This window comes from Plectropomus leopardus, chromosome 20 (assembly GCF_008729295.1).
Source record: "Plectropomus leopardus isolate mb chromosome 20, YSFRI_Pleo_2.0, whole genome shotgun sequence".
In the NCBI taxonomy this organism is placed as follows: Eukaryota; Metazoa; Chordata; class Actinopteri; order Perciformes; family Serranidae; genus Plectropomus; species Plectropomus leopardus.
In genome coordinates, this window is record NC_056482.1 from 3,456,079 (window position 1) to 3,571,700 (window position 115,622).

Genomic DNA, 115,622 nt, shown 5'->3' on the forward strand with positions numbered 1-115,622 from the left:
ATTCAGTCAACTTAAAAATGTAAGGCATCCTGGACACCTTTTTTATTAAGTTTAAACAAATAATTTCTTCTTACAATGTGGGTGAAAATGTTCTTTTTTCATGCACTGCCCAGCACGCAATTTTTGGTTCTGAAATCGTTGTTAATGTTTTCAGCGGCAAGTTTTCTTTTAGTTTCCAGAATTTTTTTACTTTTTTTTGTTGTTGTTGGTAACATATCACATTACAGGAATGTTTCATAAAAATGTGTAATTTCAGGCCTCAATAACATCCTAAAAACGTTTTCAGTACAAGGCTGTCGCTGTGCAACAAATTCACAAAATTAGAGGTTCAAGGTTAATTTATCTGACACATTACAACACATCTATGTACAATGGATTGTAAATTGTAGCTCCCTCCCTCGCACAACTTTTTTTATATTCATGACTGCCTGCTCAATGATCTGAAATGGATGTGTTGATTCACAATTGTTTACTCCTCTAAACCAAGTTTCCCGCAAATTGTCTCAGCGAAAAATAACAAGCCTTACATGGTGTGAGCATGCCATGTGTTCCAGGTGCAGGTGCAGCAATGTATGATGACTATAATGAGAATATATTTCTCACATAACAGTGTTTGTCGGAGGGGCATATGGTCCTTTATTGTATAGTCTTTTTGATGACTGTTGGTGGGCAACCTTGCAGATGTTTTTATGTGTTTTTTATTGTCTTTTATGATAATCTGTTGATTGCTGGGACCTTGTGGATGCAAGACATATTAGCGTGAAAACGGACAATTAAGCATCATCTTATTTTATGTAAATCGTAATTATCAAATATTCATTCATTTTCAGAATTTTAACCCTTTAAATGCCAGGTTTTTATTATGATGCCACTATGATTTTGGTGGGGGAAAGGAACACAAATATTCGACATGTAAAGTAAATTTATTTATTTATTTATTTTAATTATTTTATTCAAAAGAAATATTATCACAGCCTGGGATATGTCATTGATTTTCAGCAACATTGATTGTGACAGTGCACCTAGTGGAAATAGCATGTATTTTCTTCATATGCCAAATTCATGTTAAAATAGGTGGAAAAAAGGAAAAAGACAGATTACAAGGCAAAAGCCCCAGATGACTGTGGGATCAAAAATTGCAGTTTGAATGGGTTTCAGTGGTACTGTTTTTTTCACTTCACAGTATGACTGTAACAGTTTTGTTTCCATGGTGTATTTTGGGCATTTGAGCTGAGCTGGAAATTCCAAGATTAAACAGTCTTGCCAAATTGAATACTATATGCATGAACACAGCCAAAATTATCAAAAAATGAAGAAAGAAAAGCATGTAAAATGCACCAAACAGTCCCTATGGGTTAGTAAAAAAAGGGACGATCAAATTTAAATTTCAATGTAACTTCAGTTGTCATTATCTGTAGAGGCTACGTCTACATACCACCTACTGACAGAGTTACACTTGACAGGAGAAAGGATTACATATACCACAGAGAGATAGCCAACCTGCATCTTAAAACCCATCAGACTTCAGTCTGTCTTGAATGCTCCTGAGATATGAATTCTCTGAGCTTCCTCAGCAACCAACAGCTCTCCAGTCCATAAAGCAGAAGTATAAATGGAGTCCTAGATGTCTCTAAACTACACTCTGAGCCTGACTTCATCTGTGATACTAACCAATGACACTTAAAGCTGACCACTTGAAGCAGCCACCTTCTAGGACTAGGAGTGAAGAGACATTGTTAATGATGTTTATGTCATGGGAAAGATTACTTTTTCTTTTCCCCTTCAGAAAAGTGCATTCATTTGGCTCTGGACCAAGAGGGTGAAATATGCAAGACCTTCACCTTTTTTTCTATTCTGCACTTTGTCTCTCCCAAGTTGTACAAAGTTCTTAAATTTTGGAAAGTATGACCAGTATAAGGAAATTAAACTGCATGTCTTGATGTATGTTCTGTACCATAAACTGCTTTCCAGAAAAATAAAGAAATATAAAATAAAATGACCTCCTTTTCATAAGTTTGCTGCTGACCGTGCCAGGGCGCTGCTCCTCCTGCGGTCCTCCTCCTCATCCATCTGTTCACTGTGCTGAACTATCCGCTGCTCCCAGAACGACTTCAGCTTCTGCTTGTCGTGAATGCGAGCTGCATTCATCATCTGACGACAGGAAACAAATGAACGGAAATATCCTCCACAGAAAAAAAGTTTTGCATGTGTGAGGAAAGTTACATTCTCCATCCTTAAAAACAGAATACTGTAGTACACAAAGACTGATGAACTGAGTTTGCTTTGGTTACTCACTCTCTTGCTCTCTCTCGTTTCTTCTTCCTTTCACAGTCTTAAATTTCACTTTTCAGTTACTCCTCGTCTCTTCTGTTCTCCCACTCTCTTTCTTCTTTACATCTCGTTACGTCTCCTGTCTGCTCCTCTCCTCTTTTCTCCTTTATCTCCTCTTTTAACTCCTCCCCTCATCTCCATCTTTTGGTTTTATCAACTCCCTAGTTATTCTCTCTCCTCTTCTATGCTCCTTTCCTTTTTTTCTTATTCTCGGACTTCCCTTCCTCTCTTCCTTTCTCCTATTTATTCTTCATCTTTTCTTCTTTAATCTCTTCTCTTCTCTTCTTGTCTCTTCTCTTCTCTTCTCTTCTCTTCTCTTCTCTTCTCTTCTCTTCTCTTCTCTTCTCTTCTCCTCTCTTCTCCTCTCTTCTCTTCTCCTCTCCTCTCTTCTCTTCTCTTCTCTTCTGTCTCTTTTCTTTTTATCATATTTTCTGTTTCTCCACTCAATAAAGCCAATCTAATATTTCCGTAATTTCTTTGTTTCGTATAAATATTAAGAAGATTTCTGTCTCTTTCTCCATCCACACATACCACGCCATGTTTTGTAGAATGTCATGTGACTTTGTTGTTCTTTTTCTTCTTCTCCTCCTTCTTATTTGGATTTAATGGCTGTTGGCATCCGTGAAGTTGCATTACCGCCACTCAGTGCTGCACATTATATGAGCTATAAAAAAGAAAAAAGTGTTTCCATTGCAGTTTTTAAAAATCTATCTTTTTGGAATGGCCTAAAATAACACCTCATGCGAGTGTAAAAATTGGTGTATCATTTTAAATTTGAACATATAAAATATGGCTAATGGAAATTGGTATTTCAGACATTTTTTTAAAAAGCCATACTTCACAAACTGCAATTGAAACACTTTTCTATGTCACATGATCCAATGTGCTTGTCAGTAGGAACTGGCTCCATCATGATGCTGCAGGTACCACAAGAGGTGTTATTGTATCACATAACTCTTCAAAAGTTGAGCGGATCATCTAGAAGTTTTGAATCCATGATTCCTCTGTGAAATCGTGGACTATCACTTATCAGAAATGAGGGGCTTGCCTTTCCATTATAGCTCCATAACACACCTACATCTCCCTGGAATGCAAGTAATGATGGCTAGTGTGGTGGCTGCGATAGAAATGAAGCTGCTCATGTTTTGTACATCCAACACCATGCTTCTTGAAATGTTATTGCGAGAGGAGAAGTTGCAGAACATCACTCAATGGAAATGCATTCATCTGGCAATTCTGTTTCCTCGACATTTTGAAAATATTGCTCAAGTATCGCTTGATGGGCCTAACATGATGATGTTACTCAGGCCTGTTTTCAAGTGTTTTGAGTGTCTTTATCCTTTAATAAATCACCACCAAGACGGTTCTGCTGTCTCACTGAATGTTTCTCCTGGTCACAGAGTGTAAGGACATTTGGATTTTTCTGTTGCTATTCATCTGTCCACAGTAGTATTATTGCATATGCACACACAGAACTGTACATAAAGACCCACATGTCACATGGCTTAACCAAATGGCACCAGGATCTTAACCACAGCTTAGTCGTCTTTACACTCCCAGTGTATCAGAGAGTCGGTGTGTGTGACTGTTCTGGTATTCATAACATTATGGGGGCAATCGGTTTACTGGGGACCTCTGACAGTTTAGGGACAAATGAAATCTGGACACATATTGAAGGTGCTTAAGTGCTTGTTAGCATTGGCTCATAGGACATGTTTGTCGGTGAGTGTGTGGAAGAGGCTATTTCCTCCATTCTTTTTAACTCCTGGATCATTGTATCATGGCTGGAGTGAACCCATTGCAAGGTGGTATCTAGATGTTACTGTTATCACTCTGTCTCTTTTTTCCTCTTTCTCTCTTTCTCTCCTTCCTTCTCTCTCTCTCATTAACGCCACAGCTGCTGGAGTTAAGCTGTCTGCTAATGTCACATTGGTGACACACACCGACTGTGTTCCCACAGCTGCTAATATACCCTAATAGCAATATCATCTAATGTCATCGCAATGACATGATGCACACATGGCCCATGTGTGTGCATGTTAAGTCACACCCTGCTGTGGAAGCCTATTCCCAGAAAACTAAATTATTGAATGAAATAAATGGTGAATGAAATGAAAATACACAAAGTCAAAATTATCATTTAGTGTCTCATAACTACAGCTTGACTTAATAACTCATCATTTTGACTTCCCTGCAGATCAGCTGAGAACACACTTCAGATTACTTCTCAGACAAAGCTGGAATGTTGAAAAATACTCTCTTATTTTATGAGAACAATGTGCAACAAAACATAACGTGGTGAACTGAAACATGAGGCAACTATCCATTTCACGTTGCATGAGGTGGTATTTCAGGCAATTTGAGAAATAATCCACAATTCCGCTGTGAAATCATGGACTATCATTGCCCAGAAATCCCTCATATGTGGCTGCTTCCACATAAAAGGGGTTCAGCTTTCCATTATGGCTCCATAACATGCCTACGTGGCCTCAATAGAAATAAAGCTGTTGTTGTTTTGAACATCCATCACCATGCTTCTTAGAATGTTATCACCAGAGGAGAAGTCGCAGAGCACCACTCAGTGGAAACGCAGTCATCTGGTAATAATGTTTTATCAACATTTTGAAAATATCACTTCAGTTTTGCACAAATCTATAATGAAAACCTAGCAATGGTGATGTTTTAAATAATTGAGCAAGGCAATGGAGCACTTGAGGTATTTGCTTCCAGGTCATTTTATTTTAAAATTATTATTTTAAAAATATTTCTGGAAATCATGAACTCAGCTACTAATTATAGAAAATGTATTTTTCATGTTTTTGATCAAAACGCCACTGACATGTGAATGTTGAAAAGTGATTTCTTATTTTACTTTTTGTGTATTCTGGTGTGTGTGTGTGTGTGTGTGTGAGAATCTTGTTTTAACGTGCGACTTTTGCGGCTGCTGACAAAATCCTTCAACAGGCGAGTCAGATGGAAGGCATGACAAAACTTTGATATCATGTCACATAAACACACGCACCACGCACACACACACACACACACACACACACACACACACACATGCACACACACAGCAACGACTTTTACTCCAATCCGTCCAAACAGCTGATCAGCACAGCAGAGATTAAAACAGCTGACAGAAGCATGTCCCTGTGTGTGGGTTAATAAAACAGGATGTTATTAAAGGACCATTCCACTGGTTTTGTATGTGACAAACACTCTCTGTCATAAAAGATGAGACTAGACATGACAGATTAATAGACTGGGTGACATGATGGGATTAACACAGCAGGGTGAGGGTGTGTAAGGTGCAGGGTAGCTTGTTGTGTAGGATTCTTGTGTTTGAGTTTGTATACGAGCAATAGGGGAAGTGGTTTATCTATCTATCTATCTATCTATCTATCTATCTTATTTATTTATTTATTTATTTATTTATCTATCTATCTATCTATCTATCTATCTATGTAAAAGGATCTCTAGTAGCTGATACATTTGATACCAGTTAATCTTACTGGGGTCCAGAAGTCAAAAGCTAGTCAAAAACAGAGTTTAATTCATATGATAAATTGTTGGTTAAAAAAAATTATAGAGAAACGTCTTTTCTAGAGTACAGTAGAATAGAGGTTTTTTTCTGGCATTGTACATTTTTGCCTGTGAGTATGAGAGTAGTATATATTGAAACAAGAATATATTGTAACCCACAGTCTAAAATGCACACACGCATACTCGCATGTTTGCATACACACTCACACATTCACCCATACACACACACTTATAATTTGTCTTGATCTTTTTGTTGTTTTTTTTTTTTTGTTTACCTAATTATATATTGTTTGCATCAAAGCATTGTAATTTACTGTATTACATGTAATTTATTATATTACCTTATGGCACCTGTTTTCTGTATTCTGTTTGACCTGTTCTCTGTTACTGTTTTTAATGGTGCTAAAAAATAAATAAATGAAAATAAATGAGTATGTGACGTGGAGGTGAAATGGGAAGGAGGGGGAAGTTTGTCCAGACGTTTGGTGTTTCAGTGTGCAGCCTGCAGATGTCAGTGCAGAGCTGTTAACAGCTGCTCAGCTGAGGGAAAGCCTGACTAACTCTGTTTTAAGACTTAAGACTTAAAAATTAGGTTAGTATTAGGTGTAGAGACACGGTAAAGGCTTGACACAGACATTAACCCTTTGAAACCCAGAGCAACATCACCTGTCGTGCTGCTGTTAAACACCTTTTAAAAGAATTAAATATTTTAATTCTGAGCAAATTGATGATATTTGTTTGAAAAAAGTGAAAGAAGCAAGAAATTAATAGATATAGAACTTTTTTAAAAAAAAGAAAAAAGAAGAAATGTCTAGGGAAAAAAGATAAAAGCCAGGGGAAAACTACATTTATAATTATCATTATTACTTATTAAATTATGTTACAGAATTATTATAATTTTAAGCACTTTTCCCAGGTCATTTACTTGTTTTTTTTTTGTTTTGGTTTGTTTTGGGGGTTTTTTTTTGTTTTATTTTCTCTTTCTTTCCTCTTTTTTTTATTATTATTTTTTTCTATAATTTTTTAGGCAATTTTCTTGGACTCAGGCTCTTCTTGGACTCTTGAAATCAGGCTACTTTGCTCACATTTCATAGGGTTAAAATAGAAGTGTTACTGACAGATATCTGCACTGTGTTCTCTATCAGCAAGTGGAGTTGTTTAGGGAACCTGGAGAGATAAAACACACACACACAGTTTCTTCCTCATTATGTTTATCTAGTCACTCTCTCTCTTCCAGTTTATTTGCTTTGCTCAACACTGGAACTACGACGTATTTCACCTTTCTGAGGTGCAGCAGTTGCAGTCTGATGATGGAGCATTTTGCATTCATTAGTGTGACATTAACTAAGTGAAGCATTTGAAGATCAGGATGTTGCAAAAATCACAACAGGATGTGCAATCATGGGATAAAATTGTGTAACTTTCCCCCTCTCATTCACATCCCTTTAAATCCCTCTAAATTTGCTGCAACTCCAGAAGCTCCTCTGACTCCACCTGCAGCTCCTTAAATCTCCTCCAATCCCTTTAACCCTTTGAAATCTAGAGTAACATCTCTTTTCTTGTGCTGCTTTCAGATGCCTTTCACAAGAATTTAAATCATTTTGCCGTGAACAGACTGGTGTGATTTCTTTCAAAAACAAGGGATAAAAGGCAATGAGCAACTTGGTAAGAAATATTCAACAACTTGCAAGAAAATGGTAGATGTAGAAAATTTTAAACAAAAATAAATAAATAAATAAATAAAAGCTAGCTACAAACACATTTCTAATTATCATAATTACGAATTTAAAATTTTGATACAGAATTTGTGTAGTTTTTAAAAACATTTTCAGAACATTCACTTTTTTTACTTTGTTTGTCTTTTTGAATTTTTTTCTCTATCGTAAATTGTTACTGGTTATTTTCTTGTACTTTTTTTTTAAACTTATTTCTCACAATTCTAAAAAATGTCCACAAATCTAAAATGTCCACGTTTCCAAAACTTTTTTCATAACTTTGCTTTTTTGTAAGTTTCATGTACTTTTTACTAATTTTCTATTAATTTCTTCTTTCGTTGCCCATCACTTTCTTCCCATGTTTTTCAAAGAGATCAAGCTAATTTGTTCAGGTTTCAAAGGGTTAATCTCCTCTTTAAAAGACAGAAAACAGAGCATTTAAGAGCCAGCAGACATTGTGAAGGTTTAAATCTCATTTTCCAGTTATTCTTTATTGATGTTATCTGTCCAGTCAGAACACTGGCTTTAAATAAATTGAAGTGATATTGGATTGGTGCTAACAAAGGAGAGATTACAGACTAATGACTGTTGGATTAAACTAAAACAAAAAGACGAATCCATCCACTTTCCCTCTGCTTCAGTCTTTGTACTCTTCTTCAGAACCATAGTGAGTGCTTTGTTCCATCTTTAAATTAACAGCTGGCTGGGCAGACAGGCTCCCAGATGTGGAATGTGACAACTCGATGCTAAGATTAAACCTGAGGTTCCCAAACATTTGGGTTGTGACCCCTTACAAACAGTAAGTGCCTAGCTGGGACACTGCCATGTTTCAGAGGTCTGTGAGATGTTAGCAGTTCTGCTTTACAGACATTTAATGTTTCACGAGATTGCATTTACTTGAGAAATACTAGAGAAAAGTCCAAAATTAAAACAAACGTGGCAGATCTTCATTTTTTCTCTTTTCCTATTTTTTTTTCTTTGAATGAAGCACAGCCAAAGATTGAGAGGAATGGTGGGTGCAAGTGAGGCCTCAGTCTATCATGTAACATGCAGCAGGTGGACCCAAATGCAGGAGAATGCACATAACTCAAATAGATCTTTATCTCATTGTTGTTGCTAAGTTGCTGCTGCATCACAGCCTACCAGATATTAGTACTGTATTTCCACATTTCTAGTATAATCACAAATTCCGCTCATTTATGAAGTTGTGCAAGCTCCTGTACTGCTGACAACACGGTCCTGTAAATGTTTCAAAATAAAATGCATTGTATCAGCAACTGATGGGATTCTGTCCACAGAGACGCTGTCAGAGGGCTTTTGTTTTGAAGGGAAGCAGGGAAGTTGGAGTAAAACAGTCATCTTTGTATTTCCTCATCCCTGTGACAGAAAGAGATTTTCCACATGCAGTAAAAGGTGGAATAGTCAATAGAATCATCAAAACACCATATTCACTGTCTGTTTCTGCTGACAAACGCTTGCATCACACCGAAAAAACCTGAGCCACCGTTTCTCTAGATATGCTGCAGCTGACACACAGCTCAGACTCGCCTGACGAGCGCTGCTAGAGAAACAGTGAGTAATAATCGCACAACACAACGAATCAATACTTTTATTCATTGCCAACACATTTAATAATCAATTATAATCAAAATTTTATTTCGTCATTATTGCAGCTCTGAGTAACACAAGACATGACACGAGGAGATAACCTACAGAAATAATAAAAAATACCAATAAATTATTGTTTGATAGCCCTACTCTGAATTATATAAAGTGGCGGTGTATTTATCCAGCTGCACTGTATTTAAATCAAAAACACTCAAAAATAATCTTTAAAAAAATAAATAAAATTAAATTTAAAAAAAAAGAAAAAGCTCCTGCACACACCTGATCGAGGGGATGCCGCACCTCGATTTAAATACTAGTAAAATTTGTTTATCAAGTAGCCCTTGGCCTCTTGTCAGTTTGCAGAAATGGTCCCCAGTAAAGGCAAGTTGAGTGATCCTGCCCTGGGGTTTGCAGAAGTCCTGTTGAAGATCCCGACATATTTATTTACGGCTAATTTATTTGACCTTTTATTTTGTCCGTTAATTTTAGAGCTGTGAGCTGCAGCAGCTTTCAGGCCGACAGACTGCAGGACAACAGCTGATGTGTTTGCTTTAGATAAGAGAGCAGCTGATAATCAACACAAACCTCATCAAAACACTCCGGAGATAAGACACTGAACATACCTGCAGATAACAGGGAGGCTGAGACTTTTACGGGAAGAAAGACTCTGTTGTGGAAATCAATAGTTATTTCTTTTATTATGTACTTTGAGCATTATTTTCTATCGAAAGTGTGATTTATTTTTTATATCACAGAGTTTACTTTGCAGTGTTGTATTTGTTTTAATGATGTAAACATGTTTTTCCAACTATAACATTTCTCACAACACAAAACTTGTGCAACAGAACAATTTTGTAAATACATAATCAATACGTTTATATTCAAGGTACAAATTGTCACATGAGTTTAGTTTGTGCAAACAAAAGAAGTTAGGTGCATAAACTCTTGTGTTCTTTACAATCAAAAATCATATTAAGCTACAGAGCCTAAAATAACAGAAAAAACATACTGTTTAATAAAAAATCTTATGTACAGCTTCCTTCACGTACACCACAGACACAGGTGACCTTCCACTGGAAGGAAAAGTTTTACACAGAAGTGTTTGAGCTTCAGTTGCTGTTTTGTTCACTGTTAAACTCCTGATTCACTTCAAACGTCTGAAAAGAGGCAACAAGCAAATGTATGTGTAAAGATGGTAAGAAGTTACACCAACTGATTGTTTTCCTTAAAGAAACTGATTAGTCAACTTAAGAGTTTCCTGAATTCTTGAAAATGTTAAAATTTGTCCAGTGGTATGTTGGAGTCCATTCAAGAGGTGCTGGTGCCCAAACAGCACGGTTTAGTGCAGAAAACCTACTGGAGGTCCCCTTAAATTATGACACAGCAGAAGGTCCCCATAAAGCATGACCCATCAGAGGGTCCCCACAAACCATGACACAGCAAAAGGTCCGCATAAACCCCATCATTCAAACTGCGAGTTTAAAATCCAGATAATGTGTTTTTAACAACACTTACAAGGACAATGTCTTCTCCTGATTTCCAGTTTTCCAACAATATTTCACACCTCCCCTGCAGCAGCATTTAGATAATTACAAATTTTCTTTAAAAAGCTCATAAAATTGAAATGGGTTGGATACAGAAATTAGTCTTGAAGAGGCAGCTTGAGAAATGTTGTACTGTCCACAGCTCAGTGTTTCACATCAACTCCTCTTCTTCGTCATTAAAAACATAAATAAATATCAGAGGAGGAGAAGCAGGGGGAGAAGCAGCGTCACATACAGGAAGCAGCTAGGCTGAACTGTCCTGACAGCTGATGAATGATACCAGTGCACCTCCTCTGAGTCATCTGGGAAGAAAAAAAAAAAAAATTTTTTCTCTTTTAAAGTCAGCATTTCACTTTTGTTATATTTATTATATATTAAGTTTTATGTCTCAATACATTTTGGTTACATTTATTGGGGTGTTTATCATATTTTTTTTACTATGTTTGATTTTCAACACTCCACACTCTATCAGTTAAATACACATAATATGTATAGAAGGCTTTTTATAATCTAAACTATTTTTTAATTTCCTTTTGCTTCAGTGACATTTCACTCTCCCTCAATAGAGTGCTCCAGGGATGCCGGGGCCTTTTGCAGGCTGATGTGCAGAAATTAGCATCATCCTGGTTCCCCCATCAAAAATAAATTCCGTGGTGAACAAATGATTTTGCAGTTTGAAGTTTTGTGCTGTTATTGTGGGATGGGGTTGTTTAGCATTTTGGAATAAAAGCTCTGAACTGTAAATGAGCAAATGGGGGGAGGGGGGTCATTTAAAGGTGTGTTTACACTCTGTGGGAGTTTCCTGAGAACAGCTGGGTCGTTATCTTGTTTGGTATGAAAAGAGTGAACGATGCAGTTTTGGAACAGACTGACTGCCGGCGTCGTCTACACCTTCTCTGTTGTTCATTCAGCTGAAAAATATTGCAGTTGGAGGAAGGACAGAATGGAAAACTACTAACTAACATAGAGATACTCGACTGTCACAGGACTGAATGAACACAGACTCGGTCTGTGTACGTCCATTAATGCACCATGAAAATGAGTTTAACAGAGCAGAATCTACTCCTTTAAAACCTGCGCAAACTGTTTTTGGTTTTGTTTGTAAATGTGGGGAAAAAAAGAAAATGACCAAGAAATATCCCACAAATTGAAAGACAAAACCTAATAATTATTTTTTAACTCTTTAAAGCCTTAGCAAATTGGCTTGATTTCTTTTTAAAATATGGGAAAAGGCATTGACAAACTTGAGAAAAAAATTGGCAAAAAAAAGTTTTTTAAAAAAGTACAAGAAATTACCTGAAACTTTTCTTTTGAAAAAAGTCAAACAAAAAAGGAAGTGCTTAAAATGATAATTCTGTAAAATAATTTTAAATATACAATTATGATTATTATAAATATTTTTAAAAATGTATGCACACTTTTCCGTGCTTTTGAAAAAATAACAATATTCTAATTTCTTGCAAGATTTTTACGGCCATTTTGATTTTAATTTTTTGTGCTTATTTGCAGGTAATTGTCTTGTAAATGTTTTACTGGGCTTTTTGTTTGTTTTTTAATTCTTTTGAAAGAAATCAAATCAAACTTAAAGGGGTAAAATAACTTGTTTTTAGTAAAATAGGTCACTGTTTTTAATATACTGTCAATGGATAAGTACCCCTTACACACCCAATGCACAAAATTGCAGTTAAAAAGTTGCCAATCCATTAACACTGCTTTAAGTTTCGAGAAAGTTTGAAAAAATATGAAGGTGACAGGTATCCCCTGGTGTGCTCTTACCGCAGTCTTTATGGAAGACGTGGGGGAAGCAGTGCATGACGCCGTAACCACAGCGACAGTAGGAGCATCCTTTCCGAACCCACTCGCCGTGAGGAATCTTACCGCAGCTCCTGCAGACACACACAAGACGCATGACTAACTAAAGAAACAATTAACTGCTAGTTTGAGGGAGTGTTTTATTGTGTTGTGTTCTGGCCATTACCGATGCGCTGGTCGTACTCGCAGCTCCTCCCCGTGAAGAACGGCGGGCAAGCGCAGAAGCTGCCCAGGATGCACGTTCCTCCATTTCTACAGCAGCTGCGACTCTGCTCAGCACCTGCACGAAAAAAAAAGATTACATTTTAGAGTTGCAACTGACAAACTGTCTAAATCTGTTTCCTTCACAGTAAACTTCCCCAAAAATGTTTCCTTTTGCAACAAACTCTTGGAAACTTCCATATTTCAGACATGTATTATGTACGATCAACCAACAGCAGTGATGTCAAAGGTCAAAAGGTTACATAAGGGTCCCTCAGCTCTGTCATTATTTTTTATTATTATGTTACTGTTCCTTATTTCCCCCATTTCTTTACATTGTCAATGATTTTTTATTTATCCTTCCATTTACTTTGACACCTGTAATGCATTCTGTAAAACTGTTCAGAAAGCCACTGAGTGAATTAAAGATGTCATTTGTTGTTACTGATTGTGTCTATTACTTCCCAGAGGTCCCTGTGAGACCAGCTGAGGGCCTCTGCAGGGGCCTCAGACCTCATGTTGAGCCTCTCTGTGCCTGTATCTGTGAGATAAACCAGAGTCTCCATCTGGCAGCACATTCCTGTCCTCTGCTTCACATCAGCAGACAAACATTGAGAGTCTGAACAAACATCTGAAAATAACATAAAAATGCTAAAACTGACACACTGCGTCCTCTGTCAGTCTGTCCCTACTTCTTATTTTACGAGTTTTATTCTAAGAGACTGAGACTGGAAATAAGCTTGCTATTGCTAAGAATTTTAATACAATTTATTTAAATTTTAAATGCTTAAACTTTTTTATTATTTCAAAAAGAGAGAACTATATGTTGTTTTTAAATTTTTTTAACTTTTCCCATGTTTTGGATTTTGTTGTCTCCACTTCTTGATTTCACATTTTTTAAATATATGAATCACTTTATTTTTTAAAGATCTTTTTTCACTGTTTTTTACAACATTTTATTTTCACATACGATCCTTTTTTGTGTATGTGTGTGTATGTTTTGTGTATGTGTTTTTTTGTGTATATGTGAATGCACCCTTGCAATATAGTATTTTGCATAAGAAATATTTTCTGCCTTTAAGATATACTGCATTTTTTTTTTTTACATAAGGGGTGAATACTGATCCAAAGGAAATCAAGTTCTTATGAAGTAATTTTCAAATTTCTAGTTACATTTTTAGGTTAATTAATTATTATCATAATATTCTTTACAGAATTTGGGCATAAGTAGCATAATTACTAAGGTAAATGTTTTTTGTTTTTTGTTTTTAATTGATTGTGAACTGTCTCTAATTCATTCATGTCTTCGTTAGTTTTTCGAAGCTTTCTGTCTCCATCTGTGCACACAGAGGTGGAGTGTGAACTTACTGCCCGTGAGGCCAATGAAGGGCAGGACGGCGCTGGCGTCACGGTGTTTACGGTCCCCGCTGTTTGGTGAGTTCACCTGGGTAAACTGGCCCAGGAAGTCCTGGGAGGGCTGTGGGGATTTCGCCACCACAGAGGAAGATAAAGGGGGTGATAGAGAAGAAGAAGAAGAGGAGGAGGATGAAGTGGAGATCTGGCTTCTGCTGCACTCGTCTCCCTCACAGCCTTCAGAATAAAAATAAAACAGCAGGGTCAGATTTTATCCACAAAAACTTGATCAGCATTTCTCTATATTTTGGTCATTCATTCATTCACAACTGTAATGCTGTGCTTTTGAAATCAAAATGATGTTTTGTATATTTCCATTTCTGTACAGTTTGTAATCCACTGTGGCGAACATCAGGTTGAAATGTGATGAAAAATATATCCAAAAGCATAAAACTATATAGTCTTAATTTGAAAAATTGAGAAATGTTGAGTATCTATAATCTGTAGTTGTCGATGTTATTATTCTCTACGCTCAGTTTTTGTGTGTTTATTATTTTGCTGTTTGGGTCAGTTTACTCAAAAACCGAAACAGAAACTGGTGATCTGATGATGTGACAGAGACAATGACTGACTATAAATTTAATGTTTATTTCTGAATTAATTTGAGTTTTTAAATTGTCTTAACTTTAGTGGTTTGCTAAAGACGGTGTTTCTGTTACAGCAGCCTTTACTATCAAGACTAAACAAAATAAAATAAACAAACACATAAATGTATTTTTTTCATGCTGGTGAGAACAGCCATCGTGGTAAAGCAGATTCTACCTGTTTGTTATTGTTTGACTTTATTTTATTTATTTTTAATTTTTTTTGTATGTTTGGCTTGGCTTTTTCATAATTTTCAGGAAATCTTCTCCAGTTTAAAATTATGTAGAATTTTTTTTTTTTTTACATTTTAAAGCATTTTTTCTAAGTCATTCCCTTTTTATTTATTTCTTGTTTTCCTTTTTATTTTACTAATTTTCAGGTAATCTTTTTGTACTTTTTATTAATTTCTTGCTCATTTTTGGTGCTCATTGCATTCTTCCCATGTTTTATTAAAGAATCACGCCGCCGGAATATGTTGGACTTATATTATTTATTTATATTGTATTTCATTTATTTAACTTTACGGACCAGTCTGGTAGCCTGATGTTATAGAGTGTATGCTTACAAAAATAAAGAAAAAAAATTCTCATGAACAAAGTAAATCTGCACTAAACTCAACGTGAGTGATATGAAAGTGTTTCACAAACCTGCAGCAGGCAGAGCAGTTGCACAGCGGAGACAGCTCACTGCACACACAACCATCCTGCAAATATTTATAAAAAATAAAATTAAAAAAAAAAACACACGTTAAAACATATTTTTAAAAAATGGAAAAAAAACCCAAGGAAAACTATCACATTCTAAAAACGAACAAAGTTTTCGTTTGTGTAAATATATTCACAAGTTTCTCTTGGTCTCACCTGAGCAACTGCGTCCAGCTCATCTCAAACTAATCCACAGCACGTCCTCACAGTAAATCCAAGTCGCAGAAATGATCAAACTGGATAAATTCAAATAAAACACTTTCCCCAGACAAGAACAAGTAGAAATTGCATCTCAAAAATATGTCCAAAACAATAAAAATGGATTTTCGTCAGTGTTTGCCGTTTCCAAAATTTAAAAGGTGTCCAATAATTAAGTTCCGGTCCGGGGTCGCTTCACTTCTTATTCCGCCACCGAGTTTAACAAACGAAAAAAAAAGCCTCTCGGTTGGAAAAATACAAACGCAAAAAAAGAGAGACAAAAAATCACTTGTTTCAGTGTGAATGTTCTCAGTCCCCGGTCTGTCTCCTGTGTTGTCTCCTCTCTGCTTCAGGTGTGTCTCATACAGCGGTTCCGGAAGCCCCGCCCACTCCCGACGGCTCTCTGTTTCCGTCTGTCTGACGAATTCACGCGCAATCAACAAGAACGGAAATTCCACATTTTAATGTTAAAGATGCTCATATCGCTCTGAGCACAACATGCTCTCTCCAAAATTAATCTGTTACAGATATTATACATTAAGATCACTTTCTACTTTCATGGTCTATCTTTTTATCCAACATTAGTCCTAATCATCCTGCTTAATATTCATTAATTTTCAGAATTTTAACCCTAAAATACCAGGTCTTTGTTTTGATGCCACCATGTTTTGATGGGAAAAAACAGAGAAGTGTATTATTATCAATGTTCTACACGCAAAGTTGTTTAATTGTTTTCTTTTTTTATGACAAATTCCAAGACAAAAGCCCCGAATGACACCCAGAAATAATATAATGCATGTTTTTATGCTTTGATGGCTGTAGGATCAAAAATCTCACTTTGAATGGGTTTCAATGGAGCATTTTTTGCACTAAACAGTCTGAATGTAAGACTTTTGTTTCCTCATTGTATATTAGACCTATTGTAGGAGCTGAGCTGGAAATTCCAAAATTAAACAAACACACACAATCTTGGCAAAATGCATGCCATATGCATGAACACAGCCAAATTATTAAAAAAAAAATGAAAAGTGTGTACAATTTGCCTGACAGTCCCTGAGGATTAAGGTCAGAAAATGTTTCAGCTTTAACTGTGGTCTATAAAAATCACAGCTAATTTTTATAAAAAATATGTTTCTTTCCTATGAAAGCCATGTATGTTTTTTTTTCAGTAGGTACGAAGACTGAAAATGAAGTGACATTTTTAAGAGCAAGGGGACAAAAAGCTTAATAGCAGACAATACGTATGTGTCCAATGCTCCTTTCCATTAATGCCGTAAATAAAATAAGAAATAATAAAAGTCCAATTATCTCCTCATTTATAATACGTCACATTTCACAGTCTGTGATTTATGAAAAAAAATGGAATCCTCTCCAGATTTTTCTTCTGGTCATGGTCTTTTTGGTGAGGAAAATTTCCCTTCTCCCCTCTCCCTGTTTCTCACCTCGCACCTCCCCCTCTCCTCTATGCTCTGTCTCTCTCACCCCCCTCCCCTCTCTCTGCATACACATGTATAGAGTAACCTCACTCGCCCATCCAGTCCTGCCTTCACATGGTAATGACCCGGCTGCTCACAGAACATCCACCTCTGAGGAGCTCGTTTCTCCTTCTCCGATGCAGATAACAACCTTTTTGTAAATCTTCTTTTTTTAATTGTACGTGGCCAAATTGCTACATATAATTTAACACTATGCAGTGTAATACAAATATTCCTTTGCATTTGCCTTATTTCCTCCCTTAACTCTCTCACCTGTTACCAAAAAAAAATATGTATAATTAAAATGAATGCATCATTTTTTACGGGCTGATTCCTGCATTTGTCTCTGTATTCTTTTATTAACTAAATAAATACATCCATAAATTAACAAAATATTCGGTCCTTCTCCAGCAGAAATGAATTTCACCAGAGATTTATAATATAATCTAAGCTGCATTATTACATTTTTTAAAAAGTTTTAAGAAGTGCAGTAAATCATACAGAAGTCATGTTTCTGTCATCTGTTTGTCTCGTTCTTTGCATATATTTATTAAGGTCGGATCATCAACAGATTGTCAGATTTCTTTCTTGGGGAGAAAAGGGACCCATTCTTTTTAATGGAGAGAGTTAAGAACATGTTTTTATTTTTTCTTGCAATTTTTGTTACTGTTTTATTTTTATTCTGTTTGCCTGGATCCTTCTTCTTTGGGTTTTGGAGTAAGACATAGAGAGAGGCCCTCCCCCTCCTCTCAGCTGTGGTTAATCTCTCCCTGCTTTAAGAACAGAGGCCCAATCAGAGGTGGAAATGGGTATTTTGTAATGTGCGCAGCATCACAATGCAGTCTGATCTCATGCTAATACACAGCAGGAGAGGGAGCAGCAGGAGGGAGAACCTGATCTGAACACAAGAGGAAATCTGCATGTGAAAGCTGTCAGACTGCTGCAGGACACCGAAGCGGAGAGGAAGATGCAGATATATGAAAGAAAGCACAACTTTATCTTCATATGATGATGCAAAGAGACACATGGGGAGGCTTCCTCCTGCCTGCTGGTGGTCATGGCCCCTAAAGCTTCATTCACACTACAAGCGACACAGCAACAGTGTAACCAGCTACATTAATGCTGAGTCCTTATTGGGTTTCCATTAAATTGCACAAATTGAAATTGTAAACAACTCCCATTTGTTACAAAAAAAGTGTTTACACTCACATGAGGTGGTATTTCAGGTAATTCAAAACAGCCATATTTCACAAGACTGCAGTGTAAACAATTTTTTTGGCTGTTTTAGGTCACATGATGCTATGGCTATGTGCTTGTCAGTAGGAACTGGCTTCCTCACGATGCAGCAGGAGCTACAAGAAGTGTAATCGCATCACATAACTGTACACAATTCCTCTGTGGCATCATGGAATATTACCTCCCAGAAATCTCTCATACATGGCTACTACCACGTACGTATAAGGACCTTGTCTTTCCATTGTCACTCCCTAACACGCCTTCGTGGCCTTGGATTATAAATAATGATGGCTAGTGTGGTGGCTGCAATAGAAATAAAACTGCTAATGTTTTGAATATCCATCACCATGCTCCTTGGATTGTTATGGCCAGAGGAGAAGTTGCATAACATAGCAAGAGAAGTTGAACATCAGTGGAAACAAAATTGTATCGAAAATGTGTTTTATGGACATTTCGAAAACATTGTTTAAGTTTTTCACAAATCTGTAATGGAAACCCACCTACCTCAAGCGTTTGTTAACATAGTTTTGTCATCCAGAGGCGCATGTGTCTGCTCGCTGTGATAACTGCAAACTACATCTCTAATTAATAGAACAAGAAGGAATCTTTATGGAAACATGTATCATTCTACACAACACACAAAGAAACACACATTGAAGTCTGAAATGAAACACATTCCTTCAAATTAATACACTCAAATTTAAAACATTTAGATTAAAATTACAGTCTGTTCTCATAATCTTTTTGTTTTTTTAAATGGCTAAAATTAAAGATATTTTACAATAGCCTTAAGGTTATATATCTCCTGTTTCCATTCTGTGAAATTTCACTGTCATACTACACAGTGACTGAAGAGAAACTCTGCACAAAGCTGCAGGCTGAGAAGGACCACAGTGATTCTGTGTCTCCATCTGGTGGCTGATATATAAAATACAACTGTGACAGTGGAAAAGATAAAGGATCACTTCGCCAATTTTCAATCTGGATTTTATTTACCCGTTGCTTTAAACATAATGCAGCATTGATCATTTTAACTCACAACCATTTAACATGACTGCAACTCCATAATTAATGCACTTTATCTTGTCATCTCAGTGTCAGACAGAATATTCAAAAGTGCATCCAAAATGTTGAATTGTTTCTTTAACCCAACTTTGTTCAATGTTAAAGGCACAGCTCATCTCAAAATAAAAAAAAAAAATGCATATTTTTCCTCTTATCTGCAGCGCCATTTGATATAACAGTTTTTTTGTGTGTGCAGGGGTTGCTGAGTGATGGACATATTGGCTGCAGAGATGTTTACCTTCTCTTCAATATAATGGAACTAGCATGTTTTGCTCAGTGCACCAAAAAAAAAAATTGGGGTTTTGGAATTAGTTGGAACAGTCAAAACAATAGGCAGTCCCCTGATATAAGCCTACAGGTAAGAGGAAAAATATGACCTGCTTCTTTAAACATTTGGCTACCAGACTTTCACTTGATAAATTCACAACTTTAATAAATGAAGTTAAATATTTATAAATTATCTTCTAACACACTTCTTCTTACAACAATGCAGTACACAGCTTTATACAAACTGTTAAGACCGATTTCTGCATTGTCTTTAATGTCTATACCAACATTTTCACACATTACACTTCCTATATATTTAGATGCATTCTTCTTAAAGTGCTTCATATTCCCACACTGTCACTACCTCATGTTAGAAACTGCTGTATGTAACCCTTAACATGTTCAGCAAACATGCTTTAAGTCATGTTGACCTGTGGCAGAACGTGTTTCTTAAGTTCAGACATTAGCTTTTCAGTCACAAAGGACAGTATTACATTGTGTGACAGAGGACGGGAATCAGCCACAGTGGTGAAGAGAAAAAAAGGGACTAGACCACATGGAGACAAGACAGATATTTATGTCAGGACACCTCCTTGTGCGTTATTGTTTTCTTGTTTTACCCCTTATCCTGATAGCTTATCATTTACACATTTAACAGTCTTATAAGTATTGCTGCCCTCGAGTGGAACTCATGAGGTTGTGTTTTCAGCACGGGCTATGAGTGCATAAAATGTTTGGCATTTGACTTCTAAGAACACAAAGCAACTGGAATAAAAAGCCTGATGTGTAAATATTTTCTGCTTTTCAGCATCATGTTAAGGGGGTTAAGTAGGTGACCTCTAGGGCTGGTATCATTAGTGCTAATACAACACATTAATTTGAATTTATTCCAAGACATTGTTTAGTCCTTGCAAAAGTAGTTGTCAAAAGTTAAAGAGAAATTGTAGTTCACTACAGCTCGGGCTTTATGTTTGTGGCTCTGGCTATTGGCTCAATGTGTCCTCATACTACTGTTCATATGATATCTTATGAATTTGTGCCCCAAATGGTTAGGTCAGGTTTTGAAAAAGAGTCATGGTTTGTTGGCGTCATGTTACGTATTTAATCTGACATGATGACATGATGTCTCGATGAGATGGACGTAACTTAAGATAAGTCAACATTGACTTTTGGTTTTACATGGGACACAAACGGTGGCCTCCTGGGTCAAAGTCCTGTGTTTGTTTGACCCAATAACCACCCCGACCGCAAGCTATAGCATGTCACCTGACTACCACTCCTACCCCTCCTGGCTCATGATTACATAAGTTATATATGAATTATAGTGCATTACTTTTCATAAGTGACTCCAGCCCCCCCGCGACCCTCACGAGGACAAGCGGTTACAGAAAATGAATGAATGAATAAATACTTTTCATAAGTATGAGTATGAACAGTGACTGAGAACAGCCTGATTGGATCTATTAGCTATGGTACATTGTAACCACCAAATTGGCAGCAATAATTGCTGATATCTTGAGATCTCAACATAGCCAAAAAAAACCCCCAAAAATCTGAGTAGTCAGAAAGTCATACAGTTCATAAACAAGCCAAGATTTTAGCCCTATTACCTTATTCAGAGGTGACACTAAAAGTGAGAGCACCATGCAGCTGAGGTCGGGGGTCTGTGCTGTCACAGAGGCCTAGATTGCTGATGGATTTTCAGTAAACCCCTCAAAGTGTAGAACTCCCTACTTGTGTTAAAGCACCATGTCTCATTTTCTATTTCTAACATTTATTACATGCATCATGTTAACTACAAAAGACGCAGATTGTGGATGAAGAGGGTTTGGGGTTATTAAGTCTGATGACATGATGGAGCCAAGCTTAGTAATAAAGGTAAAGTAACAAGTTATATAACGCATTACTTTTGCTGCTGAGTAACGTAAATGTGACATTATGTAACTGTTTTCAGAGGGTAATTTTCAAGTAACTTGTCCAACACTAGTCCTAACAAGGGTACAAGAACCTTGCCTGAAAGGCCCAGACACACCAAACCTACAGCAGCGACAAAAGCCAAAAAGTTACGTTCTGCACCTAGGGTTGCCATCTTGGATATGTGAAAAAAAAGGACACTGACCAAATGTTTGGGGCGGAGGGCTCGGCCACTATTACTAGTTCAGACTGACCAAATGAACATAAAATTCGGACATAGGACATCTTGCAGTTCTGTGGCTAAATGCTCCTGGCTGTAAAGAGCTAGGACATTTTCAACTGAAGCCTCACTTTTTGTTCTTCCACATGACATTTTTGTGGCAATAGTAGAATCACTGAAGATCTTCACACTTTATTGCCACAATTCTCTGATAAGTAGCTGTGGCCGTGTTTCACTCCATTGTACACACTGGTAAGCTTTGCCGCTGCAATCTTGTCTTCTTCTGGTGAACCTTATTTGGTTATAAAAGTTGCAATGGCTGCCTGTTTCTGTTTGTTTGATACCACAGCTTGATGCTTTTTAGTTTTTGCGTGGTTTTCCAATACGTTTTCCCTTCATATTTTATGGTGTTTTTCGTTGGACACAAAACGCATGCGGCAGAAAAATTGTCTCCCTGGGTCGGCCGTACCCATTCAAACTCTGACAGTGTCGCCCATTCAGGATTATAACTAGTATATCGTTTTTTTTTGTGGTGGCTTGCATATATTTGCTCCTTCTCTTTTTTCATCAGTTGTCTCTCCTCCCATTACCCCCTACAGAACGAAGGAAATCAAATAAGGTTTTTGCATTTTCCCCCAAAAGCGGGACAAATTGTGTCCCGAGATTTTTATTTTCTCAGGACAGCTGGTTAAAAAAGAGAACAATTCTGGGAAAAAATGGCAAAAACGGGACGGGTGGCAACTCTATCTGCACCTGCGTGAGAGGAAAAACCCTCCATACCAGTAGATGGCAGTTGTCCGTAATGATCATTCAAAAAATGGAAGCCAGATGATGATGATGATGATGCTAGTTTGCAAGGTAGCTCATTAACAACACAATCCAATGTTGAAAGAACAAAGCATATTTACAGTGAGCCAATGAACAACACCACAAACCACCAGGAAACATTGCTGCAAAAGAGTTCAGTGGCTCAAGAAAACAAATTTTACCTTAGATAACAGATTTGTATTGACCTCACTCCCTCTTGACTTTAGCCCTTTGTTTAAATTCCTCACATCCGTTTCTTCCCTTGGTTGCTCCAGTAATCGAAGTGATTTTATTCACAGATGAGCAACGCTGTCTCTGACACTTATTGAGCATGCTAAATGGGCTGAAAAAAAGCCACAGAGGGCAAACAATGTGGTACACACCGTAAAGACTAAGGCAACAGATGGCCAAACATCGACAGACAGCTGATAGACCATCGCATGGTGTGTTAGGACCATGATACAATCTTCATGGAAGTGAAATCATGCTCGAGGTTTGAGACGACTCATCAGTCCATACCCAGCCTTTATCTTCCTCACGGAAAATGTCTGAGTTATCAGAAAATTTCAGCTTTCCTCTTCGTCTTCTTCTTCCTCCTCCCCTTCCTCTTCTTCTTCTTCTTCTTCTTCTTCTTCTTCTTCTTCTTCTTCTTCTTCTTCCTCTTCTTCTTCCTCAGCATCTCCATCCTTTGCTGTATTCTTGGTCATCTTCCAGCTGTTAGTCCATTCACTTTCTGGCATACCGTCTTCTTCATGCATCAGTCCCATGTATCTCTGACTCCGGTGCTCGGTGGAGAAACACACTACCTCGTCGTCATCCAGCTTCTTAAAGCGACAAATCCTCCATGACTCTTTCCAAGCCAGCCACTCCTCCATCTCCACCTCACTGTCTTCGTCCTCCTCCTCCTCTTCATATCCTACTCTGTGAGCTATCGCCACCATCCATGACTCCTTCCAGGAGGAGAAGGAGGCGTGCAGTTTGTGGAACTGAAGATGGAGTGGGGCGTCAGGTTTGCATTTGACTCGTTTCTTTTTTACTTTGTTGTCCTTCTCTTTCTTGTCTACCTCCTCAAGGTCAATATCCTCCTCTGCTTCGACTGTCATCTCCTCTACGTCAGCATCTTCTTTGTCAGTTTTCTCCTCCTCCTCCTCCTCCTCCTCCTCCTCCTCTTCCTCCTCCTCCTCCTCCTTCTCCTCATCTTCCTCGTCTTCCTCCTCCTCCTTCTCATCTACCTCATCTTTTACCTCGCTGTCTACTCTTTTGTCCTCTTCATCCTTCTCCTCGTCTTCATCCTCCTCCTCATTTTCATCCTCCTCCTCATCTACTTCTTCATCCTCCTTATCGTCTACTTTTTTGTCCTCTTCATCCTCTTCTTCTTCTTCTTCCTCTTCCTCCGCTGTATCAAAACTATCTTCCTCCTCATCTGCTTCCTCATCTACTTCCTCATTCTTCACCTCACTGTCTTTGTCCTTCTCATCTAGTTCTTCGTCCTTGTCTTTCTTGTCCTTATCTACTTCTTTCTCTTCTTTGTCTGACTCTTCTATGTCTTTTTCCTCCTCATCATCTACTTCTTCTTCCTCATCCTCCTTTTCTTTTTCCTCCTCATCTGACTCTTTGTCCTCCTCTTCATTTTCTCCACCATTTTGGTCTGTGCTCTTGTTGTTCTCCTCCTTGTATACTTCATTGTCCCCATCCTTAGTTTCTTCCTCCTCATCCTCCTCATCCTCATCTACATCCTCCTCTATATGCATTTCATCATCAACATTCTTCTCCTTTTCTTCTTTCTCCTGCTTCTCCTCCTCCTCTGCCTTGCTATCATAAAATTCTTCATCTTCCTCCTCTTCATCTTTTCCCTCGCTTTCCTCCTGTTCATCTTCATCTTTGCCCTCCTCCTCCCTCTTGTTTACTGCTCTGTTCTGCTCCTCCTCCTGTTTTTCTTCGTCCTTCTCCTCATTTTCAACTTCTTCATCTTCCTCCTGCTCATCTACTCCTTCATCCTCCTCCTTATCTTCTTCATTATTCTTCTTGTTATTTACTGTTTCCTTGAGTACTTCTATTTCCCTTTCCTCCTTGTTTACTTCGTCCTCATTTTCCTCAACATCATCCTTCTCCTCCTCTTCATCTACTCCTTCATCCTCCTCCTCCTCATCATCATCCACCTCTACATCTTCCTCCTTTTCCACTCCCTCTTCATCCTCCTTCTCCTCCCCCTTTGTGTTGTCTATCATCGCCTCAATTTCTTCTTCCTCCTGCGTCTCACCCAGTTCGTCCTCCTCTGGTTCAATGAATCCTTTAGGAATCCTCCAGGCCTCCGTCCACTCTGCACTATTGGGGATCTCATCGTCCAGCTGTGATGTGAGGAGGACGTTTGTGGCTTCATGTTTCCTGGTCAGCATGGCGCTGTGTCGGAGATGGGACGCCACTGAGGCCTTGCACCACCTGTGGATAGAGTCATAGTTAGAGTTCTATTTTGAGCACCAAAGTTCAAACTTGACTGTGTAAACTTTAGATTTCAACGTTATCCTTCAGCCACAGGGGGAAATGGAGTTAAAAAAATATTGCTCATTATATTCTATTTTTTGTTTATTTTTATTGAGAAATCCCATGTCCAAAACAACAAAGCATTTTTAAAGATTTATATCTTTAGTAAGAACAAATGGAATTGTTACTGAGTGCCAAAGACAAGAGACCTATGTAGGAGTAATGGACTTAAAATTTTGTCAGGTTACTTTACTACATCTTATTAAAAGTCACAGTTATTAGTTACTTTGCAAATTATAGGCTCTGCACATGCACAAATAGTGATGACTGAATAAGTTAACAGATACACATAAACAGAAGGGTTAGGGAGGTATCAATCAAGCAAATTGCAACAGAAGAGAAAAACACCTGATAAACGGTTAGCATTTCCTCCAGCCTACAATACTAGTAGTACTCAAAATATGAATATACTGTATATCTCATTGTATAATTGCACTTTCCCCCCAGATTATTTCCTTGTTTATTTCATTCACTTCTTTTCTATTTTTTTGGCAATTTTCTTGTAACTTTTTAGTAATTTCTTGCTAATTTGGGGGTAATTCCTTCTTCAGTTGCTCATTGCCTTTTTTTCCGTGTTTTTGAAAATAGTCAAGCTAGTTAGCTCAGGTTTAAAAGGGTTGTCCTTGTTTTTAGCTTAGTCTTTGTTTGATCATTGATTTTGATAAATGATCAGATGTCATGTCAAGGAAATTATGTTAAGTTGTTTTTTTGTCTTGTGTCTATGTTGTCTTGTGATTTCCTGTTTTATTTTGAAATCCTAACTCTCCTCTCGGTCACCTTACTTCCTCCCTTTGTGTGTTTTCCCGCCATTGTGATTGTCGGCCTGCCCTGATTATCTCCACCTGTTTCCCCTTATCTTGTGTATATATAGTCTGCGTCACCCTTTGTCCTGTGCCAGTTCGTCTTGTCTCGTCAGCCAGTGAACCAGCGCTGTATTCATGCCTCAAGTCTTGTTGTTGCTCAAGTTTTTGTATTGTTTGGGTTTGAAACCTATTTTTGTTTTGATACTTTTTTTGACTGAAGTTTTCCTGTTACCTCGTTTGTGTGAATTTTTGTTGATACTTTGTTGATCTCTAGTTTTCCTGCAACCTCATTTGAGTGAATTTTTGTTGACACTTTGTTACTTTTCTTCTTCGGAGTGATTTTGTGTTTTGCATCTGTTTTTGTAGAGACTTTTTGCTGCCTTTTATAATAAAGTGTTTTTTGACTTTTGATATTTGGTGTTGTGCATTTGGGTTCATTCCAGTTCAGTCTTGTCATCAGAATGGCTTTTTCCTGCTTTAACTTTGAATTAAAAATGACTTATTTGTGCTCCTGTTGCCTGCAGTCTATATTGCGTTGGGGACCACCTCCTCCATAGCTCATGAAAATCCTGGGAACAAACATACATCTCTCACTCGCTTTCTCTCTTTCTTCATATTAAACCTCATCCTACTGCAGTCTTTATGTTAATGTGACCTGAATGCTTATTCAGACATGTGAAAACTGCCATCAGATTAATGGAACAGGGTTGATGTCTAAAAGGTGCTTAACATTAAGTGTTGGATGCTCCTCCAACCCACCTGATCTGCTGCCTGTATCCCCAGCAGGAGCGCCAGTTCCTCTGGCGTTCCTCCTCTTCCTGTGGAGGAGCAGCAGAGAGCAGCCAGGAGTTATCCCAGTCAGGCAGGAACACATCATTTATCACTGCTGTGGTTTCAGTGCTGTAGGGGCTTTCTGTTGCCGTCTCCTCGTCTGTGGTGTCTTCTGGTTCAAGTTCAGCCCCAGACAGTTTCCATGAATCCTCCCAGTCTTCGGGCTCCTCCTGTTTGTGGAGCACAACAACATGACATGACATTCTGTATCTCTGTGTCAATATTATCTGTCTACCTCTATATGGCCGAAAAAGCAAAAGACATCAAGAAAATAATAATTGATCCCTACCTGTTCCTCTAGCTGTCGTAATTCTTCCAACTTGTCGCTGATGTTTAGTTCATAATCAGGCCAGATACAGTCCCAGTATTTTTTCTCCTGTCTGAAGGCAAAGTTCATGATCTTCCAAGTGCCAAACCAGACAGGAAGAGTAAATGTTTGTATGTCAGGTTTGCAAATCTGTTTTCTTTCAAACAAAACCTCCCACTGGAACTGTTTCTCCTCGGTGCGCTCCAACTGGGCGGGACTCTTCGCCTGGAGACAAGAACAGTGATGACAAAAGATGGTTAGCAAAGTGGTCATTGGTCACTTTGCACCTGTCCCACAGTACTCTCTTCTCTTGTGATCTGGAAAGCTCATGGATGAGTCAGCTAGTAGGCAGGTTTCCAATAACCCCTTAAAATTGCGGAAAATGACATTGCAAATATCAAATATGCTCAATGGAAAGTCAAATTCCCATTTATCGGAAAAAAGTTTTTATGCTCCGCGGTATTTCAGGCGATTCGAAAAAGCCATAATTTGCAAAACTGCAATGGAAACACTTTTTGGCTATTCTAGGTCACATGATGTTATGGCTATGTGCTTGTCAGTAGGAACTGGCTCCCTCATGATGCAGCAGGAGCTACAAGAGCTGTTATTGCATCACATAACTTTTCAAAAGTTGAGTGGATCATCCGGAAGTTTTAAATCCACAATTCCTCTGTGAAATCATGGACTATCACCTCCCTCATATGTGGCCGCTCCCATGTATAACGGGCATGCCTTTCCATTATCGCTCACATAACGCGCCTACGTTGCCTTGGATTGGAAATAATGACGGCTAGTGCCGTGGCAGCAATAGAAATAAACCTGGTAATGTTTCGAGCATCCATCGCCATGCTTCTTGGAATGTTATTCTGAGGAGAAGTCTATATCTATAGATAGTATTGAATCTGTCACAGGAAAACTGAAATAAAACACTCGATTTCATAATTTGGCCTTTGGCCTTACCGCCTTAAAAAGTCAACATTAAGTGTTGGATGCTCCTCCAACCCAAAAGTCACTTGTTTGTGGGACCATCCATTTTCCTATCTGCCTGCCCTATAAGCGCACTTGCGCTCCTTATAATACATGGTTACCGGCAGCATTACTACTTGACGCTGTTCAGCACAGGACCGATTCTGTCTGACCGCATACTTAAATGACATCGGAACTTGGGTATAGCAAAGCAATATAACCCTAAAACTTAGTAAATGTATTCACTCCCCTAGCTAGCAAACTTTGCCCAAAAGATGACCAAAATTACTCTATGGTCTGGGTTTTAGTGTTGATCTCAGTACCTGTTTCCAGGAGTAACTCCACTTTTCAGCAGGAGACACCGTTTCAGCCTCTGCTCTGAACCCCTCTGGTTTGTACTTCCTGTTGTCAGGCAGCTCAATGGTCGTGAATCCCAGAATTCTATTTTTTGTCTCTTTGGCCTTGAGGTAGAGGTATTTTGGAGGCTTCAGGCTCTGCCACGAGTCTTTCCAGCACAGGCTGAAAACATCCACTTCCACTTTACGTTTAGCCCTTTGTGGTTTGGTTGAAGCTTTCCTCCTGGGAAGAGGTGGAGGAGGAGCAGGCTCCGGTTTGGCTACAGGAGGAGGGGGAACAATTTTGAACTTGATTTTTGATTTGTTTTTCAACGCTTCATCTGCCTCGCTGGTGAGCTTCTTGAAGTCTCCAGCGGAAACCAGTGACCAGTGATAATTCCACTTTGAGAATGATCTGCAGATTAAAAAAAAACAAATACAAAAATAAATGAAATCAACTTAGAAATGAAAGAATGATTTTGTAATGATGCTATTTTATTCGCTGTAAAAACTTTAGATTTAACATTAGATATTCTCACATTTTGTGGTTACTTTTCTCCCTCCATTCAGCCTCCTGTTTGTTCTGGTCTGCGATGGTCTGAGCTTTCTTCTCCCATTGGTCTCTCAGCAAGCTGTTGCTGAACGTCCTCTGCTCCCCCTTTTTTGACAACATCATGTTGCCTAAGAGATACACACAAGCAGTAAATACAGTGATATGTTTATAATTACATTATTTTTTAATGACACCGGTGTGTGGTTGCTTGTCATAGCATACAGCAAATGTTCTTTGTATATCATAATTATGGCCCCTAAACATTATTATTTAAGATGCTAGAAAATAAAGAAAATTGGGATTTTTCTCTGGTCTAAGTATATAACTAATATTACATTATATGAGACCACTTTTGCTACAAATCCAGTTCAGGACAAAATCTTCTTCCTGTTGCTCTTTCCCTCCCATATTCTTAGTCAGCATACAGTATATAGAGCACAGAGACAGATGGAATATGAAGAATAAAGATGCAGAATTCAGTAGGTCCAGTATTCCTACATACCTGCAATACAGCGACAGATACTGCATATGTATGTCTCAGCTATGTTTTGGCCCAGTTCTCAGTGTAGTGTCTTGTTGAAGACTGACTGGTCAAACTGTGACAGAACTCGACAGACGTCACTCTATAATTACACATGGGTCAGCAACAACAAGACAACACCACTGCACTGAGTCTATACATGCACTAACTGCTTCTACTGATGGGTGTAAGATTTAAAAATGACGATTTGTCAGTATTTAACACTATGATATGGCTGACCGTTTGAAACCTGAGTTAATTGGTTTGATTTCTTTCAAAGACATGGTGAGAAAGCAACATGCAACTTAACAAGACATGGCCCAAGAATCAGAATTTAAAAAAAAAAAAAATGTTTAAAAAAATTACCTGAAAATAAGAAATAAAAAGTAAAAAGTAAAAAGTAAAAAGTAAAATGCAAAAAACAAAACAAGAAGATGACCTAAAAAGATCTGAAAAAAATGTATTGTGTGTGTGTCTGTGTTTATGTTATATATCTTAAAATATTTTCTTTTTGTAATCTAATTTTAATTATAAAATTATATAATGATCACTATCATTTGTCTGTATTATTTGGAAAATTTTCTGATGATACTCCCCCTTTTTAAAACTAATTTTCTTGTCACTTTTTACTAATTTCTTGCAATTTGTGGGACGTTTTTTGTCAAGTTGGCCATTGCCTTTTTTCCCCATATATATATATATATATATATATATATATATATATATATATATATATATATATGTATAAAGAAATCAAAACAATTTTCTCAGAGTTTAAGGGTCAAATTGTTTGTGAAAGGCATCTGAATGCAGAGCAAGAAAACTGATGATGATCCTGGTTTCAAAGGATTAACCCCTTGTAACCTTGATTGACATCTGATCTTGATCTGTTTTCTTGTGCTGCTTTTGGGAGCCTTTCACAAGCTATTTATTTGAAAACGTGGGGGGAAAGGCAATGAAAAACCTGGCAAAAGACATCCCACAAGTTGCAAAAACATTGTAAAAGGTGACAAGAAATGGCCTAAAAAATGTTTTAAAAAGAGGGGAGGATTATTTGAAAGTTATTTAACCAAAAACCAGGGATGTCCAGAAAACTAACTCAATTATATTAATTTCATATTTAAAATTATGCCACAGAAAAATATAGTAAAGTACAGTTTTTGGGCCATTTAATTGTTGCTTTCTCTTTTTAAAAGAAATCAAACCAATTTGCTCAGGGTTTAAAGGGTTAAACACAACAATAAAACACACCCAGCACCCAGATGATTATGTGACATTGATTTTAATGGATGGTCTTTGGTATGTTTAAGGCAACTGATTGAATTAAGGAAATGAAGTGATTTTAATGGAAATCAATCTAAAAATTGGAGATATGGTCTATAGTTTATATGTTGAAAAATATGCAAAAACACCTGTGAAACACCTATTGTACTATGGATGAGCCATAGAATCACAGGTGTTGTAGAACGGTGTGAAATAGAGGTCATAGACTTCAATCTCCATCTGTCTGGAAGATGGGCCCTAGGATTTAGCAGTGTCTGTGCTGATAATGACGCAGACTTATCCAAATATCCATGACTCAAATAAGGGAATGAGCTCAGGCCTCGGGCTGCTGCACATGATGGTATTAGAAGTCCCTGAAGAAAACTGTTGAGAATCAAATAACAGTGACCTCAACATCTTAAGAATTTCTTAAAGCTATGGACACAAGGTTATCTTTTTTCCCCTGGGATACACAATCTTTCAAACATAATGATGGTTTTGGGTTTTCTGCTTTGTTGGAGCAAGTTAGCCTTTTCCCTCTAAACTGGGCTGAGCTAAACCTGACCTAAGCCGAACATGCCCAGACCTTTCTCTTTACTGGATGAAGAAATCAAATTTATATTCATCTTTTTACCTGAACATGGAAAAGTCAATCAACAAGCTTCTTTTTGTATATTTTAATGTTCCTTTCTTAAAAGCTTTAATTTCTGATTTCTGTGTGTGCAGCCCAGAAATCCAAAAATGAGTTTAGCTTAGCTTAGCAGAAAGACTGCTACCATAGTTGCTAAGTTGTCCATTGGCGGTAGTTTGATAGAGTTAGAATTTCAGCATGAAATATTCTAAAACTACTAAACTAAAGATGTCTTTATTTCCAAACATTCGCTTCCTTTGTCAAAATATGACGCCTACGTTACCAGCAATTCAACTCAACTACAGACAGTTTGGACGTGTATTTGGGTGCGTTAGCAGCAGTGTTGTCAACAACATTTAATGGAACATCTACTTTGATACACTACCTTGAAAAATATCAATTTTCAGCAGGCTACCATTTTCGATTCCACTGGTAAAAATAAGCATTGAGCATATACGTACATTTAGATATTTAATTAAAACATAAACATAAAGAGGCCATAACAGCATTTTTCTTTGCTTGTTTTGCAGCACAAAACAGCAGAATGACTGGTGAAAACATGAACAATAAGATTAGAGTTTAATGCAGCTGGAATCACACCTTTCTCACAGGATCTGCGCATTGACAGTTTTAATGACAGAAGGGGATGCGTTTTGAAAAGATGACCCTCTGGAACCTGGTTTCAAAAGTTAGTCTTTTCAGGCCCCCATAAATGCCAAAATTGTTGTGCGTACAAAAGGCCAAACCGCAAAAAAAAGTTTGATGATACATGCAAGAACCCTTGCCATGTAAACGACCCCTTATACTAGTTTATCACATATAGAGTAGACCTCCCCAAAAACCTGTTAACACACTTTGATGTGTAAAATCAGCTGAGTTCCCCTTCAGCATAATCTAGGGCTACCCTCATCTGTCACATGACCTTGGCTATCACATAATAGCAGTCCCCCCCAGAGAGTTTAGCCGAATCTAGTTTAGCACAAAGACAGTCCTAACTTCCTTCAAAACAAACACAAAAAAGGCTACGCCTTTCAAGGATTCCAGCAACTTTTTGAGGTGTTACATTAAAAAAAACAAAAAAAAAAACAATACCGACGGGTTAAATTTTCAGTTTTAACTTAATCACTTATCGAATCCAGACTTACCTGATGTCTCTCTCTTACAGTCTGTCTGTTTACATCCCACACTGTGACCAATAACTCTTTACATTAAAGAGGACTGCAGTATGTGCAAACTGTCCTCTGTCTGTCTGTCTCTGCCTCTGTGCCTGTCTGCCTCTAATATCTACAGTAGCTTTGAGCGTGCCTGTCTGTCTCTCTGCTTGACTGCCTGTCTCCTTCTCTCTGTGTCTGTCTGTCTTCAGTCTGTTTCTGCTGTTAACTTTTATTAGCTTACACTCAGTCTGACTTGTATATCTGCTGTGCAGTGAGCAAACTTTCCTCCTTGCTATTTTTACATCACACGTTAAAGCATCCAGAGCTGCAGCGCTAAATTTAGTGTCGGGGTGAGGCAAACATGAAGACAGCAGCCAGCAGCCAGCAAGCCTGGAAATGCAGAGAAGTGACTTGAATTGAATGAAAATACTGAAGTGAAATCAATCTTTATGCAACAGGTGCCACAACAACTCATGTGGCAGCTGGCAGTCTGTGAGAGCCAATCAGAAACCACTGCGGTGTGTTATCCAGAGTCATTCTGCACACTGAAACATTGCAGTGACATACACTACAAAAATCCAAGAAGGAGCTCCGCCTCCAAACAAAACTCCCCCTGGCAGCCAGTCAATCAGCGTGAGTCTAGTGTAGCAGTTCCTGGTATAGAGGGCATTCAGGGCTCCTGCAGTCTGGTTCTCATTCTCATAGACAGTAACACTTTACAATAAGGGTACATTAATTACCGTTAGTAATTTTTTTTTTAAAAAATGAGTATAGTATATACTATATGGAATAGGCTATAAACATAATTTCAACAATAACAAGGACACATTAATTAACATCATGAATACTGTTAGGAAGTGATTACTTGAGACATTAGTTAACTGTTAGTTAATGGTTATTACTCCATCAATGGATGTTATTTAATGTGCACTTGTTATTGTTGTTCATATTAATAAAGTATTAAGTACTGTGTGGAATAAAACATAAATTGGTTTTATCACCACTAACAAATTACTGCTTAACACATCAATTAACTGTTAGCCACTACTTATTATCACATTAACTAATATTAATTAGTGTACACTTGTTATTGTTGTCCATGTTAATGGACAGTTATTAAAGTATTCAAATATTATGGAATAAAACCTTAATTAACACCAACACCACTAATAAATGGCTACTTGACACATCAGTTAATGGTCAGTTAATGGTTAGTAATGTGTCCTTTGTATCTTTGTAACCATTAATAGACTGGTTATATACTATAAAATAACGTATGAATTAACACTTTAACAAACATGAACTCCATTAGTTAATGATTACTTGACACATTAGTTAACTGTTAGTTAATGGTTATTATTACATTCACTTATGGTAATTAATGTATACTTATTGTTTACCAGGCAGTTTTAGGTAACAGACAGTTGGAGTACTAACAGACTTGAATAGACATTACAACATCAGTACAAAGGCTAAATAACTATTAGTACTGTACATAAATGTTTTTTGGATTAATGATCAAAGATACAAACCTGTGGACATAAAAGACAACAGATGTAGCCTATAACTAGCTCTTTTAAAATGCACGGCCTTGTGTGACAGTCTTTGAGTTGTCATCACTGCCTCAACATGCCATGATGACCTACAGCTCTACTCATCACTGAAATGCAACACACATCGGAGTGTCCCCAAGTGTCCCATCATACCCTGTAGCACAAAGTAAACTGTAAAACTGACAAGTTGATCTTACTTAAAAAAACAAATTAACCGATTGCCTTAGAAAAGGTAAGTAAATTAACTTTTAGTCTTAAGTCATGCCTAACTTTTAGAATAGATTTTAGGGCTCTTTCTTTGTTAGTTTTAAAAGCTCTTAATGGTTTGGGACCAACCTACATTTCAGTCTGTTGTTCTATAATCCCTAACGAGCTCTCAGATCTTCTTCTGCTGGGTTTTTAAATACACACAAGGAAATAGGCAGCGCAGGTTTTGTTAACTATGCTCCAAAATTTTGGAATACCGTTCCAAAAGCTATAACTGAAGCAGACACTGTAAACATTTTTAAACGGCAGCTGATATTTTTATTGTGGCTTTTAATTTATGTAATTCTTGTATGAATTGTTTTATATCAATTCTCTTATTACAATTTTTACTGGTCTCTATATTTTCTACGTTCACTATCTGTTTATCTCTGACTGTATTTTGATTGTCTAATCTTGTCTTTTTGCCACTGTGTTTTTTTTGGGGGGTTTTTTTGTTAAGCACTTTGAACTGCATCCCTTATCTTAAATGTGCTCTATACATAAAGATATAAAAACAAAGTTTATTATTACTTTTTATCTAGTTGCTGAGTTTACATAAAATTAGTTGGTTGTACTTAATTTTGTTTTTTTAAGTTGTTGCAACTTAAATGTGAAAGAGAAAATAACGTTCTTTCCAAGTGTTAGCAAATATTCCAAGTTAGTCTGGTTAACTGAACACTTGTGTTCAATGTATGAAATGTTTTATACAGACAGAAGTAGCTGAATGAGTCAATCTGTAATGCCTATGTGATAAAATTGCTGTTTCAGGAGTATAGAGGCGTGTGGGAAACAGGTCAGTGTCCTGATGAGCCAACAAGCATTAACCTGAAATGATGTGTTAAGAATCTGTCAGTGCATTGGGTTTGGATGTTTTGATCATATCACATTGCTGGTATGTTGCCCTTTATTCCCTGCACATGTGGTGTTAATTATATTAGCCAAACAGCAGGGCTGTTGTGCACTCACATTACACAAGCGTCTCAACAACATCAGAACTGGGCATGAGCACAGCCTCATTAATTTCAAGTAGGGTGGCCATGCCATCAGCTGTTGTTGATGGCATTGTGAAAGTTCAAAAACCTGCAAGGCGTTAGTGATTCAGAGAAAATGTTTGGAGAATGTAATGCAGTTTTTTATTAATTGTACCTATTACACCCTGCTCTTTTACAGTGCCTACATGTCAACATGTTTCTATAATGTCTACCATGTGTTCTTTTTGTGTTTATACTATATCATTCTGGGATGAAGAGTATTTTTCTGTATCACATGATTTCCCAATTGTGGTCAAATCTTTAATTTTTGTCCACATGGTTCACATGAATGTTTACCTGAAGACGTTGATGGTTAAAATATTGCATAATGAATTTTTTTTGGAGTGTGTGATATTCAGTTTGCAAAGTGCTTCTCTTCATACTTTTTTCTTGCACCTGAGGTTGGATGAGAACACTATAAACCCTTCTGCCTTTCTAGTGTTCCTCCAAATAAAGTGTTTCTGCACATCATTATTTATGACACATGAGGTCCAGCTGAAGTCTAATAATACTTGTAAACAACTATTTCTTCACCACCAACAGAGATGATAAATAAAGTCGCACGGCTCATGGAGGAGCAGCATGACTCAGCATGATAAACTGTTAGGATTTTTCACAGACTTTATATAAATATAGACAAAGCGTCTCCACTTACCCCCTTTACATAGTTATTAAGTTTCCACCCATACATCAGTCCAGCCAATCATGAGCATTATTGAGTGTGAGCACACTGATTGACATGCGCAGCTGTCAGTCATGACGTCAAATCCCCCTTTTTTTAACATCAAATTACTAGTTAGAACCAAACTTATCAGAAAAATTAACACTTAAACAAACATCAGCATGATAACTACCTAAAACAACCAGATCTGAGTCTTGAGTCCTGTCTTTGCATTAACATGGAGGGGGTGTGGTTTATGCACTGTACTGCAGTCAGCATCTATCTTTATTAACAGTCTTGGGGAAATTCCAAACCGTTCTCATTCCGAACTTGTCAAATACAGCTGCTTTGACTATTGACTATTGGTATTGGCGTACGATCCAGACACCAAAAGCCACCATTTGCATCTGACTGATATGCCCTTGGACGGCATCAGTTGAGAACTCAGCCAGTGACGTTATTATTATACACCACCGGACAGCACCTGCTGCGTCAACTTGATACACGAACGGGCGGTGTCACATGATAATCCAGCCAGGTGGGAACCTTTCGCATGCACATGATATGCCACAGAACAACATCAGATTGAAATGATAACTGTAACAATGTATAAGGAGTGTGAAGGCGCCTGTAGGGCAGGTGAGAGGAGCAGTGGATGGTCCAACAACTACACGATACCATGTGCCTCGTTCTCGTAATCCTTACCATTCTTGCCATCATATGCATTTGTTGACATTGGTGACCATGTGCTTTTGTTACCTATACATGCAGCGCAATCCCAGCATGTGTTTGTGTTGACATCAAGGTAGCAATCCAGGAACGTCAACATTAAATGCAAAAAGGATACTCAAAGAGTAACGTGTACATGGAATTCTGCAAAGTGGCAACATGGGATGTTTTGGATATCCCCGGTTGTGTCTTTGTGGGACTGACTCAAGATGAAATCACTAAAACTATCGGAATGACCTGTTAGTCCACGTGGCTTCAGGTTTACAAAGTCTTGGTTTATCTCTTAACGCTGGTCAGACAAGAACCACGAGGCAAGTGTGGATCGTTTATGTCTTTGTCCCGGACAGGAGAACCAAACTACAGATGTGAGATGAGCAAATAAAACTTACTGAACTTGTTTGATTGAAGCTGTTACTGATTGAGTGCTGTTACTGCTGCTTGTCATGGGTCAGTTTTCTGTTGGGCCACTCAGCAGCAGGAGATCCCTTCACCTGTAACAGGATCCTCAGGTCACCCTGCTGATGATAACAGAAAATTGCAGCAGGTCAACTGAGCTGCAGACCAGTCGGCTCTCTACCAGGCTTAACTACTATTTATACAACAACCATTCTGAATCAATCTGCAAGAACCCACTGTGAGAACACTTTCATATTCTCAGGCGTTTATACATCTTAAAAGACACAAATAAATAAATATATATGAATATATTTACGATGGAATATACAGATATATTGACATTTTTGTTTGGGACGATTGCTGCCAGCACCAGTTTTAGTCAACTGCTGATTCTGAATATTCTTACCCGCCATCTTTCACCAAGCAAGAACCAGCTTAATTGGCTTGACTCATCGTAAAACACCCTCCACTCAAACTTGATAGAAACAAAATAAACTTACCAAACCCATTTTGGTTAAGCTACATTATGCAGAATTTTCCAAAAAGGCAATGTACATACTCATACGGAAGTAATCCATTTTCAGTCACTAGATACCATCATATCATCAGAAACCCTTCTCTCTGCCTTTATTTTCCTATTTCTTCTGAATTTGCTATGTTCGTAGCATTCTTGGGCACAGTGCAGAGGTAAGGTGGGGACTTCATAAAACTGGCTGTTCTCACAAACTTTTCTTTTTTTTTCCTACAAAAAGTAATGCACCCAAATTTGTATACATCCCGTATATTCCCGCCATTAAATTCCGGCAAAATTGGCAAAAACCATGCCTGCATTGAACTAATGTAACAATGTAACTAACACTTTACCCTGTGCACTCCCACTTATAAATGCATACTCACTGTACAAAGTTGCTAATACCATTGATCATTTAAATGACATGAGTAGGGTAACATTAAGCTCTCAAACTAATGAGTGTGACACACTTTACGGTCCACCTGATGTGTGTTACCACTGTGTCACCACAGCAACTAACAAAAATCACCATTTTCTTTTGTCCTCGTTAAATAAACACAGCAAACAGATCAACATCCTTTCTATCTATTCTGTTTCTATGATAAAACTTCACTGACTGCATCTGTAGAAAGACATTTACTATTCAGGTTTTCCTAGTCACTTCAATACATTCAGAGTTGTCGTAGAGCAGAATCTAGTGGACATTAGAGGAACTGTTAACAAGCATACTTGACACTCAGCCGGGGATGAGTCTTTAGCCTGACCAGAGGGAAAATAAAATGTATTCTGTGATATGTGTGTAGTTGCATTTATTTCTCAATTCCATCCTACCTCTTATTTATCCACTGTATGTGTCTCATTATTTTACCATCATTCTCTTCCCCTCTGTATTTTCCATCTTCCTAAGTCAGATTTAGATTCATTCTTTATTGTCCTCTTTGAGAAATTTGAAATTTGTCTTCACAGTCTGTACACATTCACAACAATTGCAGACATTACAAAGAAACACAAGACATTACAAAGAAACACAAGGGAAGGAACAGTCTTTTTTTCCCTTTTTTTCTTTTTCTCTATGTTTCACCTTTCGTCCACTCTTGTTCCTCTGTAACCTCCTTATAGTCTGACCATATCTCTTCTCTGTCCCTTCTCTCCCAATTCCCTCACATATCTTTCCATCTATAATTTTTTCTCAAACTTCACCTGTCTCTTTACTCCTCTCCATATATCTCATGCTCCTCCACACTCACAGGCATGTTTCAAGCTCTCAGAGTAACCTGATATAAATCGGAATCAGATTCCGTTCTAATTAAGTAACCTAAACAGAGAGCAGAGTGGAATATGAACTGCTGCAGTCTGCTCATCCGTCAACACTGAACCAGCTGGATTAACACACAAACCAAACTTAATCCTTCATGTACGAATACACTCAATGTTATTTGCTTGTTTATATACTTATACCTGTAAAGAGCTTTGAATTGCCAAGTGTCTGAAGTTTGCTCTATAAATAAAATTTCCTTGCCTATCCGAACTGTTCTCAACCTCATGACCACAATATCCTCTGTCTCTGAAAAGGTTACACACACCAATAGCTGGGTTTCCATTAACCCTCAAATTGTGAAAATTGAAATTTAAAATATAAAATATACCTAATGGAAACACATCAATTAAAAAAAAAACTTCTATTTATTGCAAAAAAAGTTTTTACGCTCACATGAAGTGGTATTTTAGTCAATTCAACGAAGCCATATTTCGCAAAATTGCAATGAAAACACTTTTTTGGCTTTTCTAGGTCACATGATGCTATGGCCATGTGCTTGTCAGTAGTGGCTCCCTCATGATGCAGCAGGAGCTACACGAGGTGTTACTGCATTGCATAATTCTTAAAAGTTCAGCAGATCATCCAAAAGTTTTGAATCCACAATTCCTCTGTGAAATCAAAAATCCCTCGAATGTAGCCGCTCCCATGTGTAAGGGGCTTGCCTATACATTATCGCAGTGGCTAGTGTAGTGGCTGCAATAGAAATAAACTCACTAATGTAAGGGGGCGGCCGTGGCTCAGAAGTAGAGTGGGTGTTGTTCATTCAGGCAACATGTCGAAGTATCTTTTGGCAAGATACTGAGCCCCAAATTGCTCCCGATGCTGCCATCAGAGTGTAAGTGCGTGTGAATGGTTACTGAATAGCAGGTGGCACCATGTACAGTAGCCTCAGCCACCAGTGTGTGAATGTGTGTGTGAATGGGTGAATTATATAAAGGTGCAGTCAATTTAACATCATGCTTCTTGGAATGTTAGCGCCAGAGGAGAAGTTGCATAACATCACTCTGTCAGTCGTGTTTTATCAACACGTTTTTTGCAAATCTATTTGCATATTGAAACACTTTCCCCATGTATCATTCATGACTATGCAGGGGGATTGGCTTTGTGTACCAACGGCAGACATCCACAAACTTTCAGTCTTTTTCAAGGAAGGTTATTGGATCATATTCCAGACACATCAAGGAGGCTTCAGAGGGCAAGCTTCATGTGAGTATGCCTTGGTTGAAGCACCCCAAGGTGCCAGCAGATGATGATGGCCACCCACGCACTGGGCCATCTCAGTGTTGCTATGAGTGATGTTTTCCACCGGGGCAACAGCAAAGATGAAAGGGATATTCTTAGAAAGATAGAGCGTATGCCTGAGCTTGCTGGTGGCGTCAACAGCCAGTGTGTGGGGCAACTGTTTCAGGGATGAGGCAAAATAATTACTTATTGAACATGACAGTGCCCTCAATCCACATACCTGTGCAAAGAAATATACTACACCACAACAATGTGGCAAGGAACAACAAACCTAAGGAATGATACAGCAAGAGTTTCCAGCAGATGCAATGTATTGGAATTGAAAAGCTATGGAAGGATAATGTTGGGTATGCTGTTCCATTGTGTTATTTTTTCCATATTATATTTTTTTCTTTTTTTCTCCAGTTAATATAGATAAAATAATTTAACATTAATTCAACAGCTTCTCCCCCACAAGCTGTGATGTCCACGGTGTCATCTAACCACAGTGGAGACAGCGAGGAGTGAAATGCATTATTAAACATGCATTAATCAAATTGATGATGAAGCTTTTGAGTAATTATAATTATTAGATTATTAGTATTATTACTATTACACTTGGTACATTGAACCCAGATTCTGTAATTTCAGTCTCTGTGCGTCCATCTGTTGACCAGAGCTGGAATGTAACTAAGTACATTTACTCAAGTACTGTACTTAAATACAAGGAACTTTAATGTTATATTTTAATCTCATGCCACTTTCCATTTCTACTCAACTACACTTCAGAGGGAAGTATTGTACTTTAGTATTGTAATACTTGAATTACATGAATTAAGATTTTTGTGCATTGACCAAAAATGAAAAGTGCGACTAAAACGATTAGTTAATCAAAGTTGACAGAAATGTCCACAATATGCAATATGCATGAGAGCTACATTAACAATATCACCATTTCTTGACCCCACATCTTGACAATTCACATGAAGGAGAAACCTACACAGGAACAAAAATGTTCTTGTACAGCTGGGTAAGTCAATATATAATTTAATTTTAAGCTAACATTGAGTTAGCTTTCATTATTTACGTTTTAGCCCATTACTAGCTAAACTAAATTATCCCTTTATCTCTATCCAGGGATAATTATCCTTATAGGAACAAACAAAGGTGTTTTTATTGATCTGTGATGGATTCAGCTGTTCATGTGGTCTTCCACACTGTTTTATACATATCCAACATCTCTCTTCTGGGGTCTTTGGCTTTGGGAAGGCGAAAAATTCGACACTCCCCCCCTAAATTTTTTGGTTATTAGCTGTCACCCTTGTAAGTCCGTAAACACACCGCTTCGGCATATTGGCTTCTGCTGAAAGCTTGACAGGCCTCCCGCACAGTTAAGTGGACAGTGGCCATCCTAGGAAGAAGCTTCATGAAAGGTCGATTCAAGCGTCCTGATGATCTAGCACATTGGCTCAGCTTGTCTCACCAAGTCCTGGTTGTTAACTTTCTGTCACTATTCCCTTTCATTTCTACTCTTGTGCTTCGTGTTTTATTTATGTTGTCTTGTTTCAGGTGTCCTTACTTCCTGCCCTCCTGTGTTTCCCGCCTGTGTGATTACCTGCCCCGCCCTAATGTGCTGCATCTGTGTCTGGTTGTCTCCCCTCCCCTAGAGAATGTGTTCTCCTCCTCTCTTTACCAGCTTGTCCCGTCCTTTGTGTTAGTGGTCCAGAAGTTCCTCATGTTTTTTCTAGTGAACCTTCACAGTTGTGACCAGATTGAATTTTGACCTTACCTTTTGCCCAGTGGATTTTTGTACTTTTGCCAGAGTGGACTGATTTTCCCTGTGTCAACCTTAGCCCATTAAAAGACTGTTAAGCTGATTTCCCCTGAGTCAAACCTGTAGGCATTTCTTGGATCTATTGCCACGTTCTATTGTACTTGGAACTCAGGGAAAGGACGACTTCTGGCTCTGAAGAGTGCACTGGAGCAGCCATTCAAGTTGGAATTCCAAATGGGAGACTTTGGCACGATCCATGTTGACTGAGTCGCTTGTATTGATGTCACAGCAATATGGCAGGGCGCACAGTTAATGGTAAGCAGAATTACCTGTTCGTCAGTGTTTACTTGTATGTAGTGTTTGTGTTGTAAAACCTATAACAACTTGAGGCTTCTCCATTTCATTTCAGTTTATTTGTGTTTGATAGAAATCTTTGCGAGCATGTAGTAGCCTACAAGCCTACTCCTCCCCTCTCTATTAACTAGCTACATCAGTGAATTTACATGTAGCCAACTGTAAGATACACATACACTTACAACATATGCCGTTTCTCGTCACTGATGGTGCTTTGGTAGCTCATGAAGGTCCCCAGTAGATGCTCCTCAGATGATTTTCCTGCTGGCATCCATGTTATCCCGAACAGATGCACTGGAACACATTTAGATGGGAAGTCAGAATAACCAACACCTAGAATTAGCAACTAATGACTTGCAATTGAACGCAGCATTGCCTCTGTGTTTGCATTTAAATACTTTGCAGGATGTTGTTTGAGGTCTTTTGCAATCATATAATTTGGTTTTTAATTGTGATTATCAAATTAAATTGATAGCAGATTATTTGCTTCCAATAAATTGGACCTTGGCTGTGTAGGACCTAAAATCTTTATTTTATTGCGATTATTACATTAAGTTGATAACACAATATTTGCTCCCACTGAGCTGGACCCTGCAGCCTGCTGGAGTTGCTCCTCCAGTGGTTTTTAAGTTAACGCTGCAGATCCAGCAACAGTCCGTCATCCCTCGGTAAACTTCTTCCCAGGAGCCACATCTCATCTTCCACTCCTCTTTGTTCTCCTCCTCCTCCTCCTCTCAAACTCAGCAGTGTGTGATGCTGCCAGCCCTCCTGCATCACGGAGCCTCCGCCACATGCCGCTCTGCTGTGTTACACCGGGAAATACTCACTGTTGTTCGTAGGATACAGGCCTACAATCGATTCCAGTCTGCTTCCTCCCTCCCTGCCTCCTCCCTCCATCGCACTCACGCTTCCCACCTCCCCTCAGCCTCTCAGCATCTCTCGTCTCCCTCGGACTGCAGCAGAGAAACCGCTGCATCGGAGAAGAAACAAGAAATCTGGTTGCGATGTTTTCTATCTCTGCTGCTGTGTAGAGGGGGGCAGACCGGGGAAGGGGAGACTCGTCGTAACATGCATCTGCTCCTTGTGAGTATTTCTTTTCTTTTTAAAAAGATGTGCCAAACTGTAACTTCATCTCCCTGCGCACTCCTCGGTGGGGGAACACGGCGATCGTATCTTTATCCGCCTTTTTTTTGCATCATTTAATATGCAAAATGGAAAGACAGGATGCATCTGATTATTAAAAAATACATGTTTTCGGCAATAAAATTTGCTTATAATAAAGCGCACGATTGACAGAAAAGTTGGGCAACTTTTTGAGAGTTTTTCAGCATAAACATAATTAAAAATATCAACCCATAGGCTACATGTTAATTTGATCAAAATATTTACACTACATAATAGCATAATTATTTTTAATTAAGTGTTATAAAGGAAAGTTTTTTTTTAAATATGAAACGCAGCCAAAAAGAACCTTGCGCACAATGTATTCACTGATGTAATGACTTGGCAGATCTAAGGTGTGTGATGATGATGATGATGATGATGATGATGATGGTGGTGGTGGTGGTAGTGTGTTGCACTCCTAACGCGCTGGATGGTGGTGAAAAAAGATGAGTTGGTACACACGCACGGCGGAGGCAACCCCCGAGCTTTCCCTGTCCGCCGAGCGCGCACATGCAGGCAGAGGGAATCTGCAGTGAGCTGCGCAGAGGAAGAGAGAGAGACAGAGAGAGAGATCCATCCATTAGTCAGTGCTCGATGCAGTGTGAGGACAGTCGTCTAACTGTACAGCGTACTGTGCCGCTACCTCGCAGGGCCACGATTGATTTCTAGGCAGCAGGACAGCCCCGAAATCTAATTATGGGACGCGACTTGCGTCAAAAGACTCCGCCGTGATTGATGCTCCTTCCTGTACGTGCTCTGTGGGCTGCGCTCAGCCGTGGAGGAGCTGCCGTGTCGAGTAGCAGTGGAAACAAAGAGGAGGAAAGTGACAAATGAGTTTTGCATAAAGCTGTCCCACGAAGCTGAATGGGAAGTTTGATTGGATCAAACATGCAGGAATAGAACCAGGTGTTTTTTTCCCTCTCTGACCGCAGAAAGGTTCAATAGATATTTGTCAAACACCCAAGTCAGTAAATGAGTGTTTGCCTTTGGCCCGTTTGTTCAGCAGATGACAATGCAGGCAGCCTTTTATTCTGTTTAACCATTTATTATTGATTGTTATCTCGGCTCCATCTGAGAACAAAAGAAGGTTTGGCTTGTCTGCACAGCATGTGATGATGAGGATGCAATATGTCAGCCAATCAAAAAAAAAAGAGGAGAGAAAGGGAACATCATCAAGCCATTTAAATGTGCAGCAGCATCTTGGAAATCCCTACTCTGTATGTTGCACTTCATGACTCCCCAACTGTCGATTAAGTAGGATTCAGGTTTCCGTTAATACATATCAGCCAAAGTGAGGATGTTCGTTCAGAAAATGAGTTCTGAGTTTAGTTGAAATTTTCTAAATCTAACTGGTGCATTGTTTTGTTTTTCTTTTTGACGATTAAACACAAACCATAAAGCATTCAGCCCTGCACTAATTAGATAAAAATGTGCCTTACTTTTTGTCTGAACACACCGAAAGGGGCGCTGCTACCGGGGCTATCTGTGTCCCCTGTTTACAGTCTTTATGCTATGCTAAGCTAACCAGCTGCAGACTGTAGCTTCATATTTACAGTACAGACATGAAAAAGAATAATTCTCTCATATCACTGTGGGGAAGAAAGCAAATAAGCGTGTTTCTCAAAATGTTGAGCTATCCCTTTAGTTCTGGGAAAAAAAATGCTTATTTATAATGGAGGTTCAATTGAGGATAAACTAATAATGGCAACATTTCCATCTCACTAAAAACAAACGCACATGCACACACACACACACATGCACACAAACTTTCCATCAAATCACAGTTTGGGCATCCACACAGGGACCCCCACAGCAGCTGGCCAAACTCCAGCAGTTGGTAAACCCTCAGCCATCATTCTATACAAGCAATCAGGCAGCTGTGTGTGTGTGTGTGTGTGTGTGTGTGTATTGTGTGTGTATGTACGTGCATCAGGAGGAGAACCCAAATTAAGTGTTGTGTTGCTTGATAGTTCCCTCTGCAGCCGTGCATTTGTGAATGTATGTGAATTGATGCGTTTCTGTTCTGGGTCTGTGCTGAGCGGATCTCTGAGCTCGGAGGCATGATGCTGCTGTATAATGCAGTGTGTGTTCATTACTTTAATCTAAACCCCCACTCCACTGCTCCCCTGGCAGCCATGCTGCTTCAGTGGCCTCCCGAGGCTCCGTGTTTAAAGTGCATCTTCATCAGCATGTTTCTCCTTTTTTTGGTGGGGAAGCGATGCAATACATCTTTAATGCCTCAAAGTTCTTTTTGGGATGTTTGGAGTCTGATCGAGGGTTTCATCAAATTAATTATAAGCTGAGTTTTCCGACAAATTCTCCAGACCTGCAGTCAGTTGTAAAAAGATGTCACTCTCTGTCACTTGTTCTCCAGCAGTGAATTTAGCCCTTCAAGCTTTGCTCTTGAGCTCACAGATGTCTGCAGTCAACTCAGGATAAAAAATGCAATCTTTCCGCAGATTGTTTGACGTTTTCCAACACTCTTAACATTGATAAGCTTTACTTCCTAAATTGTACGTGCTGTATATCACATCCACTGCTCCATTTTGCCGCAGTGGACACATGGGTCTCAGATTGGGATTGTTTCAGGTGGTAAAATCTACAAAGTCTATGCTGAATGCTTAAAAAATTGCATTCTATTAGAACTTTTTAAGAAAGCTATAGCTGGTAGTCTGTGCAGCAGCTCTCACTTAAGCCTCCTGCAGACTGAGATTTTTGCAAATTTTCTCAGATTTGCAGTGCTGCTACACTCTGCAACATCAGCCCAGTAAACTTTGGAACAACATCAAGTTTGATGTATAGAGACTGTACGATGACATCACCTGCTGAATTGCAGGCTATGGCATATGTCTATCGACGTCAGTACACAAGAACAAAATGTCGTCAGCATGCGTCATCAGCTGTAGTTTTAAGAGTAAAATGTAATTTTGAAAAAACAAATCAAGCTCTCACTAAAGTGGCATTTGTGTGTCAGAAAAAGTTTGAAGAAGAGGGGGAGAATGTGTACACGGTCACATGAATGCAGCTTAAGTAGCATAAAGCTACATTCATTTAAAATGACTATTAGGCAAAGTTGAACTATAGTGTTATCATGATGTGTTCAAATGTAATCTGTTAAAATGTAGTTTTTGGTGAAAAAACCTGAACAGCTGCTTGAAATAGAAATGTGTTAATGTTTGCACAGAAAGATGAAGAAGATATTAGAGTGGGGGTTCTGATATTTAGAGTAAAAATGCTTTTGAGGCAGTTTTTTTTACCCTTTGAAACCTGGAACAGCAGCATTCTTGCTGCTTTCAAATGCCTTTCAGAAACATTTAAACCTTTGAAACTTTTGCAGATTGATTTGATTGCTTTTGAAACTGTGGCTAAAAAGGCACTGAGCAACTTGATAAGAGTTTTCCCACAAATGCCAAGAAGTTTATAATATATATATATATGTATAATCATCAACCATTTAATCTATATGTTCATATTCTGCTTTTTGTTCGTTTTTTTGTTTTGTTACCTTTTTTACCTTTTTCTTGTCTTTTTGTTCCAAATTTCGGGATATTTTTGTTCCAAATTTCGGGATATTTTCTTGTGACGTGTAACTTTTTGAAAGAAATTCAGCCAATATGCTAAGGTTTCAAAGGGTTAAAGATGGTTTCCACAAATTTGTAGGGTTGAATTTGTGCTGATAGTGTAAGATAGTCTATTCTATTCAGGTTTTTTTTATATAATAAAGATTGAAAGAAAAGTGTATTTATGAAAACCACAAATTCAGGTTGAACACTAAAGATATTGTGCCAGCAGCCATAAAGCTGATCACTTCCAGGATAAACCCCTTATTGCATATTAAGCTGAATCATTGCAGAGGAATCCAACGTTAATTTCCCTCAAATCCCAAACCTCACTCGCGGAGCATCTGCTGAGCTTTGCGTGTAGTTTTATTCACACGATGTGTATTAGCAACTGCCCACTGCAGCCATCTGTGGGCACTGCAGAACGCCTGTGGGGCTCCACTCGCATTTACATATTGTGGATCAGTATGTGGCATACAGATACAGATTCATATCTGTGTCACATACATGTTGAATATTGCTGTTCCCCACCTCAAAACCACAGTAAAAAGAAAGTTTAAATTCCTTCCTCCACAGAACATTTCCTCCTGCACAGTGTCTTCCCACAGTATGCACCTACAGAGTGTATGCGTGTGTGCATGCATGTGTCTACTGTATGAGTGTGTTTCCGTGAGTGATTAATGAACGTAGCTGGATGGCGTCAGCGGGCCATGACAGCACGACTGTGAGGAAATCATTTCTCCTCTCTCCGTGGACTGCTGATTCAGAGCTTGCAGGAATTTTTTTTTGCTGATTGCTAAAATCACATCATAAGGGTGCTGTTATAATAACCCCAATCACAGCATCACAGCAGCAGGCGAGGGGGAGTTACCATCCAAAAGGAAATAAAAGCAGCCATAAATGATATTGGCTTTCCTGATTATTGGGGGATGAAAGGCCAAGATTGTGGGTTGGTAGTTCATGTTCCACCATATATATCTCTTACATCAGCGCTATGCTTTGTGTGAAAACGCTATAGAGTAGAGATACTCAGCTTGCTTTGCTCAGGGGCCACTTTTGCAAAATGGCAAGTCATAGTATCCCCATACATGGCTATAGGATTTTAGGACATTTCTAGGATTTTAGGACGTTTCTCTGATTGTCAAACATATTAGGACGTTTAGGAAGTTTCTAGGATTTTAGGACTTTATCGGAATTTCTTGAGGACATTTCTCTGATTTCAGGACATTTATGGTATTTTAGGACATTTTTCTGATTTCAGGACATTTCTAGTATTTTAGGACATTTCTCAGATTTTAGGACATTCCTGGGATTTTAGCACATTTCTAGGATTTTGGGACGTTTCTCTGATTCTAGAAAATTTCTAGGATTTTGGGACATTTCTGGATTTTAGGACATTTTTAGGATTTTTGAACATTAGAGGCTTAGCGAGGACCTGTTGGGGTGTGTGGGGGGTCCTTTACTGGCACTATTTTATAAACAGGATGCTGTTTTATGCACCCTGGCACTATAAATCTACAAAAATAACAAGATAAAGTTTGGGAGGCCACCCGGCACCCTATCAGGGCCAGATTTGGGCCCACAGGCCGTAAGTTGAGTATCACCGCCGTAGGCTATAGGTTTCTTCAAAGATAGACCGGACATTTGGACTTCAAAGAATTATCTCTGTAGCTCAAAGTGCGCGGACAGACTTTTAAATGTCAGCATTAATGACCATTTGCATACGGAGGAGAACGGTTAGCTTATCATGAATAATGAAATGTCAACAGAAGAGGGATAGTTTTCATATTCTGCACTCCCATCAAGATGATGACTTTGAAATTCTTGGTGCACTCGGATGAGAGAGACGAGAGGATAGAGAGAGAGAGAGAGAGAGAGAGAGCGTGAAAGAGAGAAAGAGGTGAAGAGAGATTGAAAGTCACAGAAGGGAAACCACAGATCAGCATGGACGAGGTGAATTGAGACCAGGGATTATACACAGACCCGGCTGCCTGTTATGCACCATTATTCATTTCCCCTCTATTATAAGAAGTTCTCTCTGTGTTGCAGTGCAGCGAGTTGATTGGCTATTTTCTTCTCGGCCGTTTGGTGCAGAAACTCTCAGAGCATATCATGAGGTTTATCACAGAGTTTCGACCTTTAGTCTCAGACGTCAAGCGCTCAGCTGGAGGAGCTGCATCGCTGGAAATGAGTTCAGGGAAGTTTGCAAAGAGGATGGTGCTTAGGTGGAAACCATGTCTATTTGTGACATGTTCTTTTATTTTAGAGACTATTTTCAACTTTGTATAAAGTACATTTCAACAATGTTAAACCATATAGTGCAACAAGTTTTTATATCTAAATGACAAAATATGTGTGGCTTCCAAAATTATCCATATCACCCATCTGGCATTTTTCATGATTATGTTTTTCTTTAAAGGGACAGTTCACCCCAAAGTCAAAATACATATTTTCCCTCTTAACCATGGTGTTGTTTATCAGTGTAGATAGTTTTGGTGTTACTTGCCGAGTGTTGGAGATATCGGCCATAGAAATGTCTGCATTCTCTACAGTATAATGTAACTAGATGGCGTTTAGCTTGTGGTGCTGAAAGTGAAAAACTCATCAGCAATGTCTCTTTCCAGAAATAATGACCCAGTTACTCAAGATAATCCACAGACCTTGTTGTGAGCATCTCATTGTAGGAACAGCTTTCTTTCTACTGAATAACAGCTGGCAAACGTATCAATATGCAGAAGGAAGCGCATAGAGGCCCATAGAGAACTAGCACTAGACACTTCTGTCAGCAAAGTGGCTAACTCCCAGTTCAGCACTCCCCTAACCAGCGCAAATGATTAAATCCTGTAATTATTTCCAAACTTTAGAAATATTTTAGTACCGAATCTCCATATCTTGATTAAATGAGTCATTTCACGGAGGTTGCAATGCTCAACAAAATGTATCCACTGATTTACCAATGCCAGATGAAGGAAGAAAATGTGTTAGTTGCTAAGTGGTTACCAAGATTCGACCTGCTTTCTGGAGTAGTAAACTAGGTTTCATTACATATAGGATTCTACTGACTTGACTGATTGTTTTCAGGTTATTAGTCAGACTCTGTGAGATTCCATGGAAACGGGGATCACACTCCCAAATATTGTTTCAATTTTGAGAGCTAATTGCCCCCAAAAATGAATACATTTTGATTAGTCTCTGTTGAGTCCACTGGCCAACTTGTGTCCATGCTTTCTAGAAATCGTGAGGTATTCCAAACTAAATAAATGCACCAGATATGAACACAGAAATGCTCAGCTTGTTGCAATTAAGATATCTGCTAAAAATATTCAGATTTAATCACTACATTTGCAAACTTTACCTTTATTTTTAAGCTACAAGCTCGATGTCACAGCACAGCTGATGGAGAATGCCAAATATTTCCAATAACTCCAGAGCAAATTAAAGACAAATATCTAAATGAATTAAAAACAAAAAGATAGAGGTATCATCATTTCCAAAATTCACACGTTATCTAACGGAATGTCACACTTCAATTCATATTTGTTGGTGTTTAGACTTTCAGAAACAATGTTTTAACTGCAGTCCAATGACTTAGCCTATATTTCCCATCATAACTGGAATGAGTAGTTTTTAGTTTGCAGTGAAGTTTGCTGTTTTATGTTCATACATGCAAATGTCAGTTTTTGTCAGTATTTATAATATGTCTGTTCAGAACATGGTGGTTTATGCTGCTTTTTGTCATCTTTGTGTTAGTTTATAGTTTACAGCATTAGAGAGGAGGCTGCTAATTTTCATAATTTGAGCTCTAATTCCCTGATGCTGTGAAGATCTTTTTGGCATTGTGTTAGCAATACATTTTGATACTGCCCTGAAATGCTCCTTGTCACCCAACTGATGAACATTTACAAAATGTTTTTGCAAATGCAGTGCAAGAAGTGGCAGATTAGATTTTTATGAAGGTGTGCGGTCATGCAGATTTGAGCACATTCTAAATGTCTTGTTGACAAATCGGATCGCTTGATCGGAACTACTTGTTGTATAGAGCTTGTTTAACGACTCACTTTTGCCTTCATTCGTCACCTAAACTAATGGAAGCAATGATGCAGTATATATCCTGACAGCAGGTCAGGAGGTCTATTTATTTATTGTCTTGAAGCCGTAGGATGGGGAGAGTTTTCTCGTTGGTCTTTTTTTATTTAGACACATCCATGGCCTGGGGAAGTTGGTGTCTCATCATCTGGCCGTGCACAAAGTTAGTTAGAACCCATTTCCTACTTCATTTCATTGCTGCATTGCACCAAAATCTCTTGGGCTGCTTTACGTTGCTGTGCAGCCTCGGCGTTTATGTTCGAATGACAGCTCCCGACTGATGTTTTATCTAATCCCGCAGAGCAAAGGTGAGCAGAAACACCATACATCAACCTGCCATGCTCTATTTGGGCACTTAACCCCGTCTCAACACCTCAGTGTATGCTTCACACTCCAGGGACTGCAGATACAAATACAGTAGCATGTTCAGCCTAATGTAAAAAGAATGATTTATTCCTATTTCCTGATGGACATAAACATATCACAGGATTAAATGGTCCTATTGCATCAACTTACTACTACTAACATTGAGACACTTTGAAACTGAGTGCAAGAAAACTTGTGTTTTAAGGCTTGTTGTAAAGATATTTTCTTTTTTAGCTCAGTGAAACATCTGAGCACATCAACCATCTGTATATGAAGTATTTCACAGATATCCTTTGTTTCAGGTTGTCTGGTATTTATGTAGTGTTTTTTAACAGCAGGTGCCACTGACTGCTGATCTTCTTAAGGTCAATAGCTCTGATAATTAGATACAATAAAACACATTATAATGTAGACATTGCTTTTTTTGGCCAGATACCGATCAGGGTCCTTTAATAATAGGCATGTCAGGTACTAAATATGATAGGATACTATATTTATCTGACACATTGACTATAGGCAGGTTTCCGTTACAGATATGTGCAAAACTTAAGTGATATTTAAGAATTGTCGATAAAACACAATTGCAAGATGACTGCATTTCCATCGAGTGATGTTATGCGATTTTTCCTCTGGTGTTAACAGTCTCATTCTTGTGAACGTGATATCTCAATAACACATTCAACACTTCAAATTTGGCACAAATATAGATATAAGGTTGAACTAATTAGATATTGGTGGTCAAAGGTCAGGGTCACAGTGACCTTACAATTGTCTTATTCTTGTCAAAGTGATATTTAAAAAAAAAAACAAAACCTCAATTTATTTACATTTTACCTAAACATTCACTTGGAATCAATGATGAGCACCAACAACACCAAGAATTTGGTGTTCAAAGGTCAAGGTCGCTGTTACCTGGCATCTGTCTCATTTTTGCGAACGCAATATCTGAAGATGGCCTTGAGAAAGTTTCCCCAAATTGTCCACTTTAACTCAAGAATGAAGTGATAAGAATCTGGTGGTTGAAGGTCAAAGGCCAAGGTCAGGGTGACTTACAACATGGTTTTGGCCGTAACTCAAAAACCCTCAAAAACCTCCTTGAAAATGTGCTAACTGTATAGATCACCTGTGTGTTAAGCGTACATGTTTTCACAGACATGGATGTAAAATGTAGAAGCAACTTGAAATTGAGTGACACAAACTTCATGGTGGTTGTTTCTAGCTTATTTTTGCCTATCTGCATGAATGATATTGGATATAAAATTAGCTAAAATATCTTAATGCCAGACATTAATAAAAGAAAATGCAGAGAATATTAGATCAGTGTTTTGCTGTCAAATACCAAGCCATGAAAATGCTACTTCACATGTCTTTTGCATGTGCAGTGCGTGTGTATCTTTTCTGTGTGTACTGTGTAATTGCCTTGTCAGTAACAGTGTTGCTGAGGGGCTTTGGAGTGTAAAGAGAGGGCCCAAAGCTTGCTCGTGTTTCCCCTGCTTCAGGTCTGGTGACCGCCGGCCGCAGTGTGGCAGACAGACGGCTCCGGCGTGATGTGTTGACAGGTCTTTGGAGAGGCCATGCCACTGTCACAGCAGAGAGAGCCCTAAGGGGAGTCCGTCATACAGGCTGACATGTACTCCACGCACAGAAACACAGAAATGAATCAGCTCTGGCAGAAAATACGCTCACAAAAGCCAATTTTCCAAGAAAGTAATAACTCTGAATGTGTCACTGAAATGAGTAAATGATGTCGGGTATTAATGATATTCATTCACTTAAACTTAATTCAGTTTTATTTGACTTGACACAAATGTGCGCTTAATCTACAAAAACTATTGTGTTAGTCACTGATGTATGTGAGACCCTTTGCACATGTGAGCCATCGTTTGAACCACTGATAATACTGATTACAGCAGCTTTAGCACACAGACATAAGAGTGTTGGCAACTTTCTGATACAGGCATCTTTCCCAAAATGTCAAAAACAATGTATAAAACTTCAGCCAATAAAACAACTCATATAGAGGTATAATACTAAAAAGTTTGAGATGAGTAATGCATAACATAAAATGGAAAACAGATGAGGGAGGTACTTTTTGGAGTTTGCTGGTGGTGAGTTTGTGGTGAAACTTATTTAGAATGTGGTCTAATTGTCAGATTGTTCCTGAGCATGTGGATATAGAGGTCATTATGATATTGTGAGCTTCTGCTTCCACAATTTGTTTTACAACAAATGTTCTGGTGGTTGGTTGAGAGAGGACCTGCAGATGCACTGATGCATCTTATCACCTTTCGCAATTCTGCAACCCTGACCCCGATAACGTCCTCAGAGACCATAAAGTCCAAAAGAGGAAGTTTAGGGGTCACCATACATGTTTTCTGTCTGCTGCTGCATTTTTGCTGAAGGGTGCTGCACAGTGTATGTGTATGCATGACTATGCATGGACATGTGCTTTCACAGGAGCTACAGAAGGACTGTTCAGACAACATGCACATCTGGAGTTTCAGTAGTTCTTTCTTGATTTTGAATGGTGTCGTACATCTAGCAGCATAATGCTGAAATAACCTTAACCTAACACATTGTACATCTTTTTGTTAATGTTATTTTCAAAGTGTGAATTACCAGTGACACGCCAACAGAAATTAGCATTGAAATCACAGTAGTATTATCTTAAATTTGATCCATTTCACTTCACATGCTTAACAAAAAACGTGTGCTTCTATTTAAAAGCATACATTTTATATGCTCTATAAAAATGACCTTGTCAAATGCATCTGCTCTGTCATCTGCTCTGAGATAATGTGGTTATAATACATCGGCGGATGGCCGCATGGCACCAGACATGTCTAAATGCTACGCGCACAGCGGTGTCACTTGAGAATATGGCCGGATGGAACCAGTTGTGTCCGTAATGTGGAAGGATGGTGTCTGGTTGTAACGCTGTCTGTCACAAGGTAATGTAGGCAGCGTGAGTGTACTTATAGGGCAGGTGGGAGAAATGGTGGCTGGGTTGCTCAAACAACTGACTTTAGTGCAGGAGTCTGCTGTTCACTTCCTGTGTGGATGTGAGGGTTTTTTTTTTCTACTCTGTACGATAACCTAACCTTTCATGACTTTGTTGCCTAATCTTAACCAGTGACAGTCACTGCATCATCCAACCATGGACATTTGTTGACATCACAATAACGGCATCCTTGAGCATGAACAGCTGATGCGTAGGGATACCTAAAATGTCATAAATAGACATGGAAGGTCACTGACAGAGCAGCACCATGTGACGAGGCTTAGAGGTTTTTCATCCACAATGATTAGACCAGGTAGCTTCATGTCATCAGCAAATGGGGAAAAAGAATACATCAGTATGAATCACCACAGGACTCCAGTTCACAGTTTGTATATGAGTGGCATGGTCCTGGAAATACTCCAGAAACACTTCACTGACACAAGTTGTAATTAAATGGAGTTCTTCTAGTTTGCGAGCTTGGCTGACGGCAAACAGAGTTATCACCATTACAGTACATTGTTTGTAATCAATCACATCGATTTGGACTTATTTTCTATGTAACTGGATCATTGGTTGGCTTGTTTAAAGCAGCTTTAATTTCTCTGTATAATTCAAAACAAGACTAGGCACACATAGTTCAGCCAAATTGCGGAGAGAGACATTAATATTCCATCCCCAAATGAAACTAGATCTACTTTTCAAAAAAATATCTTCCAAAAGAAACACATGCATTTTGTTTACGTTATAAAATGTAGAAGTTTCCCTAAAAAGAGTACATAGACTAAATAAAAAGTAAGTAAAGAGAACAATCTTCTTATTCTTATTCTTGCTTCCAGTTTAAAGTGAAGGTGAGGTCAGGACTTTATAAAAAGGTAGCGACTAAGTGCTGGACCGTAATCAATGTGCATACAAGAGAAAGTTATGAAAATTGTGGATACAACACCAAAGAAATGTGAAAATCTGGAGTTGGTTTTCACTTTGGCAATACTTCTTACAAGCTGAAACCAGCTATTCCTGCATTACATACCTTAAAATCAATATTTCATCGATGTAGAGAAGGTCATGTCACAAAACTGTGCTGTCTCTGACAAATTGTGGTTCATAATTGATCAGCACTGATTAGTCTTACTGCTTGATCTGAGTTGGGTCTGAGGAGAACATTACGCCGTTTGGCTTTGCCATTCTATATAAAAAGTACAATTGCAGAATGGGGGGACAGAGTTGTCTCACCTTAAGCCGCAAGTGGAGGTGGTACCAGTGCCGGAACAGTGTATGAACAGGATAGCTGGCAGGATCATGGAGAGTGACATTTTGTGTTATGTTCGTGAGCCACTGTGGAAGATTTAAAAAGCAGTTATATTCGTGGCTAAGTCAAAGAAGAACAGCATGTTTGCAAAGTGGGAAAACAATGAGGTCCGGATGTTACTTCCCCTTTGAGCAGAGGATGATATAAGCTGCTACATATGCCATGAAGCTCATCATTTTCTGTTTGTTTCAATGTTGGATGTGCTTATTTTAAACTCTTTTTGGAAACTATAGCTTACTTACCTTACGTCTTTATATTAATGCAGCAAATTGGGGCAAAGATATGGTGGTTTACTTTTTGTCAGATGAGATGCAAACAGTTGCAGTTTCATAATATTCAGAGTTCTTTTTAATCCATTAATTAAAATATCAGATATTTTTTCAGTCTGAAAATACAAAATGACTTTGCAAAGTTTGTTCTCAGTGTATCATTCTCTTTCGTCAGTCCCCACTTAGTAAAGCGGTTCCGATTCATTAGAGGACTGCAGTTTGTATCAGCTTCAGTTTTGCTGTCTCAGTGTCCAAATGTTCTTTTGAAGTTCTTTTCAGTGTGCCAAGAAATGTTACAGTCAAGTCTTTGTGACAGACAGCTTTTAATCAAGCTAAACTTGCTTTTCTCTCTCTGTCCCCACAGGCTGCTAGTCTCTTCTGCTGAGCGCTGACAGGACTGAGGGTCTTTCCAGTCTCAGAGCAACTGTCTCCATTTCAGCACCGTCTGCCTGGTCCCATCCAATGGAATTAGACATCATTACTTAATCATTAGTGTCCTGGCAGCTGAGTGGCTTTCAGCACTAATAAACTGCCTTAAGTCTGTCTGGGAATAGAAGACCGGGAAAAAAGAAAAAGTAGCCACCTTATATTCGTAGCGCCCGGTGGAATAAAAGCTCAATAGATTTCAATTAAAAGACTTTTAGTGCCACAGATCTCCTTGTGCCAAGATGGATGAAACACATAACAACAGGACTTCCTTGGCAAAAGGTGCCAAGGACATCGCTAAAGAAGCCAAGAGGCAAGCTGCCAAAAATTTCAACAAAGTTGCTGATCGTGCCTCTGATGAATACTCTGCTCACCGCAGCTACAACCGCTTCCAGAACGAGGACGAAGATGACAACTACAACACTTACAGTCAGCAAGACGGTCACTACGCCGACAACGCAGCCAACGACGAGGACGGGGCCTCCAGTGATGCTACAGAGGGCCACGACGATGAAGACGAGATCTATGAGGGGGAGTACCAAGGTGTGCCGGCCCACAATGATGGGAAGCTGCGGGACGGCCAGGTGGCTCTGGGGCAGGCGGTTTCTGACAGCTTAAAGAGCCGCAAGGAGCTGGAGAATGAGAGACAGGCAGATGAGGAGGAGCTGGCCCAGCAGTACGAGCTCATCATGCAGGAGTGTGGCCACGGGAGGTTCCAGTGGCAGCTGTTCTTTGTGCTTGGGTTGGCGCTCATGTCAGACGGCGTGGAGGTGTTCGTGGTGGGGTTTGTCCTGCCCAGTGCCGAGACAGACATGTGTGTCCCCAACTCCGGTGCTGGATGGCTTGGTAAGGATTTGTATTACACTAGATGAAGTTTTTTAGCATCCAAACTTTATGGTTTTTATATCTTAACAAAGATTAATTCCAAACATTGCCCTGCTGGCATTGAGCCCTGTACCAGCAGAAAGGGAATCACACACAGAGGTGCCTAAAGAGCGTCTAAAGCTGGAGATACACTACATTACTTTAGAAAGGATATTTTATAGAATGCAAAATCATGAAAACTCCATCCTTGTCTACCAGTCAACACAAATTGCGTTCAGATGGTGTGGCATGTTGGCTTTCAAAATCTGTAAGTGTAGGAGGGGCAACGACTCAAAATCGGCAGGTGTATGAGGAGAACAGACTCCTTTCGACATGAGTCAAAGCGTATCAAATATGTTTGATTTTTCCGAACAATTTTTCTGAACCCTTTCATGTAGTGTACACTGTCGTTATCCCTGGGTTACACCTGGCATTAGCCAGAGTTGATTAGGTTAAGATCCAGTATGTCACTTTACCAGAGGGTACTTTATTGACTGACCTCAAGCTTCCTCTAGAGTCTGTAGAGTCCATACTTGCCCTATCCCTCCACGACTTCACCCAAATGCATTTTCTCTGTTTCTTTACTTTCTTTACTTTGGTCGACCCCTACTTTCGGCGTCACGCTCGTACACTGAAAGCACTGACAGAGCGGCGCTATTTAACGAGTTTGGAGTGAGAACGGGCTGAGGAAACAGTAGTGCCTGTGTTCAGTGATGGAAAAAGGAAGCAGCACTTCACTTAATAACGAACATTCTGAGTCTGGATGTGAGCTGTCTGAGATTCAGACTAATCGGCAATAACAGTGCGACAGTCACACAGTCAACATCCTGGCTGTCTCATTGATGAGTGAAGGTGAGAAATCCTGACTTTCAGGTACATTGAGCCATCTGGAAATGATCTGCTTACAGAAACCATCTGCAAGTCAACATTGCATAGAAATGGCTGATGTTATTAGATGGAAGTAAAATACATGGAGTCACAGATTGGTAGGAATGTGTGGGTGTTGAAGAAATTAGTTTTACCTGCGAGAAACCCTCTAATGATGTGTGTTGTTTATAACATGCAGGGCTGTGCATGATGGTGGGTGACACATGCAACTGTAATCTAATTGCTTTAGGAGCTCACCAGTGGGTTGTCATGGCACCAGGTATTTGGATTCATGAGTGGGAGGTGTGTTGTGCTACTGTACATGAATCTCTCCCACACTCGTGAAAAGTTGTGTGTTTGTGTGCCACTAATGTGTCTCTATGTCTGTGTTTGGTTGTGCAACTTGGCTTCATTATTTGTGCCACCAATAGCAAAAAATATTTGCATAGCACCGGCACATTTCTCCTCCGTGCTTAGTTTGAAATTAAAGCAGCCGTCACTTATCATTCCCATTCAAAGATTAAAGATTTATTTGTCTTTTTACAGTATAATTGTTTGCTTTTATTACCCAAAGAGAATTCCGACTTTGTTTGTTTTTTCGGGGGAGTAGGAGGGATTTTTTGGGGTTTTTTTTATTCACCCAGATTTCACCCGTATTCTGACTCATCTCTCAGTGGGAGCCAGGAGGCAGAGAATAGAGAGAATGAGTCATTTTACCAACTCGCTCATACACCGCATAAATAAAGGATGTGTGTATCTGCTCACTTGTGGATGCACTTAGAGGAATAAATGTAACAGAGTAGAAGTGATTGGTGTTTTTCTCCGTGAAGGTCGGCGCCTCTTTAAACGGTCAGTGAGAGCTCTTCAGTGGACATCTGGCTGGGAAAAGACTGGCGAGAGAAATAACAAAGTAAAGAAAGTGATACAGAGATCATCCAGCGCGGACAAATCTGCTTACAGCACAATCTTTAGCTCAAATGATCCAATGCTTTCATCGTAATGAGTGCATAATTCATTCATAATAAACTATTCCTAATTGCAAATAGTTGAAGTGCAAAGGAACACGAGCAGAAAGTAGCAGACTGGTAGATGAGGTTTTGTCTGGATCATGTTCTGCATGTTGCGACTTACACAAAAATAGATATTGATTATATGTTAAGGGGTTTACCAGTCTCATGCGGCTGAATCAGTCAGGTCAGAACTACTGCGACGAGATGTTAAACAGAAGGCGTGTGTGGGGGAACAGTTTTCATGTGCTGTGTGAGGATACCACAAGCACTGTGTTTGAAGCATACTTACGTCTTTATTCTGAAATTGCTTTGAGATATTATGAACATGACCTCACTCCGCCAAAATATGTGTTACGACTAATATGTGTTGTTACGACTAAGATATCTGCAGGCGAAAAACATTTTTGGTATAATTATAACTCATTATGATGCCAATGTTTATAATGAATAATGAACATACTTATAATATATTATAGTGTGCAAATATTTATAAGTCACTACAAGGAGTCTTTGTTTCCCTTAAGTAAAGTGACAAAGAATAGGACTGAGTCAGTGCAAGAGCAACACATAATATGCTGTAAAATGTATTGTTTTAAACAGGCACAGTAGAAACTTTGTGATGATGAACATTCGAAAAAACACTTATTGTCTTAATTCGGAGATATTGATACAGACATGAGCATTACGATGGAAGATTTTCATCTTTATTATTTATTTATTTATTATTCTTTGATTCAGAGGCGTGACTTCTCCCCAGCTCAACAAAAGAGATAGAAAGAGAGCAGGGGGGCTAGCAAACAGCAGAATGAATGAAGAGAGTGAATGGCGGTAATGTCAATTAAGCAGTTCATAAGAGTTTTAAAAGTGTTTTCCGATTGTGTCACAACAGTAAAACTTGAAAGCATAAAAAAATCTGTATGAAACCGCCTTACTGCCAGATTGCAGATTACAGTTGTGAGCTGGATTCAAAGTCATTACCCAGAAACCCTTTGTCATTTTACGTTGGAAACAGTTTTCAGAATAAAACACTGAATACTTTGGATTTCGAGACATAAGAAACACTACTTCTAAGTTGCAGAATGATGACTATTGTTATATAGTATTTTGAATATTTATAAATCCTTAAAACTACTTAAAACTATATGCACACTATAACACATAGTAAGTATGTTAATAATTAATTATTAGTCTAGCCAGCCATTTGCCGGAAATGTTGAGTACCCCAAAGCTTTATGTTATAAATGCATAATATTGGTCCCCAACATTAGGAAACTGCTTGATGCTAACTTGCAAATGTTGAACAATTTGAAAATATACCCAATTTGCATAATAGCATATATTAGCAGTATTTCAGCCACTCCTTGGCCAGCTTGGACATTATTTGTGTGGTTTTAGGGGTTTTTGAGAATGCTGAATCTATTTCTGATATTTTCAAAATTCAAAATGTATGTTTTAAACCAGAAGTCTGCATATTTTAACTGCATTTGGGCAGATTTTGAATTAATTTTTATGCAATTTAGATGTTTTAGAGGGCATTGAATTAACTGGATGGGACAGGTAACAGGTGGGACACACAAGTCCTAAAAACGTTTTTTAATAAAACAAAATTATACCCAAACGCATCAGAACAGAAAATTGTATGTAAACTAGTTACGGTTGTTAAAACAACTGATCAGAAATGGATTAATCATACTCAAAGAAACCCCAAAACTAACCAGATCATTTCCAAATTGGCCAAGCAATGGCTGAAATACTGTAAGAGATTTAGACAGGTTTGCGAACAATATTTGAGAGAAATGTGTCTTTTGTGTATATAGAAAATGTTTTACATCTTTGAGTTCAGCTCATGTAAAATGGGAGCAAAAACAAAAGTGTTGCGTTTATATTTTTGTTCAGTGTAAATTATGCAAAATGCCTAACATATGCAAGTTAGCGTTCAGCAGTTTCCTAATGTTGGGGACGTATACTATAAACTATAAACTAACATAAAAATAACATAACATAAAACTTTGGGGTACTCAACATTTCCGGGTTGACTTTGCTGGCAAGTAGACTATATAGACATTGGCATCATAATGAGTTATTTTTATAAAGCATCGTAAGTAACCATGAGTGTGTATAACTATCATTATACAGCTCTATAGAGGCATTGTAATGCATTATAAGTATGTTCATAATGTGTTATAATGCATTATAGATAGGGACTTCATAGAAAGTGTTACCACATTTGTTTCCCATGTACAGATTTAACAATTACGTCTGCAAACTTTACCTGCGATTTTATTCTTGGGCCATATCACCCAGCCCTACTTTGTATAATACTGGGCAGATTACTATCATAGTACTTCATCATATCATATAATCATATCATACATGTTTTTATGGAAAAACTAACTAAAAAGTTTTGAAGTTATAGTAGCATAGAGTGGAAATACTGAAGTAAAGTAATACTTTGTCAAAAACTGAAATTCTGCAGTATGACATTAATATACATGTTTCTTCTCAATTTCCTTCAGAATAACTAATTTATTCTTTCATATGCATACATCACTAGCATTCTCTCCATATCTACTCCAGATACTGAACCTTTTCCCCCAGAATGGCCTTCCCTGTATTAAAATCCAAAAGGTGAGATGCTATCCAGACGTTGGATGTTCCAGGTTTTTTTTCCTGCATGCTCTCGTCCGTCTTCTCTGTTACCCTCCTGCTGTAATCCCTCTCTTACACTCTCTCACACTCTCTGTGTGTCTCACTGCTGTGCAGGTGATCTGAAGATACAGGCCTGAGTTAATCTCTGCAGCATTGTGCTTCACTGCAGTTTAGCCATGGTAGACTGACTCACGTACCTCCCCAGAGAAAGAGAGGGAGAGGGAGAGTGCTGCTTTCACACACTTCCCATCAGTGCCCTCCCCTCTCTTTTCCCTCCCACCCCTTGCACCACAGTTTGCAAAATGAGGATGTTCGCTTGAAAAACGTGTTCGCGTGGAGCCAGGTGTAGCACAGAAGGAAGATATGAAGGAGCACATCTGCATGAGGGGGCTGCTCTGAGGAACCTTGCAGAATCAATGGCAATCTTCTCTCGCTTTGTCTGCTGAGTTTACTCTACATGTACTATCACAAACACCATCGACAGGTGAAGGTGTAAAAAATAGACTGCTGCAGCCTGAGGTTAGCTAATTAAAACAGTCCGGGGACAACAACATTTTCTACGTCTCTTCATTCCCTGTCCTCCTCTGTCCTACTCTCTTTCTCCTTCACAACAAAAGCACCACTATAGCATCTATTCACACAATTGCTGTGCAGGCAAAGATGTCCCAACTCGTGGATTTACTGTAAAAGTCGATGATTGAGTGATTGATTGAGTCGTTGTGTTTCTTGTAGTCTATAGTATTGATGAAGTGTTTAGAGACTTGATGACTGATCAACTTACTTTGCAAGTTCTTGGTATCAACCGCTACGAATTTATGACAATAAGAACAATATCAAACTTTAGCTTAATTTTCATATTAGGATAACCATCTTGGATAATGCCATTTTTGCATGTTATTTCTGGGTTTTGTGGCTTTTTTCCCACAGTCCAAATTCATGCAGGTTACGTTAATTTATTTAATTCATTATTTGCAGCTTATTTTATTAGAGGTTGCAGGTTGGAGGGCTGGAGGCTTGATTGTAAATGCTGTAGCATTAATGCAACAAGAAAATAAGTGGAATGCTACACCTTTGATTTGATTTGTTTCCATAGACATTCCAATATCCACTCAGCAGTGGGACAGCAGCTGAAAATTAGTCCCACTTGGAAGAGTTTCAAATATAACTCTGGTTTTGTAAGCACAAATAGTTCATCAGTAAAGTTCCATTAACATTAAATCTTCCATTAACATTAAAAAAAGGGTCAGTTATGTTTCTGTTTCAGGACAATTTGTTTCCAGTCTTCAACTGATCACAAAATTCCTGACTGACCCTGAACTCATCCTGATTTGCTGATTCATTTTGATATTTTTTGTTTTCTGCATGACAGTTGACTGTATCCAACCTGGATGAAGTTTAACCCTCTGAAACCTGGAATATCAAAAGCTTTCTTGTGCTGCATTCAAATGCCTTTCACAAGCATTTAAACTTTTGAAACTTGACCAGATGGCAATGAGCAACTTGGCAAGAAATGTAATGCAAAACAAAAATATTTAAAATATTAAAAAATAGAAAATTCTCAAAAAATGAGGGAAATTTCCAGTTCTAATTACTTATTTAAAATTATAATTGTTATAGTTATAGTCTTTTTCTGGGTAATTTTCTTATTAATTAATGGTAATTCAGGTGCTTCATATGAGCCAAAATAAGACAAAAGTCTGAATATTCCAAGTGAAGTCCATTGGTATAAAAACAAATTAGCAGGTGTTGATGTAATTAAAAACCCAAGGAATGTGCTGTGCTCCCGGGGGGTCTGCCTGACTCCCCCTGCTCTTTTCTCATTCCTTGCTGCAACCCGCCTGTCAATCACCCAGGCTCCTCCGGGAATCCCCTCATCTGTCGAAATCCTCTCACATAATGTCCTGAATGTTCCCGCTGAGGAAATTAGCGTCTGATTCTTCTGACTGCTGTCTGTCTCCTCTCATCCATGCCCAGACACTGCACGGGGATGTGGAGAAAAAACAGAGCAGAGAGGTGTCAAGAGAGAATTACACTTACACGTAAGAGCTAATTACTACAGACGGGGAGAATAAAAAAAGCAGCATGCGTGGAAACAAGTTAAGAGTTAACTTAAAATAATCCCTGTGGATGCTGAGACACTGCACAGTGTACCGTTAAAGAGAGCACAGACAGTCAGCCGGGAGCTCTTGGTTATAAGAAAAAAGATAATCACCACAGTTCAGGTGGGATCAGAGCAACTTTACTACAACACTGATTCTGCTTGATGGACTTAATACATGTAGTTAAAGGAAAAACCTCTTTTCATACTAACCTGCCATGGAGATAGGTATTGTTTTATTTTTTTAGAGATTTCTGTAGCAATACAACAGCTGTGACTGGAATTTAATTTGTGCTGTTTACAGCATGAAAGAAAAAAAAAAAATGGTGTATATTTGCAGAGATAGTCACTCGGGATAATCTACCCACTTCATACTTGGTTGTCTTTTGAACTATTTTCTACTAAAGGAATAGTCTGCTGCAGAGACAAATATCTCAAACCAGACCAAAGATAACATTCTGCATGGCTTGATATCACCAGGGCTAAGTGGTAAAATGTGGTTTTATTAGGGATGGAAATCTGTTTCTCCTCTACTAGATTGAAATATCTCTACAACTTAAATAGAGATATTTTGTGGCGACATTAGATGTCCATGGTCCCCAAAAGACTGACTTTCAACTCCTGAGTTTTCATGTACTGCCACCAGCAAGTCAAAAAAAAATTCTAAAATATATGAACAAATACCAGCTGGATTGGCACAACACTTGGTGTAATATTCATGGCTCCCAGAGGATGGATCCTACCGAGTTTGTCCTAATGAGTTTTTATTCAGTACCACCAGCAGGTCAAAGTTTCCACTCATCCTGTGAAATATGTCAACAAATACCAGCTAAATTGACGCAACATTTAGCATAACATTTGTGGTTCCCAGAGGATGAATCCTACACAATTTGTCCTCTAGTGCCACCAGCATGGCAGCAATTTCACTGTTCTGGTGAAAATGTGTGAACAAATAACAGGTAAACTGGCATAACATTTGTTACAACATTCATTGCTTCCAGAGAATGTATCCTACTGACTTTGTCCCAATAAGTTTTTGTCAAGCGCCATGGCAGGTCAAAGTTTTTACTTATCCTCTGAAATACATCAATTAATATCACATACGTTGGTTTAACATTTGTTATAGCATTCATGGCTCCCAGAGTGCTACTAGATAAATCAGAATAATTGGTGCAATATTTGGTGGAAGTTTCATGGCTCCCAGAGGATGTATCACACTGTGATACATGTCCTCTTGAGTTTTTATTTAGTGTCACCAGCAGGTTAAAGTTTTCACTTATCCTGTGAAATGTAACAACAAATACCAGATAAATTGGCGTTACATTTGGTATGTCATTCCTGGCTCCCAGAGGATCTATGCTAATGTACTCCTGAGTTTTTATTTAGTGCCTCCAGCAGGTCAAGTTTTTTATTTATCTTGTGAAATCAAGAAATACCAAATAGATTAGCACAGTTGGAACAGGCATTCATGTTTCTGAGAATGAACCCTAAGGACTTTGTTGGCCCCTTGACTTTACCTGACTGACTCTCCTTTTGCACTTTTCATGTATAGCCGAGACTCTGAGCATTTTTAGACTTGAAGTTTTCTTTCATCTTACAAACATAATTGCAGCAATCACGTGTTGGGCTCTGAGTGCTTTTAAACATGGTTGACCACAAAGTACTGTGGCTGAACACATCCTGTGAAGACACTGATTGGGGCTTGAAATTGCTGTTAGCAGTGAAGAAGAGACTTTTATATGGAATCATGTAGAACAAGACCATATATTACATCATATATTTTATATTTAGTTGTCTGGTGTTACTGGTATTGAGACGCTGATCAGTTTTAGGTTTGTCACTTGGTTACATAGTATGTTTTTGTCACAGTCAGTGTTTGATGACTTTTTTGGAAGAATGGATTAAGAATCTTAAAAGAGTCATATAAGTTTAGTGAGTCTGTCTTTGTTTTCACTCAGTCAAATTAATACAAACCCTTAGAATCCTTAACACACACACTCATATCGCTCTATATATCAAGCCTTAAAAAATATTATACATTAATATTAGTTTCTACCTTCATTGAGTTTATTTTTTTAACCAACATCAGTTCTAATCATAAATATCAAATATTCATTAATTTTCTAAATTTTTCCAGGGATGCCACTATGTCTTAGATGAAAAAAATAAACACACACTATTAATTATTTTCAATATACTTCATGCAAAGTAGATTTATTATTAGTAGTAGTAGCAGTCGTAGTAGTAGTAGTAGTAGTCGTAGTAGTAGTAGTAGTAGTAGTAGTAGTATAGTGATGATTTAATGATTTGCAGCAACATTGATGTTGACAGTACACCTATTGGAAATAGCATGTATTTTCTCCATATGCCAGATATGATTTAAAGAATGACATCATCAGTTGGAAAATAGTAAAAATGACTAATTCCAAGGCAAAAGCCCATAATGACACCCAGAAATAATACAATGCATGTTTTTTAGGCTGTGGGATCAAAAATTGCAGTTTGAATGGGTTAAAATAGCACAGTTTTTGCACTTAACAGTATGAATGTAACAGTTTAGTTTAGCTGAGCTGCAAATTCAAAGATTCAACAAACATACACAATCTTGCCAAAATGTATGGCCAAAATGGTCTTAAAATGAAGACTGCAAAGTGCATAGAATGCGCCAAACGTGCCCCTTTGGGTTACGGGGATGAGGAGGTGTTAACTGTGTTCCTGTGATGCATTTTCCCCCTTTACCCAGCTACACACCTGCCCTGCATCAGCCTCGTTTGTCCTCCCTGCTCCTCAGTTTCTCCCAGCCAATCAGCTCCCTGCCTGTTCAACTGCCTAATTAATTTATTCTCCTCACCTGAGCTTCTCAGCCTCTTTTCTCCTCTTGCACATCATCCCCTCAGACTAGTTTGTATCAGTGTTTCACTGATATAAAGAAGAACATCACATAAAACCAGGTAGTTCATGCAGTAGAAATACTACTCCAAAGGTAAAAAAAAAAAAAAAAACTACCAGAATGCTATCGCCTGATCAGACCAATAAATGGTGATGGACGACATCATGTGGAAACAGGGGTTTTCCGGCAGCTATCTCGAATTCCAGTTAAACAGTAAGCTAAAACATGTTTTTTAAACATTAACATTTTAGGTGAGAAAAAGACAATGCAGTAACCAAATCTTGGTTTTTATTTGATCAGTGCTGCTTGGTTTCACTGTTTTGATGAGTAACAGGGCACCAATATACGTCTCTGAATACATTTTAGGACAGAAATAGGCAGTGTAGTCGCATAGTCCTTTATATATATTTATATATATATATATATATATATATATATATATATATTATACAGTCACACCTAACAATTTATATGAAGATTGAATTGTTGTATTTTATCTACACACAAGAACAGTACACATGTAAAAAAAAAAATGTATCGCATATCCTGTGTAAATATACAAAAAAACAACGACGATGTACAACTCGTAAAAGTAAAAGTACAGAAGGATTTAAGATGAACAGCTGTAGTATATAGTACTATCTATCAGAGGCACCTCTGTCTACCAAACAGGTATAATAGATTACATATAGGGAAAATGTAGACACCATACAACAACTGTAGAGAAAGACAGTTGTCTTCAGTTGTAAGTGGGGGAGCGTTATCCATCTTTATATACAGTCTGTGGATCAAACACAAAATAAGGGTCTCAGCTGCAAAGCTTTATGTCCATGTTTATGTTGTTTTATCATTAAAGCAATGTCCTAGCAACTGGACTTTAGGCAGATAGCGTTTGCAAATGCAATTCATGTTGCTATCAGCAGCCGTAGTCCATTCTTTATGAAATTGTCCATCAGTCTTTAGTGTTTCTCCTGCATGAGGACAAACAGTTAAACAAAGCTATCATCCCTGTGCTCCACTGCTTTTAACTGGCCCTCACGCATTTCCATGAAACCCCTGCAATCTTGAGGCTAACGGAGGTTTTGAGGTCTGACCTGAGTTTGAACCCTGTGCAAAATCCAATCTCACAAAGATTCATAATGCGTCTCAGATGTCCCATCACCCTGCACTACCCTCCCTCTTTATTACTGATACACACCCAGTGGAAGGAGAGCCATAAAACAAATGAGCCGCTGTTACCAGATAGCATCTTCTTGAGTACATGAGTTCAGATGCATTGTCTGTGTGTAGCCGCACCACTGAAGAGATGTCACAGTTAGTGCAGAATGCAGCGGTTTTGATATTCGCTTTGATATTTGTGAGCTTGCGGTAGTGCAGCTTGCTCTTTATATCCTGCTGCCGGTAGGAGAGCCTCCTCTGCAGCGGCTGTGCGTAGATAGATCCAGCGGCTGTCACCTGTAATGAATCACTGGCTCTCAGCATCATGTCTGCGCTGCTTGATAAGACGTTCTACTCTCAGCGTATCTGTCCCATCACCTCAAACACGCAGGAGGGAAAAAAAAAAAGAAATAAAGCTTCCTTCCCTCTGTCTGCGTTCATTCTGGTGCTGCCTCGTCAAACAATCGCACCCCCCTCCTCCAAAACACATTAGCATTTTTATTAGCACGTAGAGAGTAAAGTGGATTATTTACTGGCCTGACAACCCCCACCCTTCTCCACCAGCCCGTCCCCTCTGCCGCATGTTCCCGGGGACAGGAAAAGAAATGACCCCGACTTCCTGCGGGAGGAAAAAAAAAATAGCAGCAGCCAGAGACAAATGCCTGGACTTTAACATTAGGGTTCAGAGGTCAACTACTGCTCTGTTTCCCCCACGGTCACTTTAAGAAATATCAGGTAGCAGATAGAGTCATTTCAGTCCGAGAGAATGAAACTGGAGTCATTACTGCAGGAGATGTTTGGTTTTAATAAAGACGTATCAAATTACCATATTATACACCAAACAATGGATGAATTCAATGTAAATACACATCCCCAATGCAATATGAAGCATCTGTCGAAGCACATTTATTGCACATTTAGCTGTTGAAACTTTGATCACGTAATCTGGTCCCTGGGGGTTTGCTAAAGTACTGCAGTGCACCTATGACGCACACACATGCATGTGTAAGTTGTGGCTCTTTCAGAGGGCCGTGTAACCGCAACACGTTCTCATCCCAACTCATCACATGGGGCCGCTCTGTCAGTGACCTTCCACGTCTACTTCTGACATTTTAGGTTTCCTTCTGCGTCAGCTGTTTATGCTTCTGGATGCTGCTTCTGTGATGACGGGGGAACGACGTGGCACACGATTATGTTTAGCCAACTATAGTACATGCAACAATAGAGGTTTACCAATATTAGTTTTTCAGGGCCGACTACCTCTCATTTTGCTTCCCAGTTCTGCACTGCTGCTCCTCTTTAAAATGTTGTATTTACCTTAATTTTATGCATTTTATACAATCCTTTTTTTATCGTATTTTTACTAGCATTATCATGTGGGTTTATCCATGCAAAGATGCATTCTATGTATTCTCTTCTGATCTTATTTTATTTGTACATGCAGGTTTCATATCAATATCATTATCAATATTTAAAATCGATATGCATTTACAATAAAAATGAAAATCTTTCTGTCAATATTTAGAATGTTAAATATAACAAACTCCAACACAAAACGTTATTTAAATATTTCTAGAAAATGCTTAATCAAACTAAAACATTCAAAATCATATTCAGCAAGTTCCAGCAACTTTTTTTTATAAAGTTAAGTGACAATTTAAATAAGAAATGAATAAATAAAAATAGCTCCCTGAGGTTTTACAAAGTAAAAGTTCCTCCCATGCTTACACTTTCTTTGCATTTTTTTCTTAATTTATTTTATCAGCAATCTTTAAATTAAAATACCAAACACATATATAATCGGCAAAATGCCTAATAATCAGCCAGTCCGAAAATCTGTCGATTCCTACACAACAACAGCACGGTGTGTGAGGTTTAGGGCAAGCAGACACACGGTACGGTATAGAAAAAAAACATTACATTCAAACAGGAAGTGAAGGATGGACTCCTGCAAAAAAGTCTGCTGTTTGTGGGATTAATCGACCAGCAGCGTTACAACCTGACACCGTCCTGACGCATTTTATACACACACGACAGATTCTGTCCTGACGCAGGTGGGTCCCGACCATATGCCGGCATATGATAACACCGGTTCTCACCTGACACCAGGGCCGGCTCTTGGCATAGGCAATATAGGTGGTCGCCTAGGGCGCCATCTGCTGGAGGGGCGCCGCCAGTCCCCCTTGGCCTCGAGGGAAAATAATAACAAAATAATAATTTTTCTGTGCCCACTCACTTAGTGTTTTCTGTCTAGAAAAAAAAATATTATATAAACATTACAAATAAATAAACAGTGACATGTTCCTAAATTATGTGTGAGCATGTGATGTGTCGTTATTGGGTGCGGAGGTGCGGGTTAGGGTTAGGGCACCTAGGGCACCAAATTGGGTAGAGCCGGCCCTGCCTGACACAGTCCAGTGGCATCCCATGTGCACACAAAAAGTGCCTTTTGGCATTACTCACTTACGTACTGACAAAGCAGAGCTATGTGACGAATTTAGAAAAAGAAAGGGCTGGATGGTTTCACAGTGCTTGCTACCAGACACTGATCCTACTGAGGCCAACACACTGACTATCATCATAATACAGTAAGGAAATGGAAAACCTTACCTTCAGTCCCGTCAAAACACAATCAAGTTGATCTACAGTGTCGTAGCCCCGTTGTGATCTAAGCCAAACTCAACTAATCGATTGCCGCTCTGCTATTTATATAGTCTTACATTTTATGTGACCCCTCAGCGTTCTGTCGATAGCCGGGAAATAACAAGAGCCTATTTCTGTCTGAGCTCTGTTACTCCACTGATGCACTCGGAAAGCACCACTTAATGCTTCAGCTTGTGTACAAAATCTATATGCCTGTGTGTGTGTGTGTGTGTGTGTGTGTGTGTGTGTGTGTGTGTGTCCAAGACCAGTGCAATACTAGACTACTAACACCTGCAATGTCGCAGGTGTCAAACCAGTCCAAACAAAATTGTCTTTCTTTTATGTGTAATGGACTTGTAGCTTTTATATACTGCACAACTGTCTGAGAGTGTCTGTCTATGTTACAGCTATGCTGCATTAGCTTCACTTTGGAGGAAAAAATCCTCAGCACCTGCATTAAAACAAGAAAATTACATTAAAGAATTTGCCTCCTATAGCTGCTAAAGTCTGTTTTTAAATCTTATATCTGCATGTGGTGATGTACCCCACAGAATATTATCATCCCATTCTGCAGTTGGCCTCACCTTTTTGCAGCATTCTAACCTCTTTCAACTCTTTATTTTGGCTTTAATGCCTGAAACTTAACTGTTTTGGTTCCCTCTCACTGCTCACATCAACCTTGGGTACGGGAACAGATATTTAGTTACCCTGTTGAAAATGTAATGAATTTGAAATCCAGACTGTGTGATGGGGGAATACATGCACGAATGAATATGAGCACAAACTGTCTCCCTTTTCAAAGTGTAATGTGTTTTATTCACTCAGCAGTTTGATTAACAAACATTTGAGTCCAGATGTTTGAGATGATTTACATGTATCTCTGTCCCTCTCTGTCTCCAGGTAGCATCGTATATTTGGGGATGATGTTTGGAGCCTTCTTCTGGGGTGGCCTGTCAGACAAGGTGGGCCGTAAGCAGGTCCTGCTGATATCCATGTCAGTCAATGGCTTCTTTGCCTTCCTCTCATCCTTCGTCCAAGGCTACAGCATGTTCCTCCTCTGCCGCATGGTGTCCGGCTTTGGGTGAGTTCACTCATCTCTTCTCTGGAATATTATTCCACTTCACAGCTCGTCTTCCTCGATGTGTTTGAGAGACTGAAGCTCCGACGCGGGCCTCTTCCTCTACGGCCTGATCTGATGATCTGATCTGTCCTCCCACCGGTTCCTCGGCTGTCTCCCTCCCTCCAAAGTCAAAGCACATGACAAGAGGTTATTCTGACAGCCTGGTACCGGCTCATCCCCGTCCCCTGAGTGAGGGTGGGGGGGGGGGTTGGTGGGCAGAACAAAGCAAAACTAAAACGCTTGCAGAAATGAGCTGAGCACAGTAAATGAACATCTGTGTGTTGTAGCATCGGTGTGGTCTGCTTGGCTGCCCATAGCCTTGATATGTGACACAGCCTCCCGTCTCAGCGATCTGACTGGTCATACATGACTTATTAAGGTCACCTCCATCAAAAAACACCAAGCTGCTGAGCAAGTCAATATACAGAGAATTATATGAAACAAGCACCCAGTTTGCATTTTGTAATTGGACCAATAGTGATGACTTAATCATCGAAACCTGAGTGAATTGGCTTAATTTCTTACAAAAACATTGAAAAAAAGATGATGAGTAACTTAACAAAAAACGACCCAAGCGTTTTTACAAAATTAGCTAAAATCAACAAGAAAATTACCTGACAGTGGCACAAAAAAAATTATGTAAAAATGTATATATATATATATATATATATATATATACATATATATGAAATTATCTGAAAAATAGTCATAAAATAAAATAAAAATAACATATTATTATTAATAATAATAATAATTGTTATATGTATTTTTGTAAACTAATTTTATATAGATTTTTAAAATTATTCTAAAACATAATTTTCTTTTCCAAGTTATTTTATAATTTTCTTGTGATTCTCTCATTTTCTGGCCATTCTCTTCTCACCTGTCTGGTCTTTTTTTTTTTTAGTACTTTGCATTTTATGTCATGTTGCTTTTTTTTCCAGTGTTAGGGTTAGGGTTAAATTTTCTCACATTTTAAAAGTTGAAATGCTTGTAAAAGGTGACTGAACGCAGCACTAGAAAACTGATATCAATCCAGGTTTCAAGGGGTTAAAGGAATACTGTATCCCTCTGATGACTATGTGTATATCAATTACTCATCCTGTGTTGCACTAAATTTTTAAAGAAAACTTTAGTTTTCTAGCATGGCTTAACAGTGAACAAAGAATCCTAAAACTCAAAAACATTTTGATGAATTTAAGTACTTGGGGTCCACATTTAACAACAGCAAAACTCTATCAAAACTATACAAACTCTGACACAGCTCATGCAATATTATTCTTAGTCTGTTTTATGCAATTGTATGCTCAGTACTTTCCAAACAAATAGTCATTTCAGACACGAAACTAAACTCGAAATGCAGCTTATTTATGCTCTCAAAGCCAGACTCTGTAATTTTAGCTCACTGAACACAGGAGTTACTGGTCTGAATCCATCACACAGTTAGTTGTTTTGCGTTATTGCGTGACGCTGGTGTTTTAGAGGGTGAGTTGAGATTAACCAAAGTCACACAATGACAAGAAAAACAAAAGCTCCTGTGTTCAGTGAGGCAAAATTTCTGTTTTTTTCAATGGAATCTGACTTTGAAGAGAGAATAGATAATTAGATTATACTGCATGAGTTGTGTTAGAGTTTGTCAACAGATGTTTTGATGTAGTTTGCTTTTCAAAAGGGAAATGAACAAAAAAGTGAAACTATAATTTCTTCAAAGTCAGACTCCACTGACAAAAACAATAATTTAACCCCCATTGAACACAGGAGCTGTAGGTCCACTGGTGTTTCAATCAGTTACTTTGTTTGTGTTATTATGTGAATTTGGTGTTTTTTTGGGTTAGTCATAATTCACCAAAGTCACGCAATAGCACAAACAAATGGATTGAAGCACCAGTAGACCAGAGGCTCCTGTGTTCCAGGGGCATAAAGTGATTGTTTTGTCAATGGAGTCTGGCTTTAAGGAGCATGGATGATCGATTCACAACACATGTATTTGAGAGGAAGTAGTAATTAAAGGTTATTTTCAGATTGCTATACCAGAGAATCCTAAAATTCATTTAATCGTGCAGTGTGTACACATCTCCATTCCAGTCCATTAAAGCCACAGGTCCGGCCTGTTTCCAGCTCACCCAGTTTAATCGTCCTGCTCTGGCAGCAGATTCACCTGATTTGCACTCTTCTCACTTGTGTTTATTTACCAGTATTCCCGTCATTCAATCTGAGTCTAAAACAACAGCTCCTGCTTTAATGGCTCTGTGATAAATTTTTAATTAGTAGCTTTAGCTTTTATTTCATCACTTAATTCTCAATCTGTATGCAAGTGCATATTGATAACAGGGGTAAAAGAGATTAATGACTGCACATTTACTCTTGGGAATATGTAACATTTTGGTAGAAATCTGCCTGAACAGATTTCAAAGGGAACACTGGGTTTTTTATCTTTTTTACAGCCTCAGTCTGGGAGAAATATGATCAGGCATTAAGTGTTGTTGCACATTTGACCAGATTCTGCTTGTTTTATTAAGATTTTCCTTACCTCATTGACTTTCCTACTATAAGATGTTTCTAAACGAAGAAAAAGGAGATTCAAACTGTCAATTTGTCAAATCACACAGATTGCGTTCTGCAGTAATGACATGTACTAGAGTACTAACAAATTGTAATTCAGGACAAGTTATTATGAATCTATTTGAAAATATTAATTCCTACATATATTAACACAAATATTTGACCTGAAATCTATATTTTCATGCCTCTGTCGCAACAAAAGCCATGGCCACAGGCATTATGTTTTTTGGTTTGTCTGTACACCCATCCATCTGTTCATCCATTCTTATCTCATGAATGTGATATCCCAAGAGCCCCCCTTGGGGAAATTACTCAATTTTGGCACAAATGTACTCTTGGACTTAAGGAAGAATTATTTTGAATTTGGTCGGCAAAAGTCAAAGTTTCTGTGACTTCCCGTCTAGCCATTTTAATTAAAGTAGTATCTTTCAATTGTCTTGAGGGCATTTTTCAAATTTGACACAAACATCCTCTTAAACTCACAGATGGACTGATTTGAATTTGGTTGTCAACATTCGAAATAACTGTGACTTCACATCCTTCTCATTCTCTTGACCGATATCTCAAGAGCGCCTTGAGGAAATTTCCCCAAATTCGGCCCAAACATCCTGTTGGATGAAATGATTAGATTATGGTTGTCAGTGGTCACTGAAACTTTATGTCTGGCCCATACTAATGAACCTGATATCCCAGAAATGCCTTGAGGACAGTTGTCTTCAAATTTGAAGTCCACTTGGACTCAATGATGAACTGATTAGAATTTGGTTGTCAAGGGTCACTGTTACCTCACGTCTGGCCCATTCTCATGAAAGTGACATCTCAGGAATGCCTTTATGGCAGTTGCCCTCAGTTTTGCACGAACAACGGACTGATTAGATTTTGGTCATCAAAGGTCAGAGTCACTGTGACTTCATGCCCTTCTCATTCTCTGGATCGCAATATCTCAAGAACACCTTGACGATGTTTCCTCAAATTTAGCGCAAACATCCACTTGACTTCAAGAATGAACTGATTGGATTTTGTTGGTCAAGGCTCAGTGTGACCAACACAAAACATGTTTTTGGCCATAAATTAAGAATTCATGGGCTAAGTATGACAAAATTTCACACAAATAAGCTAAAAGGATGAAGTCATGATATTTAAATCCAAAAGGTCAGAGGTCTAATTTACTGTGACATCATAATGTTCTGCACAGCAAGTTGTCTTGCAGTAATTTAGTACTATAACACAGAAGGGGAGACATTTGATCAGAATCTGAATGTGTGACACTAATCTTCGGTGTCCACCTTGAAACTGTGTTGATTGTGAAGATCGTCTGTGCTGCAGAGGGGAAGATGTGAAGCATCCATGTTTTAGAATTTGTAGCCTTTTTGCAAAAACATCCATATTTGAAAAATGTTCTGCTTTATTGTGGACAGGCATAGATAGAAACTGTGAGTGCAACTGGACTTGTCGGGGGGATACAACCGCAAAGATGATGATATTTCCTTAATAAAAACAAACAAATTTGAAATACAGAGAAATAAAAATGGAAACAAATATTTATAGTTTTACACCAAAGTCTTTCAGTCAAACAAACTGAAAATGAATTTGTCTTGTATTGTTTTATAATTAAATGTGTAACAATAACAATGAAAACACAGAGTATCACAGAGGCTGCAACACACTTGCAGCATCCTCTTTAATTTGCTGTGGTGCAGCTTGACACTGACACCTCTCTCTGTTGCATTTGCTCGCTCATCAAACGGTTTGTCATTTTGTTTTCCTCTTCTGATTTTTCTTGGAAACGCTGGAGCTGTGAAACAAACCAGCGAGAGAGTCGCTGCAGACACAGATGGGCTCCTGCTGACTCTGCTCGACACTTCACTGATGCTCCACTTCAGCCACATTAACACACTGACATGACACTGTAATTTTATTTAACCCTTTGAAACTTGGAGCGACATTACTTTTCTTTTGCTTCTTTATTACGCCTGCCACTAGTGTTTAACCCTTTGAAACCTGAACCAATTTGTGTGATTTCCTTCAAAAACATGACAAAAAGCAATGAGGCAATGAGCAACTTGGTAAGAAATTTACAAACTACAAAAAAACTACACTTACATATTTCACATTATGTTACAAAATGTATTTTGTTTGTTTGTTTGTTTTTCCAAGTTTCACTTGCTTTTTCATTTTTCTTTTTTTCTTTTTTTACTAATTTACAGGTAATTTTGTATTCATTTTTACCACTTGCTAATTTTTGGGTTGTTTCATCTTTATTGCTCATTGCTTTCTTCCTGTATTTTTGTAAGAAATCTAGTTAATTTGCTTAGATTTTAAAGGGTTAATATGGGTTGACTAACATTGTCACTGTAATTATTCTGATCCTGTGTATTAATGTGACAATGGAGTTTGAGAAAAAGTAAAGATGCATCAAAGATGAGAAGACACACTTGTAATATCCTGTGTGCTACAGTACGCTGCTTTTTCATTTTCTTCAAAAACAATATTTCCATCCAAACAGATGTTAAGCTGAAGTTTCACTGCTTCCTGGAGGTTTGAAAACACTGTGTTTCGTTTAGGACTCTTTCTTGTGACATGATTTAATTTATCCTGTTCATATGAGTTTACACATGGTGGCCTGCTGCCTGAGCCCAGCTCATTTTCAGAGTTATAAGAAGAACAAACTCACATCAAAATGTTTCTCACTGATGTTCATAATGAGAAGAAGTCTAACTCGCTGCATAAGATGCTGCCTGCCAACTTTGCTTTTTCCTTAATGCTTTTCTCTAACCATATATCTGTTTTGCATGTTCCTAAATGTTTGTCGTCACACACATTAATATAATTCCGATGATGCTTGGCATCTGAAGCACTTGTAACTAATTACAGCCGACTGTATTTGCAGGATTGGTGGAGCGGTACCAATCGTCTTCTCGTACTTTGCGGAGGTGTTGGCTCGGGAGAAGAGAGGAGAGCATCTGAGCTGGCTCTGCATGTTCTGGATGATCGGAGGAATTTACGCCTCAGCCATGGCCTGGGCCATCATCCCACACTATGGTGAGTGACAACTCTGACCTCATGCACCAGGCATAGTAATGACACGCTGACAGACGGGTGTTCCAGACAGTGTTTTTGAGTCATTGGTGAGTTTTTTTCCCTCATCAATATTAGTGTTTTATTCTTCTTGCTATATCAGATGATCTTAAAGTTTGGAGACTGGTTAAAAGATAAAAGTCTGGATCAAAGTTAATAATGCACTTTTGTGTTCAAAATGTAAACACAAAGGTTATTTTTCGTGCTCAGACTGAAAACAGAGGTTAATTTTGTGCCCAAATTTTAAAAACAAAAGTTTATTTTGTGCTCAAAATTTAAATAATGAAGGTTATTTTGTGCCTAAAGTTTGTTTTTTTTTAAAAGTTGATTTGTGCTCAAAGTTTTTAAAAGTTAATTTGTGCACAAAACCTTTTCATCTTAGCAGCAAAACCAGTTGTTGTGTGCAAGCTAGTTTACTTGTTCTGACTAAATTTAAGACTTAAAGGGATTGAGTTGGATTGTTTCTTCACCTTTTGGACCTGATACAGTGCTGTGAAGTGCAGTGAGATATGTAATATATGCAAGTTAACAAATCGACGACAGTAGCCTTTGTAAAGGATAACGTTACGCTGTTAACAATAAAACTAATATACAGGACGCCTAATTTACTTGTCAAAGATAGTCATAAAGTGACAGGAAATATTGATTTATGGGCCTCTTTAATATTACACACACTCGAATCAAGCTTTAAAAAGAATTCAACAAGGAGCGGCCTCTAGCTCACCAGGTGGAGGGTGCACCCCAGGTTCCTACGGCGGCCGGGGTTTGAGTCCAGCATGTGGCCCTTTGCTGCAAGTCATTCCCCACTCTCTCTCCCACCTTTACTGTCACGCTTCAGCTGCTCTATATAAATAAAGGGAAATGCCCCCAAAAAATAATCTTAAAAAAAAGAATTATACAATAATATTATTTTTTACCTTCATTGAGTTATTTTTAACTAATATCAGTCATAAATATCAAAGATTCATTATTTTTCAGAATTTTAACCCTTTAAATGACATTTTTTGTCATGATGCCACTATGTTTTTTGATGAGAAAAAAAGATGAAATATTTTCAAAATTTTACATGCTAAATAGATTTCATCCTGGTATGTGTCAATGATTAGCAGCAACATTGATTGTGACAGTGCACCTAGTGGAAATAGCATGTATTTTCTCCATATGCCAAATTTGAAAATAACATCAGGTGGATAATAGTAAAAATTACACATTTCAAGGCAAACCTCATAATGACACCCAGAAATAATGCATATTTTAATTGTTTTGATGGCTGTGGGATCAGAAATTGCAGTTTTAATGGGTTTTAGTGGTGCATTTTGTGCACTTAATAGTATGAATGTAACAATTTTGTTAACATAGGGAATTTTAGACTTGTTGTTGAAACTGAGCTGGAAATTCCAAGATTAAACAAAAATATACAATCTAGCCAAAATCTATGCAGTATGCATGAACACAGTCAAAATTATACCAAAAAAAATGAAGTAAAGGGGTATAAAATGCACCAAACAGTCCCTAAGGGTTAACTTGTTGTTGGCAGAAACCAGCAAACAAACTGGTTGCCTATGTCAACTGTCAGTTAAATGGTTAAATGCAGCCATCATCCAGTTGTAACAGAGTTCCAGCTTATATTAGATTCATATTCATTCAAAAAGTGGAGAATTTCAGGAAAATTCAGGAATAAACAGTATTTAACACAGGCTGGAGTGGTCTTAGAGATTTAACAGAGGGCAAAATACTGAACAAGAATGTGGAAAACTCACTAAACAATCAGAATACGGCTTTCATGTTACAAGGTATTCTTCCAGGAATGCACTCTCAGTATTTGATTTCCCTCAGCAGCAGCTCGCTGGATGACACAGCATTATGCTGCAGAAAAGACTGTAGAACACTGCTTTGGTAAAAAAGGCAAAATGACTCAATGTCCATGTACTTTGAGCTCCAGCGACCCAGATTCCAAACTGGAGAAGTGTCCCACTGTCAGGAATCACTCGCATCACTAGTTCAAACATTACACTGCAAATAGAAATGGCAGTAAAGTTGGACTCTGCGGTATGTTTCCCCGCTGATGACGCTCCCCGCTGTTAGTGATGCACATACATCGCAGCACGATACGTAGCATGAAGGCTGCATTGCAAATACTTTCAGAATCCTGGGGCTTAATGTAGACATGGCCCTCCAGGGTGTACATGAATCCAAAGCAGGTGGCGGTGTAGGTGGAGGCTCTGACAATAGCTGCAGCAGAAAAAGCAGCAAAGCATATGTCAGCCTGCACAAAAAATATACACATGCAGGCCTGTAACCCTTTAAATGTTGAACAACTTGGTTTGATGTCTTTCAAAAACATGGGGAGAAGAAAAAAGGCAATTTGGTCCAAAAATTAGCTTGATATTAGTAAGAAAAAGAAAACTGCAAAACAATGACCTGAAAATAAGCAAAAATAAAATAAAGTAAATAAGAAACAAGAAAATGTCTGTATTTTTTAACATGTGTAGATAAAACTGAGCAACCTGGCCCCAAAATTAGCAAGATATTGGTGAAAATAATAAGGTTGAAGAAAAAAATGACCTGAAAATAAACAAAAATAAAATAGAATTATTAACAGACAATTACACTGAGCAATGTGGCCTAAAAATAGCAATATATTAGTTAAAAGAAAAAAAAAAGTTGATAACCATTACCTGAAAATAAGCAGATATAAAAGTTTTAAAAAAAGAAAAAAATTTTTTTACTTTTCCTTTTTTTCTTTTTTTCTTGATATTTTTCATTTGCATTTCATACAGATGTTCATTAATATGTTGTGTCCCTTTTAAAACAAAGAAAAACTAAAAAATGCTTATTTTTTTGCAAATTTTTGAATTTTTTGTAAATTGTGTTTGTATGTGTAAATTTTATTACATTTTTTTTCTGTAAAATACATTTTCACACAAAATTATTATAATTACTTATATAGTCTTTTGGACATTTTTTCCTGTTTTTTTCTAATAATTGTCCCCTTTTAAAAACTAATAGTACGGTAATTTTCTTGTCACCTTGTCAATTTCTTGAAAATTTTGGGACATCTCTGTCATTTTTTTTTTGCCTTTTTCCCCCAAAGAAATCAAACCAATAATCTCAGGTTGATCTGGATTTCAGAGCATTAAATTCACCACAGTATCAGCATATCAAGATCTTCGTGATCTGCAGGGAGGTGGCAGGCAAGCTCTCAGTTGACACAACTTTGTTGTTTTTAATTTTCAAAACATTTTTACCAAAAACTTATAGGACCAAACCATAATGTTGGGATAATTGCTGTCCACAACATAAAATCTGTACAGTCAGTATTTGTGTTTATTTCATGCAATTTTAGACTAAAACTAAATATAGGAGGAGAACAATATAAAAGGTTTGCTTATAGAACACATCTCATAAAATATAGTGAGGGAGAGCTGGAGGGTGAAGGGAGGAGGTGTGTGTGTCAGAGGACAAGAACAAAATGAGCCAACTGAAATCAATGTGGTGTGGAGGGGCGTGGACGAGGGGACAGGAGCAGAGAAGGAGATCAGGACGAGAGGTGGTGATTTATGTGGCCCGTGTCAGGGATAATCGAAAGGTGAGGGGATACAGAGGAGGGCTGAGGGGAAGCGGCGGCAAAAAAACAAAGAGGACAGGACAGGGTGAAAGAGTATTAAAGGAAAGGATGAGTGAAGAGGAAGAGTTTCTTTGTTTGCCATCTTCAGGGCCGTGTTGATCAGTTATAATGCAGTCTGCATCAGGACACTGTCTCTGCTGAGGACAGTGCAGGGTGTGACTCAATGGTGCGTGGCCCCCATGTTGATTAAGTACCTCGAGCGAGTGGTGTTGAATAAAGTCACTGGACCAATACAAACTTTAGGACAACATGTAAAGAAACTAGTGGGTGAAACTGCATCTAGTTAAAGACAGAATCTGTTGCCATGGCTTCCTCTGGGAGTATTTTTAGATACCAAAACAAAAATATAAAAAAGTGTGATTATCTCAGTAAAATTCACTTTCCATTAAGTCATTTAACCCATTCAGCATCACTTTCGTTGACGTCTTTCACAAGCATTTAAACCCCTGGGATATGAGAAAACATGGGGGGAAAAAAGCAATCAGATACTTGGCAAAAAACTGCAAGAAAGGAAAAATGCCCAGAAAAATATATTTGTAATTCTTATAATTATATGTTTTAAATTATCAGTCATTTTCTGTAACCGCTTGTCCTCGTAAGGGTCGCGGGGGGGCTGGAGCCAATCCCAGCTGTCATCGGGCGGAAGGCGGGGTACACCCTGGACAGTTCGCCAGACTATCGCAGAAAAAAATGTATATATATATTTTTTTATTTTATTTTGTCTAGCACTTTCTTAAAATGATAGTTGTGGATTTTTTAATTTGGGCTGTATGAGGTACTTATTTATAGTCAGTGTATTACATTACATATTATAGTAGCTGGTGGTCAGTGCACGCCACAGCTCATTATTGCCATGCTGTATAGAGGGGTTGATATCAAAATGTGTTTTAGCCACTTTAAAAATAGTTTATTGAGAGTGTATTCAACATGAAGTTTTATTTCAGTCAGATCACGTAACAGCCGCTTACAGCACTCTCTGACCCAAACAGCTGAGCGGTGGTGGATGAGAAATGTAGTGCCAAAGGAAAAGGCTGTGTGACAGCGAGGTAAAGCACTGAAATTTTCTAAATACAGCATCCACTGAGACTGACTTTTTAAGGTAGGCCTTTTTTAAAATGGCTAAAATATGTTTTGATATTAACCCCTGTGGGGTGTGCACCCCGTCTGTTTCTACAAAGCAGGGGCAGGCCAACCACCAACTACTACTTTTTTTTCTTCTTTAATTATTTTTGTTAAGTTCGTTAAGTGTAATGTCTTGCTAATTTTTGGGCCATTTTTTGTTGATTTTTATTTTTGTTTTTATGTATTTATTTTAAACATGTAAAAAAAAAAGGAAATAGAGAAATTAATATACAAGAACAGACATTAAAAAGTAATAATTACACAGTGAAGACATAAAGCGCAAGAAATAGTCAAAAACATAATGAAACATAATGACTTGGTTTACATATTGGAAAAGGAGTGAGAAGAAGTAAAAATGTATTTAATACCACCACTTCTCCAAAAGTCTCTGATTTTTATTAACTAGCTTCCCTTTTCAAAGTTTTTAAGTTGTTCATTTCCTCCCTTAAATATTTTCCATATTCCATATTTGCTTTTTATACTTTTGAAAGAAATCAAGCCACTTTGAAGGAAGGAAGAATTACTTCACTTATTTCTTTTTTAAAACTATGCGAGTTTGTTTGGCTATACTGTAAATAGATGCAGCAGTAGCTGGTTAGCATGTGTTTGTTCCCCCCAGAATTCTGGGACATGTAGTATTAAACCACAGTTTCTGTAACCACCAGTAACAACAAATATCGCCCCCCAAAAGACCATTTGTGCATCAGTTACTTACCCCGTGTTAAATTAAATTTGTGTAACAAACCTTTTCCTGCATGCCTCCGTGGTGAACCAAGAATCCAAATAACGCCCCCAAAATTTCTTGATTTATTTTATTCTAGGGGGCCCACATTTAATTACAGCAAAACTTTATCAAAACATTTGTTAACAAACTTTCACATTGCTCATGCAATATAATCCAAGTCTCATTTATCATGTTGTATGCTTCCCAAACAGACAGCTCTTTCTGTTTTTGGAGTTTTCATTACAAATTTAATGTAACACAACATGAGTAACTGATATAGAAATGGTCACTTAGGGGGTGAATTACTCCTTTACATTTTTCTGCTGTTGTGTTGACACCTGTGGTTACTGGTGGCAACAGCAAGTGCGGTTTAAAACTACATGTCCCAGCATTCTGGTAGCAGCAAACTTTTATGCTGCCTTCATGTGCTCCTTGGAAATATTGGACTTCCCAGTTGTGCAGTTATAATTACAACATACACACAGTCAAGTGCTTTGGTCAGAAAAAAAAAGTGGATGCTAAAAGTAAGCAGGTTTTTTCATGTAATCGGCCTGAAAAAAAAATCAATCAATGAAATAAGATGACCATTAGCAAGCTAAGTTAACATTGTTATCAATCTTATCAAAGTAGCCTTATAATTAAAAGTTTGTTGGCTTGCTACAGCTAATAGATGCATATACTAAAATGTGCAGCGTAAATGAGAGCTATAGGAACAAAATGAAATATATCTCTTTTTTACTGTCAATTGCTGACATTGTTTCCATGTTTTCCGCCATTTCTGCTGCCCTGAAACATAACGTAAATGTTTCAACTCTGGGATCAACGGAATTTCCCAACGTCCCACTCTCATTCCAGCCAACTCGTAACTTGTAACTGCTGAATACGATATTTTCAAAGAGCACATGAAGGCAGCATCTAAGCAGCTACTTTGTCAGAAACATAGGAACAACTGCTGTATCTGTTTCCAGTGCAGCCAAACACATTGTTTTCATAAAGATGCCAGTCAATAAAACGCCTTTTTCCAAAATGCCACAAACTACTGTCATCCAACCTTATGCTGATGTTTAGATGAGTAATTGTTGTCAGGGCTAAATAGAGCTGCCCCCGAAGTGTTGATAATTTTAATCATCAGTTGAGAAGCCTCCAGGTTGACTCACACTTTGTCAGTCAAATCATTGCCTTTTTTTTCATAGCTGTGTCATTGTACATGGAGATATGCAGAATAACAGAAAGGCAGGCTGCACTTTTACAATCAAATCGTGCCTCAGAATGACCAAACTGTGATGGAAACAGGGCAGCGTGATGCAGAGCTGCATCATTTGTTTCTGTTGGTAGCTCCAACGCTCTCAGCTCTGGTGCCGAACCTTAGCAAAGTCAGCTGAAGTCATTTTGAAATAGACGTTGTTACAACCCACTGCTGTCCAATGTGACTGGATCCTCAGCTGACAGCGCTGTCAGCAGCCTGGCAGGAGAGACGCTCTTCAGGATTTTATAACCGAACACTGGACACTTTTGATTTTTTTGACTGTGCTGAGCACATTAAAGGGATAGTTTAGAATTTTTAAAGTGTGGTTGTATGGGGTACTTATCCATAAAGAATATATAAAAAACACTAGATGTTCATCATCACACCTCCCAGTCTGGAGAAGCAGGCTGGGGTCCGACACGGAATCTAAGTGATCTACTGTTGTAGATGGGGGCCAGCAACCAAACATGATTTAGCAGTTGATTTACAGTTGCTGTTATTATTACTGTTTGCCGTATTCTTGCGAAAGCAATCTCTCAAGAACACCTAGAGGAACGTTTGCTTGGACTCAATGACAAGTTGATTATTTTTTTGTGTGTTTAAAGGACAAAGCTCTCTGTGACCTCACAAAACATGTTTTTAGCCTTAACCTACGAATTTTTAATTAACACAAATATCTAATGTGATTAATGAAGTTTTAACATTTTATATAGAAAAGGTCAAATGTCAACTTCACTGGTCATTAGTCAACATCATAACTCAGGAACAGAAGGGCAGACATTTAGTCTGAATTGGTGACTTTAATTTTGAAACTGTGCTGACTGTAGAGATCTTCTGTGCTGCTGGGGGAAAGATGTGTGTGATGCATCCATGTTTTTACAGACATTCAAGTAAACTGTAAGTGCAGCTTTACTGGCACATGGTGTCACACATCTGCATGTCAATAATTCAAGCTTTGACTTTCCTCTTGTGATATCTAGTTATGCAGATTTTGTTTTAGTTGCTCAGGTTATAACATATTGGTATCCAAAAGTCCAAATTCATAGTTCCAGGGAAAATTCTCTCCTTTTTACATGAAACTGTGACACCAAAGAGTATTTGTTTCACTTCTGATTTTCCTTTTCTGGGTTATTTGCTTTCAATAATTACTGGATAAATAAGAAGTCATTGTTTTATGACTGAAAGAATGTGTGTGTGTGTGTGTGTGTGTGTGTGTGTGTGTGTGTGTGTGTGTGTGTTTGTGTGTGTGTGTCAGTTGTGCTCACTTACTGTAGAAAAGAAACATAAATCTTGCTGAGCATCTGAATCAGTCAGCCTTCCCCTCCAGTCCATTAAAGCCATAATCCCCCTAATGAGGTTTGTACTGGTACAGGCTGGAGCAGCACCACAGGCCACATACACACACACACACACACACACACACACACACACACTTCTCTGCATCCATGTTAACATGCTTTACTGATGCTGATTTTATACACTCTTGGCTGTTTGAATGAAATTTAGACTGGTTGGCATTTTAAATGCAATGTCATATTTTTTATTATTTCTGCATTGTATGCAGAATCTATAGTTGACAGGACAAGATTTTGGTATCAGTGTGTTCTAGTTTAGATCATTTGACATTTTATCGTCAGGAAAACAGTGTGTGTGGAGAAGCAGAGCACAATCTCAGAGCCCATCAGCTACCGCCTGACGATGAGTTACCTTTGTATTAACTTTTTAAAACTTTATCTGCTTTCACATGCAAATATGTATTTGTTGAGCATGGAAGAGGAAGTCTTGGCCTAGATATCCGCTAGCTATACCAGATCACACGGAAATATTGGCCCAGATCCGCAGAGGCTTTCTGTGCCAATGGGCTCAAAGATTGCATTTTTTTTATGACTGGTGTTTATGTTTTTGCCAGCTTTCTAATAAATAATATCATAGAATATTTAATAAAGCACAATTATGTTTCCTATGTAGAGGCTTGGGAACGGTGATCTAAAAATCAAGGTCATTCTGATTTTAAAAGAATCTTTAGATTAAAAAACTTTGAATCTGCTTTTCTTTGTGTTTAATGTATTTTTATACATTTTTTGACACCTCTCTGAGAATTCACAGTCAAAGTTTGATGCTTTTTCTGACTTTGATGTCAACTTTAATGTTGTTGCTGATGATATGATATCTCATCCTGAAGTCATGACACCACCAGTGCCACTGTGGATGTTGATATAGCCCAACGTGTCCTCATACAAAGGTTCATATGATATCCAATGAATTAGCACCACATAATATGAGAGGCACCTGGCTGCACAGTGGAGGTCCATGCAGACATGAGCAGGAGGCATCTCTGCAGGAGCGTGCATGTGCAAGAGTCGCGGCTGACAGGAAATCACATGTTCTAAGCAGCGGAAGTTGGAAAGTGTGACTGAAGTATAAAAAGTACATTTTGAGAGTATTTCGTGCAAGTTTTTGGAGTTGTGTGGACTTCGGTGTTTTCACGTTATTGTTTAAATCATTGTTCTGCAAAAATTATGCAAATGAAGCTGCCATTTGCAGAAATACAGGTCACTAGTTGACTCAGCACTTTTTAGAGGTCTCTCTCTCTCACACACACACACACGCACACAGCTCCGTGTCTCTCCCAGTGGCACTGAGCACCACCACTGCTACAAACACTAAGTCGAAGTTCATGCATTATTTTTGCCTGACACTTAATGTTTCATCTTTTTTTAAATTCATGAAAAACGTCCTTCTGAGGATCTGAAGGCCTCTCCTCAAAGGAAACAAACTAAACTCCCAAGAACTGAACTAATAAGGCAGTCAGGCAATCCTTTTTTACCAACTCACAGAGTAAAAAAAAAGTATCCGTCCACCAGAGACTGTCCTCCAAAGTACAAATGTGAGTGATTAACTGGGATATGTTTTATGATACTGAGTTTATAATATGAGTTCTGATGTTTAACCAGCAAACATTGTGTTTCTCTGTAATGATGGAAAACATCCCAGGCTGCAAAAAAAGGAAAGTCAGTGTAGTTTCTGCCTGCATTTCATTAATAACATCTTGATCATGTTTTTGATGAGTCTACTTGAAGTGAAATGTGCTGGTAACATATGACCACATACACAGCACACAAACACCTGGAAAAAAACAATCATGTTAAATGATATTTCCCAGTGATCAGTGTGAAAAACAAGCACACATCTTTTCAAAATTGTAAATGTAATTTTTGGCTCTCAAGGACTCACAACATAGGAGAATATTCTCTTTTAATATGTAATATGTAAGATTTCCTCATTAAAATGTAATTAAAAATGACTCAATCAATGTCTTATTTTATGTTGCGTTGTGTACTCCACTATTCCAAATATTTCCAACCATATCCAGACCCAGGGAAGTCATTCTAATCAAAGACGTGGCTTGTGTCATTTGGCGGTGGAGTCAAATCCACTGTGTCATCATAAATTTATCCAGTGTTGAACCCCGTTTAATGGTAAACTTTTTAGATCTTGGTCACTTTTTATTTTCAAAACTTGAAACTGCTATATTCAATATTTTTCTCTGGTTTAACTCAATGGGTTGATTTGTTTTAGAGAGTAGGAGATCTCTGTGGGTAATTTGGGTCATAGTAAAAACTTCTTGGACGTCTGGATTTTTGAGTTATCAGACAAAAAAGGTGAGCATATATTTGCAAGAGCGGCGGCCCCTCCATAACCAGCCAAACAGAATAGGAGAAATACTCATTTTAAATGTGAAATTGCTTTTTTTCAGTGTTTGTACCTTATTTTACCTCCTAGTCTGTTTGTACTGGAGAGGAAGAGACCTCGGTGGAAAATTCAGCTCCCAGTAAAAACCAAATAAACGATGAACACTAAAAGAATTGTGTTATAGGGAGAAACTGACTACAATGCCTGTCTTTTATCTTTGTTTTTATTAAGAGATCCCAAGCAGCATAAAATTACAAATTGTCCATTAAAATTTAAAGTCTGTCACATTAGAAACTTTTACTTTTTGTAATGTAGACCTCTCAGGAGCTGAACCCTAAATGCAGCACTTGGCTCTCTGTCTTGCTCTCCATGGTGCTGAAAAATTCAAACCTAATATCTTTTAAGTCTCCTACTAGTGGTGAAATATTCAGACTCAAGCTCAAGCCACTGCACTCTATAGGAGTTCCACAGAACACCCTAACAACTTAGAGATGCCCAAACATTGACACTGATCATCATGGAAACCACCTGCCATGCCCTTGTGCTTAGAGCAACCTCTGAGCACAAACCTGGTGACACCCAAAACTGAACACAAGGAAAATATCTACCAACAACCTAAGCCATGCAGTGTCCACCATAGCAACTCATTATTCTGTCCCAAATATTTAGCACCTCAGTTATAAGTTCATCTAGACTTAACTTTCTTTATTTGGGGCCCACTCTTGCAAAATAAGAGGAGGCCAGGAGCCAATTGCAGTAGGCCCATACAAGTTTCTAGGATTTTAAGGTCATTTCTTGGATGTTAGCACATTTCTAGGATTTTAGCACATTTTGAGCATATGAAGAAGTTTCTTTGATTTCAGGACATTTCTAGGATTTTGGAACATTTCTAGGATTTAAGGACATTTCTAGGATATAAGCACATTTCAAGGATTTTAGGATGTTTCTAGGATATTAGCACACTTCAAGGATTTTAGGGTTTCTAGGATATTAGCACATTTCAAGGATTTTAGGACATTTCTAGGATATTAGCACATTTCAAGGATTTTAGGACATTTCTAGGATATTAGCACATTTCAAGGATTTTAGGACATTTATGGGGCTCAGGACATTTCTAGGATGTTAGTGGTCTAGACATTTTTTCTAACTCATTTCTGTTTCAATTAATGAAATATTCGGGTGAGAAAAGTAAAGTAGGAATTGAGAGAGACTGATGACAATGTGTCTGCAGATACCAAAGAGTGCACCGAGACACTAGGGACGTCTTGACCCGCAGGTTAATTAATTTCATCAGCTTGTGGCAGCATGTATGTTCATCCAGGACTGAAAACCCACAGCACATCCAACCTTGCTGGAAACATTAAGCTTTAATTGAGTTTTATGTGAATGTGTTTGTTTTATTCAAGTTTTATGTCTCTTTGTGTCATTAGATATGAATTAAATGTGTGTCTCTCTGTGTGTCTGCCTCTGTGTGCAGGCTGGAGTTTCAGCATGGGTTCAGCCTACCAGTTCCACAGCTGGAGAGTGTTTGTTGTGGTGTGTGCGCTGCCGTGTGTCTCTGCAGTGGTCGCTCTCACTTTTATGCCTGAGAGCCCCCGCTTCTTCCTTGAGGTAAGAGACAGAGATGCAGTGCGCTGTGATGCTGGCAGCACATTTAATTTCACAACAATAATAATAATGGATATCAGAAAATAACTTGTTTTTCAGAGAAACAATTTTAATGCAGTAAAATATTTTAAGACTGAAAACGGCATCTTTGCATCAATGCAGAGGTTCTCAAACTGTAAGGCATGCTTCCAAAAGGGGGCAGAGGAGAGTTGAAGGGGAGGGGGGGGGGGGGGGGACACGAGACAAAGATACTGCAGGAGGTGAAAGACGGGTGCATGCAGGCAGGGGTGTTGTTGTGGCTTAAATTCAGGTAATTTTCTTGTAACTTGTTCTTGCAAATGTTTGGGCCATTTCTTGTTAAGTTGTTAAGTTGTTGTTTGTTTGGTTTTTTTTTTCTCAAGTTGCTCAAAGGCAAGGAAAAAGGCAGATGTTTGCGCACATGTGACATTACATTCCTGTCTCTTAGATGGGCAAACACGATGAGGCCTGGATGGTGCTCAAACAAATCCACGACACCAACATGCGCGCCCGTGGAGAGCCTGAGAGAGTCTTCACTGTGAGTACACACACTGGCCCTGCAATACTTCTCTGTGTTGCTGCAGAGCGACAGCAGGTGACAGATCAGTGTCTCCCCCTGCAGGTGAACAGGATCAAAATCCCCAAACAGCTGGACGAGCTGGTGGAGATGCAGAATGAGTCAGCCAACCCTGTACTCAAAGTCCTCTCCAAGATCAAGGCAGAACTCAGAGGAGTATGATCCTTTTTTAATTTCTCCTGGTTTGTTGTACACTGATTTTATATTCAATTTTAATTTAAATTAAACTATTCTCCCTTTTATCACAGATCTGGCTGACTTTTATGAGATGCTTCAACTACCCAGTCAGAGACAACACTATCAAACTGGCTGCAGTGTGGTTCACTCTGTCTTTTGGGTAAGAGATTTTCGGCACACCTCTCTGCATTACGACTGTATGCTTCCGTCATGTTAAATGATGCTGAGTATCGCCCTCAGCGATACTTAGCTGAGTCACCACGACTCTCCGGCTAAATAAGAGTTTCAGTGAGGTACTTAGCAGTGCAGCAGATGCTCTCTCACTTCCAGCCTCCTGATGAATGTTGACAGGTGAGATTGGAAAGAGAGAAGCGATTTGAGAGAAGGTGCCATTTGGCTTTTTGCTGCTGACGGCTCTAATGAATTGCAGTGCAAACATGTCCAAAAGTTTTCAGTCTGTAAAAATTCAAGATAGAAAGAGTGGCTTAGTTATACTACATGAAAAATTATGTTTCTGGTTTTGTTGTATATCAAGTAGTTGGGTTTTTTTCTCAATATGTCTTTTATTCTTTTAAATTTTTGGATCCTGTTATTGTCTTGTCCGTTGGTCGATCAACACGGAAACAGATCTGATCTTTTCATTTTAATTTGACCTCCCAGATCGAAAAAACACCAATAAACCAGCTGGACCTCTGACACCAGTTTGACCTTTTCTTCTCCAGAGACGCATACCACAGCAAAATTACACTGTGACTGACCCATGTAAACATACACACAAACACATGTACTGACATTTACACACACACACACACACACACACACACAGTCACAAAGTCATTAGCTGGTGGTGCTGCAATAAAAACAGCAATCCTCCAAGCTCAGGTCAAAGGACAGATGCTGTAAAGATTATAAAGCTCCTTTGGGGAAGTTTATGATTTGTAAAAGTTGACCTTTCATAAGTTCCACCCCTTTCCACTCTGTGGAACAATCAAGCAAGTTTGGAAGCCGGCTGGACCTCGTTCCACTTTCCCAATTTCTTTTATACTTTGATGTGTTGTGTGCTTGCTAGGCCTGTCTATGTTGAAAAAAAAACTGAAGATGGATAAAAGATGTTTCTTATTTATTGATTAACTTGGGATTGCCTGCAACAACAGCAAACTATACTAAAATATCAGTTTATAAACACAGCTCGTGTATTATCAACACATTCTCATCCCACGTGGTCACATTCTTCCATACTTCCATGTCTACATATCATATTCCAGGGAAACTGTCTGCTATTTATGCCACTACCGTGATGTCAACAAAAGCACATGGTGGGATTTAGGACTGTGCAATGTGACAAAATATATCGCCCGACGATTAAAAAAAAGTCTAGTATTTCATATTTGTATATTCCATTTATGTCGAGTGATAACACTTTGGATCCACCTGTGTGGCTGAGGGGGCGTCTCCACAATGCACAGTACCAAAACAAACATGGAGTTGCTGGACAGTGATGCTGAACGTGGGGATTCAGCACAACACACTGACACTTACCGGCCTATTCAAAACCAGGAGGAGCTCATACCCAAAAAGGGGGGTGACTTCTGTTGTTTGGACGTGGTTTTGGTATGAAGAGTCAGACACAGAACTAGTGGTGGGTAAATATATGAATAAACTTGGATGCATCATGGCTTGTTCCACGTGTGATTTATAAAATGACTTTATCACAAACATTGAGTATAAACTGTTTTAATTTTTTAGCCACTGGCATGAGACTTGCCTTTATTTTTCCCTCTGTCTCCTGCAGCTCTCTGCCTCTCTCACACACACAGAGCAGGGCTTTTACAGAGCTCCAGACCATGACTATTTAGTCACATGTGGCAATCAAGGAGCACAACTATGACTTGCAGACACTATTAATATCTGAACTGGTGAGCTGTTAATTTGTTAGAGAGAGAATATATCATCATGTATAACAATGCTGTGGTAACAGTCTAACTTAATGAGTGGTAGTGGCAGTAGTGTGTGCAGGTCGAGAGGTTGTGTTTTTCTATCTGCAGAGCTCTAATCGCGACTATTTAGTCACATTTTGCAACCCCCAAACACCAGTGCAACTTGTAAATCTTTGCAATCTATGAATTTGAGAGCTGTTAATTTGTTTCCAGCTCACAGTGGATTAAAAGTCATACTGTGGTTATAGCTTCACTTTCTGCTAACGCTAACAACCAACTGTTGACCAGAAACTTTAAGTTCACAGCAGAAACTGAGAAATCCTGTCATCAATTTATCAAAGCACAAAGAAATAGAACAGCACATCTAACACTTTACACAACAGTCCATGGTGACTTCAGAGTGAGCAGTAGTAGAATCAGCTGCACTTGCGTGGCCTGTTTCTGTGACCACACTTTACTACAGACGCTGTTTCTGTATCCAGGTACTACGGGCTCTCTGTTTGGTTCCCCGACGTCATCAAGCACCTCCAGGCCGACGAGTACGCCTCCAGAGTAAAGATCCACAACAACGAACGCACTGAAGACTTCACCTTCAACTTCACCCTGGAGAACCAGATCCACAGAAACGGAGTCTTTCTAAATGACAGGTAAACAAAAAAAAAGAGAGAAAATGATATTCAGTAAGAGATCATTAAAGCTAGCAATGTAACAAACAATGATCCAAACCTTTGAGCCTCTCTCGGCACGGTGTTGTGGTTAAAAGCATCCCACTGTGGGATAGCAGTGCTATTTGTCATTCCCCCAAACAACACACCTCTGCCGGTAATATTAATCCTTCCTCCTTTATCTCTCCCAACACCAGGAAATTAAAAGTGTTATCTCTCTTTCCCTCTCCCTCTCTCTCACTCTCTCTCTTTCTCTCTCTCACACACACACACACATCCTCTCCTGGTTACGATTCTCACTTACACAAAGACACAACAATCTGCTGTTGTTGTTCTTTTCCGTCCTCACAGGAGTGTTTATGAAGATATTGAATCAGGGCCAACACATGACACTGTGTAGACACAAGCAGCATGCTACAGATCATACAGATCAATTACAGGCCTTAGTTACTGTAGACATGCTGAAGGATGGCCATCTTTAGCATGTTGTCTTTACAGAGTAGAGGTGTTCAAAGTAAAAGTTGCAGTATCACTCTGTAAAAATACACATTTAAATATACATTCAGAGTTGATAAAAAGTCCTCCAACCCATATAACCACATGTGTGATACAACCCATCACAGTGAATTCTAAATAAGTCTGGCAGTAGATCAAAACATCCAAATACCAGAATGACAAAATAGCTCTTACATGTCCGTTAATGGCTGCAGTTTTTAACACATGGTTAACATAGCAACTACGTTTTCAAAAATCAAATTATTGTGTTAATGCAACTAAAACATGTAAACATCTTAGTGTGACTGAAATCTGAATTTCTTGAAATCAAGACAATTCAACTGGAAGATGAGCCATTTCATCATGTAAACACAGGCATTTTGCACATGCTCCTAGTCGCTGCTCTTGCCTCCTTCAGTGGTTAGGGATAGAAACTGTTTGTCACTTATGAGGGAGTGCTGCAAAATTAGTCAGGCATTAAAAATATATAAGCACTGAGAAGGGACTTGTGTTTTTAATTTTGGCTTAGGCAAGAGACATAGAACTTGAAAAGGTAGTATTTTATATTTATTTTAAATGAAAAAAGTCACATCCCAGCCACCCCTCTCCAATGTTACATAAAGTACAGTCCCACAACACCGGCACTGAAGCTAAGTGATGTCCTGCTGTGGACAGGGCCACAACAAATCATATTTCAGCCACCTAAAAAAAATAGTTAAAGTGTACACTTTATCTAAAGATTTGCTGCTCGTTACCAACACAACAGCTGATTGAGGCAGCGGTAGAGCAGCAGTTCCACCGCTCATTAGAGTTTTTCTCAGTGGAGTCTGACGTTTTTGATATAACCACTTGTCGGTAAGGGCTTTCTTACGTTGAAAATATTGTAAATATAACGTAGGCTGCACTTAAACTGATATTAATTTTTTAGGTGGCTTAAAACTAAGCGCCCTCTTGATTATATGTACATGAGGAGGCAGTTTTCTACCCTGAAGTTATTGTAAATAAACATTTATACATGTGATTTGGTCTATATCACAGTCTGTTTAAATAATATCGTTTTATTGCAACCAGTTGAAAGGGAGTAAATCTCCAACTGCTGTGGTGGAGTCAGACAAACTTCTTCAATAAATGGATTCTCCCTTGGTGCTTGTATACTGGGACAAGGACAGTAGTCTAATTAAATGACATAATCAAGCCATAGCTGTAGCTCCACTTAACTGTGCATGTAAAAATACTGAGTGAAACACACATTTGCACCAAAAGTACTTTGTTAGGTTTAGAAAAAAAAATATGGTATGACTTCTTTCATAAATATGTATGTAACATAACATAAGTACGTCAACTATGAAATTGTCATGCAGTTAAAATAACAACGAGGAACAATGACTGGATAAAAATCACAGTGTCATTAATTGTGCAGGATTGATTTTGAGCCTTTGTTGTTTTAAACTGTACTTTAAGTGTTCAATAACAAGAAATGAAATAATTAAATATCAACACCTTTGCTGTCAGAAATATGTTCCCAGTCCCTGTTAATCCTGCTTTATTCTTTTGATCTGTATAATAATCTCCTCCCCTGCCGCCTCCATCTCATCTCATTTACATCTCCCCTTCTCTCAGGTTCATCAGTATGAAGTTCAAGGCGGTCACATTCATCGACTCCTCCTTCATCAACTGCTATTTCGAGGATGTCTCCTCCATAGCCTCCTTCTTCAAAAACTGCACCTTCATAGACTCGTTCTTCTACAACACGGGTGAGTCTTCACCTGCAGAGCTCACTCACATTCACAGCATCCCGCTCCAGCACATAGTGTTTCCTTCCACCCCTGAAAATCCTATTATAGTGTAGATGGCGTGCACATAAGTCTCACTCAGTCTCTCTGTCTCTCTCTGACAGTTCATTTTGGGGCCTAACGTTCAAGCTTCTGTGGACCAAAGAATGGGTTTGAGCATTTATGGCTTTGCTTTATGCCATTAAATTACTGCTTAACCTCCGTGGCCTTGCACAGATTGCCTCTCTGAACTCAGCCGACTGTAGTTAACAAAGAAACTGAGGCGGGCTTGGTTGCAGAGCTCTGAAAATGGCAAATACTAACCACACAAACACTCCTGGAGTGATGCTTCTTATTATACCTCTGTGCCGGCAATAGCCAAGGCTGGAGGCAGTGCTTTCGGAATTTTTTCAAATTTGGCACAAATATCCACATGGACACAAGGATGAACCAATTAGATTTTGGGCGGTCAGAGGTCAAAAGTCAATGTCACTGTGACCTTGCCTGTCTCATTGTTGTGAACGCAATATCTCAAAAACGTCTTGAGGGATTTTTTTTTTTTTCAAATTTGGCACAAACGCCCATTGGACTCAAGGATGAACAAATTAAATTTTGGTTGTCATAGGTAAAAGGTCAAGGTCACTTGCATCTGCCCCATTCCTGTAAAGGTGTATTTAACAAACATCCTGAAGAAATTTCTTCAAATTTGGCACAAACATTCACTTGTACTCAAGGATTAACCAATTAGATTTTTTGGCTGTCTCATTCTTTTGAACACGATATCTCAAAAATGTCATGAAGGAATTTCTTCAAATTTGGTACAAATGTTCAGTTGGAAACAAAGATTAACCAAAGGGACTTTGGTGGTCATAGGTCAATGGTCACCTTACATTCGTTGCATTCTTGTGAAAGCGATCTCTCAAGAACACCTTGAGGGAATTTCTTCAAATTTGACACAAATGTTCACTTGGACTCAATGATGAGTTAATTAGAATTTGGTGTGTAAAGGTCAAGTTCACTGTGACCTTGCATCTGTCTCATTGTTGTGAACACAATACCTTAAGATGGGCTTGGGGGAGTTTCCTCAAACATCCATTTGAACTCAAGAATGAACTGGTGAGAATCCGGTGGTCAAAGGTCAAGGTCACGGTGAATAATACATGGTGTTGACCCATAACTCAACTCAATTCACACACTCAAATGTCACACAAATGTCTTATAGAATACAATGATAAAGTTCTGACATTTTACATCCGAGAGGTCAAAGGTCAACTGTGACATTGTAATATTTTGCAAAAACACTTTTTGGCCATTATATTTGACATCATAAGTCAAAACACAGAAGGGGAGACATTGGTCAGATACGGAATTGGTGACACTAATATTGGGTGCCCATGTTAGAACTGCTACTAGGATATAATGATGAAGTGATGACATTTTATATTGAAAAGGACGAATGTCAGCTTCACTGTGGCATCATAATGTTTTGAAAAAAAACTTCTCTGGCCACTTTACATAATATAATATTTCAGGAGGTGAGATGTTTGGGCAGACACTTAATTTGTGAAACTAGTCTTTGGTGCCCACAATGAAACTGTGCTGATTGTGGAGATCTTCTGTGCTGCCAGGGGTAAGATGTGTGTGAAACGTCTATGTTTTTACAGACATTGATGTAAACTGTAACTTGACTGGTGTGCGGAGGCAAACAACCAAATGGTGATAATTCCAGTTGTATCCAATGTTTTAGATCTCAAACAGGTACATCAACATGATTCTCTGAGCAGCTAATTTTTAAATGTGAGCTCTTCCTATTCACTTCAACACAACATTTTTTTAACCAAGACATCTGCCAAAGCATACAAAACATCAGACTGTGCATTTAATAAATCCAGGCTGTGTTATAAAAGTGCAATCCAATCATTTTGGAGCTGACAAAAACACACGCAGGAAGAAAAGCAAAGGCAGGGGAAGGGGTTTAAAATGTTGCGAGAGGAAGCGGAGCTGAATCAGACCTTGTGGGAGCGCAGGGTGGAAAAATACTTCCCCCTCCAGCACTCAGGAAAAGCGCTGAACACAGAAACAGTAAGGGCACGCTGGGTTGCTGGTAATGCCCCATGGGAAATGAAGTCTCTTTGCCCCCAGCAATGTGTCTCTGGAGAGCAGAGGATGAAGAGAAACGAGGAGAGACAGAATGAGGGAGGGAGGGAGGGAAGAGTGCGTCATGAGAGCAGAGGTGAGCGGGGAATGTTTTCTCTTTGCAGCAGCTGCTGAAGATTATTAATAAACCTTTTCTGTTGAGAGAGAAAGCCCACAGACATTTACACTGTACAGAGCTGAGAAGGATTACACTTATGAATCAAATTAAAAAATGCAAATATACGAGTCCAAGTTCTATTAAAGCAGTTATTAATGAAAATGCCTCATCCAGATTAAAGGAAAAGTTTGATATTTTTTGGAAATATGCATATTTTACTTTCCTGCAAAGAGTCAGATGGGACAATGAACACCTTAACGATAATTTTTCTAAGATGGCATAACAAGGAGGCTACAGGTTTTCCATGTGTTAGTAGTTTGTGATGATTTCTTTAAAGCAAGAGTAGGCAGAAAACTGGAAGAGGTGGGCAACTCTCCCCTTTGTCTTAAGCACCTCTGGCCAGCCAACCAAATGCATATGCACACGCTTCATGCAGTACCAGTGTTTCCCGTATATTTATTTATTTATTCTTATTTCATGCCCACTCTCTTGCTTTCTGTTTATTGAACCAAAAAATGAGACAAAAATTAACCTGCTTTATCTGATTGGTGATCCAGCATTGCACCTCAAAGAAAACCTAAAAGCAGTCTAAAATGATTAATAATAACCAATTAAAACAAATTAAACACCATCAGAAAAATAAATTGATAAAAAAAAAGCATGCAGATTTTAACAGACCCCATCAGCAGCAGCAAGATCAGAAAAAAGAGGCAAGATATCGGCTCATAAAATGCAGATAAAAATGTATCCTATTTCTTATTGAAACACAGTTTAAAAACTGAATGCTTGCCTCTCACACTCACAGATATCGACGACACCAAACTAACAAACTCCAGAGTGATCAACAGCTCCTTCCACCACAACAAGACAGGCTGTCAGATGACATATGACGACGACTACAGTGCCTACTGGGTCTACTTTGTCAACTTCCTGGGAACGCTGGCTGTGCTGCCTGGAAATATCGTCTCCGCCCTCCTCATGGACAAAATAGGACGCCTCAGCATGTTGGGTGTGATATCAAATTCTCTTTTTTTTCTCCGGGGGTGAGGTAAATGAAGCTGTTCTGTGAGATGTAAAAGATGCGTGGTGTTGTGCCCCACAGGTGGCTCCATGGTGCTGTCAGGCATCAGCTGCTTCTTCCTCTGGTTCGGCACCAGCGAGTCCATGATGATCTTCATGCTCTGTCTCTATAACGGCCTCAGTATCTCTGCCTGGAACTCCCTGGATGTGGTCACCACTGAGCTGTACCCGACAGACAGGAGGTTAGTGCTGAAGTCATCGCATGCACAGTGTGTATGCATAGATATATAGCATTATTACACTAACCCCATATCAGTAATTGTAATATATAGGTAATAACAAGTGTGAGTGAGTATCAGTTCTTTATCATGTCATTTTACTTCAATATCCTTCAAAATATCCTAAAATCCCTAAAAAATATATAACTTCAGGTCATTCACATAACTCATTTCACTGGTTACTGACGTGTTCACGGTGTAGTATTAAGTATTATTTGTACGAGTAGAACAATCTCAGAATATTCCAAATGTATTCTTGAAACATTTGGACTTCAGATCCAATCATATGGATCCACTGAACATACTGTATCAGTGATTAAGAAGCGTTCTAGGTGCAATGTGTACTACCTGGCCACATGCTGCCAAGAAATGGAGGGCAGTATTCTACCAGTCTACAACTGGGCCCATACAATCTGAATTTATAGTAATAATAATAATAATTAACATCAGGGCAGCACATGCAAAATTACAACTACCTGCTGAAAATCTGTGAGTTAATATTTACCTTGGTCAAGTAAACTTTGTATTCAGGTTTGTTGAATTTCTCATGCAGTTGTCTGATCCAGAAGCATCGTCCTGCCAAGCCAGAAGCCACAGTTTTAGACATGTGCATGTGCCTAAAACGATGGCTGAACTCGCACATGCGCATATCTGAAATGGTGGCTCTCCAGCTTTGATTCACGTAGATAATGGTTTGATCAGGCGTGTGAAAAATAAATATGATGTCCACTGTCAGGTAACATCTGAAAATAAACTGCGCTCTGTATCGTTGAGTTCAGCATTACACAAGCCATGCCAAGGTTTAACATAACTGTTGCTTTCCATTCTGTCTTTGCTGACAAACGTTGTGTTTACTGTGCCATTGACTGAGGGCTGTAGCTATCCTTTGTTGTCTGTCATTCGACTGAAGGCAGAATGAAAGCTACACTGACAGAACCACCACTGCAACATGCAATAATGCACCCGCCCCGCCACCGACACATATGACCAATTAGTTCCAAAACCTGATCCGACCCACAGACATAAGATCTGTGGCCCAACCCAGAATTGGAAATCATATGCTAACATTGTACTGGGAGTGCCCAGTAGTTCAGTGACAGAAAGGCTATGTATAGAGGCTAAGTCCTTGCCACAGTGGCTACTGAAAATTTTGTTAGACAGCACATTTAAAGTGATCATTTTGTGTCATTTTATACAGGTAAAATTAAGATATTATATTTATTTTTTTATTTATTTATTTTTATTTTTTTGCTTATTCTCATAATATTGAACAGGATATCTTCACAATAAAGTGATAGTGACACAAATGGATTGAAGTGGCTCATATTCTCGCTGGTGCAAAAGACAGAGCCGAAATACAAAGTCAGCAGTCACAATATTTAAACATTTGTAATTCAATAATGATTATTATCATTTTTATTTTAATGTAGTTATCGCCCAACACCTACGATCCAATCCAATTTTTTTGCCATACCCATAAATACAATTAAGACAAAATATCACCCACCAATCCCTTTTTTACAGTTCAGCCACTGGGTACAAGACCCCTTGCAAGACTTTGGCCTTTCCTTCTTAACATTCCGTTAATAATGTTAGTTCATCTTTTGAATGTTTTAAACTAGTATTCTGGCTATATCTTGCACATTTTATCTTTTAGAAGTTAACATGTCAACTATTTTAAAACATTTGTTATAGATGTGCAGTGCTGCAGGATTCGTCTCAGATTTATTCAAACTCTGACTGTTACTGAGAAACATGAACAGTTTGGATAAATCTGTTCACCATGTTTTTAGCTGTAGGAAATGATTACATTCAGTAAATGTGAATTGAACTGGTCATTAGATACATATCTTTATATATGACATAAACCCTTTGGTAGATCAAGGAGAGAAATAAAATAAAGATATACCTGCATGCTTCCATGAGCAACTTACCTTCATTTTGCAGAAACTGCATCATAGTACCTCCAACAGATTCTGACTCTGTGTTTTCCTTGTGTTCAGGGGCACAGGCTTTGGCTTCTGTAACGCCATGTGTAAGCTGGCAGCGGTGCTGGGCAACCTGATTTTTGGCTCACTGGTTGGCATCACCAAGGCGATCCCTATCCTGATGGCATCATCTGTGTTGGTTGGCGGCGGCCTGGTGGGGCTCCGACTGCCAGACACACGTGCCAATGTCCTCATGTAAACCTCAACACCAAACTACAAATTGTTTACCAGGTGTTTACTCAGTTTGCTGAATAACTGTTCATTTCTGGACTATTATTTATTGAAATATCACTGAAACAAGCATTGCTGCCATCCGTCTTGTATTTATGATTTGATTAATAATGTCGACTATGTTCTTAAACATCACAGGATGTGTGATTTTTATTCTGTAATCTCTGAGTCAAACACCTGGTAAATAATAAAAGATAATGACAATGCAGTTAACTTTAAAATGAGCTGTAGATATAAAGAGTTTAAAGGGTAAGTTTGTTATTTTCCATCATGGACACTATTTAATATTTTTTTGTGTCTAAGTTACCAGGAACCACCTGGGGCAGCTTTGTACTGTCAAAATACGGCCACTAAAAGCTTATTTTTGCCACTGACAGGCTCAGATCATTTTTCAGTGTATCTAACAACAATATGGAAGGATGCCTACAAAGATAGACCTTTTGTTTAAGAGTAAAAATTCAGATATAATTGTTAACATTTATTGTTTCAACACAAAAACATAGAAAATAGGGTCCAGGTTTTAAAAAAAAATACCTCAGTTACCCTTTAAAGACTACAATTGAAGGTTAGAAATTTACAATGTGTAGGTGGCTGGTTGCCAAAGCCCTGGGCATTCTTGCAGGATTTAAAGGCTACTGTTCAGAAATGAATTAGAATTATCTGAGGAGATAAAACTCTGTATATCAGCAGCTCATTAGCTGTTTCACACATGCTACCCTCAAATGCATGTGTTAAAGCTGCAAAAGGCTTGGACTTCACACAACCTGCCCTGTCTAAATCCCTCTCAGTTTTGCTCAGATTAAAGGGATAGTTTGGTATTTTCTGAAATAGGCTTATTCAAAACTAAATTTAGTAGCTATGCTTAGTTTAAGGACTGGAAGCAGGAGGAAACAGCTAGCCTGGTTCTCCCCAAAGGTCTATGCATCCATCCATTTTCATTTGCTTATCCGAGGCTGGGTCACAGGTGCAGCAGGCTGAGCAAAGCACTCAAGACGTCCCTCTACTCCTCCTCCTGAGGGATCCCAAGGCCTTCCCAGGCAAGACGAGATATATAATCCCACCAGTGTGCTCTGGATCTGCCCCGAGGCAAACCAGAAATCATCCTGTTTAGATGTCTGAACCACCTCAACTGGCCCCTTTCAACATGAAAGAGCTCTACTCTGAGCTCCCTGCTAATGTCTGAGCTCCTCACCCTTTCTCTAAGGCTGATCCCGGACACCCCACAGAAGAAAGCCATTTCGGCCACTTGTGTCTGTGTTCTCATTCTTACAGTCACTACCCAAAGCTCACGACCATAGGTGAGGATCGGGACGTAGATGGACCAGTAAATTGGAAAACTCTGCCTTCTAGCTCAACTCGATCTTTACCACGACAGTTTAGCGTTTCACTTGCATTACTGTTGACACGTGCCAACCATTTATCTCACACACTGTTTGACCATCCATTGGAACAAGACCCCGCGATACTTGAATTCCCTCGCTTGGGGCAACAACCCTCTCCCAACCCAGAGGGGGGCTTTTTCTGGCAGAAAACCATGTCCCATTAGAAGAACTAACTCTCATCCTGAGTACTTCACTCTCAGCTGCAAACCACCCAAGTGAATGCCGGATCTCACGGTGAGATAAAACCAACAGAACAACATCGTCTGCAAAGAGCAAGGATTGAATTCTGAGGTCCCCAGCCTTTCTTCAAAGGCAGAGGAACAGAGTCTCAAGAAAGATCACTAATTATGTCTAAATGTATTTTGTTCATTTAATCCTTTACAACAAAATAATTGTAAAAACAAGCTGTGGTTTTAAGGCAGGAATGTCAAACTGGTCCACGGGGGGCCGGTGTGGCTGCAGGTTTTTGTGCCAACCAACCAAGAGCACACAGTTTGACCAATCAACTGTCTGAAGATGGAGATCAGTTGATTAAATGAGTCAAGTCTGGTGTGCTGCTACTTGGTTGGAAACAAAACCTGCAGCCACACCGGCCCCCCCTGTGGACCAGTTTGACATGCCTGTTTTAAGGGGATTGTGTGCCCAACACATCTCATTGCAAGTCGTCACATGTTGCCGCTTTGCAGTGGGCTTCCACGTCTGCATACTTAAACATCTGTATCTGCTCTTTATGTTCTGGGATGCCGCTACTGTATGTCAACACAAGCACAAGGGGAGATGATGCTGCATGTGGTTATATTTATGCAGTAAAAGCACATGGCGACGAACACCAAGACGCCAACAAATGCACATGCTGCCGGGGATGGTTTGGATAAGGGGAAGGAGGGACATAGAAAGGTGTGGAAAAAAACATCACATTCACCAGACTCCGGACATGAAAGTTCGGGGTTTGTTGGACCCATCTACTGCCCCTGCCATCGCCTTTATAGGCGCTCTTGTGTTCTTTAAATAACATGTAACTGGCAGCGTTTCAATCTGACACCGTCCAGCAGCATATCATGCAGACACAACAGGCTCTGTCTGGCCACATTCTCTGTGGTGCTGCCGGTGCGTGTATCAGGCTGCTGCAGCATGTGCCATCCAGCCACGTTTAATAACATCAAGACCGGTTCTGACTGGTCGCATTTACAGCTGATGCTGTTCAGGGGCATATCATGTGGATGCGAAAAGTGGCTTTTGGCATCAGGATCGTAAAAGCACTGTCGAAGCAGCAGTATTTTATGACTTTGGAATGAAAACAAGCTACACAGGAACAAAAAACTTCACCAATTATCACACTGTAGCTTGTTCATTTAAAGCTTCACAACAAAATAAGTGTAAAATCTTATAAGTGTATTTCCTGGTCAGTTGCAGAGCCAGGCTGGCTGTTTTCCTCTGTTTCTAATCTTTATGCTAAGCAAAGCTAACTGGCTACGAGCAGTAGCATTAAGTTTATCGCACAGACATGATACTGATATCAAATGTCTCATCTCACTTTAGCAAGACTCAACAAAATGCCAAACTCTTACTGAAGTGCAAATCGTTCGTTATTCATCTAATTCTGCTTCTTTATATGTATATTTAGTAATTTATGTATGTAATGTATTGCTCCACAAGTTTGTTTGACGGCCAAAATTCAAAGGTGCTTTTGACCTCTGTTTACCTGTGATCAGTATTCCACTAATGGTTGATGACGTTCAAGCCTTTTGCTGCAATTTGCAAGAATGACAAGGCCATAAGAAAAAAAAGTCAATAACGATCTAGTAGTTTAGTCAAAACCGGCAACTTCAGCAGCTACATTTCTAACGTGAAAAGAAGTTTACATTTTCTGCTTTTTACAGTAAGAGACTTTTAAGATTGGAACCCTTTTGTCTGAATGCTTCCTCTCTGCCTCTCTCGTGTCTGTGTTGTGTTTGTCTCGTTGCGCCGAGCTCGCCACGAAGGGTTCTGCTCTCCGTTTGCAGTCCGACCTTGTCAAGAAGAATTTATACTCTGCTGTTATTATCTGCTCTTCTCCTTGTTCTTTTTTCGTCTCTATCTGTCTCACCGTCTTTCCTCACAGTGTCCCTCATCTAGTCTTGTCCTCTTGCTCTGTTTATCTCCTCCTGCCTTGCTGCTGCACCCTCCAAAACTCAAAGGCCTTTTCTCAAATGTCGTGCCTCTCTCTCCATTGAGCCCGTCTCTCCTTCCAAACCTTTGCTGGAAGCTTTGCTGCTCTGTCCTGCTTTCTTGCTTTTGTCTCTCATCTTGAACACAGTGTGTGTGTGTGTGTCCAGAAAAACCCTCATAAGATCCACTTCCCATCATCTGAAGAAAGTTTTTTTGTGTTTAGTCGTCTATGCCAGGGAACTGGTCAAGTGTAGTTTTTGGAGATTTGAACCACATGATAAAGTGAAATTAAAAGCCATGCTTAAAGGATCAGTTCACCCAAATTCCAAAAAAAAAACACATTTACTAGTCTCACAGGTAGTCAATGTAGACCTCGTGCAGACACTAAAGTCACTAAAGTCCTCCAGCATCCTTCTCCCCCCTCTTCCTCAGCACATCAGCACACAGCCAACTCATTTGATTTGATTTGATTTGTGGAACCATAAAATGATAGATTTTGCCATTACTTTATGCTGATGATCATCTGCTGTCCACGGTGAACCTCTGTGATGTCCCCAGCCTAATATTGCTCACGGCCATGCAGAAAATATCTAATATTATAATTTATGATATATATATTTAAACATATTTTAAGCTCATGTCTCATGAGGACTTAGGCACCAGTTAGCCTATGCATTAAAGCACCATATCTATTGTGATAAGCTGGAGGTGGAAATCTCTGATATGCCTATCTAGGCAAATCAAATAATAATCAAACTACCTGTGTGGCTACATATCACTTGAGCTAAATAAGAAAATATGTTTTTTGTGATTTGGGTGGAGCGACCCTTTAAAACCTCTAATGAATGGAACTCTTGCTGCTATGATGTTAAAATGCATTAGGTAATTTGCAAAATAAAAATATGTTCTCTTCTGGGTTTGTTCAGTCATACAAAATGATGACAAATATGACAAAAGTGCAGTACTGTTATATTCAGTTATTTTAGAATCAGTTGTATGACAATGATATGTAGTGTCAACATATAGTCTGTGATGTTTCTTTTGCCATATTTCACACTCTGGAAAGTTAATTTGTGCAGTATATGACTGTCATGCAGCTATTTCCTTCTGTTTTTGGACTGAAATGCAATTGTTTCGAGATCTGGTTTTCTGATGTTTGATGCTTTATCTCCGTCCGTCTGCTCGCCGGCATCGCCACCTCAACCTGTGCTGAACAAACTCACTGTTTCCAAAAAGAAATCCTGCATGTTTGTTACTGAAGTCCTTCTGTGTGTGTGCTTTTTTCCATCTCGGTGTCTTCGCTGTTCCTCTGCGGGAGAGGAACAAACACGTGATCCCCGGGTCAAAGGTGAATGTATCATTCTTGTGCGTTGTCAGATTTGTTGTGGACAGGTGTTTATTATTAGTTGACTTCTGGGTCATTGTGAAAGGGCATGCTAGTGGTGAGATGACTGTATGTACTACATGGTGTTATCCAGCAGGGGGGGTCAAATCTGCTTTCAGGAAGGTTTCCTGTTAGTCATCATCATGGAGTCACTGAAGCCAACTCCAGTTGTGACTTTTCAGATTTGAAAACCTCTGCTGTCAAACACTATGTGGAGGTGTGTGTAAAAAATTTACCTGTCCTTGATATGATTTATTTTGATAAGAAAAGGATCAAGTGAATGCAGTGTAAAGGTGGATTCCTCTGGTGTCTACATACTGAATAAAGAGTTTCATTTGAACAGCTGCGGGGCTGTTTTTCACTCTGTTCAGTGTCCAAATATGACTGCACCCACTCACACCAGCAGATGGCACCATTTATATGAAATAAACCAAGACAAGACTCCAGACTCTCATTGTGTGTCTGCCAGGCTTTATTACTGTACTCAAAGACCATTATGGAGCCTCATTTTACAACGTATGTCTGTGGTGGCTCCCCTGTGTCCCAGGCTGGCAGGCATGGATGGATTACTGAATAGGCCTGCCAGACACAAGCCTGCAAAATATGTCCAGTTAACACATACCAAGCAGAAGAAGGATAAAACTGACCACAAGGGGTCACAAAATGACCATAAAGAGACACAAAAGGACTGCAAAAAATGCAAATGAGCTGCAAAGACGCACAAAATAAGTTTAAAAAAGGGACAAAAACAACACTCAAATTTACCTCTGCAAGACTCAAAATTAATTCAGAGACACAAATGACTTCAAAAAGACACAGCAAGACATCAAACAACTACAAAGAACACAAAATGACTATAAAGGCACACATGACAACCAAAAAATACCTAAAAAAGACAAACAATTACCACAAAGAGACAGAAACAACTTCAAAAAGACATAAAACAATACAAATATAGATTAATCTAAAAGAAACCCAAACATTTACTAAAAGACACCAAAAAATGACAAAGACACACAAAATATCAACAAAGAGACACCCCAAATCCCAAGGAAACACAAAATTATTTTAAAGTGACACAAAATGACAAAACAAGACACAAAATTTGACTTTTAATGACTTTAAAAAGACACAAAAGAATGACAAGTAACCATGAAACAACTACACAGAGACACAAAACCACCAAAAATAGACAGACCAAAATATTTACTAAAAGACATATTTTACTAGCAAGAGTATGCAGTGCAGCTTCCACATGAAACTGGTGTTTTTGGCACAGAAAGAAGCTCTCACCCAGGATAGTTACATTTCGATTATTTTTTTCATTGTCTTGTGTTTCCTGTTGTATTTTGATACTCACCTCTTACCTCATCTCAGGCCTCCACTTCCTGTTCTTGTGTGTTTCCTGCCTGTGTGATGACCTGCCCTGCCCTGATGATTTGCACCTGTGTCTTCGTTGTAAACCCTCCCTCAGAGTATTTAGTCTTTCCTCTGTGCCACTTTGTCTTGTCCTCTTGTGACAGCGTCCCAGCATTGCCTTCCTGTTAGTTTTTCCATGAGTCTTAGGCCATGTCCATACGGAGAAGAGTTTAGGTGTGTCCGCAAAAGTTTTTTATCATATGGACGTTTCGTCCACACGGAACTGGCACTCTGGGAATCTGAATACGCAATTTTTTTAAACCAGGTCCCAGAGTGAACAAATCTGAAGACGCCACCCTTGTGTTTGTGTGTTTACAACCCATACGCATCTTTCCTAAACCGATGACACCATAGCCCCACTGCTCCCTTAAAAGAGAAAGTTTTTGATCCATCTGCCATGTTGAAAACAGTTAAGCCAAAGCAAAGCACACATTAGAATTTTATAGTCAAACATTGCACTGAAATATATTTCTTAGAACCTTTGAGGTGGGAAATATGCAATGCAGGAACAGAATCCTGATTCCTACTTAATCAGTTTAGTTTGACAGTTTGACAGCAGTTTACAAGCAGTGATTGACCAATGATAGACACGTGGAAACTGCGATGTGTCTCGGTTGTCCACTTGTGTTCAGATCTCATAAACCCATTCTAAAACCAAGTGTAAACAGGCTTATGCCACAGAAAACTGTTTGACTATCTAAGATTGGGAACTGCAGAGAACATATCTAACCCTTTGAAACCTGAGCAAATTGTCTTGATTTCTTTAAAATTATGGGGAAAAGGAAATGAGCGACTTAAGAAGAAATGCAAAAATTACAAGAAATGACCTAAAAATCTTTAAATAACAATAATACTTATGATATATGGTATATGATATATACTTATATGTGTGTGTGTGTGCGTGTGTGTCTGTGTGTTTGTGTGTATTGCTGAATTTCTCCCTAGCTCTTTTTCAAAAAATAATTCCCCAACAGTTCTTTCCAAGTTGCTCATTGTGTTCTCCCCCATATTTTCAGAAGACAGCAAACCAATTTGCTCTGATTTTGAGGGTTTAATTATTTGTGAGAGGCATCTGAATGCAGCACAAAAAAAGTGTTGCTGATCCAGTTTTCCAAGTTTTAATGCAACACAACATCTGTCCCATGCTTGCTTATCATAAATAAACTTGAGGTCCTTTTGCTTTCTCTTTGGATTCCAGCCACAGAGAAAGTCTCCCTCTTCATCTGCTGCAAAATGTAAACCAGTTTTTGGTAACACGTAGGTCTCTTTTAGATGGACAGGCTCAGGGTCTTGCCTTTAAAGGGGCTGAAGTAAAGCCTGGAGCCTGCAGACTTGGACATGAGCACAAAGAGGAAGGGGTCCAGGCAGGCATGGATGCAACACAAACACACCGCCACTTTAAAGTGCACGTACAAACTCTCCGTTCCATCTGCAGACAGCTGCACATAATGGAGGAAATGCAGGACTCCAGCGGGGGTGAAGCACACCAGGAAGATGACAAATACTAGTGAGCTGGCCTTGATGTACATCACCCAGTCGAGGTGTGATCGGTTGAGCTCGCACACTATTCGGATGTAGCACCCTATGGTGATCACCAGCGGCAGCAGGAGGCTGAAGACAGTCAGAAACAGGTTGTAGTAGAGCAGGAAGACATGAGAGTCATGGTGCAGAGGTAGGACGTCATGGCAGGTGATGCGGTCCACCTCAGGGAGCCAATAACTCTGCTGGACAAGCAGCTCGGGTACCATGGCGGCAACAAACATCCCCCACACGGCCACGCTGACCCAGCCAGTGAATGTCCTCTTGGGGAGAGTCTTGTACATGAATGGGTGCACCACAGCCAGGTAGCGCTTGATGCTGATGCAGGCTAGCGTCTGGGCCGAGCAGTACAGGTTGCCATAGAAACAGGCGGTGACCACTCGACATGCAGCCTCTCCAAGCACCCAGTGGTTTCCATGGAAATGGTAATGGGCCTTGAAGAAGAGGGAGAGGAGGAGGAGGAGGTCGGAGACGGCCAGGCTGCAGTACAGGATGGCCGAAGACACCTTCCTAATTTTAGTAGCCAGCATGCACAAAATGGCAACGTTGGCTGGGATCCCGATTGCGACAGCCAACATATAAATAATTGGGATGACCCGCGTGCTCAGAGGGCCGTGGAGGTATCCAGCTGCATAGTTGCTTAGAGACTGCAGAGCTGGAGGGGAGTAGGATGAAAGGGGAGCCTGTGTCCCATTTAGGACAGAAAAGAAGTTGGTCTGAATGATTGGGTCTGCTATAAAAGTTCTGGGCACAGCAACCTCAGGCTTAGGCTCCGAGCTGTTCCTCTGCACTTTGTTTCTCCCTCTCCCTCTCCCTGCAACAAAAACAACATACAGAGATTAATGATAATTTTATTCATAACACTGATTATAATCCAATGTATTCCAAATTAGTCATTTCATTGGTGATTTATATGAGGATTTCCTTGAATAATTTTGTTTAGTGCCTTAAAGCTGTTGGAAACACAGTAACGAGGCAAAAAAAAAAAAAAGTAAACATTTGGTGCCCAAAAAGCCACTGGAAAAAGAGAAGTGGGTTGCTAAAAAACACCTGCATATGGTACCTAACGGAACACTGGAAAAATGGTAATATGTTGCAACAAAACACCATCTGGTACCCTAAAAGACGCTGGGAAAACAGTCACGGGGTCACTGTACACAAAAAGCCGCTGGATAAAGAGCCACGAGTTGCTAAAAAACACCTGAAAAGCCGTTGGAAACACAGTGACAGTGCTACCTAAAAGTCTCTGGAAATACAGTTATGTGTCGCTAGAATGCACCATTTAGTGCTAAAAAGTCACTAGAAAAAGAGTGACCAGTTGCATAAAAGCTGCTGGAAAAAACAATTGCTATAAAACACAGTTTTGTGCCTAAATAGTACTTGGGAAAAAAACAATAGGTTGCGAAAAAAACAGCCATGTTCAGTACCTAGAAAGTTGCAGAAAATACAGTAATGTGTCACATCAAAACATTGTTTAGTGCCTAAAAAGTCACTAGAAAAAGAGTGACAGGTTGATAAAAAAGCATCCATGTGTATTGCATTAAAAAGCTGCTGGAAAAGCAGTGGCATGTGGCTTTTTTGTGCCAGTTTTGTGCTAAACTATTCACTGCTAAAGAGCGATAGGTATCCAAAAAACACCCACATTTGGTGCCTGAAAAGCTGCTGGAAACACAGTAACAGGCTGCTAAAAAGCACCCACATTTGGTTCCTTAAAAGACACTGAAAAAAGAGCAACAGGTTGCTGGAAAAACTCCCATCTTTGGTGCATACAAAGCTGCGGGAAACACAACAATGACTAGTATAGAAAAAACAAGCAGTTTTGTTAGTTGTTGGTCTCAAACAGTTGTTTGCAGATTTGGCAGATGTCTCCCAGTCCACAGTCCGCTCCTCTTCCCAAAGACACAAAGTCAGCTCATAAACTACGTCACTTTGATGTGATGCGTATGAAACATACAAATGTAATATTTGTGTTTTTTTGTATTAAGTCACGATGCCAATATTTTCTCCTGGTGACTGGGCTGCACCCTGATAATGAGCCATCTTGTGTTCTTGTGTTGCAATAACTGACGTTCCTATCAGGTGAAACTGTGACAGTCACCACCGTGCAAGTTGCAGCCTGTTGTTTTTGATTAATCTGTAGATGTTTAGGGTTGACCTCATTCCAACTTCTTTATATCCTGTTGGGTAATTTGCTTTATAGCAACGCATCATATCCTATAAGATCATCACGTGTCTGTAGCGTGGCAGTCAGATAAAGAGCCTGTTTTCAGCTTTGTGACAATGCATGGCCCAGCTGATTCGTGAGTCTTTAAGGAGTTTATTTAGTTTTAGAGGGAGGAGAATTTGTCAACACATAAATGAAAATCCTTCTAGTTTATCACAAACATTCAGCATCTGGACAGGAAGTAACTAAAGCTGTCAGACAAATGTAGTGGAGTAAAGAGTAAAATATTTGCCTCTGAGATGTAGTGGAGTAGAATGGAAATAGTCACGTGAAGTACAAGTAGGCGTATTTTATACCCAGGAACAGTACTTGAGTAAATGTATTTGGTTAAATTCCACCGCAAATCTCAAGCAGAGAACACTTATTTAAAAATTGCTATATATATAACCCTCTGAAACCTGGAGCAACATTGTGCTGCTTTGAGACGCCTTTCACAAGTATTTAAAACTCTGAACTCTGAGCAGATTGGTGTGATTTCTTTCAAAAATGTGAAAAAGGGCAATGAGCACCTTGAAGATGAATGTCCCATAAATTGCAAGAAATTAGTGGATTTGGAAAATTGTTTATTAAAAGCTAGGGATAATGTCTACAGAAAAAAACAAGAACAATTTTAATTTATAATTAACATAATTACACATTTAATATTATTTTTGCAAAATTATTATAATTTTCAAAATATTCAAAGCTTTTAAAGGTACTTTTGTTGTTTTATTTATTTATTTAAATCTTGTACTTTTGTGTCATTTCTTCATTTGTAGTTCATTGCCTGCTTCCCATGTTTTTGAAAGAAATCAAGCCAGTTTGCTCAGGTTTCAAATTTTAAATACAGCTTACATACACTGCAATTATTCCTCATAGATTAATGTTTAGCCTTAGTAAATGTCACATAAAATATGATAACATAAACTAAACACAAAAGTCCTGTTAAACTAAACAGCAACTCATCAGCATCTCTTACCGTTCTTTTGAAAAGTTCCACACAGACAGAGAGCAAAAACGAGGAAAAACAGAAAAAGTTTCCCCATTTTTTCTTCTTATTGAACAGCAACACAAATGTCACAGAGAAATCTGGCTCAGTGTCTCAGTGCTGTCACCTCTGTGTGCTGCTGCTCTGCGACTGTGCCGAAGTCAAAACACCTCCTCAAATCACCAAGTAAAAAAACAAAAAACACTTGACATCTTCTATGTTTCCACAGGAATGTGGGCTGCCTTTGGTTTCTGTTTTAACATGCACAATGTGAACTTCTGATGTTACGCCCACACACATGATCTTTGTCACTGTGTTGCACTCTTTTTTTCTGTTTTATGAGACACAAAGGTGATTGTGGTGAACAACACCCTTTTATTTTTATGTGACTTTGCCACATACTATTCACTGTACTTATTATTTTATTTTATTTTATTTTATTTTATTTATATTTTATTTTATTTTTATTTTATTTTATTTTATTTTTTTTATCTTATTTATTTTAAGTTTTTATTCCACATCTCCTTTTTCATACATGCTGTTGGAACTATATGATGCGTGACTGAAATTAAATGTACAAATCTATATGTCTTGAGGGGGATGTGGAATGAGCTCGTAAGCGGAAGAGGCGAGGAAATGTCTGCCTGCACATGATAAGCTTGTTTGAACACACACAGTTTTGTTTAGTCTTCACTTCCCCTCTTTATGTGTCATTTTAACGTGACGATATATGTCATATTTTGGTTCATAAACTCTTTAAGTTATGTGGTAATGCCAGTGATACATACATTTAGTACATTAAGTACATTTACTTAAGCTCTGTGCTTAAGTATAAATTTACTTGAGTATTTTCTTTTCATCCCACTTCATACTTTTGCTTCACTGAATTTCAGAGAGAAATATTGTACTTAATTTCGCTACATTTACCTGAAATCCTTAGTTACTTTAGAAATTAAAATATTTCCATAAAAACATAAAAAGAATGAATAAATATGATATATTTTTTTAATCAAACCACCCAATGGTATGTACAACTGAAATTATTAGTTGATTAATCAATTAGCTGATTGAGAGAAAATTAAACGGCAACTATTTCAGTCAATATTTAAGTCATTTTATTTTCTTCCTCTTTTTTATATAGTTTTGAGGGGTTTTTAAAGTGTTTTTTTCTTTTTCTTTTTCTGAATTGGATACTTTGGCAGTAATTTTTAAAAGCATTTAAGTAAATTTCCTCTCCTTTGGTTTTTTTTTTTTTTTTTTTTAATTTTTGGGGTGAATGTTTTTTTCTAGATTTTTCTGAATTACTTTTAGTTTTGAAATCTGGTTGGATTTCCCACTTTTCCTACTTGAAAAGTGACGTCGCTCCAGTTTTTAATTAAGTACATTTTCCTGAGATGTAAAGGAACTGAACACTTCCTCCACTTCACTTCACTAGTCAAAAGTATCTCATGTGCAGACACCAGCTGCAACCATATTACTACATTTAACTACAAATGTTTTCTATAATAACTGTAGGATTTTGTTAATCTCACTTTTACTTTAAAAGGGAACTCTGTTTGCTTGTATTGTGTCATAACTTTCAGGACACAGTTTGAAGCATTGATTCAGTATTTTTATTTATACATTCCAGTCACCATTTGATTATCTGAGTTTTGTGTCTGAGCACTAACACCCTGCTGATCCCAGATGTGGCTTCCCCCTCTTTTAACCCCTGGAAACCTGAGCAAATTGGCTTGATTTCTTAAAAAAATAAATAAATAAAAATCATGGGAAGAAGTCAATGAGCAATGACACAAGAAATTACCATTAATTGGTAATAAATGTATACAAAATAAAATGAAATGAAATAATTAATTAGTAATAATAATAATATTAAAAGCACAAAAGACTTACCTCAAAAAGTCTAAAAAGTAGTCTAAAAATAATTTATTAAAATAACAAAGAAAAGATATAGAAATAAAAAAAGACATTGACATGACCTGTTAAAAGTGCTTAAAAAATCATAATTCAATAACATGATTTTAAATATGTAATTATAAATAAAGTGTTTCCCAAGCTTTTCTCCTTTACCCCGTGGCATTTTTTCCTGAGCTTTATATTAAAATAATTTCTAAATTTACTGACTTTTTTCATTTTGTGGAACAAAACTTTTTGAAAGAAATCGTTCCAGTGTCCTTAGAGTTCAAAGTTTTAAATAGTTGTGAAAGGCGTCAGAAAAAAGAAAAGTCATGTTGCACCAGGTTTCAAAGGGTTAATCTTATCTGAGTCTGAGATGTGGTAGAGATGTTTTTAGTCCCAGCATCTGTGTGACCTCAGTCACACCAGGCAGATCTGAAATATCTGCCCTCCGCCTGTGACGTCACTGCTAACATGGAACTAAAAACATCAGATGACTCAAAGCGAGAGCAAACAGATGCATCTGCTCGGCGCTGCAGCTGAGTTCACCACCGTCACAAACACAACATAATGTTTGTTTACGTCAACGGGTTCTGTTTACTGTAAGATACTAAAGACAGACAATACAGAGTATAACTATACAAAAAAAATCATATCGCTTAAAAATCACAGAATAAAAAAACTACACACACACAACACATCACAAGTGAATGATTGTCAAAATGCATGTTAAGCAGTTATAATGCCACTGTTGGGTTAAGGTTAACCATAATTCTAAACCCATATCTTATCCAAACCTTACCCTGAACCCTGAGGGGTGCGCTACACATTCACAGGAGGAAAACATTATTTGGCTGGGGAACGCATTCAGATACAGCACGGCTCATTCTGCTGGCTACCCAACACAAACCGTATTTCAGAGCTTTGGGAAACTGCTTTTTGTTTAACTTCTTCAAAGTACACATCTGTTACTTGTTCAGTATTCATCATCTGCCACAATTCTGCTCTCTGTTTCTTACTTTTCCAAGGAAGCAATAAATCAAGTTTATTTTCCGAGAGGAACAACTTGTAACCGAGCATGTGAGGAGGAAACACAAAAATAACTTATGCTATACTGGAAATGTCCTGCCGGATTTAAACTTTACCCCAAAGGATGTTGGATCCTCACAGACTGTGTGCTGTGACCTTAGAAATGTTAGAAAGAACTGCCTGTGTTCCCCACAAGATGGGGGTATATCTCTTCATTATAGGACTGTTTTATGCCTTCTGTACATTGTATGACACCGCCATCATTTTCCTCTTACAGCTACAAGTTTGGACACAATTTAGAGTGCCATGTGAAAGGAATTACTCAATTATCTCCACAGTCCCTTAAGACCCAGATGAAATTACTGATAATCACTGATGGCACAGATAAACGGACCATTTGGATGGTTTCCTGTACTGCTCTTTAAACGTTTCTGCAGGACTTACATAAACAGCGATAAACACTGAGGTGAATGTCAGAATTATTAAAAAATATGTATGTTTTAATTTCTTTGGAGAAAAAACACACATCAATCATTTCATATCAACATGAATGAGATGTCTCTGTGTAATGTAAAAGGCCTCTCTCTCAGTGATGACGCCATAGATAATTAGCTCCTCACTTTTCCTAGTTTTGGTTTTTGTTTCACTTGACTGCAGTCATCGGTTTCTGTTTCCAGTGTCAGGAGGAGGCTGTCTACAGAGAAAAAGTTCAGAAAAACTTAACCATTCATAAAAATAAGTAGCA

General features: G+C 38.6%; 5 protein-coding genes across 5 annotated transcripts in view; 1 reads left to right on the plus strand and 4 right to left on the minus strand.

The window, feature by feature from the left end:
• The window catches only part of LOC121959472 (protein FAM240B), a 5,006-nt gene extending 2,618 nt beyond the window's left edge, over nt 1-2,388 (minus strand). The window contains exons 1-2 of the mRNA XM_042508754.1: nt 2,296-2,388; nt 2,027-2,151 (exon numbers count right to left, since the gene is read on the minus strand). Coding sequence (XP_042364688.1) covers nt 2,027-2,151 — 125 coding nt within the window. The 5' untranslated portion in view covers nt 2,296-2,388. The remainder of the gene's footprint in view (nt 1-2,026; nt 2,152-2,295) is intronic.
• A 7,581-nt stretch (nt 2,389-9,969) lies between these two features.
• Nucleotides 9,970-15,999, minus strand: LOC121960040 (cryptic protein-like). Its single transcript, XM_042509633.1, has 6 exons — nt 15,616-15,999; nt 15,403-15,458; nt 14,126-14,347; nt 12,723-12,836; nt 12,521-12,655; nt 9,970-11,046 (listed from the first exon to the last, which is right to left on the minus strand). The coding sequence occupies exons 1-6, from the start codon at nt 15,636-15,638 to the stop codon at nt 10,940-10,942; spliced, it is 657 nt and encodes a 218-aa protein (XP_042365567.1). The 5' UTR covers nt 15,639-15,999; the 3' UTR covers nt 9,970-10,939.
• A 7-nt stretch (nt 16,000-16,006) lies between these two features.
• LOC121960056 (trichohyalin-like) lies at nt 16,007-32,767 on the minus strand. The gene is made up of 8 exons (XM_042509653.1): nt 32,537-32,767; nt 28,964-29,105; nt 28,413-28,839; nt 27,106-27,348; nt 26,745-26,986; nt 23,874-25,080; nt 23,384-23,627; nt 16,007-16,074 (listed from the first exon to the last, which is right to left on the minus strand). The coding sequence occupies exons 2-8, from the start codon at nt 29,098-29,100 to the stop codon at nt 16,007-16,009; spliced, it is 2,568 nt and encodes an 855-aa protein (XP_042365587.1). The 5' UTR covers nt 29,101-29,105; nt 32,537-32,767.
• A 10,638-nt stretch (nt 32,768-43,405) lies between these two features.
• Nucleotides 43,406-100,859, plus strand: LOC121959920 (synaptic vesicle glycoprotein 2C-like). Its single transcript, XM_042509467.1, has 13 exons — nt 43,406-43,422; nt 56,456-57,363; nt 71,597-71,777; nt 77,269-77,420; nt 89,347-89,480; nt 89,944-90,033; nt 90,118-90,228; nt 90,321-90,409; nt 92,669-92,833; nt 94,967-95,100; nt 98,178-98,381; nt 98,475-98,634; nt 100,674-100,859. Exons 2-13 carry the CDS (start codon nt 56,760-56,762, stop codon nt 100,855-100,857), a joined length of 2,208 nt encoding a protein of 735 aa, XP_042365401.1. The 5' UTR covers nt 43,406-43,422; nt 56,456-56,759; the 3' UTR covers nt 100,858-100,859.
• Nucleotides 100,860-108,143: 7,284 nt separating this feature from the next.
• LOC121959707 (proteinase-activated receptor 3) lies at nt 108,144-112,114 on the minus strand. Its single transcript, XM_042509167.1, has 2 exons — nt 111,944-112,114; nt 108,144-109,575 (listed from the first exon to the last, which is right to left on the minus strand). Exons 1-2 carry the CDS (start codon nt 112,008-112,010, stop codon nt 108,491-108,493), a joined length of 1,152 nt encoding a protein of 383 aa, XP_042365101.1. The 5' UTR covers nt 112,011-112,114; the 3' UTR covers nt 108,144-108,490.
• Between the last annotated feature and the right edge of the window lie 3,508 nt (nt 112,115-115,622).

Excerpts from the sequence above, each read along its gene's own strand:
- LOC121960040 (XM_042509633.1), bottom strand. The coding sequence starts at position 15,638 with ATGAGCTGGACGCAGTTGCTCAG. Across the intron at positions 12,837-14,125 it reads CTTCATTGGCCTCACGGGCA|GTGCTGAGCAGAGTCGCAGC; the intron begins GTAAGTTCACAC and ends TTTTTCGTGCAG. Across the intron at positions 11,047-12,520 it reads CGTCTTCCATAAAGACTGCG|ATGACTCAGAGGAGGTGCAC; the intron begins GTAAGAGCACAC and ends TTTTCTTCCCAG.
- LOC121960056 (XM_042509653.1), bottom strand. The coding sequence starts at position 29,100 with ATGATGTTGTCAAAAAAGGGGGAGCAGAGGACGTTCAGCAACAGCTTG. Across the intron at positions 28,840-28,963 it reads GAGAAAAGTAACCACAAAAT|ATCATTCTCAAAGTGGAATT; the intron begins GTGAGAATATCT and ends TTTAATCTGCAG. Across the intron at positions 16,075-23,383 it reads ACTGATGCATGAAGAAGACG|ACAGACGGAAACAGAGAGCC; the intron begins GTATGCCAGAAA and ends TGAATTCGTCAG.
- LOC121959920 (XM_042509467.1), top strand. The coding sequence starts at position 56,760 with ATGGATGAAACACATAACAACAGGACTTCCTTGGCAAAAGGTGCCAAG. Across the intron at positions 71,778-77,268 it reads CGCATGGTGTCCGGCTTTGG|GATTGGTGGAGCGGTACCAA; the intron begins GTGAGTTCACTC and ends CTGTATTTGCAG. Across the intron at positions 90,034-90,117 it reads AGCCTGAGAGAGTCTTCACT|GTGAACAGGATCAAAATCCC; the intron begins GTGAGTACACAC and ends CTCCCCCTGCAG.
- LOC121959707 (XM_042509167.1), bottom strand. The coding sequence starts at position 112,010 with ATGGGGAAACTTTTTCTGTTTTTCCTCGTTTTTGCTCTCTGTCTGTGT. Across the intron at positions 109,576-111,943 it reads TGGAACTTTTCAAAAGAACG|GGAGAGGGAGAGGGAGAAAC; the intron begins GTAAGAGATGCT and ends TTTTTGTTGCAG.